The sequence below is a fragment of the Peromyscus eremicus genome, chromosome 5, assembly GCF_949786415.1.
Source record: "Peromyscus eremicus chromosome 5, PerEre_H2_v1, whole genome shotgun sequence".
NCBI lineage: Eukaryota > Metazoa > Chordata > Mammalia > Rodentia > Cricetidae > Peromyscus > Peromyscus eremicus.
In genome coordinates, this window is record NC_081420.1 from 55,126,886 (window position 1) to 55,271,064 (window position 144,179).

Sequence of the window (144,179 nt, forward strand, 5' to 3'; positions counted from 1 at the left end):
TATTTTTTTTTTTTTTACCTTTTGGGTTTGCTTGTTTTGTAGCTCTGGGCATTAGTCCCACAACTTTGCACCCCATGAATGGATGCTTTGCCGCTTAGCAACACTCTAGGCTAGCAGGAAGGAAAGTACAGAAGCTCCAGCCATGAACCAACCTCATTCAAACTTTGGTGAATAACTCACCTTAAGAATAGACTGGGTACCAGTCAATGACCCATCATAAAATGATTGCAGCGAAAAGTTGTGTGAGTTTCCACCCCTAGGCAGATGCCATCATGGGGAGAGCAGACAAAAATAACATAACTATTGTGGACATTACACCTATAAGTATTCTCTGCACCTGTCAAATTCACACCCTGTCAGATTACACATTACTAATGTGAGTCCTACTGAAGGGATCTATGCTCTATATTCCCACGTCTCCCTATGGAACATGATGGACTACATCAGTGTACAAACAGAACCTTAACAAATTGGAGCAACCAGTGTAAATGGGTGTTCTGTTGGTTTGTTGATTGAATGGTTTGTTGGTTGGTTGCTTGGTTGCTTGGTTGGTTGAGACAGGGTCTCCCTAGGTAGCCCTGGCTGTTCTGGAGCTCTCTATATAGACCTCAAACTCACAAAGCTCCTTCTGCCTCTGCCTACCTAGGGCTGGGATTAAAGGTATAGGCCACCATGTTCAGCTGTTTAAATGGTTTTAAAGTAACAGAGACAAACAGTACCTGTGTAAAGCCTTACTAACTCACAGAGCTTGTACTTCTATAGTATAAGAAGCACAAAAGATACACCCGCATGCTCTGCTTTCTGTACCATGCCTACCTATATTACCAGAAGGTCCTACCTCTTGTAAGACTTAAGAGCCAGTGGGCACCTTGGACTTGGTTATTATATGTATATGTCCAAAATTCAACAATCACAAAGGAGCTACAGGAAGTTAATTTTATGAAGTACAATTGGGAAGTAAACTTAACATTACACATAAACCTAAAATATGGATAAACCTAAGAGGAATGTCAAGAGAGTTGATTACTAAGAAGGCCATCAGACAACCTGGAAGAGATACTCATACCAACACATAAGCAAATCACTACAACATATAAATGTGAAAAACAAGGTTATATGAAACACTCTAAAACTCATAACTGTATAGTAATATATTCCAAACATACTGAAGTTGATAAAATGCTAGACAAAGATGCCATAAGAAATTTTGTTTGGGGCTGGAGAGATGGCTCAGCTGTTAAGAGCACTGGCTGTTCTTCCAAAGGTCCTGAGTTCAATTCCCAGCAACCACATGGTAGCTCACAACCAACTATAATAAGCTCTGATGCCCTCTTCTAGCCTGCAGGCAAAATATGCAGGCAGAATACTGTATACATAATAAATAAATCTTTTAAAAAAAGAAATTTTGTTCGTTTTTTTGAGACAGGGTTTCTCTGTGTTGTGTAACAGTCCTGGTTGCCCTGAAACTTGCTCTATAGACCAGGCTGGCCTTGAACTCACAAAGATCTGCCTGCCTCATTCTCCTGAGTGCTTGGATTACAGGTGTGAACCACCACTGCTCAGCCATAAAAAATATTTTTAATTTACCATGGTCTCCTATTCCTTGTTCTCCCTCTCTGTTGTTGATCCAGCTGGGATCTCCCGCTCACCCAAGCTCTCTTTCCCTCAACCCTCGCCCTTCACTATCCCCACTCATGTCCAGGCTGTTCATGTAGATCTCATTCCATTTCTCTGTCATTGGGCGATCCCTGTGTCTTTCTTGGGGTCCTGTTTTCCAGGTAGCCTCCCTGGTGATGTGAGTAGCAGTCCAGTCATCCTTGTTCCACATCTAGTATCCTGCTATGAGTGAGTACATACCATGTTTGTCTTTCTGAGTCTGGGATACCTCACTCAGGATGATTTTTTCTAGATCCATCCATTTGTCTGCAAACCTCATGATGTCATTGTTTTTCTCTGCTGAGTAGTATTCCATTGTGTATATGTACCACATTTTGTTTATCCATTCTTCAGTTGAAGGGCATCTAGGTTGTTTCCATGTTCTGGCTATTACAAACAATGCTGATATGAACATAGCTGAACAAGTGCTCTTGTAGTGTGGTTGAGCATTCCTTGGGTATATGCCCAAGAGTGGTATAGCTGGATCTTGGGGGAGATGGATTCCCAATTTTCTAAGAAAGCACCATATTGATTTCCAAAGTGGTTGTACAAGCTTGCATTCCCACCAGCAGTGGAGGAGAGTTCCCCTAGCTCCACATCCTCTCCAGCATAAGGTGTCTTCAGTGTTTTTGATCTTAGCCATTCTGACAGGTGTAAGGTGGTATCTCAGAGTTGTTTTGATTTGCATTTCCCTGATGATTAGGGATGTTGAGCAATTCCTTAAATGTCTTTCAGCCATTTGAGTTTCCTCTGTTGAGAATTCTCTGTTTAGTTCTATAGCCCATTTCTTAATTGGACTGTTGGGCATTTTGATGTCTAATTTCTTGAGTTCCTTATATATTCTGGATATCAGCCCTCTGCCAGATGTGGGGTTGGTGAAGACCACATGAGAATAGGAAGAAGCAAAGTGCTAGAGAGGCCCACAGAAATCCACAAAGATACCCCCACAACAGACTGCTGGCAATGGTCGAGAGACAGTCCGAACTGACCTACTCTGGTGATGGGATGGCCAAACACCCTAATTGTCATGCTAGAGACCTCATCCAACTACTGAGGGATCTGGATGCAGAGATCCATGACTAGGCCCGGGTGGATCTCTGGGAGTCCAATTAGCGAGAATGAGGAGGGTTTATATGAGCGAGAATTGTTGAGACCAAGGTTGGATAAAGCACAGAGACAAATAGCCAAATGAACAGAAACACATGAAATATGAACCAATGGCTGAGGGGTCACCAACTGGATCAGGCCCTCTGAGTGGGTGAGACAGTTGATTGGCCTGATCTGTTTGGGAGGCATCCAGGCAGTGGGACCGGGTCCTGTGCTCATTGCATGAGTCGGCTGTTTGAAACTTGGGGCCTATGCAGGGTCCCTTGGCTCGGTCTGGGAGGAGGGGACTGGACCTACCTGGACTGAGTCCACCAGGTTGATCTCAGTCTGTGGGGAAGGCTTTGTCCTGGAGGAAATTGGAATGGGGGGCGGGCTGGGGGGAAGGTGAGGGGGGCAGGAGGGGGGAGAACAAGGGATTCTGTGGCTGATATGTAGAACTGAATTGTATTGCAAAATAAAAATTTTAAAAAAAAGATTACTTTCATTCAGAATTAATTGTCGTTACATAGAAAAAAAATATTTTTAAGTCCAAATGAAATCCAAATATAAATATCGTATTAGTGAATTAAAGAAGACTACACAGGATAGGAATGATGAATTTATGAAGGAGAGATGTTGAAAAAACAACCAATAGAAATTTTAGAAATAATGAAATTCATCAGTGCAATAAAAAGTCTCAGTTTGAAGTATCAACAATGGAACAATAAATATTAGCTATTGGAGGTAAGTCTTCAAAAAATTGCTTTCACTCCTCTCTCTCTCTCTCTCCCTCCCTCCTCCCCTCCCTCCCTCCCTTCGTGTATGTATGTATATGTAGTTGTGATTAGATCGATACATAATAGATAAATGATAGATAGATGATAGATAGATAGATAGATAGATAGATAGCTCAAAATAAATAAGAGAACATAAAAGATTTCCAAGACATTACTAGAAGACTGCATAGACTGGTGAAGTCGCTCAGTTGGTAAAAATGCTTGGCTTGCAAGCAATAGATCCTAATTTTAATTCCAAGAACCCACATTAAACAGCTGAATGCAGGCTCTGCCTTCTGGAGTTGGGATACCCTTCATCTGTCGCTTTTAGACAACAGAGGTACAAGTTCCCAGGCCCTCAGACTCAGACTGAGTTACACCACCAGCTTTCCTGATTCAGTAGCTTGCAGGACAGCACATCATCCTATATTCTGGTGCCATAATTGAGTGGTAAGAGGCAACACTTATGAAACTAATCTCTGTCTAAGAATCAGGTATTCTAGGTACTGAAAGTGCTGCCTCTGGTCTTTAGCTCCTGACTTGAACAAGCCTTCACTGCAGCCACTCCAGATCAATGGCTGTGCAGATTGCTTGACATCTTTAGTGATGGTGAGGACTCATCCAGTGGTGAGCAGGACAATGAAGTCACTGAGTTCAAGGCAATCAGCAATAGGAAGTATATCAACACACAGAAGTGCTCTCTTGTAGAGAACCTGGACAGAACTGGGAGTCTAGAGCCCCAGAAGTCAGATATGATTTAACTATAGATGTTCCTTCCCAGTACTTGTGCATATTTCTGGGCTTGCAGTACTTCCTAATATATTTCAACAGCACAATTGTGGTGCCTTCTCTACTGGCTGATGTCATGTGTGTGAGATATGACCAGTGTGACACCAGCCAGCACATCAGGACAATTTTCTTCTGTATGGAAATCACTACAAGGCTACGGACATTTGGATGCAGGTTACCCCTATTTCAGGCCAGTGCTTTTGTATGTTGGGGCCCTGTTTGATCTATCCTGTCCTTAGATGAATGGAAATCTAATACCAGAAATACTTCAATTGCCAATGGAACCCCAGAGCTGTTACACATAGATATAAGGCATCTCCACATCTGACAGATCCAGGGGGCCTATCATCATGTCCTTAGTAAAAGAAGTGGCCATCTACATCTTTGTCCTGCCTAGGTATCTGTAGAAGTACATCAGGCCCTTGACCATTTGTGGTGTAACAATTTCCTCCAAGATTAAAACATTCCAACCTTCTAGGGAAGCTCTTAAAGCAGGAAGGTAAACAACTAAAGATAATATCAGGAAGTCCCTGAAACTGACTAGATTCACTAGGCTCCTCCCTGATAGTGTAAGCAATGAAAACTGAGAGTCTTTCTGAGACTAGAGGAACAGAGTTGCCAAGAAGACTATGAAAAGCTGAGCTGAAAAAAAAAAAAGACTCTCAGAGTAGAAAAACTGCAAAGAGATTCTAAGACAAACCAGCAGCCTGGAAGAAACAGAAACCAGCTGAGATGCCTAGAAGATGTTTAGACCAGATTCACTTGGAAAGGACACTCAGCCTGTTGAGTTTCCTGCAGGTTGTGCAATGTGAAGTTTGGTCCAGGTTTCTCAGCTTTGTGAACAGTCATAGATATTCTCAGTGACAGTGCAGCTAGTAGTACCATTGAGTCCACTGATGACTACTATGTTTGTGCCAGGCTTTCCTGCACCCAACCACGTCCTGTCCATGCAATAAACAGAAGTATTTTCATGAATGATCTTCCCTGTATTTTCTGCACCATTTTTGGTACTGGGAATTGCTGTGGGATGGTCTGTATGTCAAATGTGTTGCTGATTGGTCAGTAAATAAATCACTGATTGGCCATTGGCTAGGCAGGAAGTATAGGCGGGACAAGGAAAAGAATTCTGGGAAGTGGAAGGCTGAGAGGGAGACACTGCTAGCCGCCATCAGGACAAGGAAGATGTAAAGTACCGGTAAGCCACAAGCCACGTGGCAAGGTATAGATTTATAGAAATGGATTAATTTAAGCTGTAAGAACAGTTAGCAAGAAGCCTGCCACGGCCATACAGTTTGTAACCAATATAAGTCTCTGTGTTTATTTGGTTGGGTCTGAGTGGCTGTGGGACTGGCGGGTGTCAGAGATTTGTCCTGACTGTGGGCCAGGCAGGAAAACTCTAGCTACAGGGAATGACTCTACCTCCTCCATTCCCAGTATTGGAATTTGGGGGATTACAAAGGTTAGCAATTGTTGACTGATTAAGGGTGGTGTAGACTCATGCCAGGCTTGAGCATGATTGGCAAATTCAGTGCCCTCTTCACATCTCTCCTAGACCTTGTGCTCAGAACCCTCTTCTGTTTACTCTCTGGGATGATGGCAGTTGTTGACCTCTCTAACCTGAAGGTCATTAGCTCGAATTCTTCCTGGAACCTATTTGTGCTTGGAATTTCCATCTTCTTTGCACTTTTTCTTCCAAGTTACTTCAGACAAAACACCCTGGTCAATGGTATAATGGGAACTGATCATATATTTCGTGACCTTCTCATAACTATGATGTTTATAGGAGGATGTGTGGCTTTTATTTTGAACAGCACAGTCTCAAGTACCCCATAAGAAAGAAGGATTGGGAAATGAAAGAAGGGTGTGAGCAAAGGGAATAAGTCTATTTATGACATGAACTCCTACAATTTGCCTTTTGGCATGAACAATATTTTTTAAATGCAGATGCTTCAACTACTTGCCTATTAGCCAAAATTTGCAGGTTACATGTGGAAAGGCTTTGGGAAGAGTGAAAACAACTGGAGTTCAGAGGAAGACTCCTGGACCACAGTGTAGACTTTGCTGTGTCCTATGACCTGGCCACTGTGAAGCATGTAACTACAGTTCCATACTGATGTATGTTTTTATAGTTTCACTGGCATCCTTCACCTAAGTGTGGTGATATTTTGTTTGTTATCTAACAAATAAAGCTTGCCTGAAGATCAGAGTGCAGAGCTAAGCCACTAGATAGCCATTGAGGACAGACAGTAGTGGCTAGTGGCACACACCTTTAATTCCAGCATTCAGGAGGCAGAGGCAGACGGATCTTTGTGAGTTCAAGGTCACCCTGGGCAACAAAAGATTGATCCAGTCTAAAAGAGAAACAGAGCGAGGTGGTGGTGGCACATACCTTTAATCCCAGCACTAGGGAGATAGAGACAGGAAGTGATGTGGCAGGGTGGAGAGAGGAATAGAAGGTGGGGGGAGACAGAAGCTCATCCACTTTTGGCTGAGGAGTTGGTGAGGTGAGAGGTGGCTGTGGCTTGTTCCTTTGTCTCTCTGATCTTTCAGCATTTACCCCAATATCTGGCTCCGGGTTTTTATTGAGACCATTCAGGATCCATGTTATACCTAAGAGTTAAGACAGGTGGCACATCACTATAATGTTGTTGGCAATGACCGTGAGATGGAAAAAAGTTGAATGCATGTAATTTCAGCACTATAGAGGCAGAGACAGGAGGATGCCTGGAGCTGGCTGGCCAATCAGCCTGGCCTAATTTGCATGCTCCAGGTCAATGAGAGATGATCAAAGAAAGGTGGATGGTGCTTATTAAATGACACACAGGTTGTCCTCTGGCTTCTATAGGCATGTATGTATCACACACACACACACACACACACACACACAAAAAAAAAAAAAAAAAAAAAAAAAAAACATGGTTATATGTCTAGCCCATCACTCTATCTGATGGATAAGAATAACAGACTGTGGCTATAGAAATTTTATTCTATGAAGAAATAGCAGAAAATCTCTCACATCCTGAAAAAGACATAAAGACAAACGACATTTAGAACCCTGAAGATATGTAACCAGAAGAGATTCTCTACAACATAACATTGATTGTCAATAATACAAAGCAAAGTAAAATCTGAAGAAAAGAGTGTCAAGTCACATAATTCATCAACAGGATTTTTTTTAGCAGAAACACTAAAGTATTTAAACTAGTTATTATAAACAGTCTTGTGAGGCTTATTTCAACATGTGATAAACAGGACAAGTTGTACTAATTTTCAGTACATTTAAACAATAATCCTTGATTTGCTTCTGTGAAGACCAAAATTTTTATTCATGATGTGAAATTTCAAGTACTACTTATGAGAAAAGTTCCCACACCACAGAGAATAAAAAATGAGTTCTCATAGGGTAGACTGTTTTCTTCTAACAGCTACACCTAGATCCATCCATAATACACTTGTAGGAAATTATATTGGGTTCTGTTCATTCATTTGCTGGTTATAAATGGACTAAAACATTTTGATAATAAATACCTAGCTGGAAATAAAGAATGACTATTAGAAGGACAACTTGGGAGCTTGGTTATATGTCTACAAGACAGAAGATTCATTACTAACATTTGACATTAAACGTTAAACTGGGAAGGTTCCAAATAAAATCACTTTCTGGGAAATAAAGTTTTGAAAGTGAGAGTTTAAATGAGTTGTATTTGAACACATAAACGGTTATGATGTCATCACTCTTTTTTAGCTCTAGATTAAAAATGAATGAATATGTGTGAATTAAATTTACACCAATAACCACAATTTACCAAAGAACTATTGATCTAATAATACGGTTGGAAAAATCATTTTTCGCATACATGTACACAAATACACTACACAGAAGCATTTTAAGTATAGAATATGTCTTTTTATCACATTATCTGCAATTTTGCTCTAATGGCTCATCCAATCTATTCTTCATTACCATATATACAAGCAGTATCACTGTGGCAGAAATTTAATGAGAACTATGGGGGTTCAGCCCCTCGATAGTCCCCTCCCAGGGTCAGGAAAGAATCTACAACCAGCTGATAATTAATCTTTGATGAAAGGAAATGAATCTACATACACAAAACTCCTTAGTCCACACACTTTATTATTCTGAGTCAGTTCTCTCTCTACACAGCTTCTATTCTGCTGTCATGCCTAGCTCCTTTCTTGCCTGATTTCTCTTTACATTTATCTGCTGTCCTCTCTAAGTTTTCAAGTAAAGTTCATTAGTCAAAGTCTTTAAAGATATTTCCCAAACATCAAACCACAAAGAAGCTCCATCCTACTCGGCTGTTAAATCATTTTGAAATACATATTTTAGTTGACAAATAGCTACATACAAGGCAGTACAATGTTTTTCTCTGTGTATGTAGGGTGAAACAATTCAGTAAAATGAATGAACATATCTGGCATTTCATCATTCCTGTTTTCTTCAAGGGAAAAACAAAACTCTGATTTTTGGGTCTACTTAGGAATTTAAGAAAGAGAGGAAAGAGGTAATTGTGAATGTGGAATCTGGTGGTAGGGTGGGATTTTTGGTAGTGAACTCTAAGACAAAATTACGTCATTGGTCCACAGCTGTTCTTTAACTTCTTATCTGGTGGTGGAATCTCTGCATATAATTCTCCCATGCTGAACCATCAGGCATGTGGTCCTAATCAGAGGTGAGTCATGTCACCATCATGCCCTTTAGCCTTCCCAAACCATAAACTAAATAAAAATAGAGAAACTCATTTGCACTGTTCTACAGAATGTAAATTTAGTACAATTGTTAGACAAAATGTAAGAAGATTCCTATACTCTCTTATGAAAAAAATTAAGATAAGTAGAAATTCAAAGAGTAGGCAGCCGCTAGTGAACAGTAATTGTCTCAGGAAAAATACAGAACTTTTGGATGATATTAGAAATATTTTGTACCTTGATTGTATTATATTGTGGGTAATATGGACTACTAATCTACCAAAAATTATATATATATATATATATATATATATATATATATATATATATATATTCTAGCAGAGTAAAGTTTATATAAAAATGAGTTTAAAATAATAATTGATTTGGATGGATAATAAAAAAATAGAATGTTTGCACATCCATATTTATTGTTGCTCTACTCATGATAGCAAGGAAATGCTATCCACCAACAGATGAATAGATAACAAGATTATGTACATATAAACAATAGAATACTATTCAGCTGTAAAAGAAAGATGAAATGTGCCAGAAAATAGATGAACCTAGAAAGTATAACATGAAGCAAGGTGACCCAAACCCAGGGGACAGGGGAACTGCATGTTCTCCCTCATATGTGGACCCTAGCCTATAATATATTCTTGTACATTTGTAATTTGGTGTAAGTATGAGTAAAGTCTAAAAATTTAGAAAGAAGACCAAAGTAGGGTAATATTATGTGATGAGATAGAAGAGGATGCAGGCAGGACACATGATTCAGGAAAGAAAATATTAAGTTAATTTTTTTTCAGTTTAAACTCTATCATAGGCTGTTATTTTCACGGTGGATATATGAATTCCACACATCTGTGTATTGAAGTAGCAAGAATCATTTTTATATTCCATAAGAATCCAGCATGTAAAGCAGTTGCTGTACTAGTCTCATATTTTTTAAAATTCTGTTGACCATTTCTATTCTGTGCAATAGAAATTGGACATGATTAGTCCTGAATGCATTTGACATATTGACCCATTGAAAACATGATTTTTTTTCTAATTCTATTTCAAACTACACCAAATAACTCTATTATAATGTTATTTGATATGTATATTTGTCGCCATGTGTAAAATAAGTACACGGGAGTTTTAATTTAATTTTTCAAAGAATATAGATGATTTTAGAATTTCAATGGTGATCATCTAAAATTTTGCAATACATTTTTTTCTACTTTCTTTATACTTGATATTTTCAGTAAAAAATAACAAATAATGAACAGGATGCAGGGAAAAGAATCCCTTGATAAGGTTGTAAATTAGCTCAGTCACTAAGGAAATCAGCATAGAAATTTATCATAAAACTAAAATTAGAGCTACCATAAGACCCAGATCTGTAACCTCTCAATATATGTTCAAATAAATTAAAGTCGGCCTGCAATAGAGATACTGATGTTTATTTGACACTATGCACAAGAACAAAATTTTGAAGAATTGTTCATGAAAAATAAATAGGCACCCCCCACACCCCTTACCAGCTACAGCACTGGGGAGAACAGACCCCACACCTCACCTGGGCAGCACAGTAGAACTAGCCCTGGTGGCATGGGTGCAAGTGAGCAGGCCCTGGGCCTGAGTGTATGAGCCTGGGAGAGCTAGTCTCACCCCTTACCTGGGCAAAGTGGGAGAGCTGGCCCTGTTGGTGCAGGCATAGGAGAGCAGAGGCACAGGAGAGTGGGTGGGCTGACCAACTCAACTACCACCCAGGCCCGGATCCAGGGCTTTGAGTTGGCCCATCCCAACATCTACCCCACCTAAGAACAGCTGGAGCATGTGAAGGGGCTGGTCCTGTGGAACCAAAGTTGCAGGATCTCTGTGACACAGGGCAACAACAGGATATCTGAGGGGAGTCCTGGTGAGGATCCAGTATTGATAGTGCAACAGAAGCCAGAGGCCTCCAGCCAGACCAGTGACTCACTGCAATGAACATTTGCAAGCAAAGCTGTTTGGGCAAAGAGTAGACTGTGTGACCGCAGCTTCTACAGCAAGACTTTTTTCATTTTTATTTTTTATTAATTTTATTGGGGGGGCGGAGGAGGCTACAAGGGCGGAGGGCAGATGTTGAGGGACAGGGAGACAAGTGGGATTGGTGATATAAAATTCACAAAGAATCAATAAAAAGTTAAAAAAATAGATGGGCAAATGTGGAATGGATATACAATAGGATTAGTCAGCTCTAAAGAATAAAAATTGTCAATTTCAAGAAAATAGATGAAACTCAAAATCATTTTTCCTTTCATATTTTCTTCTCTGGATGTTAAAATTTTGTTCTTTAAAGTCTTTAATTCATTGAAAGATAACTTGGATACACTATGAGGCAAAGTTTCAACTTCATTCCTTTTCTTGTAGAAATGAAGGGTTATCCTGCAATGTTTTTTGAACAATCATTCCTTCCTCACTGAATGGTGTTGGCACCATTGTCAAGAATCAGAACCCATATTTATGAGGGTTTATTTCTACATTTTCCATTCAACACTACAGATATGTGCATCTCTATTTACACTTTCATTCTGCCAGTTTATGGTAAGTTTAGAAATGAAGAAGATGGCACACCACCAGCAAATCTCTTCATGTTTACTGAGGCCTTTCAGGTTTCAGGTCTACTCTATGCCAGTAATACAGTGAGTGTCCCCCTTCCCGGTGGAACACTGTTATCAATGTGACAAAAAGTGAAATAAGTGAGGCTAGCCAGATTCAGAAAAAATCGAATGTTAATTCGCATTTATGGAATCCACAGGGCAAGGAAGAAGATGTCATAAGCATTCAAAAAAAGATCAGATAGGAGGAAAGAAATCCAAACAGTGGGAAGGAAGAAAAAGTTAATTCAGGATAGTGGGAGTATGTACTATATGTAGTAATCAAAAAAATCACTCACAAAACTATAATCCATATTTTGTAAAATTGTTACACACTAATAAAAATATTCAACTTCAGAAAAATATCTAAGTTTACTGATGTTATGAAATGGCATCTAAATTTCTTCATTTTCTAAGACTGAATAATATTGCATTATCTGTATCATATTCTTGCTTATTTTCTTTATCCTCATATTTTCCACTTGTTCTGGACTTTGTAAATAAGGCTACTTTGAACTTTGTTATTAAAAAAAATCTCTTTTAGATCCTACTTTAAAGTCTTTTAGAAATATACCTAGATGAACAATGGTCTCATGCAATATTTAATATTTAGCCTTCTGAGCAAAGTTAACTTTTCTCCACAAGGGCATCATCTTCTAAACACTTAAACAATTTAGTCATGAAATGAAGACTGAATGGTTTTATATATGCAATGTGATATAATATGTATCTACAATATTCCCCAAATATTCCCTTGGTATAGAATCTAAGACCTACAGAGTGGATAACTACAACCATAGATAACTGCAGACTCTATCTATACTGTTTTACTCTTTTAGTCTACTCTCCATACATAATGAAGTTTTTTGAAAATTAAGCAAAAAATAAATTAGCAATAGTAGTCCCCCAAAATAAAGTATAACCATATTGTGTAGTAAGTTTGTTTTCTTTCTCTAAAAAATTATTTACTGCCCTGCACTGGTTATTGTGACATGAGAAGATGCCAATGCCTGCATGATGTCACAGTGAAGTGAGTAGGATAACATTTTAATTGTGAAATGTTTTAAGCTAACAAATCAGTTTTACTGCAAGGCATCCATTGAAATAGCACAGAAGTCATCCTAAAGCAAGATGCCAGTAAGTGACTTAGACATAAGTTGTTTACACAGAAAAGGGGTTGATTCTCATTTCACCAAAACAGAAAAGATTGACACCAGATTTTATCAGGCTAACCAGAATACTTCTCAGTTTAAAGCTCGGGATTATTTATTTCAGTAATTTCCACTTAATATGTTCAACCAGCAGATTATTCTTGGTAACCAAAATGGAGGATGTCAAAACCAAACTTCAAGGGGAGGATGCTGATACTGTTTATGTTAAATCCATCACCTATACTATGTCAAGTATAACATTTATTATATCAGTAAATTGTCATGTGGTGTTTAAGCATACTGAGAAGCTGGCTGTGGAGGCAGTGCTGGCTTCTTGGATCTGTGACCCCAGCACATTTTTTTCAAAGTGTCCTTCAAGACCCCTTGTTCAGGAATGGGCTGTGCTCCCAACCCAGCTCCAGAGAAAGGAGAAAGGAAAACCATTTCCCCAGTCATTGGGGCTGGATGATGTCTGTCATCTGATGTTCTCTAGTCATCTGTTGCTTAAGGCTTTATTCTTGTTCTTCTTCTTGCTGTACAGGAATAAACTCAATCAGAACCCAAAGTACAGCTATAATGGAGCATTCTAAGTACAGAACTAATTAACATTTCATTTCCAACATTATTCACATGAATTCTAGTCATTTGGAATTTTCCCTAAGTATCCTTTATTTTTTACCCAAATAATGGTCTGATAGTGATTTTGTTTTTCATTTTCATAGGTTTTTATTATATATCACTGATAACTTGAACATTTTCTTTTAAAAGAAACCCATTAAGCTTTTGTAATACACAAATTGACATATTGAATCTTTTGTAATTGTGTTAATAAGGACCTTTCATATTCTTTGTATTGATCCCTCATTAGATACACTATTTGTGAATATTTTATCCATGCTTGGATTGTCATTTGACTCCCTGGACAGTCTTCTTTGGTGTGACAAAAGTTTTTTTTGTATTGTTCACTTCTATGTTTCCAAACATATTTGTTATTATTTAAGCCTTTTATATATTTATATAATGAATTTAATGTCTTATTCTCCATTCCCATCTCTCACCTTTTTCCTTCATCCTTTACAATCTTTCTTCCTAACAGCCCCCTTCTACTTTTGTGTTTTATTTTAGTGTGTAATCCCCTAAGTTTAATTGGAACTTCTTGCCTCTGCATGGGTGGGGGTTTATTTATTTGAGCACAGACAACTTCCCAGTGGCTACACCACTGAAGAAAATAACACTCTCTCACCCAAGAGCCATTAATTGCCAATAGTCCCTCAGGAAGGACTGGGGCCTCATGGGCCCCTCTCCCATCTATGAAAACATGTTGACAAGCCTAATTGTGTGCAGGTCTTGTGCAGATAACTACAGCTACAATGTGTTCATGAACACAATGGCTATGTCATATTTCAAAGGATGTCCTTTTGGTGTACAACTTCCCCAGTCTCTGGTTCTTACATTTTCCCAACCTCTTTTCTACCATGTTCCCTGAGACTGGAAGAGATGATACTATTTAAGGCTGAGAATTCTACCATCACTTATTCTTGGCCCAACTTGAAGCCAATTATGTGCATTAACCACCACTTGCTATAGTATAAAACTTTCCTGATAAAGGTTGGATGCAACGCTAATAAACATTAGTATTTATGAGGAAATTTGACAATAAGAGCATTTACCAAAACATTAACAGTAGGTTCCTTCCAAACCACAGGGTCTTCTTGACCATATTTATAAAATCAGCCTGGTTTCTTCCTGTGGAGCAAACCTCTGCCCCAATTAGAAAGCAATTGGTCACACCATAACAAACATGCCACTGTTGCACAGGAAAACACATCTTGCCAGTCATGTCCATATCAAAGATGGTAAGATTCCTATCTAGGTAAGAATGATGATGACTTTTCTCCCCCAGTAACCCGCACAGCACCTACAAGAACTATGAAGAGTAGCCAATGGAGAGGAAGCTTCTAGCTCAACTCCAGCTTGATTTCTTTATGCTCTGTGACCCAATTGTGTGACACGCTGAGTAATAAAGTTTTACTATTGAACTCTAGTGAGTATCCAAGAGCAATGGCAATCATCTGTATTGTTTTGGAAGTTCCTGGGACCTCCCTGACAGCAGCTCACAGAAAGATATTCCCCCTTTGTTGTAACATTTTAAGTTTTGATGAAGTTAAATTTATCTAAGGGGGAGGCTGAAGAGATAGGGTGGTGTTTAATAGCACTTGTCGCTCCTTCAGAGATACCCAGTTCTATTCCCCACACCTACATGGGGGCTTACAACCATCCATACCTCCAGTTCTTGGGTATCTGACACCATCTTCTGATTTTCATGAGCAACAGGCATACATGTGGTACACAGACTTACGTGCAGACAAAACAATCATGTACATAAAGTAAATAAACTAAAAAAAAATCTATTTTTCCTTTTGCTGCCTGTTTTCAATGTCCTAACCAAAAAATCACAGTCAAATCCAGTTTCACTAAGATTTTTTCTTAAGTTTCCCTTCATTGGTGTTGAAGGTTTTGTTCTTATACCTAGGTCTTTGATCCATTTAAAGATAGGTTTTGTACAGACTGTGAGACAGTTTGAAGTTCACTGTTTTGTACTGAGATGTCAAGTTTCCTTAACATCACTTTCTGAAAGATGATTCCTTCTTTCTTGGGTGCATTGTCAAGCATCATAATACCACATAAATAAGGGTTAATTTCTGGATATTTTCATTTTATTTATCAGAATTACACATCTCTATTACACTCTCATACCCTTCTGATCAGTGTCACTTTGTGGTAAATTTTGACATAAGGAAGTAGGAGTAGCATTGTGTAATTCCTCTCCAAGTTTGTTGAGGCTACTGAGGTTTTGTGCCTCCTCTGTATGAATAATAGGATGAGGTTTTCTATTTTGAGAAGAGCATTACTAATATGATGAAAATTGAGGTTAGTCTATAGAAATAAGCAAAGTAATCCAAGCTCCAAAAGAATCAGATATTACTACCATACGTGGAATCTATGGGGGAATGGTGTCCTTCTCATTAAAGGGAAATACTAGATAAAAAGAAAGAGATTCAAGCAGAGGAAAAGGAGGGAAAAGTAAGTTTGTGTGATGTGTAGATATATCTCATCAAAGCATACTGCTGCATGTGCATATGAGATTGTCATCTTATGAAAATAAACTCACTTTTCTATGCAATAAATATGTATTCATAAATATGTTCAACTTCAGAGAAATAACTCTAAGTTATCATTGGATGATATCTGAATCTCTTCTCCAAAGCTGAATAATGTTGCATATGTATGTGCTATAGTTTTCTTTGCTCATTCATTTCTTTATCCTAATGTTGGCTGTCTCCCACTATTATGAGTTTAGTGAATAAGGCTACATAAGTACTACCGTGCAAATATCTTTCTAATGACTTGCTTTGAAATATTTTGGACACAAACCTAGAAGTGGAGTATCTTATGGTATTTGATATTTGCCTTTCTGAGAAAAGAGTGTAACTTTTAAATACTTAAACATTCAGTTATCAAATGCAGACTATTTGTGATATATATATATATATATATATATATATATATATATATATATATATATCCTAATTTTCTCCCCAAAGCTGAGTTTATATATGTAGGACAGGTATCTGTAAAGTGACAAAACAAATCAGGACAGTGCAGTGTCTCCTCAGAAACTGTAATATATATATATATATATATATATATATATATATAAAATGATGTTAAATGTTGACAAAGAATAGATAACAAGACCATTAGTGGATGTCCAAAGCTACTTCTTATACCCTTTGTTGTGTTGAGGAGTTTCCAAGTTTGCTTGCTATTTCACATCTGAAAGTTACATGTTACCAAATGGTTTTCTGAATCAGTTGACAAGACCATGTTTTCCCCAATATGTATTGCACTTCACAAAGTTTCTATATAGGATCATCCTTGAATTTCTATATAGAATCTCCTTATTGTGTTTGATTCTTGCAATACACTCCTCAATTTGGAGTACCTATGTATTTTTAAAGATTTTTCACATCAGTATTCATATTGTTCTATAGTCTTCAGTTCTGTAGATTTTGTGACTGGATTAGTATTAGGGTAATGTTGGCCTCATGAAACAAACTAGGAATTCTTTTGGAAGAATTAAGCAATCATTGTTTCCAATTATTTTTAAATGATCGCTTTAATTCAAAAGGAAATCTCTCTGGTCTAGGCATTTTCTGTGTTGGAAAATTTTTTCAGTGTGAATTTTATCACTTGTTTTACTGTATTTCTGTTTACAGTACTAGTTTTGATGGATCAGGTTCAAATGGTGTGTAATCAAATAAGATAGATAGCACTCAGACTTCAGTACAGTTGAACAACTGTCCTGTGCCACTTTGGAATATAGATGGCAATATTTTTGTGATTGTGCTTTAGCTTTATGACAGTGTCTATGAAAAATGGCTATTGTTTGAAGAATAATAGAAGATTTGTTTGAGAATAAAGAATTTTCTCCACAAAAAATGAGTTTAAATATGTAGGACAGGTAGCTCTAAAGTGGCAAAACCAATTAGGACAGTGAACTGTCCTCAGAAACTGTGATGACCAGAGTGACTATCCAAAGCCTTAGTTTGTTTGTTTGTTTGTGTTTTATTTTTTGAGAAAAGGTTTCTCTGTGTAGCCCTGGCTGTGCTATAGACCAGGCTGGCCTCAAACTCAGAGATTTGCCTGCCTCTGCCTCCAGAGTCTTAGGATAAATATCAGAATCCTATCCTAAATATGTATAAAGAATGAAGATATTTTGCATAGTGTTGACTGCAAGAAAAGAAAGATCTATCTGTATGTATCCCCCCATGTGATTTTGTGGATGGAATTTCTTTACACAATATAGAGATAAGTCATTTGTCTCTCAAAACTAATAACTCAGCAATTTGTTCATGGATGTGGAAAATTTTTCTCAGTGAAAACAGATTGGATCAACACCAGTAATTTGGATACATAAAACCTCTTCTTAATTTAGCTTTTGAGAATGTGGTAGTTTCCATGTAGATTAATAAAGATGTTTGTTTAATTCTATAGCAATTTTTTCCATTGTAGCCTGTTTTATGTCACTTTCTGTTATTTAAATCAACCTTAAATTTCACCTCAATCTCCAAAATGTTCTATGTAATAAAATATAATGATACGTCTCCAATTCTTCATTTTTCCCAGAAGTATAAAACACAAGAAGAAAAAACTACATTAAAACTACAAAATATGGAAAGGAGATAACAGAAACAAAAAGTGGGAAAAGGAACATGGTGTCCTGATCACCTTCACAGGGAACTGGGGATCATTCCTTTTAGAAAAGTATTTCAGATTTTTGTAGGCATTACTTATAGAAAAATTGAGCCAAATGAAAATGGAAGAGAAGCAGAGGCCACCACTGTAGGATGTTGAAATATTCTGGCGAGTCACATAGTGAATGAACAGTAAGAGTCTTCTTCATAACAACAAAAAATTAAGAAAGTACACATCTCAGCTTTTATACTCTAGAAATGCTCAGTAATCACTCAGTCTCTTGCAGCAATCTAAAATAATGTGTGGAGTATTCTCTAACAACATTTATTAAATAATATCATTTGGGAATCACTATGTGGGAGTTTCTAACAATTCTCTTTTGTATAAAAATAATTGGACTAGTGTCAATTCTTTCCTTATAAGTAGAATACTGTTGGAACTTACTCCACCCCCATGCCATTGATTACTGATTAGTCATACATTTGGAGCTATAATTTGCACTTGCTCACTGCCCTGTGAGAGCAGCAGAAGAAAGAGAGTCTGCTAGGTCAGAGCAGTGAATGAGGATGAATTCCAAAGCTCAGAAAATGGAATTAAATGATGGCCACTCCATTCCTGTACTGGGTTTTGGCACCTATGCAACTGAAAAGGTAACAGGGATGGAACTGGGGTTGAGACTGGACTGAATACAGACCTAAAAGAACGGAAGTTACCAATTCCTGTGCAGTTCTCGTGGCCTCCTGGTCCTCTGCTTCACCAGGTTAGAGCTATGCCATGTAAGAAGGGAGAGGCCAACAGTGTGTGTGTTCTGTACCAGGGTCTGATCATGTAATCATTCACTATTCTCACCCAAAGATCAAGTATCTTTTTTCTATTTTGATCTGCTTCAAAGAAAAGAAGAAAAATTAAAACTTACTTATTATGACTATCTGATAATATATATTACATAACCATTTTATTTGTTAACCATTGAAATATGTTTATTCAACCCATTCATGCATTTTTATGTTTAATTACTTGATTTTTGTTATTTCTGAGTTTGATATAAATTCTGGGTATTAATTAGTCTTTATGAGATAATTGGCTGACACTTTTTTCCTATTCCGTAGATTGTTTTCTTTACACTGTTGACTGTTTCCATTATTATGCAAAAGATTCTTGACTTGGTATACTATCATTTGTCTACTTTTGCTATTGTGTCCTGGGTCTTGGAGGACATACCCAAAAATTACCTATGCAATGTTTTAAAGAGATCCCTTCATGTTCCTTCTAGCAGCCTTATCATCTCAGTTCTTATAATAATGTCTTTGGTTCATTTTGATTGATATTTCTAGCAGGTAGCAGATTTCAGTCCCATTTCCATCCTGTGTATAGAGATATTCAGTGTTCCTAGTTGTCATTGGTTGAAAAACCTGTGGTTTTTCTTATTCATGCTTCAGTGTCTTTGTTGAGAGTCATTTGAAGCATATAAATTCACTTCTATGAAGTCTAGTCTATTCGTCATTTATCATTTTTGTTTGTTTTTTAGAGACAGGGTTTCTCTGTGTAATTTTGGTGCTTGTCCTGGGTCTCACTCTGTAGACCAGGCTGGACTTGAATTCACAGAGATCCACCTGTCTCTGCCTCCCAAGTGCCATCACCGCCCTATTCCATTTATCTATGTGTCCATTTTCATGCCAGTAGCACAGTTTGTTTTAGTTTCCTATAAAACTGCTAAAAGTAGACATCACTTTTCTGGATATACCTACATCATTGTTCTCTTTCAGATTCGTGGCTTTTTAATTTTTCCCTTTTATTGAGAATAGATTATTGTCTCATACAATATATCCTGATTACCTTCTCTGATGAGAGTTGAGAGATGCATTAATCTATGGCTATAAAGATAAGTCATTAAGAATTAGTTCAATTCTATATCTATTTAGGTTCTTCTTTAGGGCCTAAAACCTGTCTGATCACAGATTCATGACCCCAGTAAGGACGCCAGGTATGGGATTTGTCTTGTGGACTAGGGCTTAAATCAAAAAAGCAATTAGTTATTTCCATAATATTCATGCCATTATTGTAGCAGTGGGCATATCTTGCTAAGTCATTATTGAAGCTTGCAGGTTCATGGTTATATAAAATTGATGATTGCTTTTTTCTTCCAGTATGATGTTAAATTCTTGACTTAAAATTTAAAAAAAAAAAAAAAAACACTTACCTTTAGATCTCTATGAAATTACAAGGTTAAGAACAGTCATATATATTCAACTGATGAGTTCCCGTGTTTGGTTTCTGAAGGGCTTAATAAAACATGGGAATGTTTTCATAGTGGTTTCATTATTTCGCTAGTCACACAGGTGCCTGTAGGAGCTCCCAAAGCCATAAAGACACATTCAACAGAGATCTAGCTACTTCCCTCTGAGGCTTTTCCTTTAGGGCAGCCATCATCTGTTTAACTGGTTCTTTTTTTTTTTATTTAAATATCCCCAACCATGATGGGCATGGTGGCATATACTTTTAATTCCAATATCCTCGACAGAGAAAACACACAAGCAAAGAGTCAAATAGTGTGGGTTGCTGACACCCTCCCATGTGTTATCCACAGCTACTTAGATGTGTTGTCATTGACTCCAGAAACTTTATTCAACTGTTTGAATATGCCATTTTAACTTCAATTGTCCACATTGGAAGCAGGGGAAGGGGTTCACAAAATCTAATTTTAGACAACATGATGGTTTTATTTATGAAACAGGACAATAAATCAGCAAAGGGTCATTTGACAGTAAGTTTCAAGCAAGTTTGACATCCAGGGTCTTCAGATTAAATGTTAGGTCCATGCAAATGTTGGAAATGGTATATTACACATGAAGGCTATTTCTGTATTTCTTTAATTACTTTTTTAATTTAATTTTTTATTTTATAATTTAATTTAATTTTACATATCAGCCACGGATTCCCTTGTTCTCCCCCCTCCCACTCCCCCCACCTTCCCCCCAGCCCACCCCCCATTCCCATCTCCTCCAGGGCAAAGACTCCCCTGGGGAGTTCAACCTGGTAGATTCAGTCCAGACAGGTCCAGTCCCCTCCTCCCAGGCTGAACAATGTGTCCCTGCATAAGCCCCAGGTTCCAAACAGCATAACTGGTTCTTATTTAAGAAAAATGGCTATTACTTGTCTGGAAAAAAATTTAATACTGTTTCATAAAAGAATGTTTACAGTTATTTTATTCTTCTTACTCTTAAAACTAAAGTATGAAATAAAAGATAAATTTTAATTAGTGAATAATAAATAAATAAGAATATGTCTGTTTCACCATTTTTTATTTTTAGTCAAACTTAATAGAAAAGACAATAATTTTAAATTTTGCTTTATTTATAATTTTCCTAAAATTATGAATTTTGTTGTAAAATCTGACACTTGAAGTTTTCCTTTGTGATCTGGATAGTTTCTTATGTATAAATATATGTCTTTTGAGGATTAATCTTTATTGTGCATATTTATTTGTGACATGTATATTATTTAACTGCTTAGAAAAAGGTTAACATAGCATACTAGTCACTATTTTCAGACTAGAGTCTGCTGATACCTGGGAACTTAGACCTCTTACTAATGTTTTTATTGATGTAGGAAAGACCCAGTAAAACTTGAATGGATCCATCACTCCAAGCAGAACAAACTGAAAACATGGGGGAAATTGTTCCCTCTAAAAGTCACTGCTTGTACCAAACTTAATCATGGAGATCTTTAAATACTGTTTATTTCTGTTTCTTTAGCATCTCAAGATCAAGTCTATGGATTCCACCAAAGTAGCTATAGATGTTGGATTCCGCCATATTGATTGTTCTCACTTCTACCAAAATGAAGAGGAGGTGGGAAAGGCTATTCGAAGCAAGATTGAAGATGGCACTGTGAAAAGGGAAGATATATTCTATACTTCAAAGGTATCATATATATAGTGCATGATTGTGCAAATTAATGAAGGAAGGTGTATTCAGATGACATAGTACAATTAAATCTGTAGTTGGTGAATTGTGTTTATAGGTCATTTTTTATTCATGCATGCCCACATATTACATTCAGTATTAAACATAGGAGGTGATGGCTTCCTCAGCATTGCTATATTTAAATTTAAAAGCTTAATGTAAAGTCCATTTGCTTATCTGAGACTCTACTGAAAGCACCATGATTTAACATGAACTACATTATCAGAGAGGACTCTGCTGGGACAACAAGTTCCCTTATATGCTGAGTGATTTTCCAAAAATTATAATTACAAATATAAATCATATTTATAGATAAGACAGAACATTATAAAATAACCCTTTGGGTGTTAAATTAAGAAATAACTAAAGTGTCTAGTACTATGTCCACGATGTATTAAAATATTAAAAAACTTTTCTTTAGTTATATAAATTAAAGGGATACTGAATCTTCCCCCATTGAGTTCAGGTGAGAGAATTAAAATATTAAATTGCTCTCTAAGACACAATTATAGTACAAATTGATAATGTGTTTGTATATCAAGAATTTTCTTCAATTTTTGTCATATTTACTAATAAAAGCCACACATATGAGAGTTTATGTAGATGGACACCACCATAAGACATTCATGATGAAAGTGAGTATTTTTCTTGTGGTCAGTTTTTAAGCAGTTGAAAATTTCTCAATACCAAGTGACAGAAAGCCATTGATTATGGTAACTTATTAATCCAGCACAACTCCCATTGTTCATACTCTATAGCTTTGGTCAACTTCTCATCGTCCAGAGTTGGTCAGACCCAGCTTGGAAAGTTCACTGAGGAAGCTTAATTTGGACTACGTTGACCTCTATCTCATTCATTTCCCAGTGTCTCTGAAGGTAAGTAATTTGTAATATCGAACTATCTAACTTCAGCTGTCAACATGATGTTCATTGTGTGAGTAGATGGATTTAATACATAAAATTCATAAATCTTACTCTACTTATACAAGTTATAAAACAACAAGGTGTGGCTGCAGAAATGATGGAAAGAAAGAACTGATTCCTGCAACTTGTCCTCTGATCATCCACTGTGTTGTATACACACACACACACACACACACACACACACACACACACACACACACAAAATGAAAAATAAATAAAATGTAAAAAGAAAACTTAAAAACACTACCCAGGATAACTCATGTAAAAAAGTTTACCACATCACGTAAATGAACAAAGTTAAGGAGTAGTCTTTGCAAATATCTCCACTTAGCCATACCCTTCCTCTGTTTATTAAAAGTTTGGTCAGTTTTGTTTCAGCCATTTCTATTGATGATAAATAAGGCCTTTAGCTCAAAGCTCATGAGCATTAATATTTGATGGCTTCCTGTATGTTCCAATATCAAAGTTGATCTTGCAAAGAAACAATTGACTTTTTCTCACTTTCCTGACTTTGTATCATTCATGCACTAGGAACATTAAAGGCCACAGATTGGAGCCCTGATTATTTATCCTGTGTCAAGATTCCAACTCACAATTGCCTGAATTCAGTGCAATGACACTAGTGACATTGTCAGAGAAAAATGGACATTACAACAGGGAAATGAGCAGGTGTATTAAAAGTAACATGTCAACTAGTACCCCGCAGGACATGAAAATGCATTGTTTATTATTACACATAAAATATGAAACAGTAAAGTGAAAGGCACTTTATTAATATATGAAGTTGTTCCATCTAGGTTAGGGGTTTAATTTCCAGCCATAAATTTATCTAGGAGCATAGCTACAGGAAGAGATGTAAAAATGGTAAGATCTCTAATGACTGCTACTATTCCAGCCAGGGGATGATATTTTACCTCGAGATGAGCATGGAAACTTAATACTTGACACAGTGGATCTCTGTGCCACATGGGAGGTGAGTGACTATAATAAAGACCCCAGAAGAAATAAAGAAATAGAAAGCAAGAGAATATGATAGGTAAGTGATCAGCCCTTCTAAGACTCTGGGAACATCTCAGAAGGAAGGTCAGAAAGAATGTAAGAGACACAAGACAGAGAGAAGAATGCTGTCTTCTGGACATGACACAGACAATGCAGACATGATCTCTCAGCAGGTGCCCACCCACCCTCAAATAGGCCTGCACAAGATTGAGTCTGTCAATAGTCAATCATCAATCCTAGAAGGACTCGTGGGGCCCTATGTTCCCTGGTGAACTAGCTACTGATGATAGATTCTTGGGAAGGAGCAGTCATTGTCTTCAGTTGGTTATCCACTCAGGAACCCACCAGACCCCAACAGATATTTCCAAATCCATGATCACATCAATAATCCTGGTTAAATTGAAAAGACCTCAAAACAAAAGAAAATGAATGTGGGAAAGAGACTTGCAGAGAGAGAGGACAGGTAATAGCTGTGGGAAGGAGATTACTAGAGTGTATGAGGATTACAGTATTCTGAAAGCACTACATGTATATGACATTTTCAAAGAACTGATTCAGTGAATGTTACTGAAAACAGCAAAGAGGTCCAGTTCACACAACTCCACATGTAGGAAAAGGATGAGTGCTCTTTGCTGTAGACATTATGGTCTTTCTCATTAATGTTCTGCTTAAGTAGTAGGGAAAATGCTTAGTAAAAACGAAGTGAATGTGGGGAAGATAACTGTAGCCTGCTTTCCTCCCTATACAATAGTCATGATTGCCTAAGGAGAGCATAGGACTTTATCTCATTGTCATCATCTTTTCTGCCATTTCCTTCATCAGTTTTTACCGATAAATACAACTTCTCTTTCCTTTCTTGGTACTCTTCTTTCTAGCAACATAGTTTTTCGTTTCTATCAGTCAGATTCCAATTGTGTATGTTATTCTCCACCAATGTTTTCTTCCCAGGCCATGGAGAAGTGTAAGGATGCAGGATTAGCCAAGTCCATTGGGGTGTCCAACTTTAACCGTAGGCAGTTGGAAATGATCCTAAACAAACCAGGCCTCAAGTATAAGCCTGTGTGCAACCAGGTGAGCTCCTTTATCTCTTTTCCTTTAGACTTTCTTTGCTTTCTGGATGTACTATTGACAGGTGTCTGTGTGTCCTTCCTACTTGTTCATCTTTCTGTTATGGAGCAAAAGGTGCTAAGAGCAGAGCCTTTATCCAGGGCTCTTGAACAGCTTGTATCTTTGCTTGGTAAAGCAAAACAATAATGAGGGGAGACCATGCTGTGGAAAGTGTTTAGAGAAGTCAAGGCTAACATTTGGAGATGAAGTCATTAGTCACACTTCAGAAGGAAGATCCACTTATCCCTGAGATACTAATGATGGCCATAGACTGAGTCAACAAAGGATCAGTGAAAAGTACAGTAATACTGGTAGTAGATGAAATCCATACTCAGAAAATTGTAGTAATAATTATAGTTGATCCAGTACCTGACAACATCTATTGTGTGCTGATTCTGTGACATGAGATAGTTTTCATAAATTACATATAAGAAATGTGGGCTGGGTGGTGGTGACACACACCTTTAATGCCAGTACTCAGGAGGCAGAGGCAGATGGATCTCTGTGAGTTTAAGGCCAGCCTGGTCTACAAAGTGAGTTCCAGGATAGCCAGGACTATACAGAGAAAGCTTGTCCCAGAAAAAAAAAGGAAGGAAGGAAGGAAGGAAGGAAGGAAGGAAGGAAGGAAGGAAGGAAGGAAGGAAGGGAGAGAGAGAGAGAGAGAGAGAGAGAGAGAGAGAGAGAGAGAGAGAGAGAGAGAGTGTGTTCTCTGTTGAAAAATGTGACATGGATGTGTTGGGTACATAATGACATATTATTTTCAAATATAAATGTCAAAGAAATAATACAGAAGTAATATTTTTACAAATCACATTTAAACTTTTAAAACATTTGGGATAATGATACAAATATCAGTGTGTCTAAAACAGTGGTTCTCAACTTTCCTAATGCTCTGATGCTTTAATACAGTTCCTCATATTGTGGTGACTCACAACCATAAAATTACTTTTGTTGCTGCTTCATAATTTTGCTTCTAATTTTGCTAGTGTTATGAATTGTAATATAAATATCTGATATGCAGGATATCTGATATGTGACCCCTGTGAAAGGATTATTCAACCCAAAGATATCACAACCCACAGTTAAGAATCACTAGTTTAAAATGATTAGTGTATACCATAGTCTATAATATAGGCAAGTGCAAGTGTCTACACCTACACACATGTGTTTAATGTTTTGATGAACCCATTGAAAATAAATTATAGAAATAACTATTCACTCTTACTACAGAACACATCTACTGCAAAATTAACTGTTCTCATCCATTACTATATAGTTAGAGTATTAGATCAAAGGAACTAAAAAACGAGTGGAGTTTTCAACTTTAGCTGAAGGCAGTTGGAGATAATAACAAATAAACTAGAACTCAAATAATCTAGCAACTAGTGATGTCAGATTTGATCATTTAGTAAAGCTAGCCATAGCGATATCTCTTCTTTTTAAAGGTAAAATTTTTTCCTTTATTTGAAATGCATTTCCTTCTCACATAATGTATCTTGATTACAGTTTCCCCTCCTTCTACTCCTCTACATTTCTCCCTACGTTCCCTCCCATCTGGATCCATCCCCATTCTATCTCTCATTAGAAAACAAAAAAGCTTCTAAGGGATAATAATAAAATAAAATAAGATAGAACAAAACTAACACATCAGAATATGACACAACAAATTACCAGAAGGAAAACAGCCCAAGAAAAAGCACAAGAAGCAGAACCCCGCTGTTTACACACTCAGAAATCCATACAAACCACTAAACTGGAAGTCATAATATATATGCAAAGATCCTGTGGGGTATATATTTTATCTATAGATAGATAGATAGATAATAGATGATAGATGAATAGATTAGATAGATGATAGATAGATAGGTAGGTAGGTAGACAGACAGACAGACAGACAGACAGACAGACAGATAGATAGATAGATAGATAGATAGATAGATAGATAGACAGATAGATGCATAATTTTTTAAAAACATGACATTATGAGAAAGGAAACTCCAAAGATGACAACTAAATTTGCTTTCTAAGGGCATGCAGCCTACCCTTAAGAGTAGTTTGTTTCCCCAGTGAGAATACTTTGGAAGAAACTAAGTTTTTACTTGCAAGTGGTTATCAATTAGAGATTGATTCTGTGTTAGGGATGGGGCTTCTGTCCACTTCTTTCCGCTCTAGGACACCATCTGGTACAGCCTTGCACAGGCCCTGTGCAAGCTGCCTCAAACTTTGTAAATTCATATGCATATTGATCCAATTGATTTAGAGGGCATTGTTTTCTTAGTGTCCTCCATCCCAGCTGGCTCTTATGCTCTTTGCACTTGCTCTTCCACAAGAGTCCCTAAGCCCTGGGGCAAGGGATTTGATAGAGATATCCCCTCTAGGGATAGGTGTCCCAAGGTCTCTCACTGTCTGTACAATGCCTGACTGTGGGTATCTGTATTTGTTCCCATCTACTGCAAGAAAAAGCTACTCTAATGATGGCTGATAAGGCACTAATAATGAGAATGTCATTTTATTGCTATGTTCTTTTGGTAGAACAGTATCATTTGGCTTTACCCTAGGTCCCTAGACTATCTAGTCTCAGGTTGTGTACCAACCAAATAATGCCAGGTATGGGTTCAATCTCACTGAGTGAGACTTAAGTCAAATCAGATATTGATTTGTTATTCCCACAAGCTTTGTGCCACCATTGCACTAGCATATCTTACAGGCAGGAAACCACTAAAGAACAAAGAGATTGCACCTGTGTTGGTGTTTATCTTTTTTGTTTGGTGGCATACAGAGTATCCTCCTGTACCAAAGATGCTAGAACATAGGAATGAAGGCTCAGTGAATTGCATAGGTGTTGTCTTCAACAATGGGGCCTTGCTGTCAGTTTGTGAAAGGCAATTTATAGCCTTGGCAACAGCCTGGGTTGTTTGGGAATTCCTATGGCACCCCTTTGGCCAACAATTCAATTAGATGTAACCCAACACCAGTAGTGGGAGCTTCATTTGGTGTCAAAAGATGGCTGGTTAAGACTCTGTCTCTCCGCTTATTTGGTGATTTCATTTAGGTCACCTTCATATATATATATATTTTTTTTTTTTTTTCTGGGAAGTTTCTACTGTATTGGGTTTCTTTTTGACCCTGCAAATGGCCCTTAATTTTAGCTGCTGCTCCCTGTAATTCTCTCTCTCATTACCCTCTCCCCTCTGCCTCCCCACTTGATCCTCCTGTTCCAACTTCCCATTGTCCATCCATAACTGTATACTCAGTTTCCCTTTCCTAACAATATCTGTCTGTACCCTCTGCTCCCATACTCTATACCTAACTTCTGTGGATCTATGGCTTGTACCTTGGTTTTCATTGACTTAATATCCACATATAAGTGAATACATATCATATGTGTCTTTCTGGATCTGGGTTACCTTGCTCAGAATGATTTTTTTTTCTAGTCCCACCCATTTGCCTGCAAATTTCATTATTTCATTCTTTTTTGACAGCTGAGTTAATACTCGGTCATGTAAATGTACCACATTTTTTTAAATCTACTTTTCTGTTGAGGGACATCTAGGTTGTTTCCAATTTCTGACTATTTGCATAGAAAGACTGAGCAAGTGTCTCTGTGATAGGAGGAAGTATCCTTTGGATATATGCCCATGAGTGGTAGAGCTGGATCTTGACATAGATTGATTTTCATCTTCCTGAGAACCACCACTCTGATTTCCATAGTGACTGTGCAAGTTTTCATTCCCACCAGCAATGGATAAGTGTTCCTCTTACTCCATGTCCTCACCAGCATGAGCCATCACTTTGTTGATCTTAACAATCCTGACAGGTGTAAGATGAAATCTCAAAGTAGTTTTGATTTGCATTTCCCTGATGACTAAGAAAACTGAACATATCTTTGTGTTTCTTGGCCATTTAAGTTTCCTCTTCTGAGAACTGTGTTTAGATCTATACCCCATTTTTAATTGGGTTTTTTTCTTGATTTCTAGCTTTTTGAGTCTATCTTTGTTAATTGTGTGAATGTGTTTTCAAAGTTGACCATTCTGAATTGGACAAGCAGTAAAGGAGCTCATCCCAGGGAGGCTAATTCTCCTCTTCCCAGAAGTATTGGCTGTCTGTAGTTCTTTGTCTAGGGATGAAACCTGTGAAATTTCCCCCTTTGATGTTAACATATATAACAATATTGCTATTCACTCTTCTTTCTTGATATATTAGTGTAAAAAGAATTTGGATATAAAGTCCAAACAAATTTACTGACTTTAAGAAAAGCTGCATTTTGATTTCTTTCCTTTAATTGTCAATACTGTAAGAAAGGAATTAATATAATAACCACCATCATTAGAGGACAATACTTTTCTGTTCTCTCTCTCTGTCTCTGTCTCTGTCTCTCTCTCTTTCTGTGTGTGTGTGTGTGTGTGTGTGTGTGTGTGTGTGTGTGTGTGTGCCCCTCCCTCCTTCCCATCCTTTCTGTACTTACTTTATTCTTTTAATTCAGAAACTAACTCAATGTCACTGGTAAAATTTCTAACAACTTCCTGTTCTCTTTCAGACATTACCTCAATTGAATATTTGATCAAACCCTTGCTTTCCTCTACTCTTCAATATTCAAAGCTCTACAGATTCGTGGAATTTGTTATGTCTCCCATAGTAAAAATGGGTGTTTAGCCTCCAAGATCTGGCCTGCAGGGTTACTGAATCTCAAGAATGTTACTTTTTTAACTTCCCAAGATAGATATTAAATTTATTTGAAAAAACCATGACATGGTATTGATGATATTCTCAATTCAAATTTCATGCTAATATTGATTATTTTTATTCAGCTTCCTTTCCTTTAATATCTCTTTAATATTACTAAGGGATTTCATGGAATTTTATATGTTCCTATTCTGTTTATATACAGGTAGAATGTCATCTTTATCTCAACCAGAGCAAGCTGCTGGATTACTGCAAAATGAATGACATCATTCTGGTTGCCTATGGTGCACTGGGAACTCAGAGATATAAAACTTGGTAATAAGAACAGCAGAAGTCATCTATAAGTCACAATTGTTAACATTCTGGACTCTCGTGGCTATTTTCATTTGTATTCAACCCTGGCAACAAATTTCTGGGATTTGTCTTTCCTTCTAGTGTTAATGAGGATACTCCAGTTCTCTTGGATGACCCAGTTCTTTGTGCCATAGCAAGGAAGTACAAGCGGACACCCGCCCTGATTGCCCTTCGATACCAACTGCAGCGTGGAATTGTGGTCCTAGCCAAGAGCTTCAATGAGGAGAGAATCCGAGAGAACATGCAGGTGAAGAGGAAGCCAGACGCCAGGGCTCATAAGCTGCATCCTTCATATATGCCACATCTTTCATTTTCAATTTTAGAATTTTCTAATGTACAATAAGTTTAATAAATTAAGCAGTACATCTCTTACCTAAATTTGTCAGCTTTTAATTTATTGATATTGTATTTTTTCTCTATAACACTGTTTTAGAGTAACACCAATAAGTGATGGACCCAGGTGTTAAAATTTTAACAGTTAGTGATCATCTTTTTTCATGATAAAACTGATTGGAATTATCTACAATGAGTTATCTTCCAGCCAGCTTCTGAGTCCTTTGACCAGGAATCATTAATGATTGGGCAATTCCTACTTTAAGTAATATTGAAAATGATTTTTTTTCTCATTCTAATTCTTCATGGGTAGGACATACAAATGCAACTGTATCCATGAAAATTTCTGAAGCATATTTTCAAAACTGTCTCTGCACTTCTCTGGATCTTTCACATCATGACATTATTTCTTCTGAATCAAGTCAGCTTTCCTTCTTCTCCAGATTCCTTTGAAATCTTTGTCTGTTGTATTACATGTTATGTATGATGATGTATTTCCATTTAATTTTTTAATCTGGTTTTCAGTGTTTTGCTTGATGACTTTAAAAATTGGAGGCAACTCCTCAGATTGTCTCAGATTGACAAATATTCTTCATAAATATATATTTAAAATAGTATCTCTTCCTCTATAACAGGTTTTTGATTTCCAATTGGCTTCAGATCACATGAAAATCCTCGATGGCTTGAACAGAAATTTTCGGTACTTTCCTGCTGATATGTAAGTAACTTTCATAACTTTTATAATTTTTGATGGTTCTCCACTTATTTTCTAAGGAGAGCATATTAATAGCATGTCTGTCAAAAGTTTCCTCACTTTGAGGAAGTCAAAGAACAGTTAGAGTCAGAGAAGACACAGATTTCTAGAATTCTCTTTCTAGGCTCAGACAGAGTTTTACTCTTGGACACAGCAAAAGGGAGTGGATACAAGGTCACCTTGATCTGATGCACTGGATGCAGGGTCACCTTGATCTGATGCAACTTTCTGTCTTGTATCAGTTGCATGGAATGTGCTGGGTCAGCCAACATCATTGCTGAGTCTATATCCTTCCTGCAGATTTTTTTATTCCATCTATATTCTATGGATATAAATTCTGGGTATTTCAATGTCACATTTTCAAATATTATAATGATCAATTTACAATGTCATCTCAAAAATCTGCTCAGGTTCTTACAGACCAAAGGCAAGTCCATCATCTCTGTGGTACGGGTCAATAGCTCTCACCCCTCTTCATATGCAATTGCTTATTGAACCTTGCTAGTTTAATGGCTTTAATAATGTCAAACCTCTTATTTCCCTTACACTCTATGTGTGTTCAGGACTCAGAGAAACATTTTTCTCAAGAATTTCTCGATTGTTATTGTAAATAAAACACTATTTTACTCAACGGACTATCATTACTCTCCTTATGCTATCTACAAGTCTATATAATTTACAAAAAGATGCATAATATAAAAGAAGTTAAGCAAGAACTTGCTTCTTGTGTGAAAATTTATTCATAATTAATTCAAATTAAGCACTATAATGTATGGAAGGTATTAGAATGCACAATTGCATGTAATCCAAAATTGTAAAGTGGGTTATTACCTATATTAACAAAATATTGCTAATATTTTAATAGTATTGAGAAAAATAATGAAGTGAGCACACTTATTCAAAGAGATGGAAATAATGGCAAGCAATCAGTAAATTTTGCTCCTATTAAAATGATAAATTAGGGTTGAGGATTTAGCTCAATGGTAGAATGCTTACCTAGCAAGCGCAAGGCCCTGGGTTAGGTCCTCAGCTCCGGAAAATGAATAAATAAATAAAATGATACATCATTTTATCACTTTCATGCTACTATAGAGCAAATTCCTTGGACATGGAATTTCAGTCCCATAAATGAAATTCCTTCTAGTTCTGGATAACATAGCATACCCTGTATCATAAGCAGCTAGTGAATAATTAATGATTGAAGACAACTGACACTAAGTGCTATCAGTTACTTTATCATTTAAGAGTAGTTTCTAACTTTTTACTACTTTTTAATTTGGTGTATATGTGTGCATGCACATACCACGCATATGAAGTTCAGAGGACAACTTGCAGGAGTTGATTCTGTGCTGCTACCATGTGGGTCGCAGGGATCTAACTCAAGTCACCTGGGATGACAGCAAACACTTTTACCGGCTGAACCATCTCGCTGTTCCCCAAAAGTATTCATTATTGTCAAATACATAACTGGACTTGCCCAACTCAAAACAAGGCAAAATCAGTTTCTGCTTTGTTGAAAATTTACAGTAAAAAGAAATGGTCATCTTTTTGCATTATAGAAAGATGTATATATTTGAATGATTGGCTCCGGGTTCTCTATGTGTTAAGTTCCAAGGAAAATATATTTGAACAGCTCATTTGTTCTTCCTTAGCTCTATTACAAAGTACTGTTTCTAAAAATAAGAACACATGTCATACAGCTTCTCAGAAAATCAAGTTTTCCACTTGAGCCTCAGTGGCATAGCTCTAGAAACCTTACACTAAAACAGTCATCAGACACATTGTGCATTGTTCTTTCTCATTGCAGGTTTAATGCTCACCCCAGCTTCCCATTCTTTGATGAGTATTAACATGGAGGCCTTTGCTATGAGCTCTGTTAGAAGCTCGTGTGTGCGATGCTGGACTCTCATATACCAATAGCTGAATACATCACCTTCAATCCATGCTGCTTAGAAACTCACCCTCAGTTTGAGCTATGTCTGTACACCAGGAAGCAAAAGTACTAAATTTTGGCCCTTTTCTATGAATAAAAATATCTTACTTCAGTCTCACCTACTCCTGTGTATAGACCTTGAATGTTTTACCTCCTCCTACCCCATTAAGCCCTCAAACTGATTAATCTGGATATTTGTGCACAACACAGTGTTTAAGAGATAAGAGCTATTTTATTGACATTTCTAGAGTAGGTATGGATAGGTTTCTTACCCTATAGGGAAGTAGCAATTAGGAGGGTTTTATCAATAAGTGTTTCTCTTGATCTTCAAACAAGAAAATATACATGTGATCTGGTAAAGCAAGATAAACATGAGAAGAGCAGCCAACATCCCTGGAAGCTCAAAGATTGGAGCTCCAAGAAGCTGGAGAATGCAGTCTCTGTAGAAGGCTTTTAAGGGCGCCAAGAGGGGAGTCAGTCTGCAAAGGTCGTGAGTTCCTTGGGATATAAACAGATCCACTGAATCACAGGATGGAATTTGCAGATGAGAGATGGAATTCCAACTAAACTCTGGTGTGTTCTGATTCCAATCCATACAAAGGTACCATACAAGAACTCCCTTCTGTAGATACAACTCAAGCAATTCCCTTGTTTCTTCCAAGATACTTTAAGAGGCCTGTGTTTTCAAATTGCTTATGGATAAATGCTAATGATCTAGTGGCATGGCCTGGTATACCAAATATAGATATATAAAGTATAATATATATGTATATATAACGTTATTACAAGGAATGCTGTAATGAGGAACCTGTCTGCAGTATCAGTATATTTGCTCATTTCATTTGGATTACATAGTCTCTCCTCATACAATACCAGATGATTATGTAATATCATAGCATACATTTTATCAAAAATTTAATTTATATTATCTAGATCAGAGTCCCACAGTCATAAACAAACCTACCATGACTTGCTGGTAATCTGAGCTGATTTTACTCCTTGTCAAAATATCCAGCAATGACTGTGCTCTTTTATGCTGGTTAATCTTTTCTAAAGATACTCTAGAACATAAAGATATCCAAGCTCTGGATAATTGGACCAGAAACAGAGGTCACCCTTGTTGACATTCTCTAGCCAAAACAGCCATTGGTATATATGTCTTTTGTAATGAAACTCAGCACTGGTGGCTTTCTCAGAGAAGGGATATTCTCCATGACTAGATGCAGTACTCTAAACAGTGAGTCAATTATATTTTCCCACTGTATCCCACATCAGATGTCAATGATAGGGTCAGGCTATGACCAGAGGATTCTTGCCTAGTCTACATGGCTTGCCTATAAGGACTTAATAATTAAGGGTTTCCTAAATCTAAATGGTACTGGGTAGCTGCAGATATTATAGACTCTCATCACCCCTCTCCCCTGAGTTTTATAAATTTGTGTCTCCAAATAAGGCATACAATGGAATTTTGACCTGTTTGATCACCCTCAAGAAGCATGTTTAATTGGAAGACACACCATATCTTTAAGAAAATACTTACTATATAGATGATAATCAAGCAGAGAATCCCATAAGTGGATCTCCCTCCTAACTCTGGCATTGGCCCTATTAAGTTCTAAATTTACAAACCATCATGTCTTCCCTTATAAGTTTTCAAGCAATACTTTTTAAAAGTCCCATGCTCACAAAGATGTTGTCTCTATGTAACACATCCACTTCCTCCCACTCCCATTTTTAAAAGTCATTCTATCTTACAGAATAGATTATATAACCAAGGACAGATGGCATCATATGTCCCAATGTCAACACTGCTCGAAATTGGACCATTATAGGACCCCTTGCAAAGATATAATTCCACTTTGCTAGCATTAGTATCTTTGCAAGTGATCACATAGTTAATAAGCTTGAAGACCCACCTCCTCTGAGCCATTGAAGAAAATTAAAATAATTGCATCCAAGACAACACCAGAGCAAAGAGGAGAAACTTCATCTAGTAAATGCCAATCATATCAGGAAGTGATCAGGGAAAAAATTCTTAACACTTCTTCTGGAGCCCCCCGAACTACACCTCCATATTCATGGGGAGCCATGTGCTTATGTATAAGACCTCCTTCCTCCAGGGTTAGTACAGCTCCCATGGAAGAGAGCCTCCAAAACAAGAGGCAAGTGTGTCAAACGTTTTCAATTAAAACAGAAACACACAAATTTGACAAAGAAATAAGTATGCCATATGATCTTATATTTGTCAAACATCATATTTGTCAGATGTTGATATGGAAGGCATCTCTTATCCCCGATAGGACTGGGAAAATACAGGAAACTTTACAGAGTCCAACAGCAAACACAAGGTTTTTAAGTTTCTTGAATGAATGATACAAAGAGAACAAACTCTTGACTTCTGAAAGTCAAAGACTGGAGGTCACAAGATAAAACCATCACAACAACATTTAGCTTTGACTTCCCACTGAATGGATGGAAGTGTTTTCAAATTGCAGGACCCTCCTATTCCTATCTTAATGACACAAGTAACATCACTACCTAACCGAAGACTGTTAAAAGGCCTTCACATAACTGTAGCTCAATCTGCAGTTCCATTGTCACATTATCCAGAACCTGGACACTTTTCCATAAGTGATGGATTTATTCCCCGGTTCCTGTCAAACTGGGGCACCTTGTTGTGCTCTCAGGTGCAGGACATCATTGTTACTATCTTTGTAATATACTTATAGTACGCTTCATTGAAATGTGATACATATGTGTTGAACTTGATCTCACTCTATGCACTGTAAGTTTCCTCCCCATAGAGGTCTCAGCTGCCAGATCTCCTTGATCTGTATTCACTTCCCAGGTATACAACTGCCAACAATGGTCCTGATCTCCACCACGTGGATTGTATTAATCATGATGTTAATCTCTATGTAGTAACATTAACAAGACAGTCACTCACTTTTCTCACATAAACCCTGATTTGCCCAGAAATGTGTGGAAACTATACACATCTCTAGACCACACCCTGTAAGAAGCAGAGTGAGCATGAACTTTCCAGGTATGCCACATTCACCCACAGCTAGATAGTCTTAAGTTCACTGAACAGGGTTACTTTTTTCTTCCAGAAGGAAACCACAGTATTGGTGCTGGCCTACAGTGTTTTTCTACCGCCACCTAGTGGCGTGTCCACGCTTCCTACAATGGTGCTGTTCTCCATACTATAAACCTAATGTTCTCAGCCATTCTGACTTGTGGGGAGGCTTTGGGTGCTTTAATCTCATGAAGACAAGCATGCTCTAGGTATAACAGATAGATCCAAAAGGGAACTTAACCACCCTGGTTTCAAGTATTCATCTCAACTCAGACAAGTCCCCTGAATGGAGAATGTTCACCACCAAAATATTATATTTGTTTTGTAATAAATTCAAAACTCCAGTGAAACAAGATTCCCTTATATTTTTGTAAACTTTATATCCATCATTAATGTTTTATATAAATCTGATAAAAATTTATCCAATTTAAGACAAGACTACTAGAATATAAAATGTATTGTATGCATGTATACATTACTTTGTATAGATTTATATTTCAATATGTCATCTTCCCTATCACAAAAGTAGAATGCATTTTCTTCCACTTGTTCACATATCATTTTATGTCTTCAATATCTTATCATTTTTCTCTGTGGAAGCTCTGTAGCCAACGCCAAGTTTATTCTTAGGTATTTTGAATTGTTATCAAATGCTATGAAAGTGCTATTTTCCCATTCCAACTGTAGACGCCTAGGCTCAAACTTTATGTGTGTGTTGTATCTAGTCAGCTACAAAGAACTCTGATAAACTTGAAGGTTAGTTCTTTACTCAGCTCTCTTGAGATTTTATTTCCTTTGATACGGTGTTTCAGATTCCAAGGCAATTTTACTGAACTTAGTCAATTCTGAATTTTCTTCCCAAAAAAATATGGATATGGTTTCATAAGGCTATAATCTTTTCACTAGGGGAGTGAAAACAAAAGGGTCACGAGTACAGGGAATCCTCAGCTACACAGTGAGCTTGGAGTTAGCAGAGAATCTGTTTCCAAAACAATGAAAAAAACAGTATATCATTGACGAGATCAGGGAGGACATTAAAAATTCCTGAAGACATTTGAAATGAGAGCACATGGTACTAGAACTTCTGGGATACAGCCACCAGAACTTCTGGGATACAGCCAAGGATACACGTCCAGATGGGAGAAAACATGTGTAAAGCAGCCAGAAAACTAGAACACTAAGACATGAGATTTCAGTGGTGTAGCTATCTAAAGTTTCCCAGGGGAACCCAAAGACACAACTTACATGAGAAAGTTCAATGTCAGTTAGAGTGCAGTGATGTAGCTGCCCAAATCACCCATCCTTCTGACATAATCCATTACCCATGTTCCTGTAAGTGATCCCAAAAACTACATCATTGGTTCACCAATATAGACCTTGTTTTAGTTAGGGTTTCTATTGCTGTGAAAAAACACATGACCATGGCAACTCTTAAAAAGGAAAACATTTAATTGAGGTGTTGGATAACAGTTTCAGAGGTTTAGTCCATTATCAGCATGGTGGGGAGCGTGGTGGTTGGGAGTATGGTGGCATTCTGGTAGACATGGTGCTGGAAAATTCTACATTTTGATCCAAAGCCAACAGCAAGTGAACTGAGTGGCACACTGAATGAAGGAGACCTCAAAGCCCACCCACACACTTCTCCAACAAGGCCACACCTACTACAACAAAGCCACACCTCTTAATAGTGCCACTCCCTTTGGGGACCAATTTCTTTCAAACCACCACAAACTTAGACAGAATTCTTCCTTCTATTATTCCCCTTTCCATTCTGGATAAATGGGATATTCTCTCTAGGAATAGTTACACAATCAGAATACTAAATAATACTTCTTGATTTTCCTCTAAGAAATTTTTGGATGCTTAATATATTGCCCCAAAATGATAGAGTACAATAGCCTCAAAGACTCTGCCTTAAAACCTAAATATAGGTTTTGAACACATTTTGAAAGTGAGCATAACAAGATTTTCTCAGAGTTTATACATGAGATATGAGAAAATGGAAGTAAAAACTCAAAAATTACAAGCTTTATGAATGGCAAAATATAGTCTACAAATACCATGACTGGAAAAAATCAGCAGAGAGGAGAAGATACAAGGGAGCTTGGTTTGACAAACACTAAGTTTCAAATATCCCTTGGATGGAAACACAGCTGTGGAGCGTAATATCTGGCTTCCCATCTAGAGCGTTTAAGGGAAAGCTGGGCTATACATACTGATTTGGGGTTTCTCGGTCTATAAACAGCATTTAAACCCATGAATACATCTAGGGTCACTAGGGGAGTAAGTGAATTTGAAAGGTAATCCAAGAATTCTTCTAGGACAAGTGAAAGTTAGGCCTCCTCTAATTTAAGGAAGGATTCTCTTTAGAGAAGTGGATGTAATGTGGGATGCGCATCTTGGGTAGTTATGTGTCTGCTGATGGCTGTGGCTTCAGAAAGCCTCTGGGATGTGACAAAACTAGTCACAAGAGGGACAGCTGGAAGCTTCATGTTAAAAGTACCCATGTCCCTAACACCTGTAAGTCCTTGACCAGTACTCATGACACTATCTCCATCTTTGGGAAAAGGTCATCTGAAATGAAGATTTAGAGCCTGAAAACTGACTCCTTAACTTTACATTCCTAAATTTGTTCAAAATGGTTGTGCATTTTGGTAAAAAAGACTGCAAAAGGCGAGCGGCTTTTCAAAGTGTCCTGCATGTCCTATGCCTGTTTTCAAAGGGCTTGTTTTAAGCTTGGAGAATTTGTCTCAAATGTATTATTTACCACTTAAATATTAATATCTCACTAATGTTTAATGGCTTTGAGATTAGTTTGTGTTTTAGATGTGTAATATTCCTGTTTCATTTGTAAGATACTTGAAAGAGAGCTGGCAAGATGGCTCAACTGGGGAAAGAGTTTGTCATGCAAACCTGACAGCCAGAGTTCAATTACCAGGACATGAGGTGGAAGGAGAGGACCCAAGGCACTGTTGCATACATGTCCCTACAATCACATACATTATAAACACACAAAAAATAAAGCATTTGAAAAGACAATACTTGTCAAATTCAAGTTTATTTTTACAACTAAGGAAGTTGGACCCAGAACAAGTATTCAGCAGTTTTTACCAATCAGTTAATTTGATTTTCAGCCTCTCAATCAGTTCCCAGCAGGGCTGGTACTATTCCATTTGCAGAAAGACATTAGGTTTATCCTACAACTCTGGCTCTTGGGAGGAAAGCTTTCTTTATCTGTAATAAACCTATCAAAATACCCATATATCTCAGACAGAATTGTTCAGTTCCCTTCACCTCAATTCCATGTACCCAACTGCTAATCGTTCTAAGCTGGTTGTCCACACCTTTCCCTGTGAATGCTCAAATTCTAGTTTCCTTGAGCTCAGGTCTTAGTGAGTCAGATGGAAAGAAATCATAGAAATAAAAGACAATAGTGGTGCTTTGCATGCACCTCATAGAAGCAAACCTCATTGTCCTCAGGGTATTACAAAAAACACCATGCCCATCTCTCTCAATCCGGTTGAGTATAGGTTGACACACAACATTGACCAGAGGTGATATCCGATCAGAATCTATGGCATCTCCCACACAGCTACTGTCAAGGTGATGTCATGGCAAAGACTTCTATGTTAATATTCATCTGAATACGGATAATTAGGGTGGACAGCAGTACTGAAATGAGAAAGAAAATGTATAAAACAAGCTTAGACTGTAGAGAGAATGACTCTTCTTCTGACTGCTATCACAATAGAAGAGTTTTATTTACTGGTTACAATCTGTCTTTCTGTCACAAAAAGACTACATAGTAAATGTTTATTAATTATAACTAAATCATTTCATTTTAGTTCCCCACCTGGAAGGTAGGAGAACTTGGATATTCAAATGTACAAACATATTCTTTTCCATCAACTACATCATCAGTCTAGCAAAGCAACATCTTATCTTTTCTCTTTCCAGACTTTCAGTGCAAACAGAACCTGATTATGACTTGTGTACAACATTTCTACAGATATTGACCCAAATTTACATATGTGTGAATATATAAATATATAGCCAGATATGTATATGTATATATGTGTGTGTGTGTTGTATGTAAGTATGTATGTATAGTTTAGTTCTGATAATCCCAAATTCATAATTCATTCAGCTATAACTCATTGTTCATCACATATAACACACTATAGTTAATTAGAAATAGAAAGGACAGAATTATTAGAAATGCTTCCATGTCCAAGAAGCTCAGTACATAGTTTGTAGGTCTCTACACTTGACAAACAACACAAAATATAAAGCGATAAAATAATTTACTTTAAAAGACTAATTTGATTTTTTGGACCCTTCTAAATAGGCTACAATAAATCTACAATCTACTACATATTTGCCAAGTATAGTGGCTTACGTGTTGGTATAAAGTTAGCAATATTGGCTGACCTGCAGTCTGTGGAATAATAAATACAGAAGCCCATACAAAGCAATCCAAGCTAATTCTGATTGCATGCACCCTGTTAATGTAACAGACAGACCTCTGTGAAGAATTTGGGAACAGAATTCCCAAACCTCCTGTCTCACACTGACCTCATTAAGGCAACTCTTAACAACCATATTAAATTCATCATCATAATATAAATTGAGCAATGTTTTTTCCAAGGTTACTTACACATCAGCAGTAACATATCGGTAATTTTTGTTCAGGCCATCTATAACTGCCATGTCTTCTGCTGGCAACTGGAACTCAAAAACCTGTCACGAAAGCAGACAGATTTTAGCATGACCATATATTTGCCAATCTGAAAAACACAAGCTAATCAGACTAAAAGGTGTAGGGTAATAGCTTCCAAAAGATTTTTAAGATAATGGCAATAAAAAGAATTCAAATTACTAAGAAAATGATTCTCAGCCTTTTGGCAAAGATCAAATGAAACTATTAATGAGCACTAAATGAAATTTGAATGCAAATATATTACTATGTATAATATATTTAAACATCACTATACTACAGGCAAAATCAGATCTCAAAAGAGACTGGAGAAGAAACCAAACTGACATATGCAAAGATTATAGGATCAATTTCATACAAGATCCAGAGGAATTTGATGATCACTTTTAAAACGTATGAGTTAACAATAATCATCATGGATACAGTTGGCTTTGTATAGCCAATCAATGAATGATTAGAATGTAAAAAATACCCTTTCTTATGTAATCAGACATTTCTCAAATACAGATGATACTTTGTTTAAAGAGCCAGGAACTGGCTTAAAAAGAATGTCACTCTTTAAATTTGTAACACTTTAAGCATCAAAATGAATTTCACTAATTATTAAACCATCAGAATGAGTGGATCCTTAAATACATATTCTTTAAAAATAGAGGAAGAAAGAGAAACAGTAAACAAAATGTATCCATAATGTATTAGTTGATGAATCTAGACAATAGGTTTCACTTTGTTATTTTTAACTAATCGCTGTAAATTTGAACATTATCAAAGCAAAATGAATGTTATCAAAATTTGATCAAAACTATTAAGTCTGACAGAATATATACAGATTCTTTAATGGACAAATTAAGATTTTATTTAATAATATAAAAGATGATCTAAAATTCAGAAACGTATACCTAAATCCTATTTAAAAGTTTAACATTATAAAAAATTAGATCATGTTTCAATACAGTGAGGTAGTATTGGGAAAAGGTGATTTTAAGTTTTATCTGACCAGAGTCAGTCAATAATAGCCAACACATTTAAGTAAAAAAGTACAAACAGAAGAATGAAACAAGCTTGGTGGCATAGCTTACTGCTAGAGAACTTGCCTAGCATGTGTGAGGTTCTAGGTTCAATCCCTAGTACTAATATTGAAAGCAACAAATGAAACATTGATTTTCTAATATAATCATCACAACAGAGAAAAGTAAACACAGCAGTTAAAAGAAAAGTGGTCAGTTTTACAGCTAGGATACTTTAAGTGCCATTTAAAAATTATACACTTTTATATTCATTCTTGCTTTACATAGCACTAAAAACTTGCATTGAAATAAAGACCAGGCCGGGCGGTGGTGGCGCACACCTTTAATCCCAGCACTCAGGAAGCAGAGGCAGGTGGATCTTTGTAAGTTCCAGGCCAGCCTGGTCTACAGAGCAAGATCCAGGAAAGGCGCAAAGCTACACAGAGAAACCCTGTCTCGAAAAATAAAAAAAAAAAGAAAGAAAGAAAAGAAAAGAAAGAAAGACCAGTTGGGGAAAAATTATCACTTGTATAGAATGTAACAAAACTCATTATGCTACCCATATAGGAAAGACATAATATTCATTGACCACAAAGTAAAATCATGAAAGGTGTGACCACAGTAAGGGAGAGATTTTAGCACATAAAAATATATCATAAAACTAATGAAAACACAGGTAAACTTTGGGGAAGATACGTCAACAAATAACTCTTAATCTGAAAAGCCAATATTCAGAATATATAAATGTGGTAAATGGACTGTAAAGAGCCCCTTTAATTCTTTTAATTTCTGAGGACACACACTTTTGTAATATGAACTTGCAAGTTTTCCCATTTCATCCCTTGAGGTTTGCCTGGCATGTAAATTATAATGGCCCATAAAGCGTGAAAACAATGATAATGGGGCAGTTTTAAGCCTAAAAATGTAAACTCAAATATCTAATCCTAAACTGAGTTTGGAGAACACCTGCAATCCCAGCTCTTGGGAGGCTAAGGGCAGAGGACAGTGAGTCTGAGGTTAGCCTAGATACCAGAGAGACTGCCTGACAAAGAGATAAGGCAAGAAAGAGGGAACAAAAGCATTAATTTCTTTGTTTTAAACTTATATATTGAAACTGGCTGACTGGACAACTATTAGCAGTAACAATATCTTCCTACTTGAAAATAGAGATAATCAACCCACAGAGTAAATTAATATGTAAATACTATTCTCTATGAGTATCAAGAGAATAAAATTTTAATGTAGGCTGAAAAATCACATAGTTTGGCTCCCTCATTTCATGAAATGAATGAAAGGTGTTTGCTAACTTAAAGATAACCCGGTCAATTTTAATCCTCTACAGCCATGAAACCAGAATGCTATTGTAGAGAAGAAAATGCTCATTCATGCCCTTGAAGCACATATGCCAAGGGAATGCCGGCGACAGTCACTAGACACAAGGAAACTGGAAGGCTATACAGAAGCCTTCAAGGAAGAAACACTATGCAGGAGCCCCGATGCCCATAACCTGCTCTTCACCTTCATATTCTCCTTGATCCGCTTCTCATTGAAACTCTTGGCGACAATCACAATCCCACGCTGCAGCAGATACCGGAGGGAAATTAGGGCTGGAGTTTGTTTGTGCTTTTCGGCCATAGCACAAAGAACTGGATCTTCCAAGAGATATGGGGCATTCTCATCCATCCTAAAAAGAAAGGAATATTGACTGCTTGTGGTCAAAAACTTGGGATTTCAAAACTGAAATTGTTTTATATGTGTTTTAGATACGATTTAGTTACAATCCTTATTACCAGTTCTTATATCATTGGGTACCTAGAGCACCATAGGCAACTAGAACAATGTCTTTTGACTTGCAGTAATTCAGGAGCTTGCTCTGGTTGAGATAAGGATGGCATTCTACCTGTAGATGGACAAGACAGAAAGATACCAGATTATAGAAAACCTCATATGACCATGAAAAAGAAGTGTTCATTAGTAAAAGAAGTGGAATTGAAAAGTCTACACTATGTGAAATCTGGCTGGATCAGGAACAGAGTGGGAGAACACGGAAAGAGATACTATGATAAATGAAGGCACCATGGGAATAGAGAGAAGCAGAGTACTAGGGAGGTCCCCAAGAATCCACAAAGATGACTCCACCATAGACTACTGGCAATGGTCGAGAGGGTGCCTGAGCTGACCTACTCTGGTGATCAGATGGCTTAATACCCTAACTGTCATCATAGAAATCTCATCCAGTCCCAGGCGGAGCTTTAGGAGTCCAATCGATGAAGATAGAGGAGGGATTCTATGAGCAAGAGATATCAAGACCATGATTGGAAAAAATACAGAGACAACTAGCCAAACTAGTGGAAACACATGAACTGTGGACCAATAGCTGAGGAGCCCCCATGGTACTGGACTAGACCTTCTGGATAAGCGAGACAGTTGTTTAGCTTGAACTGTTTAGGGGGCCCCCAGGCAGTGGAACCAGGGCTTGTTCTTAGTGCATGAGCTGCCTTTTTGGAACCTAGTGCCTATGGTGAGACACTTTGTGCAGTGTTGGTGCAGGGAGGAGGGGCTTGGACCTGCCTCAACTGAATGTACCAGGCTCTGCTGACTCCCCATGGGAGACCTTGCCTTGGAGGAGATGGGAATGGGGGGTGGGTTGTGTGGGAAGGATGGGAGGTGGGAGGAGGAAGGACTGGGGAATCTGTGGTTGATATGTAAAATGAATAGAAAATCTCTTAATAAAAAAATAAATAAATAAAAGAAAGTAAGTCTCAACTTCAAGTAATGGTCCTCTTTTAAAAGGTAAAAACATCCCTGAGGTGAACTGACTCTGGCCCACTGAACACAGATACACTGAGAAAAGATGAACTATAGATGGGGCAAGGAGAAGAAGCCCACTGAGCCTTGGATTTGAACTGTACCACAAAGCAAGTATTTGGTTGAAGACTCATGAGGGCAGATATGAAAGACAAAAAAGTAAGTTTGTAGGGATTCTGCTAGCGACATTTGGAAATATTTGAGCATCAAAGCTATGAGGGTTGACAAAGGAATAAAAGAGATTGCCACACATGCATGGTGGTCTAAGTTCAATTTCCAGAACCCACATAAAGGTGGAAGGAGAAAGCCAACTCCACAAGGTTGTCCTCTGACCTCCATACATACACCACAGCATGCCTGCCTACACACACAAAGAGGGAGAGAGGAAGAGAGACAGAGACAGACAAGGAGACAGAGAGACAGAGATAGACAGACAACATTCATACACATACAAACACAAAGTAAGTTTTTTAACTGTATTTTTAAAATCTCCAGAGAGCCAAGCAGTGGTGGTGTACACCTTTAATCCCAAAACTTGGGAGGCAGAAGTAGGTGGATCTCTGTGAGTTTAAGGCCAATCTGGCCTACAGAGTGAGTTCCAGGACAGCCAAGGCTACACAAAGAAACCCTATCTTGAAACACACACACACACACACACACACACACACACACACACACACAAAGAAGAAAGAAAAGAAAAGAAAGAAAAGAAAAAAAATCCCAGGAAAGATCATGCCAATTGGTTGTACAATGTCACATGGTCAGCCCTGAAAACATGCATATAAATAACATACAGAATGAGTAAGTTGTAGTTTGTGTATTCAGGAATATATATGTATATGTATATGTATATGTATATGTATATGTATATGTATATGTATATGTATTTAAATAGTAATAAATAAATACACACAGAGAGAAAACACAAGTATCTGTTCCTAAAGTGCTGATTATTACAGTAAACCTTCTCTCAGGTCATTGATAACTAAGGAAAGACAACAAGGTTTACTTCATTACTTAGGAATAGCTGTAGTTCATCTTAACTACTTAATCAAAAAATTTATTTACATTAGAATTTAATGAAGAAAAAAATCAAACTAATATCTTAAAATGAAAAAAATAACTTCTGAAAAACCCCAGTAAGAAAGCTAATTCAGGCAAAATGTATTAATAGATATTTGAAGTAGATTTCAAATATGTAAAAATTGGTCTTAAAACATGACCCTCCCTATAGACAATTATCACCTGACAGGATAGTTATAACTGAAACAAAAGAAAATATCTGCCTTAAAAAACTGATCTCACTATTAAGAAGAGAAGAGAGGATGAGAGAGACAAAATTATGAAAATTATAGATGATAGGAAGTTACAAGAGACTGTAATGAAATCCAAAGGATTGTTACAGCATACTTTGAGAACTTGCATCCAAAAAAACTGGAAAATCTAGAAGTAGGCAAATCCCTAGACTCATATATCTTACCAAAGTAAGTCACAACATATCAACAACTTGTTGAAATCAATAATAGCCTTCCAACTAAAACAAATGAGTAGGAACCTAGGCCCAGATAGATTCACTACTAAATTCTACCACACCTTTAAAGAGAAGTGTTCAGGCTAGCTTTTTGTCAACTTAACACAAGCTAGAGTTATCTAGGAAGAAGAGTATCATTTGAGAAATACCTCTATCAGACTGTCTGTAGGTAAATCTGTAAACTATTTTCTTTATTAATTATTGGTGTTGAAGGGCCCAGCCCACTGGGAGACACTAACACTGGGCAGGTGGTCCTGGAGTGTATAAGGAAGCAGGTTGACCAAGTCATGGGAACTGGCCAGTAAGCAGTCTCCCTTTGTGGTCTCTGCTTCAGTTCCTGCCTCCAGGTTCCTGCCTGAGTTCCTGCTCTGACTTCCCTCAGTGAAGGACTATAAGCTATAAAATGAAATAAACACTTTACTCCCCAGGTTTCCTTTGGTCATGGTCTTTATCAGAGCAATAGAAAGCAACTAAGACAAGGTACTAACACCAATGCTCCTCAAACTCTTCTGTAAAATAGAAATGGAAGGGACATTATAAAACTTACCCTACAAAATTAGAATTAACCTCATACAGAGGAAGCCAGGTCCCCTGGAAATGGACTTGGGAGCTGTCATGTAGGTGTTGGGAACTGAACCAGGGATCTCTGGAAGAGGAGCTAATGCTCTTAAACACTGAGCCATCTCTCCAGCTCCTCCATGGCTCTTTCATTCTTGCAGTCTTTAGTCATTCTTCATTATTAGAGAGTGCAGCTTTCCTTGATTACTTTTGCATTTCCAAATTCTTGCATGCACAGAAGCACTGTGGCTCCCAACCTTTTCCACAAAGACTTTACTAAGCAGAGATACAATCAGCATCCTCTGCTCCACGAAGTTTAGTAAGAGAAGAGGATTATGGCTAGTAATAAAGTAAGAAAGGAATGAAGAGCAGAAGAAAAGGAAACTATGGATGCTCACCTGGTTGCACACAGGCTTGTACTTGAGCCCTGGCTTGTTCAGGATCATCTCCAGCTGCCTGCGGTTAAAGTTGGACACCCCGATGGACCTGGCCAACCCTGCATCCTTACACTTCTCCATGGCCTGGGGCAGGGAGACGGTGGTAAAGAATATTTTATGAAAGTGGCTGTAGATGGTTATGAATACAATGTTGTGTTGCTAGAAAGAACACTGTCAAGAAAGGAAAATAAAGCTAACTAGCATTGTTTCATAAGAAGAGAGAAATCAGTTTTAAATATGGACAGGAGATAAAGACAGAATGAATGCCTTTGCTCTCCTTAGGAACCAGAGAGATTATTTCAGATAGTGGAAGATATTTCTCCCAATACTTTTCCGGTAGTCTCTAACATATTCATTTATGCCTTCCTCTCCGCAGCAGCAAAATAACCCTAGTAAAGACCATGGGTTTCTTGATCTGGAGGTGCATATCTGACTCTCACATGTGAAGCTGAGACCTGACTCCCTCTCTTAACTTCCCCTCTGCTCTATACTCCAAGTGCTTACCTCCCATGTGTCACGGAGATCCACTGTGTCAAATAATAACTTCCCATTTTCATCTATTGGATTAAAATCATTTCCTGGCTAGAAAAGAAACAGCCATTATAACTGTCACCAATGTCATGACTTTCCCCATAACAATGCTCCCTAGTATAGAGAGGGCTTCTCCATAAATTAGGTAGACCAGCATGCCAGAATTTATATTCACAAAAGCCTTTGCATGTGAAGTTGTAGGAAATATTTAAGGTAACATGTTTCTTTTGTTCTCTCACATCTATTACATGTGTTAATTCACAACATTTCCCAGATCTCTGTGGGTACCCTATTTGACTTGCATTTCCCCTGGAGAAATATCTGTCACTGAGAAAGTCAGTAGTCATATCCCAGCAAATAAGCAATTGCAGTCTTGACATGATTACAGAATCAGTGTTCCCATCACTGTTACTTTCCTTCAACATGTCAAAGGTCAAAGGTTAGACATAGCAGCTAAACAATGTCCATCAAGGGACTGAGATACACCTTAGCTGGTAGCTAGAGTGTTTGATATAGTATGAACAAGGCCTTAGGTTCAATCTGCAGCACTGCATATATCAAGTATGGTGGTACATGGCTGTAATTCCAGATCTCAGGAAATGGAGATAGAAGGATAAGACATCAAGGGGATCAGAAGAACTCTCTAATACTAATTAATAATTGTTTATAATAAAAATTAATGATGAGTAGTTATTAATATCAGAATAATTAGATTATTTTCTCTAAAAATCAACAACAACTAAGTCAGAAAAAAAACTACTATCAGTAGTAACAACTATCAGCTGTAGACTCTGAAACATACAGAAACTCCTCAGATGTTCCGTTTGCAGCCCTTTCCATGGTAGACAAAATATAAACAAACTAGGAAGTATGACCCATTAATTCTTGGGGATATGGATTCTTTTCAGAACACTGAATGTACTTACTGAGGAATCTGTTTCCCAGGTCTTAAAATCAAACATCCTAATGAGTAAATATTTTTCTAATCTCAACCAATGTCTCTGAACATTTTATGACTTACATCTATCATCCTGCGTTTATTTGTAAGGTTTTTTTTTTTTTAATTCATTCTTAGTCCAGCATGTCAAGGGCCATACAGAGGGGACTGAATCATAGGGGAGACAGTAGTTTATTGTCATTTTTTTGTTGACCATATGATATCATGATGGGTAAAATTTCCATTATTGCTAGACATGGACTAAGATTGGTTTTGTTATATATTATTTTACAAATATTAAAACACATACATTTACCAAGCATTGGCCATGTACCAGGCACTATATTAATTCATTTAATCTACTTTTTTATCTGTTAGTTATGTGGTTATTCTTATTGGCATTTACAGATAAGAAAATAAAGTCATGGATCTAAGGAACTAATCAGTAAAAACCAGACAATTAAAACAAAAAGTTCAAAACTATTCACTATGAGTCAGGTCTGTTGGTGCACACCTGTCATCTCAGCACTCAGAAGATTGAAAAAAAGATAATCAAAATCTTCAATGGAGGCCAACACGTCAACATGGCTAGGACCCATTCAAAAATAAGAATGTATGATCTGCTAGGACAGTGCTCTTATATGGGAGACACCACTTTACTCATTAAAATATTCTTTTGCTGCCTGCCACTTGCCTAAGTTTGTACAGTTTCAAGTAGTAAAAGGAAAATAATTATAAACAAAAACAGATCAGTGGACGTGATGACACATATCTACAATCCTAGTATATGGATGCTAGAGGATCTGGATTCAGTGTTAGCCTTGGCAACACAGAAAGTTCAAAACCAGCCCCATTTTTTTTTTAAATCAAGACTAAAGAGATTCACTTAAAAACAAAAAGATTAAAAGTAAAAGGAGCCCGCATGAGGATAGACTCAATCAAGTTTATTTTCAAGATTAAGTTTTACACTGGAAGATACAGATAAGGCACTGAATATAAACAACCATGAACCACGAACAAGCCATATTTGCTACCAATGGAAAAGGAACAAAGGAAAAACCTATAAACAGACACATTTCTAAAGACTTTTCCAAATCCATCAATCTTGTGTGATTTGGGTTGCTTGTTTTCCACATGAATTATTTTGAGTGGCTTCCATGATATATTCATTAAATTTTTATCAGTTTATCTAAGTCTAAATAAATCATCAATGAAATTAAAGGTCATTCGGACCACTGAAGTAAAATAGGTATGAAGATGTTGATTGCTTACCTTCATTGACACTGGGAAATGAATAAGATAGAGGTCAACATAATCCAACTGAAGCTTTTTCAGTGACTTTTCCAAACAAGGCCGGACCAGTTCTGGCCTATGACATGTGGAAGGAAGCTGCAAATGTTGAGAGTGAAAGTCGTGCTACATTAACACATTGTCCAAATTTATGGAATTCTTTTACCCAAAATCGAGACTTTTTCAACTGGTCAGAAACTGGTGACCACAGAGCAAAAATACTCTGTCCAATTTTTAGTTTTCCATTGTCTAATCTATTAATGTCAAGTCTGATACATATTTGGCATTTATTGGTAAATCTATGGGACAATGAAAGGAAATAAATACTTGTGTGAAAATTGGATGTAATAACAGCCATTCTCTGAGTTAAATTTCACATAAGTTTACAAAGGAGGTTTCTATCTTATCCCTTCATGCATTAGCTCAATGGGAAAGAGTTAATATTCCTATCATTTACATAAATAAAAGGAAATATTGCTAATATTCTAACATATATTAGACAAATAGAAGACTCTAGCAATGTTTCATGAAATACTCAGGAAGCAAAATTTTATTTTCTCTATCACTGATGAAAGTGAAAAATGGATGTTAAGAACCTTAAGAAATATTGGTCACCCAAGAGATAAGATATGAGATAGTCACTCAGGAAGCCCTAGTCTTATCACAGTTCTGTCCAAGTTAAACCACACTGTTATGAGATATGAATCAAAATAACAAAATAATTTTTACACTAAAGTTACAAATTCAAACATAAAGGTGAAGAGAGATTCATCAGCTTCCTCTGTTCTCAACACTGGTTGAATATATGTAATTAAACAGTAGACTAATATACCTAACTCAACCACTGATCAAATTATACAAACATCAACACACCAGTTTCATTCATTTGCACATCAGCATACCATATGTGCACAATACCTTTGAAGTGTAGAATATATCTTCTCTCTTCACAGTGCCATCGGCAATCTTGCTTCGGATGGCCAGCCCTACTTCTTCCTCATTTTGGTACAAATAAGCTGCATCAATGTGGCGGAATCCAGCATCTATAGCTATTTTGGTGGCCTCGGTAGCCATACTCTTAGGAACCTAGAAGAGCAACCAGAAGGAGTATTTTGAGATCCGTGTATTACTGTAATTAACGAGGCAATTCCATGTAATTTATCTGGTAATCAAGAGAGGTTTATTTCTGGGATAACTTACAGCCAATAGGGGTTGCTTACAGGATCCAGGAGAGATGAGGTACCATCCAGGAGAGAACTCTGGCTTGGTGTCCCATCCAGCTTCCAGGATCACGAGGTATCCAGAAGAGCCAAACACAAACATGTACACACCTCGAGTCTTAAGGGGCTCCCTCTCACCCATGCCCCAGGGGCAGGTCAGCCCCCGGGGGCAGGTCATAGGCAGATGTGGCAGTTACTAGTTACCTGCTGACACTCTAGGGGCAGTGTTTCAAGGTCAAAGCTGGAACAGCTACCCACTACATCCATGGGATTGAATTAATTCTAGAACAGATGGCTACTTTACAAAACCACAAGTTTCTGCTGTGTTAAGTGGGTGATGTATCTTCCCAGGTTTGTGTGGGCCTTTTCTTCTCAAATAATGAGAATTGGGCATCTGAGAAAAGTTTTCAGACTGAGACAATCACTCATTGATTATTGCCATCCATGGTCTTCAGGGACATTTCTAGGTTCAGTAATTTGCTGGGAGGATTCACAGGACTCAGCATATAGCTGTAACAGTGGTTGTTATTTATATAATGAGGTTACAAAGTAAAAGGAGCCCAAGACAATGTGCGTAGCAAGAAGAACAGAGGAAACAGTGTTGGAGGTCTCTCCTGGAGAAGTCACACAGAACACACTAAATTCCCCTCATGTTGTAGACATGTTGTAGACAATACATGTATGCATTGTTTGCAGGAAATCTGTTGAGAAACTCAATTCCTAATTATTTAGCTGAGAGTTTACATAGACATCCTCTGTCAGCACACTCTGAAATTTCATTCTCCCAAAGGAAAGCAGACCTCCATAAGCTCTGCTCTTTGTGTAAACAGTTAAAAGAACATGGCCATTCTTCTCTATTATCAAATGGTGAAATTAAGGTTGCCCGCTATCAGCCAGGGTCTAGTTTAGAAATAGACACTTTAACACACAGCAGGATGCTGTCTTAACTCATCCCCCAGCCATTCTATCTACATGACTGAAGTAAATTCTAGCATAAAAATATATACTTCTGGGATAGAGATTTAATCATCAGAATTACTTTTATGACATATAAAAGGAAGTATTTAAGTAATTTTGCTTTGATGCTCAGAGGAGACTTTGAACTTGGGCATTTGCTGGGGCTGTTGAGATTTGAGGGTCTCTTTAAAATGGATTAAATGAACTTGTGGTACTACACAGACACAACCCTTTGAGAGCCAGGCACAGAATGTTATAGTTTTAATCTTAATTGTCCCTTGACGTATCAAGTGATTGAAACATGAGGACTTTAACCTCACTCATAGGTCAGTCCATTAGTGAATTTATAATTTGATATTATTGGGAAATGGTACAAATGAGGAGAGACGATTCATTGTCACTCTAATGAGGAGGTTGGCTAACATTAGACATCACGGAATTTGAAGTGATATTTCGACCAATGCACATCTCATGCACCAATCAAATTAGCGCAACTGGCATTTCCCTCTTCTTCATATTTTATTTAGGATCTTTGAGCTACTCTCCTCCAGATATTAATAAAATAGAACTAGATCTGGCAGCACAGGTTGAGGCAGAAGATTCCTGAGTTCAAGGACTGACTAAGCAACATAGTGAGATCTTTTCTCAAAATGTAGGGCTTTTTGTTAAGTCCGAGGATACATAGAATAACTTTCCACAATAGAATATTTGCATAGCATGTCCAAGGGCTTAGGTTCAATCCCCTTTACAGAAATATATATCACTGTAAAATATAGTCACCATTCTACTGACATGCCAGAACTTAGTCCTTATCTATGTTTTGGTACCTATGTCCAATCTAATAATCACTATTCTACATTTAAGTCAAAAACGTAGTTTTCATACATGTGGTATTTGTATTTGTCTTTTTTTATGTTTATTTTTTAAATGTCCTCTAATTCATGTACTTTATAAAAATGACAAGATTTAATCCTTCTTTGTGGTTGCACAATACTTCACTGTGTGTGTGAGTGTGTGTGTATTGTCAAAATTATTAAGGCCACTCCACGTAGTTAAAAGATTTATTTAATGGCGTAACTTACAAATTAAGGGATAGATAGGTCGCGGGGTCTGGGGAAGGTGTATCGCAGTCCAGCGGTGTTCTCTGGAGCTCTGCTTGGCCCACCTCCCCCGTCCAGGGTCCCGGAACCAAAAGCGAGCGCTGGTCCATCCAGATCTCGGGTCTCCAGGCGCCTCCCTTGGCCCCGCCTTGTAGGCGTGACAGTTACCCAAGCCTCAAAGAGGGTTGGAACTTCCAGATCAAAGCTGGAATGGCTACCCACTACGTGTGTGTGTGTGTGTGTGTGTGTGTGTGTGTGTGTGTGTGTGCAACATCTTATTCATTCATTGTTTGATGGGCACTTAAGTTAAATTCATAACTGTTCCTAATGGGGTTTCATGTATTATTCCAGTATACTGACTTTATTTTCTTTGTATAGGTGAAGAAGGTTATGGGTAGATCATATAAAAGATCTATTTTAGGAACTTCTATACTGTCTTCTTTAGTGTTTGTTTAATTTACATTCCCATCAGCATGTATGAGAGTTCTGCTTTTTCAGCATCCCATCAGTGTTTGCATTTTGCTGCCCTTTTGTAACAGCCATTCTATAGTAAACCATTATCTCATTGCAATGTTGAATTTCAATACATGCCACCAAGCCATAGTAACCAAAGCAGCACCGTATTATCCTGCAATGGCACCAAAGGAAGAGAGCACAGCAAACTTTCAAATCATTAGTACAGGGACCCATCTTTTAGATATGTCCTCAAAGTAAAGAGCATAGAAACTAAAATACATAAATAGAATTATGTATACTTAAACATTTTTTTACTTTTTTGATGGTAAGATTAGAATGTATAATTTTGAGATTATAATATAGTTTCAACATTTCCTCCCTACAAACCCTCCCATGTAGCCCCCTTGCTCTCTTTCAACTTGATGCTTCTGTCTTCATTAATTGTCATTACATGAATATATGTAATACAGATATTCTTTTTTTTTTTTTTTTTTTTTGCTTACAAACTGTATGGCCGCAGCAGACCTTTTGTTATCTACTTCTTATATCTTAAATTAACCCATTTCTATTAGTCTATAAGTTGCCACATGGCTTGTGGCTTACCGGTAACTTACATCTCGCTTGTTATGGTGGCGGCTGGCAGTGTCTCTCTGCTTCAGCCTTCCACTTCCCAGAATTCTCCTCTTTCCTTGTCCTGCCTATACTTCCTGCCTGGCTACTGGCCAATCAGTATTTTATTTATTAACCAATCAGAGCAACACATTTAACATACAGAACATCCCACAGCATTCTACTATCTTCATAATCCTCTCTTTCTAAACTTGTTTCTCTTTTCTGTACATCTAGGAAAAAGAAATTGTCTTACTCATTTTTGTTTTGTTTTTTCATTGTCTTCTTTCTTGTGGTTAGGGAAATGCCTGACCTCTCTTAACACAGTATTAATGTGTACTTGTTATTTTTACTATCACCTGGATAAAAGTGGATTTTCCTAATAATCGTTTTGATGATTACTTTAATCAGGTGGTGGATGTTAGGATAAAGCGCATTAGGGGTGTATGTGGGTAAAATTTAAGGAGAAAAGCATCTCATAGTAGAATTTATTAGAAATCAAAAATCATTTTGAGTTTCTTTTATTTTCTAAAGCTAAAAATTTAGGGAATAAGAACAGTGCCTTCTGTTCCATCACGAGGCACTCATTTGAAGGCTGTATTCAGTAGACACAATTTTTTCTGTTGTTATTCTTGACGCAGCCAAAACAGTTTTTATTGGTGAAATGTTTTGGGACTGAGTCTACGAGGTTGATCTCAGTCCGAGGGGGAGGCTTTGCCCTGGAGGAGGTGGGAATAGGGGGTGGGCTGGGGGGAAGGTGTAGGGGGCGGGAGGGGGGAGAACAAGGGAATCCGTGGCTGATATATAGAACTGAACTGTATTGCAAAATAAAAAAAAAACAGGTTTTTATCATAGTATGCTATCATAATCACAACACACAAAGGCAAGGGAAGAGAATCATCACATGATCTCATCTATAAGAACTGTTTAAAATAGATAAATCTATAGAGACATGAAGTAAGTAGATTGGGGTGAGAATGGGGACTAACTGTAAATGATACAAGGCTCCTTTGTGGGAAGATAGAAAAGTTATAAAATATGGATAATGTTGATGGTTTCCTAAATGTGTGAAACCCTATGGTATTGAACACTTAAAATAGATAAATTGTATGGCATGTTAAGTTATTCATCAGTAAAGCTAGTAATACAGATATTCTTAAATACAACGTGTTCGGTCTGTATAATGTTAATTGTACATATATTTTCAGAGCTGACTACTTGGTATTGGATAATCAATCAGTTTCTTCTTCCCTGAAGAAGGCTATTTCTCCCACTCTCAGCATTCTTTACTTGCCTGTAGATCTTTGTGTAGGGTTTGTTTGCAGCAAAGGGAATAACAGAATGAAGAAATAACCTACAGATAAGGAGAAAATCATTGCCAACCATCTATCTATCCAGGTTCACTTTGTTGGCTTGATTTGGATTTTTTTTTTTTAAGGAACAAAGCTCCAAGAGATTACTGAAACACACCTCTGGGTGTGTTATATAGGCATTTACAGAGGTAAATAGATCAAAAGGACTGACCAGATCATTGGATTAACCCCTTGATTTTATTTCCTTCTTGGGGAGTGGCAGAAAGTAAGGGTGTGATCTGTTGGAGAAAGTAGGGGACTGGGAGTGTGTGCTTGGCCTGCAGTTCCTTCCTTTACTTCTCTTCTTCCCACTTCTCTTCCACCTAGAACAGAAGAGCAGCTGCCTCCACATACCCCATCCCCACTTCCACCACCTTGATGTTCTGCTCAGGCAAAGCTAGTCAAGCAACAGCAGACTGGAGCTTGAGAACAGTCGGCCAACATTAGGGGGAAAAAAAATCAAACCAGCAATTCCTTCTTTGGTTTCTATGGGGTATTCTGACCACATTAATTCTAAAATAATGTGTTATCTGGAAAATTATTACTATCCGGAGTACATGAAGAACCCAGAAAACTTTGTGACAAAATTAATTAGAGGGGAAGTGATCTGACTATACATCTCTCCAAAAAAAAAAAAAAAGTATGAAAATGTCCCGAAAATACATGAGACACATGACACCCAGTGTACCAGCGTTTATTCAGTGAGGGTGGTTATTAAGTTTTCTCTTTTGCACCTACCTACTAGAAACAGGCTTCTTTCAGACTTGAAAGTGAAGGCAGGGCCAAGAGTTACCGTCATTAACCACATGGTCAGACTCTCAGCTCCCACTAGTCCTGTCTGCTTTCTTCTGAACTCCAAAACCACCATCCTTACCTCTTCGGGGGCAAAGGTTCCAAAGCCAAGAACAGGAATGTGGTGGCCATCATTTAGCTCTGCACAGTGTTTGGGATTCATTGTGGCACAGTCCGCTTCTGTCTTCCCCGCCGTCACTGGGTACTGAGTAACAGGAAGATATACTGCAACTGTGGGATGCAAGCTTAATCATTACTTACTTCCTGCCCATCCTTAAACAGGAGTGTGTGGGGAGGGAGGGAACACAGCCCACACGCCCTAGAGAAATGGAAGCAGCTCAATGATTTCATAGGAATGAGAATTCTAGAGTAAAGTACTGTATACTGATAGATTATTGGGTCTTTAGCAAATTTTCTCATTATAGTCTCCCACAAATTGTCTGATCACAGATTAACTGAACAATTATTGGCCATTTGTTACACTGATAACCTTCCTACACCTGTTCCTTTGTTTGGACTCATGTTTTTCTAGCCACGATGAAGCCCCTTCTTGGTTATACAATATAAAAAGAGTAAGACATCACATACCACACACACAGTCACATTCAAAGAATTAGAGAAATTGGAGCTGGGTATGTGGCTCAGTGATTAAAATCATTTGCTGTTCAAGCATGAGGACCTTGGTTCAGATTCCAGCACCTACATAAAAGTCTGGGTGTGGCTGTGCATACCTATAGTCCCAGGGCTGCCAGGCAGGGACACAAGAGGACCACTGGGAGGCTGGCCAGCCAGTCTGGTTCTAGCTCCAGCAAGAAACTCTGTCTCGAGCAAGTAAGGCAGAGAGTAACAGAACAGTACACTCACAATTCTCCTCTGGTCCATAAGTGTTCATACACAGCCCATACATATATTACACATGCATAAACCCACACATACACTAAATATATACACACACCATATATACACATGCACTTATATACACACACATACACATATACATGCAAAATACATGTGCATGTACACATAACACATCTACATCCATGTGCACACATACCGTTACACATGTACACATGCACACATCACAAACATACACACATAGACAAAACACACACATATACATTCATATATACATTGGATTTGTACACAAATGTATACAATCACACAAAATCACTTTCAACCATTGAAACACACTCAACAGACACTCATCTCTTTCACATGCATTAGCACACAGTCGCATGCACACTCAAACACACACATGGTAGCACACTGGCATGTTCACACTCATACACTCACTTATAATCACAGACATTCATATAAACACACACTAACACAATGCATACCTACAGAATAATAGTCACACACACTGAAATACTAAAACACATTACAAATACACTTACATACTTCAAAACTAAAACACAGAGCGCACACATAACCACTTATGGAAAGAGATTCCTACGAACTGACCCACCTTCTCAGGTATACGCTCACTCCCTTAATCACTAACATCACACACACACACACACACACACACACACACACATACATACATACATACAAACTAAAAGCACACTATACATATATTAGATGTTAGGAATTGAACTTGGGCTTCCAGGCTTGTATGACAAGCACCTTTATACACTCAGCCATCTTACCAGCTCAGATGTTATCTATATATTCACTGCTCTCAGTTTAAATTTCTACTTGGAAGAAGTTGATATCATCTTTCACTGTTAATGCAGAAAACTCAAGCGTCCCTAGGAGGTTTAATTCATACTTAAAATGTACTTCAGGTAACTACTTGGGTGTTTACTGCTTGTAACTAATTCACAAGAAAAACCAAAACTTCAACACACACCACACTAAGTGACCCTCTTGCTCCATGGTTTCTACTAAGCCTCCATTCATCAAGGTCTGATTTCATCAAGGCCTGAATTCCTCAAGAGCTGTAGTCAGTGGGAACTATTTCCTCTTCTCATTCTTCCACTCTCAGCAGATTCAAGCAATCAGTCATATTCCACTCACTCTCTCTACAATTCTCTTCTAACGAGATGAACTGCTGGGGGAGGTCCCCTGTCAGTTTCACCCACTGTCCTGTCTTCATAGCAGCTGTGTAGGACCAGTGTGCACAAGAGCAAATAGTTTTGCTTTGGCATACAGGGATTGTTTTAAATAAAGCCGAAGCCCTTTCTGCTCTGTAGTAAATCTAGATGTTTCCAGGCTTCAAGACCTTGCCAAGCTGGTCTGACAACTCTTCCACAGGAATGAGCTCAGAGGAAGAAGGAGCTATTAACTCTGTGAAGTGCAGGGAGTGTTGTGCTGCTGGAGACTCCAGGAATCAGTCTCTCATTGCTCTCCTTCTTTCCTGTTCCTGCTTTCCTATTTCCTCCCTTTTCCTTTCCCTGGGTCTTTTTTGTTCCCCTCTCCTGTAAGCCTCAGAATTCCTTAAGTTTCTTAAGATGAACTCCTCCTTCCTACTCAACGAATTGTACAAAAAGAGAACTGAATCCTTGACAATTCCATCAAGTGTCACAGACCAAGCAGAAAAACAGGCCATCTCTTGACAATGAGGAGGCTGCAGGGGGGTTTTTTTGTTGTTTTTTTGTTGTGTTTTTAGCATGTTCTAATCTGTACTGCCTGCATGACCTAACTCAATTCTGCCCTGCCCTGATTACATGCTTGGTGATCTGGCTGGATTACTCAACACCCAAATTTTGTTTACTTTGGAAGAAAAGATATCAAAAGGACAAAAGACTTACAAAGCAGGTTAGCCAAAAACAGTTTGAGTTTAGACGGCTTCCAACTTCATCATAATTCAATCTGTAGATGCTTAACTCAGATATCAGTGGCACTAAACATAAATATTTTCCCTTTTCTCCCCTTCATTTCTTTTATCTCACTGTGACTTCTCCAGTGGGTCAAAAAGCACATTGTGAACCTTTGTGTCTACTTCTCCTATTCTTTGGCCGAGAATAATTTTCCTCATAGCTGAAGCTCACCCTCAGTTGATGGTTCTGCGACTCCTCCAAGAGGGGGAAGGCACTATATGTGGGATCAACGTTGGTAACCATTCTATAGTTAGTCATTGCTACATATAAAGAGACAACTGGTCAGGAGAACTTTGAGTCTGGGCACTATTTGACATATGCTGTTGTTAGGATTCCGGCCACTCCTCCAGCTGTATGACCGCACATGCATAGTTCAGTAGCCAAGTAAGGGGCCTTACATCTTACGTCATCCATGTGCTGCGTGGTCACGCAATCTGCACATGTGCAGTGGAATCCCTAAAAAGCCGGGCACAGACTCCTCCCCTCTCTTCTGCTCTCTCCTCCCCCCCCCTTCTCTGCATGTGTCTCTCCAACAGGCCTGGCCATGCTCCCTTCTGTCCCCCCTACCAATAAAGCTCTGATACTGGATTTTGTCGTGTCTCATGACCTTTCTCGCATGATAACAGTGCTGTTAATATTTAAAAGGAACAGCTATATCTACCATGTCAGAATTTACTCCAGAGATATTGAAAGCCAGCCATCTGGTGTCCCATAAAGGCAGAAGTGAGGTTGAGGATGTGTCTCAGTTGGTGCTGTCCTCACATGTGCAAAGCCCTGTGTTTAATCTCTAGCACTAGATAAGCAGATATACTATTTTATGCCTATAATCCTAGCACTCAGGAAACAGAAGTTCAAGGTCAACCTTGGCTACTTAGCAAAGGTAGACGACACTCTGGGCTACATGAGACAGACGTCAAAAAATTATTTAGAAAAAAAGTAAAGGGAGAGGTGGCCAAGTTTATTGTGTTTTCTTCCACTTCTCTTTCTTTTAACACAAGAATTCGTTCCTTATCACAACCCAGAGTACTTCACAAAGTCCTTTGGGCTGAACTTGACCTTTAATCTGTGTACACAGCTGGGAACAGCATGGCATTTGAGGTGATGGTACCTGATAGCCACAGCCATAAACTAATTTCATAACAAAGTTTTCCAAATTGGAGTGGACTGCAGAGTGTACCCTGTGCCCAGTTCCAGACATGCTTGAGAAGTGTTCAGAACGGCTATGGGCACAACACCCTCCCCCTAATTCATGAGCACTTACCTATACCAGTTCCAGCCCGCACTTGAGACAAACCCAGGAAACAGCTTATAGTGGCCAACTGTCTCTTTTTTGTTCCCCAATTTTCCACATGAGCCCAGAAATCAAAACCTTTTGTTCTCATAATGGCCACATAAGTTGGTGCTGATCTGGGCACATTACTACCTAGATTGGCACTTTCAATAATGCATGCAGATATCAAAATCTCAGTGTATTCTACAAATACATACAAATATCTGTCAATTGAAACATATTTAAAAGGAAATAGGTAATAAAATGTCATAGCTGTGCTGACTGTGGCTACTTTGTTGTTTAATATTTAAGAAGTCACTTTTAAGGACTTTGAATACTTTATGATTAGGAGCTTCTTTGCTCGCTCTTTAGTTGTATGTAGATGTAACCAACCGTCTTATTAAATAAGAAACACAGAGCCGATTCAGAGAAGAAAGCCAAGAGGTCAGAACTAAGAGCCTTATCCTTCCTGCTTCAGCTATCCTGCTTCAGCCAAGAGAGCTCTCCGAAAAAGAGCCTACTTCCTGTGTGTATGTCTTTAAATAGTCTAGATGTTCTGCCTTCTCATTGGTTGTAAACTAAACACGTGACTGCCTTGTCATTGCCTGTATGTACCACCCTCCAGGTCCTTAAAGGCGTGCGCCACCACCGCCACGCACTTGCTATGGCTCTATAACTCTGACCCCCAGGCAACTTTATTTATTAACATACAATTAAAATCACATTTCAGTACAAGTAAAATACCACCACAGTTGTATGTTTGTGATCTAGCCCAAAGTAGCCGCAAACTCACTACAGAGCCCAGGCTGACCTCACACTCACCCTCATTTACTGCTTAGCCTCCTGAGTGCTAAAATGCCTAACATTCACTGTTTTCAAAACAGTATCTATTTCTTTCATTACAAGGAATTGAACAGCATCCTTCCAAGCACACTATCCATTCTCCTTCTTTGACCTTTATCCTGCTTTTATTGTGTTCTCAGTATTTCGTTGTGAACAAGCTTAAAACAGGCCAACATGAGTTTCTTAGTTGGGGCTAGCCTTGGTGGTTTTACTTCTCTGACTTGAGAACTACACAAAGAAAGCCATGGAAAGCACTATTTCCCAGGGACCATATAGATTTTACTTCAGAAGTTGTAGTTCAAACTCACGTTTTCTCTTTCTCTTTAACAAGGTAGAAATGAGAAATTTTACAAAGTAATGGTCTGTGTGATGGCTATTCTTGGTTGTCACCTTGACCATATCTAGAATAAACTACAATCCAGAAATGGATGGCACACCTGTGAGAGATTTTCTGCTTGGTTTGAAGTGGGTGAATCCATTTCTAGTCCAGACCTTTGTGGTCGGAAGACACACATCTTTAATTTGGATCTTGAGAGAGAAGACATATCTTTAATATGGTCCATACCTTCTGCAAAAGTCTATATAAGAGCAAAGAAGAAGGAAGCTTTTGTTCTTTACCTGCTTGCCCCCACCTTGCCAGCACATCCATTCCTTCACTGGCATTGGAGACTACTTCCTAGGGATTCCAAAATATACAGAAGACTAGCTGGGACACCCAGCCTCATGGGACTGAGAAACTACTAGATTCTTGGGCTTTCCTTTTATAGCCAGCCATTGTTGGATTAGATGGACTGCAGCCTGTAAGTCATTCCAATAAATTCCTTCTTTATATAGAGAGATTCATTCCACAAGTTCTGTGATTATAGAGAACCCTGACTAATAAACTGTGAAATATTATTTGTAAGTCTATGCTTAAATACTCAATTTTCTATGTCTTGATAGGTATTTTAATGTTGAAAACACATCGATCTGAAATCTTGCAGAAGACCTAAAGTGTGTGCAGGTTCCCAGGGAGGCCAGAAGAGGCTGTCAGATGCCTTGGAACTGGACATATAAATGGTTGTTAGATGCTCTCTGATACCCCAGCAGACCTAATCCATCAGGCTCCTCCCTAAAATGCTATGGCAGAACAACAGCTACAGCCTCCCTTCCCCCATCCATGTTTCCTATGGATCCCACAGACCATACCCTCTTGACCTGCCTCCCCCTACTCAGGGCTGTGTCCCAGCCCCCAGTTTATACAGACACCCCCTGCTCAACCACAGGCCACACCCATCAGAAGACCAGGTAGCCTGCCCACAGACCTTCTCTGCTCTCTCTGACCCCACAGACCATCCTCTCCTGACCTCCCTCTCTTGACTCTTCCCTGCATTCCAGCCTTCAACACCAGCAAGCATTCCCCATGAACACACCAGCAGAGCAGAACAGCAAAACAGGCAACATACGGCCATCACACACTCTAAAAATCCAGAAAATCCAGGAAAAAAAAAAAAAAAAAAAACCATGAAATTTGCAGGCAAATGGATGGAACTAGAAAAAAAAAATCATCCTGAGTGAGGTAAACCAGACCCAGAAAGACAAATATTTTATGTATAAACTTATAAGTGGTTATTAGCTGTTAAGCAAATGATAACCAAGCTACAATCTGTAGACCCAGAGAGGTGAGGTAAAGAGGAGGGCTCTAGTGGTGGACTCATGGTTCTCCCTGGGAAAGGGAAATAGAATAGATTTTGCAGGTGGACTGGGGTCCAGTGGGGACTGGAGCCGGGGGATCAAGTATACAGAGGAAATGGAATGGAGGAAGGGAATGTGGGGAGAGAAGGCTGGATGCTTTTCTCTGTGTATGTATGGTAGAATGATTCAGTCAAACTAATGAATATATCCTGGCATTTCACCATTCCTATTTTCTTCCAGGGAAGAACAAAACTCTGATTTCTGGGCCCACTTAGGGATTTAAGAGATGGGATCTAGTGATGGGGGGTGAATCTTTGATAGTGAATTTCTAAGACAAAATTACATCACTGGTCAACAGTTGTTCTTTAGCTTCTTATCTGGTGATGGAATCTCTGCATTTAATTCTCCCATGCTGAACCATCAGGCATGTGGTCCTAATGAGAGCTAAATCACGTCACCATCATGCCCTTTAGCCTCCCCAAACTGTAAACTAAATAAAAATAGAAACACTGTTCTACAGAATTTAATTTAGTACAATCGTTAAGTAAAATATAAGAAGGTTCCTATTCTCTCTTATGAAATAAATTAAGATACGTAGCAATTCAAAGAATAGTTGGCCACTTCAGAACAGTCATTGTTGCAGGAAGAATATAGAAGAACTTCTGAGGGAGATAGGAATATTGTGTGCCTTGGTTTTGCTGTATTGCAGGTAATATGGGATACTAATTTATGAATTAAAAACAAACAAGAAAGGCTGAATAGCGCCGCGGCAGTTATCATCGAGTCGGAAATTGAAGTTGTAGATTCTGAAACTCGGGTACTTGCACAGTTGCAGAAGACCTGCCAAGAATGGTATTTATCTGTGTGAAGGAGGTAAACGCAGTGCATTTTGGGATATGTAATCAGCGCCGAGGTTGGCGCCTTTTGAGGCGGGTGATAAACTCCTCCCTAAGAACAAGCTGTTGCTGCCCTTTGCTGCCGCAACGTGACTTAACTACTTGGCTCCCAGTAGTTCCTTTTTGGCAACCCTCAAGGGCGGTGGTCAAGGTCCCTGATGGGCCTGATCGACTCACAGAAACCCAAGCCGTATCAAAAGTGCTGAGTTCCTGACAGAAAGCTCTCCCTAAGTGATCAAACCCTACGGAGTACCGAGATACGGAGAAAGTTGGCTGCCGCTTTCTTGAGCAGATTGTGGACCTTCCCTTTTCCCGTACCGACCTGCAAGCCCTACCACTAACCCCATCACCCACTACCCCTCACGCCCCCACTACCCCCACCACCCCCATCACCACACCACCTCACACTCCCCCACTACCCTCCATCCCTCACCACCCCTCCCTCCTCCCGGACCCCCACCCAGTACCTCTTTCTCCAGCTGTGCTGACTAGCTAAGCCGGTGGCATTTAGGAAATCAACTGCTCTTTGTCCTCAATGGAACTTGCGGCGCCAGAAGTGGCTAGGGAGAATCTAGACGGGGCGAAGCTGTTGGGAACCAGACATCAGAATTCTACGAAGCCTCCAGGAGGACCCTCGATGGTGATCTCGAGGTTGGGCTGCATGAGCTCCCCCTCCTGGCGAGGTCAAAGCAACCAGCCACCAGGGTAAAGTTGGGCCAATAGAACCTATGTAGGTCTGAAACTGAAGTCTTTATGATTAAGCTACCAAATTTACATATTCTAAATATTAATCCTCTTATAGCATCAGCAATACTTATTGAGATATTTTCCCAAATAATTTCTACGTTCATTTTTACATGGTATTTTTTTTAAAACAAATATTCCACTCTGTGTGTGTGTGTGTGTGTGTGTGTGTGTGTGTGTGTGTGTGTGTGTGTGTAACTTTAGTTTGGTTTTTGAAACGGCCCCTATGTAACTCAGCTGGCAAGCTTTCCAGGCCAGCACCAAATTTGCACTTCATTCTGCTTCTGCCTCCTGACTACTGGGATTATTGGTGTGAGTCACCACACCCAGCTTATTTCTTGTTTTGTTTTTGCGTTTTGTGTGTATTGAGATAGGCTCTCCTGTAGTTCACAGGCTGGCCTTGAACATGCCATATAGCTGAGGATGACTTTAACTCCTGATCTTCCTTTCTTTGCCTTCCAAGTGCTATCAATACAGGGGGGTGCCACAAAGTCTGCATTTACTGTTACTGTGTCCTCTGCTGAGTAGATGTTTAATTATGCCATAACTCATTAATATGTGAAACAATTATCTAAATATACGCCTATGTTTACCTAAATATTTCTAGTATAATTAAAAACTCAGGAGTCAAAAATTGAGATAAAGACCTGATAAATCCAAGAAACAGCAGAGAGTCAATACTCTTACCCTCTCTTCACATTTGACTCTGTCTCCTCGTTTTTCTTGATCCACCAGCCCCGGAAATTCCCTCTTCTCTCTTCCTATCACTCTCTATCAGGCCTCCTCGGTCCTCCAAAGACTCTAGGCTGATTCCAGTCAGCTAATTGCCGACTCCATCCTTTGATTCAGGGTGGCTTTATTGGCTCAGTGGAATGATCATATGAACACTTCTCCACCAAACACCTGCCATGTTCAGTCAGATAGCAAATATTCATAGCCACAGTAGTATGTTCCTGCTGTTGTGGGGTACCCTCCAAAGAAGACTACTCAAACAGTCTATAGCCATTTGAAAGTCTCTATTCAAACCAATTGAGACTACACTCAGGTTCTCGGGACCCAAGTGTAATGCTAAGCATTTAGAATAAGGGGCTTTTAAAGACAAAAACTATATCCTGTTCTTTTGCTTGGCAGCTTCAGGCGGAGGTTTGTACAAGCAGACAGTTTAATAGAAGCCGAGCAGAGCTAGCTGGGGCATTGATTTTGGTTTCCTGGGTGGAGCTGGGTAATTTTCAACAGGGCTTCCCATCAAGGAGATCAAATTCTAGTTAAACCTAAAATGGCCTCAGCAAGAACACAGGATAAAAAGGAACGTCTGCCCTGTCTTCTCTGGCACACCGGCCTCTCTCATTTTAACTAGCATATTTAATTTTGTTGTATACATGTCTGCATATGTGTGGTTGTGTGGAAGCCAGAGGACAACCTTAGTTGTTATTTTTAAGGTGTCATCCTTTTTTCTGTTTGGGGTTTTGTTTTTATTTTTGTTTTTTTCATTAACATGATCTCTCACTGGTCTGGAAACTGCGAAGTGGCCTAGGAAGCCATGAATACACCTGTCTTTGCCTCCCCAACACTAAATTTACAAGCATGTGTATTAACATACCTGGCTTTTTAAGTGTGAGTTCTGGGGTCTAACTCGGGTCTTCATGCTTTCAAGGATAGCACTGTTCTGAGTGAGCCATTGCTCCAGCCCTAATGTATTTAATTTCTGTACGCTCTTTATAATGTTCAAAGTCAACTTCTCCATAACTCCTTCAATTTAAGAGTAACTTTATTTTGACTTATCAGTATGTTATGTAAAGTTTATAACCACCTAATCAACGTCCACAAAAGAGTAAGCCTAAACATTTATTTGCTATTGCATTGGAACTTTTGGTTGGTTTAGAACTGACTCATTGACCCTATTGACATTGAATCTGTTGACATGAAATAAATGTCTACTTTGTTGTTGTTGTTGTTTGTTTCTTTTTTAAGAGATGTAAATTAAATAATAATGAGATGATAATATTAGTAGTATGAGCAAATTCCAGAAAACTGACAATCAACCCCTAATGCTGGGAGACTGTAAGCAACAGATGCCCTCATTCATTGCTATTGGAGGTATATAATGATAGAGCCACCTTGGAAAATGATTAGATAATTTCTTTTTTTAACATAATTCTTTATTGATTCTTTGGGAATTTCACATCATGTACCCCAATCCCTCATGCACCTACTACTCCCTCTATATCTGCCCCTCACCCTTGCATCATGCTTCCCAGTGGAACCTCCCAAAACAATTAATTAAAAACAAAAACAAAAAACAAACCCACCTTGCTCCTCTATCTTTCCAGTACCTCTTCATTCATTCTAGTGGCTTCGGGACCTGCAGTGTGTCACAAAGTACACCCTTTTGTCCAATCAGCCCCACCAGCAAAATGTTCATTACAATTAGTTATGTCTGGTTTAAGGCCTCTGGCACACCACCATCCCTGGACACTCAACAAAACTCCTCTCAGATATCCTGCTGTTCCTGAGTCATGGAGGTCCTGTAGTTATTGCTCCACAGGATCAGTACCTTCACGAACTCCAGCAGGTCATAGATGGGGTAGGTGTTAGGGTGAGCAAACCCAAGGTCCAGGATCTGGGTCTTGGTGGTAGCTGAGCTTGTGGGTCTTAGTCACAGGGACTGTCCCCTTCAGGCAAGGGGCAGAGCCAGCTCTCCCAAGCCCACGCCATAGGGGCCGGTTCTCCCATGACCCAGGTGAGGGGTGGGGCCATTTCTGCCGAGTGCAGGGGCCAACTCTTCCCATATAGGGAGTAGACCAGCTCTCTGCCTACAGTGTCCAACTAAGGGCACAGCCAGTTATCCCAGGGCCGGTGAGGGGTAGGACATAGACATGGTCCGCAGCAGCGGCCTGGGCTCTGGTATCACCTTGGAGCCAAGTGACAGCCCAGACCCCTGGCATCATCATGGACTTGGATGGTATCAGACTTTGATGGTATCAGGAGGCACAGCATCAACACAGACCCTGGCTGTGGTAGGGCCATGAAATGTCTAGTTTTTATATGTTGTTAAATTCATTTAGAGAAATTTCACATTCCCCATTATAACATATATATTTTATTCCATTTATTAATAAGAATAAGACAGTTTCATTTTATCAACACATTACATAGAATTTTAGTTTGCTATCTATTCACATTTTGTTAGATTAATCAATAGGTAACTAGTAATTTTATTGCTTTTTGATAATTTTTCCCTTTAAGAGACTTCAAATATATAGGTATAGTGGTATGCCTTTAATCTCAGCATTCTAGAAGTAGGGGTGGGTGGATCTCTATGAGTTCTAGGCCAGCCTGGTGTACATAGCAAGTTCTAGACCAGCAAAGGGTATATAATGAGAAACTGTCTCAAAAAATTCTTACTTGAGATATTTATTAATGAAATATGTAAGTCCAACTGTATGCTGGAAACTAGGTAAACAATATTTGTATTTTTTTTATTTACCTCCACATTCTTCTGAATCTTCTGTAAACACAACACTATCACCTTACCTTTCTGATTTCTTTAAGATATTCTTGGTGCAAAAGATATTGCTAAAACTTAACAATTTACAAATTTTAAAATTAACAAATATTGTCCTAGCTCAAATACAGTATTTCAAATAATTTTTGAAATTTTAAAGTATTTGTCATATCAATTATGTGTCCTTTTAATATTAATTTCATAACACGATTTAATATCTATGAGATATTTTGTATTCTATAAGTCTAACCCGTTTACCTATAAACATGTAAGATCAAGTTTCAGAAATCAATTTTTAAATCTAAGAAAATTTGATGAATATGGAGTTTACATTCATTTCCATTGACATTTTCCTACCATAGCTCAATAAGACAACTGCTGAAACCCTCAAAAATACAATTATCAAGTCTAGCTCTCTGTCTTGGATAAAATATGTCGAGTTCCCCTTTACCTGTAACATGTAATTATCAAAAACAGATGATATATTTCCCAAGCAGAGACGTGTTCAGCTTTCTTCTTGCTCTCCCCACATCTATAAAAATGATGATTCTTTTATATGAGCTCTCTTCTTACGGACCTCCCAACCTTCCCACAGGGAACACTTACTCTCCATGCTCTTGGAACTCTGGTCCTTGGGCTGGTGAAGGGAGCCCTGGGACTCCAGATCACCCCTACCACATCTGCCTCACCTCCAAACTAAGAACAAAATAACTTCAGAGTACTTTCTTCTTTCTCAAAGGATTTGAGGATTATTGACTTACCAGTAATCTCTCACTGTTAACTCCCTAAATGTTGAAAGTTCTTCCAACTCCAACCAAAAAATGTCTGTTAAATGACTCTCCTCATCTACAGCCTACTGCCCAAGATTTCTAGGCAAATCAGGTTGGTGTCAGAAGGAAACAAAAAATTGATGTCACAGAAATAGAAGCAGGCAAGAATCTGTAGGCCTGGTGAGATGGCAAGGTGTTTAAAGGCTTGCTACTCTTACGGAAAACTCAGATTTGGTTTCCAGCACCCACATGGTGACTCACAATCATCTGTAACTCTAGTTCTAGGTGATCTGTCACCCTCTTCTCCTCTCCATGGACACGGGCATTCACAAGGTACACATACATGTAGGACACTCATATATGTAAAATAAAAATAAATTAATATTTCAACACATAAGAATCTTTGGGATAAACATCTTGATGTTGCCTTTCAGACTTCCCACACAGCTCTGGGGACTTAGCTCTAGCTGACTGAATTGACAAGACAAGCTGGTCTGATAAGAAGTGATGATGTGTTCAATGGCCAGTATCCAAGACATCTCTCATATCATGATGCATAAAACAGATCTTCTGGTAGGAATTCTGTCAAGGGCCTCCATGTTAATATTCATCAGTAAATGGATGATTGGGATGTCCATTAAAACTACAATTAGAAAAAAAGAATGCCTAATATAAGAAATTGATTCTTTCTTGTTTTAAAGAAGAATAAGTCCAAATATAGGTCAGCAATAAAGGCTAGTTTAAGGTGTACTGGTTACTGCTAACAAGTTCACTTTTTTTAAAATATCAAATACAGTGTTTACATATTGTACTGGCTAATTTTATGTCAGCTTTACAGAAGTAAGAGTCATCTGAGAGGAGAGAGTCTCAACTGAGAAAATGCCTCCATAAGATCCAGCTAGAGGGAAGCCAATAGAGTATTTTCTTAATTTCTGCTTGATTTGGGAGGCCACAGTTCACTGGAGGTGGGGGGGGGGCTAGTTCTGAGGTTTATAAGAAAGCAGACTGAGCAAGCCATGTAGAGCAAGCCAGTAAGAAAACACTCCTCCATGGCTTCTGCATCAATTCCTGCCTCCAGGTTCCTGCCCTGCTTAAGTTCCTACCTTTATTGCTTTTGATAGGGAACAGTTATATGGAACTGTAAGTGAAATAAACCCTTTCCTCCCCAAGTTGCTTTGATCATGCTATTTCTTCACAGCAATAGCAACCCTAACTAATACAGGTAATTAACATGTTAAGTTTATAAATGGAACTTTTATACAGGGTCTCATTTATTCCAGGCTGGCTTCAAGCTCACTATATAGCAGACAATGATTGTGAACTTCCGACCCTCCTACCTCTAACTCCTACTGTTGGGCTATAGTTGCATACCACCATGCCCAGTTTAAGAATTTAGAATTCCTTATTCTAAGAAGCATATTTTGTAATTTGGTGATGTTCATACTTTATTAGTGACATGAAATATAATTGACAAAGATCTTCTTTTCAGTCTTTATAATTAAACATATAAAAGATAGCAACAATTCCTCTCTGCTTTCCACTCTCTCTATCTTTGCATTATCACTAATTCTTAACATTTTCTATACTAATAAAAAGATTATTAATGGTTTATCTGCTATTTTCTTGAGGACACATAATTTTTAATAGGACTATTCTCATTTTATACACCATTCCATTATTTCTCCTGTGAATTTAAATCCCCATGGGCAGAAGAAATACACAACCCTGCCTCTGTCCATTTACAGGGTATGTCTTTTCTCAATTCCCACAACTTTACAAAAGGAAGGAAAACTAGACACCATTTATTGGCTTCAAATTCTTCCACAATGTCTCCAAAACCTTCCTTTGGTTTCTTAGCTAACTAATCTAAGACGTCTTTGTTCTCTGCACTGAGATCTCTGTATTTCTGAAAATGCCAAAGAGTACTTTCTGTTCACCTCACACAGACCAACTGGTTTTATACAAAGGTAGCATTTCAGTGCTGAACAAATGTTCATGAAAATGAATTAAGAAAATTGAATCTATTAAAAAATCAATTGACAAGGTATAATTAACAATTCCATGTGGAGTAGATACAAAAGTCTAAGACCATGTTATTGAAACAAATGACTTTGATCTGGTTAGCAACAACAACAACAACAACAAAAAACCTGAGAAATGTGGAAGCAGGTGCCATAAGCTCACGTTTAGAAATATTTAATTCAGCTATATGGCAAAGTATATGTCCCATGACATAGCTGTAGAAGACAGAAGCCTACACAGAGCTTTAGTTTTAACAAAGGCATTATATTATCTAAAAATTTCAGGGAACTGAGAAGTACAGAGGGTACAAGTGGAAGTCAAGCTGACCCTGGTCCCACCAATGGAACAGAGCTCTGGAGACAATCTGTAAGAACTCCCAAAGCAACTCATCCTTAACTCAGACTAGCCTTTGTCTTCTTCATATCGAGGTAACTTTTAACACATTACATTTCTACTCAGAAAACAAATTGAAGCAATGAATTGATCAAAGATACTTACACAACTCCAGAATTGTATCTTAAATTTCTGTTCAAGCCATCTAGGACTTTCATGTCCTCTGAAGTCAACTGGAATTCAAAAACCTATCACAGAAGTAGAAATTTTATTACTTTCATATTCCATATTGCCAATCTGGGAAATCCAAGTAAATTCAACAGAGTAGTGCAGAGGCAATATTGAAAACACAGGAGACATGTCCCAAGTCTCTTGAAGATATCAAGCAAAGCATTCAAACTATTAAGGAATAACAGGTGGAAAAGAAATAAAGCCATGTTCTTATATAAGAGATTGAACCACACAACTACAAACCAAGGAAAAATTAGGAAAGAAACAGAGATGATGTTATTGAAACATATGAACTTAAAATACTGAAAAAACTTTAAAACCTGAATTTTAACAATAGTATTTAGTAAAATGTATGGACAGAGACTCCTACATCCCATTAGAAATTAGAAAATAAGTTTTATATATTTTAATTTATAAATTTCAAATGTGAATGAAGTCATAAGGAAAGAGCATAGGAACTGGTTTAAAAAGATCTTGGCTAAATTAGAGATAGATTAAACATGAAAATTATCATCACTAGGCCCCAACACATCTAGACTAATGATTTTATGAATACTACTGTACTACTGTAGAATGTGGTAGAAGACAACAGAAAATCAATATCTGAACAGCTGATAAAACTACTAAAGGTAAGATGGACTGTGACGTTTAAGTGTAAGCCACATAAACCCTTTCCTCCCACCCAAGTTGCTTTTGGTCGTGGTTTTAAGCCAGCAACAGAAAACTAACTAGGACATCCAGTTAACCCAACGTCAGCCATGTACAAGAGGGACTCTGTGTCAAACAAGGTGACAAGCGAAAACTGACACCCAAGGTTGTTCTCTCACATCCAGACACACACCATATCATGTCCATACACGAGAGAGAGAGAGAGAGAGAGAGAGAGAGAGAGAGAGAGAGAGAGAGAGAGAGAAATATTTTTAAGTGATCTTACAGATGACAGGAAACAGCAGACATCTCTAGACTACTCCATTCCAACAACAATTGTGATGTATAATGAAGTGCAACCTAAGCTAGTTAGCGAAAGAATAAAAATAAAGCTATAATGAAGGAGAGCTTAGGCAGTTCTACAACAGCACCATCAATAGAGAAGTCTCACTGTCCTGCAAATGAGAAAACTTAATCCACAGCAAGATGGGACAACAAATAATATCAGTTGTGGCATATGCCTGAAGATCTGAATTCAATCCCTGAAATCCATAGTGGAAAGAAAAGTGAACTCCTAAAAAGCTGTCACCTGACCTCCACATACACATCATGGTACATGCATGCACACACACATACACACACACACACACACACACACACACACACACACACACACACCCCACAAATAAATATAATTTCAAAAGAGGCTAAGAAGCACAAAGATGTCCATGAGAGATCACAAAGGACCCATGTTAAGGATATGTGCTGGCTAGTCTTATGTCAACCTGACAAAAGCTAGAGTTATCTGATAGGACAGATTTCAATTGAGAAAATGTCTCCAAAATACCCAGATGTAATGTATTTTCTTAATTAGTGATTGATGGTAGATGTACAGCCCATTGTGGGTAATGCCATCCCTGGGCTGGTGGCCTGGGGTTCTATAAGAAAGCAGCCTGAACAAAGCAACAGGAGCAAGCCACTAAGCAGTGTTCATCCATGGCCCCTGAATCAGTTGTTGCCTCCAGGTTGCTGTCCTGTTTGAGTTCCTGTCCTGTCTTCCCTTGATGGTGAACTGTGATGTGGAAACATAAGCCTAATAAGCCCTTTGCTCCCCAAGTTCCTTTTGGTCATGATGTTTCATGACAATAATAATAACCCTAACTAAGACAGGATATTTCACAGATGTTTCAAGGCTTACAGCTCTGTCATCACCTGCATGTTCTCTTTGATCCGCTTCTCATTGAAACTCCTGGCCAGGACTACAATCCCACGCTGCAACAAGTAACGAAGGGCAACCAACGCTGGTGTTTGCTTGTACTTTTTGGCCATGGCACAAAGAACTGGATCATCTAAGAGAACTGGACTCTTTTGGTCCACCCTGGAAAAGAAGGTAAAATACTGAACTCCAGAAGTTCAAACTACCCTAATGATAGGAGGCTTACAGAAGGGGTACATACTCCAGACCATACATATACAACTGTTCTCCTTGACCCACTAGAGTCAACATCATCTCAGGGCTTCTCAGAAATTTAAATACCAGCCCCTCTAAGTCAGTTGAGAGTTAATCTAGAAAGTTGTTACAGAACTAAATATATTTCAACAATGACAGTTGAGATTCACTGTTGTCTTTGTTACCTACCATACTGCATCTCGTGAACTTCCCAAAGTACAGTAGGCAACAAGAGCGATATCTTTTGACTTACAATAGTCCAGCATTTTGCTCTGGTTCAGATAAACATGACACTCTACCTGATAAAAAAACAATCAGATTATATGAAACTTTGATTAATACAAAATGGAAACATCAAAATGAAAGAACTTGAATTGTTAAAAAGTATAACATGAAATTTGAAGTGAAAAAATAACATTAAGTAACAATCACTTTAACAAAATAAATTTAATTCCTCTTTCTTATAGAAAGACATTTTTAAATATATACCTGAGAAGAAATAATTCTATGGACCAGCTCTTAGGTGCTGAATAATCTTTTCCACCTCATGAAGGCTTGAGAAATTCCATAGTGGGAATGGGGGAAGTATCCTTGCAAATTTGGAGACTAAATCACAGTAGAACATGAATTTGGCCAAAGGCTCATGATGGCTTGTGTAAAGACAAAAGAACTAGTTTGGTAGGATTCATATCAATGTAAGAAATCTGTAAGTCCATGAAAATACAGAGAGAAAAGGAAAAGGGCAAGCAAATCCATTTGCTCATGTTGATTCTCACTATGATAGTTCAGTCAAAACGTTGGTAGTCAAAGGCAAACTATTAATATTTACATTATCTCATCTAAAATTGAGTTTTATCTTGATTTGTAAAAAAAAAATTTTTTTTAGCAAAATATCATGTAAGAAAAGTAAAAGGGGTTGGTGAAATGGCTTAGCAGGTAAAAGCACTTATCATCAAGCCTGATGACCTGATTTCAATTCCTGTGACCCACGTGGTGGAAAAAGAGAACCAACCAATTCCTATAATTCTCTGACTTCCACATATGTGCTGGTGTGTGTGTGTGTGTGTGTGTGTGTGTGTGTGTGTGTGTGTGAACAGTTGATTTGCTGTCAGGAAACAGGAAGGAGTAGACTATGACGTATGTGAAAAGGCTCAAAGTGCTCTGCCCAAAATTCCCATCATGAGTTCACCATAGCCAAGTAAGATATCTCACAAATCTGGATGAATTTGATAGCTTCCAGTTAATTTCCCTATAGCTATGACTGTGGTTAATACACCTGAAATCAGAGGTATCAGGACTCAGGACACAGCGATCTAACATTCATGATTGTACTTTTGTTGATCTTTTACTTTGGCTCCCTAATTCTTTACTGCCTACACTGTCTTCCCAGGACCTTTCTTTCTGTACACAGTCCCCTCCACAGCATCTTTCTTTCTTCATCCAATTGCTTCTCATAGACGGAGAAGAAGTACATCTTCTTCTCAATGACCTCACTATGACTGCTGCCTCCTTTGATTATCTTTCCCTGATCTATTTCTTACATCCAATTAGCCCTGACCTAGCCCTAATGGTCCACTGTCTTTTTCATAGTTGTAATGGAGGGACTTCTATGTCCTCTCAGAAAGATTCCACTTTTAAAATTTCCACCCCATGAAGGTAAAATGGACAGGACTAGACAACAAATGGATATGAACAAATTTAGGCATAAAATGTCAAGCAGTGGAAAGAGCTCACCTGATTGCACACAGGCTTGTACTTGAGCCCTGGCTTGTTCAGGATCATCTCCAGCTGCCTGCGGTTAAAGTTGGACACCCCAATGGACTTGGCCAACCCTGCATCCTTACACTTCTCCATGGCCTGTGGTGGGAGAGATAGCGAAGGATAAATTGTGCAGTTGTTCCAAGAAGTGGTGTTAAAAGGGATGCTTTCAAACAATGCTGGGGGAGCTACTGGCTTTGACTGTCTAGAGATGGAGAATGTTTTGGGAAAAATAAGGAGCAAAGGAAGTGAAAGCAAGAAACAATTCCTGTGTCCTTAAGAAACAGGTGACATGAGAGGCCAGGCCAGCTTCCTGAAAACCACCACAACTCCAACTGCTCCTCTTCTCCTCATCACCATATCCCAGCCCACACCTCTGGCAGAACCCTTTCACCCCATCAGAAGCCAGGCCAGCATCCTAAAAACCAGGTAAGCCTGGTACCACCCCACCCAACTCCTGCCTGCCCCACCCACCATAAGCCCAAGTAAACCACCACCCCACCCAACTCTTGCCTGACCCACCCACCATAAACCCAAGTAAGCCACCACCCCACCCAGCTCCTGCCTGCCCCACCCACCATAAGCCCAAGTGCCCATCCTCTCCTTGCCCCCTGATCCCCACTGCCCAGAGGAAGGCCAGCACATTGAACCCCAGAAAAGTCTGCTCCCCACTGCACCTGGGCTATGCCAGCATAACTTCAACTGTCCCTCCTCTCCTTATCACCAAATCCTGGCCAACACTTCTGGTGAAAGACTTCCACCCCATCAGAGGCCAGACCACATCCTGAACCCCAAAGACCAGCTGAACTACCTGAAAACCAGGCAGAAGCATCCTACCTTACCAGAAGCCAGGCCAGCATCTGAATCCCAGAAGACCCCTGGCAAGATCAGAAGCCATGCACAAACCTAACCAGAATGTCAGCCCCAAACTTGGACAGCAACCCACTGCTGGATCAGAGAGAACATTCAGGACATCAGAATTAAGCCCCGAACGTGGACAGAGACCCTCTACTCAACCACAGGCTATGGGATCCAGAAGACCAGAGAGGAAACAAAATTTGAGGAAGAAAACATTCACCCAACAAAGACAAATCCAGAAATTGGCACCTAGACCTATAATCATTTCAAACCTAGATGCCTAAAAGTAAGTGTAAAAACACAAACAACAACCAGGGTGATATGTCACCACCAGAGCCCAGCCATCCCACTACAGCAAGCCCTGAATATTCCAACACAGCCAAAGCACAGGAAAACAATCTTAAAATAATCCTTATAGTGAGGATAGAGGTCCTTAAAGAGGAGATGAAAACTCCCATAAAGAACTCCAGGAAAAAAAACAAACAAAATATTGGAGGAAATCAACAAGTCCCTTAAAGAATGCCAGGAAAGCTAAGAAAAAACAGAAAAAAAATGTAGAAAAAAACTATTCAAGACTCAAGAATTTAGGAAATGGGCCGGGCGGTGGTGGCGCACACCTTTAATCCCAGCACTCGGGAGGCAGAGCCAGGCAGATCTCTATGAGTTCAAGGCCAGCCTGGGCTACCAAGTGAGTTCCAGGAAAGGCGCAAAGCTTCACGGAGAAACCCTGTCTCGAAGGAAAAAAAAAAAAAAAGAATTTAGGAAATGGAAAATCAGGGTAAGCTAAGGAAATACAGATGCAAGCACCACTAACAGAATTTAAGATAGATAGAAAAGAGCATCTCAGACATTGAAGATACAATAGAAGAAATTTATCAGCCAAAGAAAATGGTAGATCTAAAAATATCCTAACACAAAGCATCCAGGAAATCTGGGACACCATAAAAAAAATGAAACCTAAGAACAATAGGAACAGAAAAAGGAGACGGATCCCAGCTCAAAAACCCAGAAAATATATTTAACAAAATCATAGAAGAAAATGTCCCTAACCTAAATAAAGGCATACCTATAAAGGTGCAAGAAGCTCACAGAACACCAAACAGATTGGATCAGAAAAGAAATTCCCTTAGTCACATAATAATCAAAACAGTGAACACAGAGAATAAAGAAAGAATATTAAAAGCTGCAAGGGGAAAATGCCAAGTAACATATAAAGGCAGACCTATAAAAATAATGCACAACTTCTCAAGAGAGATTTTAAAAGCAAGGACCTGGACAGATGTCTTGCAGACTCTAAGAAAACACAGATGCAAGCCCACACTAATATACCCAGCAAAATTTTCAATCAGTACAGATGGAGAAAACAAGATATTTTATGACATAGCAAAATTTAAACAGTATCTATCCACAAATCCAGTCCTTCAGAAAGTACTAAAATGAAAACTCCAACTCAAGAAAGTTAACTATACCCAAACACAGGGAATAGATAATCTCACAGCAACAAAACCCAAAGAAGGGAAATACACACACACACACACACACACACACACACACACACACACACATGAACAAACAATCAGTGGTCATTAATATCTCTCAATATCATTGAAATCAATAAGCCAATAAAAAGACACAGGCTAACAGAATGGATATGAAAACAGAATCCATCCTTCTGCTGCATACAAGAAATACACCTCAACATCAAAGATATTATCTCAGAATAAAGGGTTGAAATAAGATTTTCCAATCAAATGGACCTAACAAGCACTCAGTGTAGCTATCCTAACAGCTAGCAAAATAGACTTCAAATCAAAATTAATAGAAAGAGATGAACTCATCAAAGAAAAAGCCACCAAGATGATGTTTCAATTCTGAACATCTATGCCCTAAATGCAATAGTACCCACATTTGTAAAAGAGACATTACTAAAACTTAAATCACACAAAGAAAACCCCACACATTAATAGTAGGAGACTTTGACACTCCACTTTCACCAATAGACAGGTCATCAAGACAGAAACTAAACAGAGAAATAATAGTCCTAAATAATAGGACTCAAATGGACCTAAGAGATATCTACAGAACATTACACCCAAACAGAAAATAATATACCTTCTCAGCATCTCGTAGAACTTTGACCAAAATTGACCACATACTCAGGCATAAAGCAAGTCTCAACAGATATAAGAAAATTGAAACAATCCCATGTATCCCATCAAACCACCATGGATCAAAGTTGGATTGCAACAACAACAGAAACAATAGAGAGCCTACAAACTCCTGGAAACTGAACAACTCTACTGAATTACCACTGGTTCAAGGAATAAAAAAAAGAAAGAAATTAAAGACTTCCTAGAATTCAATGAAAATGAATGCACAACATACCCAAACTTATAGGACATAATGAAAGCAGTGCTAAGAGGAAAGTTCATAGCACTAAGTGCCTACATAAAGAAGTTAGAGAGTCCACATACAAGTAACTTAACAGCACACCTAAAAGATCTAGAACAAAAAGAACACTCAAGATAAGTATACAGCAAGAAGTAATCAAACCGAGGGCTAAAATCAGTAAAATTAAAAAAAAAAGGATAGTACAAAGAATCAATGAAACAAAAAGTTAGTTCTTTGAGCAAATCTACAAAATAGACAAATTTCATCCAAACTAACTAAAAGACACAGAGAGAAAATCCAAATTAAACAAATCAGAAACAAAGGGGGAACTCCAAAGAATCACAAGGTCATATTTCAAAAACCTATACTACAGCCGGGCGGTGGTGGCGCACGCCTTTAATCCCAGCACTCGGGAGGCAGAGCCAGGCGGATCTCTGTGAGTTCGAGGCCAGCTTGGGCTACCAAGTGAGTTCCAGGAAAGGCGCAAAGCTACACAGAGAAACCCTGTCTCAAAAAACCAAAAAAACAAAAAAAAAAACAAAAAAAAAACAAAAAACCTATACTACACAAAATTGGAAAATCTAAAAGAAATGGGCAAATTTCTTGATAGATGCCACTTACCAAAGTTAAATCAAGATCAGATGAACAATTTAAATACATCTATATTCCACAAGGAAATATAAGCACTCATTAAAGTTTTCACAACCAAAAAAATCCCAGGGCTAGATGGTTTCAGCATAGAATTCTACCAGACCTTCAAAGAAGAGCTAATACCAATATCCCTCAACTTATTTCCCAAAACAGAAAGAGAAGAAACATTGCCAAATTCATTTTGTGAGGCCACAGTCACTTTGATACCCAAACCACACAGACTCAACAAAAAAGAGAATTACAGATCACATCCCTCATGAACATAGATACAAAAATATCAATAAAGTACTCACAAACAAATCCAAGAATGCATCAAAAAGATCATCCACCACGATTAAGTAGGTTTCATCCCAGATATGCAGGGATGGTTTAACACACAAAAATCTGTCAATGTAATCCACCATATAAACAAACTGAACAACAAAAAAAAAACACATGATCATCTCATTCGATACTGAAAAAGCCTTTGACAAAATCCAACACCCCTTCATGATAAAAATCTTGGAGAGATCTGAATTATGAGGTATATACCTAAACATAATAAAAGCAATATACAGCAAGCTTGCAGTCAACATCAAATTAAATGGAGAGAAACTCAAAGCAGTGCCACTCAAATCAGGAACAAGACAAGGCTGTCCACTCTCTACATATCTATTCAATATAGTTTTTGAAGTTCTAGCTAGAGCAATAAGACAATTGAAAGATATCAAGGGAATACAAATTGGAAAGGAAGAAGTCAAAGTATCATTATTTGTGATGATATTTAAGTATACATAAGCAACAAAAATTACACCAGGTAACTCCTACAGCTGATAAATACCTTTAGTGAAGTGACAGGATACAAGATTAACAAAAAAAAAAAATTCAGTAATCCTCCAATATACAAGCAATAAACAGGCTGAGAAAGAAATCAGGGAAACCACACCCTTCACAATAGCTACAAATAATACAAAATATCTTGGTGTAACTCTAACCAAGCAAATGAAAGACATTTATGACAAAAATTTCAGATCTTTGAAGAAAGAAATTTGAGAGGATATTGGAAGATGGAAAGATCTCCATGCTCATGAATCAGTAGGATAAACACAGTAAAAATGGCCATCTTACCAAAAGCAATCTACAGATTCAACCCAATCCCCATTAAAATCCCAACAGAAATCTTTATAGACCTTGAAAGGACAATTCTCAACTTCATACGGAAAAACAAAAAACCCAAGATAGCTAAAACAATTGTGAACAATAAAAGAACTTCTGGAAGTATCACCATCACTGGTTTTAAGCTTTACTACAGAGCTATAGTAATAAAGTCTACATGACATTGGCATAAAAATAGACAGGTGGATCAATGGAACTGAATCAAAGACACAGATGTAAATACACACATCAATGGACACCTGATTTTCAACAAAGAAGCCAAAATTATACAATGGAAAAAGAAAGTATCTTCAACAAATGGGGCTGGAATAACTGGGTGTCAGCATGTAGAAGAATGCAAAAAAATCTATATCTATCACCCTGCACGAAATTCAAGTTCAAGTGGAACAATACTTCAATATAAATCCAGATACACTGAACCTGATATAAGAAAAAATGGGGAAAACCTTGAACACATTGGCACAGAAAATAACTTCCTGAAGAACACCATAGAGCAGACACTAAGATCCACAATCAATGAGTGGGACTTCACACAACTGAAAAGCTTCTGTAAGGCAAAGGACACCATCAATAGGACAAAATGGCAGCTTGCAGAATGGGAAAAGATCTTCACCAACCCCACATCTGACAGAGAGCCAATTTCTAAAATATATAAAGGACTCAAGAAACTAGACATTAAAAAAAAAAGTAATTCAACTAAAAATGAGGTACAGATCTAAACAGAGTTTTCAACAGAAAATATCAAATGGCTGAAAAACAATTAAAGAGATGTTTAACATCCTTAGCAGTCAGGGAAATGCAAATCAAAGTGACTCTGAGATTACATCCTTACACCTGCCAGAATGGCTAAGGTCAAAAACACAAGCAAGAGCTCACGCTGGAAAGAACCTACAGCAAAGGGAAGACTCTTATATTGCTGGTGGGAGTGCAAACTCATACAGCCACTTTGTAAATCAGTGTGGTTGTTTCTCAAAAAATTGGGAATCAATCTACAAGACCAAGCTGTACCACCCTTGGGCATAACCCAAAGGATGTTCAATCATACCACAAGGACACTTGCTCAACTATGTTCATAGCAGCATTTTTTTGTAATAGCCAGAACCTAGAAACAACCTAGATGTCCCTCAACTGAAGACTGGATGAAGAAAATGTGGTACATTTTACACAATGGAGTATTTATTACACAGCTGTTAAAAAATAGTGACACCATGAAATTTGAAGGAAAATGGGTGGAATTAGAAAAAAATCATCCTGGATGAGGTAACCCAGGCCCAGAAGACAAACATGGTATGTACTCACTTATAAGTAAATATTATCTGTAAAGGATATCTGCAATTCACAGACCCAGGGAGGTTAGGAGAAGATGCTTGGATCTCCCTGGGAAGGGGAAATATAAGAGATTTCATGGGTGGACTGGGGCCAGGTAGGGATGGGAACATGAAGGATCAGGTGAGGGCCGTGTGGGAGGGAGAGTACTGAAAGAGTGGACTTAAGGGGGGCCATTCCAGGGTAGGTGGAAACCTGGTACAAGGGAAACTCCCAGAAATCTACAAGGATGACCTCAGCTAAGATTCCTAGCAAAAGGGGATATGCAACCTCCTGTGACCAGGCAAGAATACCAGTGGAGGGATTGGGACACCAACCCAGCCACATAACCTTTGACCTATAGTCTGTCCAGCCTATAGGATGTGCTGGAATAAGGGTGACACAGAGATTATGGGAGTAACTAATCAATGACTGGTCCAGTCTGAAACTCATGCCAGGAGAGTTAGAGTGAGCCCACCCCTGACACTGCCTGGAACACCAGGACCCAGAGGCTGGATGGCCCTGAGACCTAGGATAGAACCAAACATGACTGGAGAGAAATAAAGTCAATGTAATGATGCCTAATGATATTTTCCTATGCTCATAGATCAGTGCCTATCCCAATAGTCATCAGAGAGACCTCATCCAGCATCTGATGGGAACAAATGCAGTGCCTACAATCAAACATAATGCCAGGCTTGGGAAATCCTGCTGAAGAGATGGAGGGAGAATTGTAGGAGCCAGAGGGGCAAGGACATCACAAGGAAAACCCAAAGAGTCAATTAACCTGGTCTCATAGGAGCTCACAGAGACTGAACCAACAACCAGGGAGCCTGCATGGGACTGACCTGGGCCCTCTGCACATATATGAAAAGTTGTGTAGCTTGTTTTCTTGTAGGACTCCTAACAGTGGGAGCAGGGGCTGTCTCTGACTCTTTTGTTGACTTTTGGGGACCTATTCCTCATACTGGGTTGCCTTGCCTAGCCTTAATACAAGGTGAGGTGATTAATCTTACCACAACTTGATATGCCATGTTTTGTCAATGTCCATGGGAGGCCTGCCCTTTTCTAAACAAAATCAGAGAAAGAGTGGATGGGGGGGGGGCTGCAGAGGCAGGGCTGATTAGGAGGGACTTGGTGGAGAAAAGGGAGAGGAAACGGTGGCTGGGTTGTATGGACGGACAGATAAAAAATGGGTAACATTGCAACATTTGGTTGGAAAGAGATTCCTAAGCCCATGCCCTCAGTTCTTCTCCATTACTATTATTTTCCAGCCATGATTTCCCCCAATAACTCCATCAAAACCCCTCTTGTGAAAGCTACACACTTCTAGATTGAGCCACATGTATTCCGTTCTCACACATGGAGGTAATACCTGACTCATCCTCTCACAATCTGTGTCCTTTCCTCTAAGGACTCACCTCCCATGTGTCACAGAGATCCACAGGGTCTACCAACAGATTTCCATGTTCGTCTTTTGGAAAAAGTTTATCTCCAGGCTGCAATAGAATCATTCATTTTAAAGAGTTCATTGAAAGTCATGTCACCACATTTGGTCACACTGCCAACTACTCCAGAGTCTGGGCCATGAAGCCTTCCCAAGTAAGTAGGACATTACTTTAGATATTTTCAGTGAAAAGGGACTAAACTTTAAAGATTGGCATATCCTAATCTTTTATATTTTCCTTATGCTTAATAGATGCTTTTCTCAAAGTCCTAATGGTGTCCTGTATGACTTCAATTATTATTTCAGCCCCTGTATTTCCCTATAGAAAAATGCTTCTTTCTTTTTGGCAAATCCAGGCATTATATGGATTTAGTATCTGGCAATAATGGATTATGATTTGAGCAACACAGTTCCTTTTCACAATGGACACATGATTATGAAAGGGCATGCACAATTAAATTGAGCCATCAGTCAGACTTTCTTTTCAGGATTAAAGTGGGTTAGAAAGCCAGAGTATCTCTCAAGTTTTACCAACCATGAATTTTGAATTGCCACAAGACCATATCTTCTACTAGTAGCAAATTAAAACCCCAAACTAAATAAACAGCATAAGGAATGGAGAAAATACTTCTGAAGCTGATGGTATTCATACCTTTAAATGTAGTCCTGGCTTGAACTTCCCAGTTTGTAACATAATAGCCTCCATCGCACAAACTAGCTTAAGTTTTTCACATAATTTTATAGCAAGAAATCTGCATAACACAGTTATTAATTGTTAAATGCCATCTACAAAACCCCACCACCATGAAATTATCAAGAGAAATAATCTTCAATCGCCAAGTCTCCAAGGGCTGGTAGTATGAGAACCAGATGTTCTAGTCGGCTTTCTGTTGCTATTATTAACATCATGATTCAAAACAACCTGAGAGGAAAGGGTTTATTTAATGTCTTACACTTCCAGACCACAATCCATCATTGAGGGAAGTCAGGACACGAATTCAAGCAGAAACTGAAGCAGAAAACATAGAGGAATGCTGCTCCCAGGTTCAAACCCTTCCTCATTCATCAGCTAGCTGCCTTATACAGGCCAGGACCACCTGCAGAGGGATGGCATTTCCCACAGTGGGTGATCTCTCTCACCTCAATCCAGTCAAGATAATTTCTCAAAGACATGGCCTCAGGCAAATCTGAGCAATTCCCCAACTGAGACTTCCTCAGATGACTCTGGGCCCTGTCAAGTTGACAGCTAAAGCCAACTAGAACACCTACCCAGGCTTCATACCACCAGGTCTGCTTCCAAAGTTCAATGATGAGAGATGATGTAAAGCGTATTTACATCATCTACATGTATTTACATTATGTAAAACGCCTCATTGTGAAGCATATGTATGCAGTTTTATCAATCTCCAGAATTGCATGTAAACACCTTCAAAAGACTAAGGGGAATTGAGGTGGCCCAGTGGGTAAAGCATTGGACTTGAAAGCCTAAGGACCTGAGTTTGACCTTCAGGACTTATGTAAAACAATAAACAGAAAACAAAATGTAAAGCCAGCTGTGGTGGTACATGTTTGCAATCCTAGGACTGGAAAGATGTAGACAGGTAGATTCCTGGGGCTAATTGTCTACTCAGTCTAGCCTATTCAGAATTCTAGACCTGGGAAAGACCTTGTCTCAAACAAGTTGTGGATGGCATCTGAAGAACAACACCAGTGACTGTTTTCTGTCCTTCATAAAAATAAGCACACACATGCGTGTGCAAGCACACACATGTGTACTTGCGTATAAATGAACTCACATGCACACATACACACACACAAAAAAAAAAAAACCCAAGAACTATGCCTTGAACTATGGTTATTGAGTTTTTCCCAAGTTTCTAATGCAGAAGGTTTTCTTTCACAAGCAGGAAGCAGTGTTTCAAGGCTGGAAAAATAACTCAATAAAATGGGACTTGGGAATTACTGTTTAGGATTTTCATCAAAATAATTCATACATTCAACTAAGGATATAAATATTAAATTGCCACATAACTATTGGCTATACGAGCATCATTAGTGAAATAATTTTAAACACAGTGATTGCTCACCTGCAAAGCCATTGGGAAATGAATAATGTACAGATCAACATAGTCCAATTGGGCTTTCTTCAGTGACATTTCCAAGCAAGACCGAACCAATTCTGGTCGATGGAAAGTGCTCCAGAGCTGCCAAAGTTAAAGAATGAAACTTTAAACTCCAGAGTTCACTTTCTTTTATTGGATTACTTCATCTAACAAGGAGACATTTTCCTACAGTTGGAAATACACTCCCTGCTTTTCTCTCTCTCCATTGGGTTTTCACATATAAACTTCAATGTGTGTGTAGTCCAATGCCCTACCACCGAGCTATGTAACTGAACATCAGTATATACTTTATTATTGTCCTTTTATCTACTGAACGTGGAATGGAATGTTGAAAGAGAAAGAATTGTTTTCTCTAATAATACTGCTGAGTTTACAAAGTAATTCACAAGATTGGTCTAAATCACTCATCCATTCAAGAACACAGGAAGAACTAGTACATAACTGAAGGTTATAGGAAAACCTGTTTGGAGGTGTATTAGTGTGTGCTGAACTTAACTGATTAAACTTTAGCTATGCCTTTAGTGAACAAGCACTCCTGGAAAGAAGCTGTGTCTGCAGAGATTGACTGGCTGATTGGAACTTCAGCACTGTGGTGCAATTAAAATGCTGCAGGTCCAGAGGCTAACTATCTTATCTTGGGCTAGCCCTCTGGAACGGCCATTGCTCATTCACCTCTGTGTGAGAACTAGCATCTTGTGACTAACAGACAAAAACTATTGAGACTATATTAACTTATCAGACTACTAGTTTCCACTAATCCAAAAGCTAAGAATGTCATCCATAGCATGTTAAGCCGGTAGAAAATTTCCCTCATCTTACCCTACTTTGCCTCTCTGGTGTACCCACCAATGTATTTTAAATGTGCATTGATTTATGACTTTCTTTTTTTCTGTAAAAATATAAAAACTTCATGAAACTGCTTCCATGTTAGAAAATAGAACTTGAGGTAACCTAAATCTGTGTTCCTAAGCCATGGTTACTGAAAATGGTTCCAAAATAAACTATCTGTTAATTGCTTTAATATTAGATCTATTGTTCTTAAGACACTATAGTCTGCATATAATATACTTTCATATACTATCCTTCTGTGTGAACTCTGTTCTCATAAAATTTTGTTTTCTAGCCTTTGACAAATGCCTGCCCAAGAAATGTCTCAGAAAGATGTGTCCTCTTTTCCCCCCTCCTCAACAATGAAGCTTGGTGTGCTCAAGGGCATTGTGCAAACAGCCCCTATTTGTCCATGACCTTCTGCCTTCTGAGCACATTGGTGATGGTGATGAGAAGTGGCTCTGTTTTTCATTGTTTCTCTCCCTGAGGTAACTGGAATAAAATCTCTACAGAATGCCAGTAAAGGCACTCCAGAGCAGCATAACCTACAGTCCCCTGGTTCTGTTGAATCTCAAATTCCACCTCACTTCCTCAGCAATGTTCACCATGGAGTCATGGTCAAGCTCTGTTGCATTTTACATTTCATGATGAACTACACAGCTTTGACCTGAGATTCAGAACAGTTTATTTACACGAAAGTCATAAATTTTAACTCTATAATGATAATGAAGACATATTTATCTATTTTTATCTCTAGCTTCAATACATGAATGTGTGTGAATAAAATGTATACCAATAAGTAATGATATATGAAACAGGTATTGATCCAAACGTACGTTGTCTCCTCAGTTCAGCCACATTAAATATGCCCACAAGCATCCCATGTACAAAATACCTTTGAAGTATAGAATATATCTTCTCTCTTCACAGTGCCATCTGCAATCTTGCTTCTAATGGCCTGTCCTACTTCCTCTTCTATCTCATACAAATATGCAGAATCAAAATGCCGGAATCCAGCATCTATAGCTATTTTGGTAGCCTTGATAAGTTCACTCTTAGGAACCTAAAGGAGCAACCAAAAATAGTACATGTGTAATGAAGACATTTCAAACACAAACAATGGCTTTCCAGTGAATCAACTTCTCCTTCTTGGAGCTGCTCTGTATGTATAGGAATGAGCCTATTCCAATTTTCCTGGATCTCTTCCCATCAGCCCCAGAGGTGGGCGTCCCTGAAATGTCCTCAGTCCTGAGCAATCACTGCATCACTGGTGTTAGGATTCTGCCCCTACTCCAGCTACATGACTACACATGTGCAGTTCAGGAGCTAAGCAAGGGGTCTTGTGTCTTACGTCATCAGTGTGCACCGTTGATTATGTGCCTGCAGCGTGGTCACACAATCAGTGCATGCATGGTGTACCTCCATAAGCTTGCCTGCACATATGCAAGGGAATCCTTAAAGAGCAGACATAGACTCCCCCTCCTCTCTGCTCTGTTCTCTCCTGCCCCACTATCTCTATCTCTCTGTCCCTCTCTCTGCTCTCTGCATGTGCTTCTTCCCCAGGCCTGGTTCTTTTAGTCCCACCCCACTTCCTCCTAATAAAGCTCTGATACTAGGTTTTGTCGTGGCTCATGCCTCATGACCTTCCCACATAGTAACCAGAGACATTTGACATTTTTAAAAAACAACATTGGTGCCATAATTCAGATATTCCTAATGCTGTCCTCAAACCATTGGGATCATAATAATCCAATGGCTCTCTAGCCAGAGATCAGTTTACAGCCTGCCTCCGAGTGGGTCATCCTAAAGCTGTCCTCAAGCCAGCAAACTATCAAAAAAAAAAAAAAATTCAAGACATGGAATAAAATCTGTCTCTTGTCTCCAGAGCTCCATGACATTAGGGCTAAAACTTAAGCATCTGGAGAGCCAGGCTCCTGACCCCACAGGCAGAAGTTTCAGCTGTGGCATTTAAGGTGTGCCATGGGAGAAATGAAAAAAAAAAAAACAAACCCATAAACAGAATTGCCAAATGCTGGCACATAACATTCCAGCGGCTGCGCAAGGGCTTCCAGGTCCCTGTTTTAGAAGGCCACACAGGCTAGTGTGTGCCCTGCTGGGTCATCAATTGAGCCTTGTTCAAAGTGCCACCTAGAGAGAGAACTGGTCAGCTGACTGCCCCCAGGCACCGAGTGGCAGACCTCCTAGGCTTGGCTACACGTTTGCAGGGAACCCAGGATGCAGCATGGGGGTGATCTGTCTCTTCCTGTTGGACACCAAGCCACTTAATCAGTCCTGAGGGAATTTTGAGGTCCCACCTCTCCTTCTTGTTTCTCTATTGTTGAGGTAGGGGAACAGCCTTACCCACCTCACCAGACTTAATTGTACTTTCAGGGTCACTTGATGGGAAAAGATTTTTCAGTTTTCATTTCATTTGCTCCCTCCATGTGCCTCACTCCAGACCAGTCAGCAGTGCTTCCCATGCACAGTGACACAGACAGGGCCCTGCTCTCTCTCAAGACATCAAGATCCACTGCCTTGTCACCAATTCCAGAAGAATGAGGTCTCACCCCACAAGTTTTTTCTTTTCCTGGTTCCCTCTTCTAATTAACTACTCAGCTAATTGTTACAGGATCACCATAGAGCTGAGGACCATCAGATATACTCAGGTGGTAAGGAACAGAAGCAGTTAAAAGGTATTTACACCTCCAGACCGAAAAAAGTCTGGGTTCTGCAAAAAACAGACTCTAATATAACCATCCATTACTGTTAAATGTTCTCAGCAATTGAATGCCTATGTCTCCGAGATGCTAAACTAATAAAGGAAACAGGTACCTTAAAATAATCTGTCTCGGATAAGGCTTATCTCAGGTAAAAATTAAAAACATGTTCCAATCTCTCTCTCTCTCTCTCTCTCTCTCTCTCTCTCTCTCTCTCTCTCTCTCTCTCTCTCTCTCTCTCTCATTAACACTAAACAATATAAGCAGAGTACCAAACACTACAATGGTCACCAGCCCAAGACTTTAAATTTTCTCATGGCCACTTCTTAATATGTTCAAATTTTTTTCTTAGCTCCAGAAACCAGCTTAAATCCATCTGGACAGGTCGGATCTACTTCAGATAAGTGCCAAACCCACTTTCCTGGTCTTGGGACCCCCTCTATCACCCTGGGAACACCCAACGTAAAATAGTAGTAGTAGTAGTAGTAATAATAATAATAATAATAATTCTTTCTTCTAAGCTTTTCTCTGTCTCACCAGTATCCTGTCAAACACAAGCAGCTAAAGAGTCCAAGCCAGGAAAGACAGCTCTGAGGCGGCAGACAGCAACCCACCATCCCAGGACTACCTCAGAAGTCCCCCTTCCCTATCCCCCCAAGAGTCAACTGACACCCACCAAGTCAGCTGGAAGCAATTTTTGTGGGAGAAACGATGCCCCTATTCCTGATCACCCGCTTTTTTATAATAAGCAAATGTCTGGAATGTTAGGATTCTGCCCCCACTCCAGCTGCATGACCACACATGTGCAGTTCAGGAGCTAAGCAAGGAGTCCTGTGTTTTACATCATCAGTGCACACCGGTGATTATATGCCTGCAGCATGGTCACACAATCAGTGCATGCATGGTGTACCTCCATAAGCCTACCTGCACATGTGCAAGGGAATCCTTAAAGAGCCAGACACAGAGTCCCCCTCCTTTCTGCTCTGTTCTCTCCTGCCTCACTATCTCTATCTCTCTGTCCCTCTCTCTGCTCTCTGCATGTGCTTTTTCCCCAGGCCTGGTTCTTTTGGTCCCCCCACTTCCTCCTAATAAAGCTCTGATACTAGGTTTTGTCGTGGCTCATGCCTCATGACCTTTCCTCACAGTAACTAGTGCCGCTTATCTTTTTTTTTTTTTTTTTTTTTGTTTTGTTTTGTTTTGTTTGAGACAGGGTTTCTCTGTGTAGCTTTGCACCTTTCCTGGAACTCACTCTGTAGACCAGGCTGGCCTCGAACTCACAAAGATCCACCTGGCTCTGCCTCCTGAGTGCTGGGATTAAAGGCGTGCGCCACCACCGCCCGGCCCTCCGCTTATCATTTTTAAAAAACAACTGGCACTAAAAATCCTGAAAAATATCCCCTCATTCAGTGATTTGATCAAAGGACTCATAGACAGTATAGGAAGACAGGAAAACTTATAAGGACAGGATACAGGAAGAAAAAGGAGCCTCTCATCCTGGAGTCTGTCTGGCTGAAGCCTCTTAACCAGCTGAGAATCAAGAATTCCAGCACATTTAGCAACATGTGCTGTGATGGCTATAATATTAGAGCATTCCTTTCATATTCATATATACTGTCTTAAAATAGCAATAAATTTGGATTAAGTCCCGGCATGTCTATGTCTTGGAGACATTGTTAATTTTCTCACATATTTTCTGGGTATCTCAAACAAGACTGTTAACTTTGTGTACAATAAAGACGTCTTGTTTCATGGATCCCTATGAAATAGTCTCACTTTATCAGTTGTGATCCTGCCATGTACCCTTCAGAAATCACTCCCTGAAGTCATTTAAATATCTTATCAATGCTTTGAAGATAATAACTTCTCTTAAATGGTATATATGGCTAGTATAAAAAAGGGTGACATTATCTTGAAAAGCCCACACCTACACTTGGGTGTATCATATTCTTACTCTTAATAGCCCATGCTTAAATCTATGTTTTAAAGTGTGCTTTAGGACTGGGCAAATGGCTCAGTTTTTAAAAATGCTTGTTGCCCAAGATAAGATCCTGAGGTTGATCCCCCAAACTCATGTAAAAAATGGGGTGTGGCTGTACATACACACTTGTAATCTCAGAGCTGAGGAAGCAGAGGCAGACAGATCTATCAGGCCTACTCAGTCTGATGCAATCAATCTTCCTAAAATATTATGATCTTCTTTGAGAGTTTTCCATTTAAAAAATTGTTTTCTTCTTATATGTGTGATAGTTTTGTCTACATGTATGTTTATGCATCACTTGTCTGGTGCCAACAGAGTCAAGAAGGGGATGTTGGATCCCTTGGAACTGGAGTTACAAACAGTTGTAAGACACCATGTGGTTGCTGGTACTTGAACCCAATTCCTCTGCAAGAGTAGCCAGTACTCTTAACCACTAAACAATCTTTCCAGCTCCAACAGTTTTCCCTTTGGCCTCTCTTGAGCACAGCCCTGTAATTCTCGAGGTTGTACTGACCTGTGCAGATGTACTGAGACTGCAGATGTTGTAATAGCTTTGCTCCTTACCTCTCTTTCAAGCTATGTATGCTGAGGAATAAAAATTCCTATCAAAAGAGGTAAAGATGTCTCTGTGATTATGTCTTCTGCATGAGAAAACTGTGACTCTAGCTTTAAGTAATAGCCCTTGCCACTCACTGAATAAGAAAAGAATAAAATGAGAATGGAAACATTTTCCCATGAGAACCTCCTATAGTATTTTGATTCAAACGTCATGAATAGGAACGTGGAGCAAGAATTTAAGGTGCTTTCTTAAAGTATAGTACACCCATAAAATGTTTTATTTTCTTTTTAGATAAGTGTTTCTGTAGTGAAAGCAGAAAACAAAACATTTCATCACAGGTCTGGAATTTGCACCGTGATGCTCAGTCCCTGCTCATCAGCAGAACACAATAAGCTCATCATTTTTCATAAGCCGTATCTCTAGTGAATTCTACCAAAAAATATTTTATCTGGATCTTATCTAACAGAGAGGAGTAATTATTTGAATCACAGAAATAATCCATGTCACTAATCCCGTTGTAATTAAACTCAAAGCATAACAGTTGAACTGATAGATACTTTCCACTTACTGCCCAACAGGCTGAAACTAAAGCAAAACCAGAGCCCAGAATAAATGGGACTGTCCACATAAGTCCCCAAGGAACAGTTACAAGACTGCCTTCTGTATCACATGTGGCTAGATTCTGTGAGTCTGCTTCACACAGGAGCAAATCTGAAAGTCCCCTTCAGTTTCCACGCATCCTTGATTTTTTTTTTTTTTTATAAACCCTTAACCCCAAGACACAATTGTTACCTTCTGAGGCACAGTGGTTCCGAACCCCAGTACAGGGATGAAGTGACCATCGTTTAGTGCCACACGCTGAGATACAGAACTCATAGCTTGTTACTCATGCAACTAAGCAGGTCTTCAGTCTTCTGATTGCATGGGCTACAGGTCAGCGAAATGTGACAGCTTCTTAAATATTTACTGGGAAGTCAAACAGTGGCATGTGGGAGGAGCCGCTTAAAGCCATAGTCCACAGATAAAGAAGAGAGCTAGAGGCTGCTTGCATTTTTATGAACGTGAACTCCAACAAATTACTAGACAGTGAAAATGAAACCATGAATTTCTCGTAGAAGAAAAGACTCTGTTCACAGTCCACAGTTACTTCTTTAAATTGTTAAAAAGGAAACTGATGGAGAGTAACTGATCATACGTTACCTAGAAAGTAACTTCTGCTGACAGGCAGGGTATCACTTCTTCTTTACTTTCTAAACAGTAAGATTCTTGTTGTGCCATTTCCATGCAGACACATGGTATCTTTATCATATTTGCCTCTCCCACAACCACTTTCATTCCATTTATGGCTCCCTAGATAATCTGCCTTCTACTTTTATGTCTTTTCCAAAAACTAAACACCATCCATGGGGAACACGTGAGCTATTTGCCTGTTTAAGTTGAGATTTTTATGTTTAACAAGCTGATTATCACCTAGCTCAATCCATTTTGGTGCAGATGAGATGATTTTACTCTTTCTTGTGTCTTAATAAAACTCCACTTCATATATATGCCACACATTTTCTTTATCTGTTCATCCTGATTGACACCTAGACTGAGTCTATACCTTGGTCATTGTGAAAAGTACCTTTAAAAAGCACGGGTGTGGGGATATTTTTACTATGCTGACTTGGATTCTTTTGCATATACACCCAGGAGCAGCATAGCTAGACTAAAAGAAAGTTCTATTTTTTTAGTTTTCTGAAGCTACTCATACTGATTTCCATACTGGCTGAAGTAACTGACATTCTCACCAGCACTACAGAAGGGCCCCACCATCTCCCTTCCTCAACAGCATTTGCTGGGCTTTGTTTTCTTGATGTCAGCCATCTTATTGGTGTAAGACAGAATCTCTACCTTTGATTTGCATTTCCTTCATTTGCTATAAACAGTGAACATTTTTATATTCTTATCGGTCATTCTAGAGCTGTTTACTTTTTTATTTATGGTTGAATGGCCTATTATTTTGATTTTTCAATTCTTTAACTGTTCTGGATACTCCTACTTTGGAAAATGAATAGCTGGTAAAGATCCCCTTGTATCCCATAGGCTATCCCTTCACTTTGATAATTGTTTCCTTTTCCTATTGCTTGTGTTTTTCCTTATTTTTTATGTTCTATGTTGAGATTTGCATAGCAGTTAGGAAGAATATTTCTTCTATTTTTTGTAAGTATCTTCTTAGTAACCAGCCTTCTCTTCAGGACTTTTTCCTCTATTCTACTCAGAGAAGAGAAAACAAAACAAGTAACAATACGGCATTTTACAAAAGCACATAGTCGAATTCGTATTGTTTCAGCTGTGTGTGATGAAACATGCAACTGCGTGGAGCAACCTCAGTGGGAATATTGGTACCGCCACCCCTTCCCTTGGTGGTGTGGAATGGCAGGACTTCTTGCTATGCTAGCAGTTGCATTGTCCCTGAAACAGATGAAAAGACGTACAACTAAGACTCTTTCATCTAAAGGTAACATGTCTCGGGGGGATATTCAACCATGGCCATCTTTCACTATGTGGCATAGATTGGCATACCTCCTTGAGGAGTGGGCTGCTGTGGGATAATGCTTTTGTACACTGGTTTAATAATATGCTGATTGACCAGTAGCCAGGCAGAAAGTATAGGTGGGGCAAGCAGATGTGGAGAATTCTGGGAAGAGGAGGGGTTGAGTTAGGAGTAGCCAGACAGACACAGAGGAGTAAAGATGACAAGGCAGAACTGAGAAAAGGTACCAAGCCACATGGCTAAACATAGATAAGAATTATGGGTTAATTTAAATGTAAGAGCTAGTCAGCAATAAGCCTGAGCTAATGGCCAAGCAGTTATAATTAATACAAGCTTCTGGGTGATTATTTTATAAGTGGCTGCAGGACCACAGGGCTGAGCAGGACCAGAGAAATCTTCCAACTACATTTGGCATACCAACGTGGAGCTCTTGAATTTCCATGAAGCCTAAAAGAGTTTAAAAGGGCTTCTAAACACACAATAATAAAGCCAAAAGCAGCTTTCTACTTCATGTCTCATGCAAGTCGAGATATAGACACACCAAGGAACAGAAACACCATGGCATGCGGACTTGAGCTACAGTATGGTGGGTTCGTGGGCGTATGGGCTTGAGTGCAGCATGGCAGATTCCTGGAACTATATACAGCGGTGTCTGCAAGTTGTGCAGCATGGTTCATGGTGGATATAGCTTTTGCTAGCACAGGGAAAAAGGGAAAGAAAGAAAAGGTTTGGGAGCTACATACTACTAGATGGAATCATAGACACACTGCTACCCAGAGTCGGCAGTGAGCACGGTTCCCCCAGAGCTGGCAGTAAACTTAGTTCTGCCATGTTGGAAAGCTGAGGTGGGCAGAGCCAGCAGCCAATGCTGCCATTTCAATCCTAATTGTGCTACAGTTTAAAGCAACAGATTCACAAAAAGACAAATTCAGATGAAATAAACCTCTAAATGGTTTACATTATATGTAAAAAAAAGAAAGAGAGAGAAAAAGGAGTATATGCAGTTATATAAAGAAATAGATAATTTTAAAAAATAAAGTCTTTTAAAGAGACAGTAAAATTATGTAAAAAATAAGCCACGTAAAGATGGAAATCACACACAGAGTCTGGATTATATTGTCTTTGGGATTTTTAACTGCAGAAAGACATTTGATTGTAAAGGCTGCTCAGTTAAACCAATATATATTTAAAAGTATCTTGACTTCAAAATTTATGTCTAAAGATACGTTGCTTTGGAAAAGAGGTTCTGCTTTTGTTTCCACAGAAGATAAGAACCTGTGGGCTGCTTCCAAGCTAAGATGGTTTGATCAAGGAAGACCCCCTGAAAGGTCTCCTATGACACTATGGCCCAGATGATCCAACATCCAGAATGGCTTCAAGGCAACTGGTTCAGACAATGCAGCCTCACAGACTACTCCAGTCAGGACTTGACTATAATTCTTAATTTTCTCAGAATCCCTGTAAGATTGCCAGTACCCCTATCCAGCAGGAAGTAGTATGAGAAGCTATGCCCAAATTCCCAAAATATTGTTTGTAAATGTTAATTTTTATTTAAAAGGGCGTTGAGTATAAATGCAATCTTTCTAAAGAAGAAAGGGGGATGTTATAGATATGGTAGGATAAAGAGTAACAACTTGTTTAAAATGTTTTATGTTGCTTTGGATCTTAGTTTATTGATACAAATTTAAAGTTAATTTTGTTATACTGTATGTATATTTTTACTCTTGTTTAAGGTATTATGTTTGTGGAGCTTATTTGAAATTGTAATGTATAATTAAGAAATACAGATTAATAATTAGTCATCTATGATAGTCAAACTTATAGTGATGTTAGTTAAGTTTTCCAGGTATATATAGATACATATCAGTTAGGTAAGCAATCTTCAAACACTTCAAAGACCTACAGCATATGGCATTTAAAATGTTTTAAAAACTTAGTCTTTCTGGACAGTGAGACACATCTGCTCCTGGCAGCACTGATTTACTTCAAAGAGAAAGATAGGCATCAATGACACTCTATATGGAGTTTATCTTCTTCTTGGCAAAAATAGCCATTTGTGCAGGCAACTGCTCTTGTCTGGACTGCTGATAATATGTTATATAAACTGGACATACAGGACCCATTGTAAGGTGACCACTGAACTTTGCAAGGTGAAATGATTCTTCAGGTTCCTGCTTTGCAGAGGAGACTGCCAGATATTCTATAGAACACAGAGAAGTGACTGAGAGATACTAGACCTATAGGCTAAAGATGGATGCCCCAACATGACAGAGGAACTTTGGGTGACTGTCCAGGCAGCCAGCTGTCTCTGTCATTCTAGATTTTTGGAAGTTGCTTACAATGTACTTCCTGTTTACTTAGGTAATATTATATCCTTCTGGGGTCTCTGATGTAGTTAAAGACTAAATAGTTATAGTTATAATTTTCCTTGGTTATGATAAAAGATAAATTATGTATGAAATTTTAGACTCACAAATATAGGATAGATGATAGAATATTTTCTTTAATTTTGCCAAATATAAATAGACTCGATATTATAACTGTAATTCTTGCTTGATAACTGTTCTATTATATGGAATTTTACTATGTTAAAGTTAAAACCTTCCTTTTTGATTAAACAGAAAAGAGTAAATGCTGTGGGATAATGCTTTTGTACACTTGTAGCAGGAATCTTTAACAGTTTTTATTAATAAAATCAAACCCGAGCCAGGTAATGGGGTGAACACTGGAAGGTCAGAGAGACAGAACAAACCACAGCTAACCTCACCTGGCCAACTTCTCAGCTGGTCTTGTTTCCTCAGACTGGAAGCTTCTGTGTCCTCATCCCAATGGCTCTCAGCTGAACTGCTGCTAGAAGCCCAAATGTTTAACCAGCCAAATGCTTAATCAGGCAAATGCTTAACCAGGCAAATGCTTCTAGCTTCTGGTCCTCACACCTTATAAACCTTTCTGCTTTCTACCACCACTCCCTGAGATTAAAGGCTGCTTTCTGGGATTAAAGGCGTGAGTCACCATGCCTGGCTGTTTCCAATGCGGCCTTGAACTCACAGAGATCCAGAGGGTTTTCTGTCTCTGGAATGCTAGGATTAAAGGCGTGAGTGCCACCATTTTCTAGCCTCTGTATCTAGTGGCTGTCTGTTCTCTGACCCCAGATAAGTTTATTAAGGTACACAATATTTTGGAAAACACAATACCACCACATACACTGGTTTAATAAAACACTGATTGGCAAGTAGCCAGGCAGGAAGTATAGGCAGGGCAAGCAAATGAGGAGAATTATGGGAAGAGGAAGAGTTGAGTCAGGAGTCACCAGCCAGACACAGAGGAAGGAAGATGACAAGGCAGAACTGAGAAAAGGTACCAAGCCACGTGGCTAAACATAGATAAGATTTATGGGTTAATTTAAGTGTAAGAGCTAGTCAGCAATAAGCCTAAGCTAATGGCCAAGCAGTTATAATTAATAAAAGCTTCTGAGTGATTATTTTATAAGCAGCTATGGGACCACAGGGCTGGGCAGGACTGGAGATACCTTCAGACTACAATGGGCTGTGCTACGTGATTATAGAAGTTCCTCGAAAGCAACTGAGAGACAAGAAAATATATACTATGAGCCCTGAAAGTAACAAATATAGGATGGAATTGTAAGTAAGGTATGATGTCAGTATGTAGCCCTTGCTCTGGGCAATAAGTAACTGAGCAGGCAGTCCAGAAAAAAAAAAAAAAAAAAAAAACTTGCCTGAATAAAAGAGGAAGTCCAATGAGGAAAAGATATGTGGATGCATGGGTTGTCTGCATGAACAACAATATCCTGAGTACAAATCTAAACTGTGATAATGAAAGGAGTGATCCAAGTAGCAGGTAACATAAGATAGGAATGTAGCAGACTTTAAAACATAATATAATAGAGATGGTTTCCAACTTGATGAATGAGATGAAAGCTTAAGGAATCACTAGGGTCTGGTGAACATAAGCACTCCTACTAATCAGATTTCAATAGCATCATTGTTGTTCAACCCATTGAAAATAGCACTCTTCCTTAGCTGAGGAGCTCTTGATAGCTGATGGCTGATTGGGGAGGGAGAGTCAGTTTTCACTAAGTGAATCACGCTGAGTATATGGGCAGCACAAACTGGACTCAACCAACATTTTTTAAATTAAAACTAAAAAAGAATACATGAAGTTGGGAGGGGTCGGGGTGGATCTAGGAAGAGTTAGGAGAAGTGGAGGAGTTAAATATGGTCAAAATGTATAATATTCATTGTGACATTCCCAAATAATTAATAAAAATTTTGTGTTAAAAAAGAAAATAGAGCCAATCGTAGTTGTTCATACCTTTAACCCAGTACTCAGGAAGCAGAGGCAGACAGATCTCTGTGGTGATGTAATGTATCCTCCAAGATATTGTGTTCCCAATAAAATTTACCTGAGGATCAGAGGAAAAGGCCAGGCTAGTAAACATAGAAGTCAGGCAATGTGAGCATATGCCTTTAATCCTATCACTTGGCAGCAGGGATCCGTCTGGATCTCTGTGAGTTCAAGGCCACACTGGGAACAGAGCCAGGTTTGGTGGCACATGCCTTAAATTCCAACACTAGTTAACCATGGAGGTCTGGAGGTCTGTACAGACAGACGAGAAGTGACAGAGCTGGCAGGAAGAGGAAGTGATGTAACTGGGCTGAGAGAGCAAATGAGAGAACAGAACAGCAAGGTATATAGGTGTGGGTAGACAAGAAGCAGCTTGCTTTTAGAAGCTGCAGAGTTGATTAAGTGAAGTTCCTACTCCTCTGATCTCTTTCAGGCTTAACCCTAATTTCTGGCTCTGAGTTTTTTTATGAATAAGACCATTTAGTAATTTGTGTACAGCTCTCCGTGAGTTTGAGGCTAGTGTGGTCTACATAGTGAGTTCTGGAACAGCCAAGGCTTTGTAAGAGACCCTGTTTCAAAAAGAAAAAGAAAAAGAAAGAAGGAAAGGAGGGAGGGAGAGAGGGAGGGAGGGAGGGAGGGAGGGAGGGAGGGAGGGAGGAAGGGAGGAAGGAAGGGAGGAAGGAAGGAAGGAGAGAGCACCTAATACTCCCACTCCACCACAACTATCCATTCTTCCCACTCTTGAATTTTCTCCAAATGATTGTCAAGAATACGGAAGGTCTGAGATTTTAATCTTACTTGCAAACTAATAAACTAGCTCAATATGTTTTATACATGGAGGTTAAAAAAAAAATCTCTGAAACTTCTCAGTTAGGGATGAGTGAGAGTTTATTACTTGTGACAATACCTGTGGCCAAAGTAAGGTCACTTTTGAGTCAGTTGCTGCATTTCTAGCTTCCAGAACATGAAGTGAAACAATTCAATGGCACATGAACATTTAGTAGGTAAAGTAAAAGGAGAAAATCCTTGAGTATTGGAACCCCAGATTGTTTGCAATGGATAGTAAGCATGGCTGCCTCTATGACAAGAGGGAGAGGAGCTGTTTACTTTAGTAGACATGTTTCATATTTCCTTGGAGGGAGCTACAGTCTCCACATGCCAAGACTATTCACTGTACAACTTCTTAAATAAATGTAGAATAAAGGCAGTCAGTACCTTTTGTTTGTGTCATGTAAAACAACATAAGAAATCCTAGCAGGTAGATAGTCCTATGGTCCTACCCCTAGGTATAGAACTCATGCCAATTGTTAGTGACAGAAGAGGATGTGACAGTTTCTTCTGTGTATCCCTTTAGAAGCTGACTGCACTCCAGTGGAAGACCACACATCCAAGATTATTTTGGCAGCACAAATTGATCTTGAGAGTGTTTTGGGGTTTTTATTTGTCATTTATTTGTTTGGTTGGTTTGGTTTGGTTGTTTTTTCAGGACACAAAGTTTTAGATGGGTAGGGAAGGGGAATGGATCTGGGAAGAGCTGGGAGTAAGAATGAGCACAATGCATACAAAATTCTCAAAGAACTGATTTTTTTAAAAAAAATAAAGAACAAAATAAATAAGTAAATAGAAAAAGATAAAGAAAACACAAAAAGAAGTAAAATAAAAATAAATAAAACCTCAAAAAGTAAAATTTAAAAAGATGTAAGAGACCAGGCAGATTTATTTTCCAATAAATGTTTATTGATTTCTTTTTTTTTTAACTGTTAGTTTTACTTTTTAATATGCATATGTTGGGGAAGGCAAGTAGGTGCACATGAATACATGTGCCCAAAGAGGACAAAAAAGAGGGACTCAGACATCCTGGAGCTGGAGTTACAGGCAATTGTGAGGTGCCAACATGGGTGCTGGGAACCAAGAGCAGTGCACACTCTTCCCCTCTGAGCCCTCCCCAGCATACCCCCCACCCCATTTCTCATTGAATGCTTCTGGTTTTACTTTGTTGAAAGCCTACTTCTTTCAGTAGACTTTCATACTCAAAACATTTATATGTAAACTTAGCCTAATTTTTCCCTAATTTATTATAAAACAATGCTTCAGGAAAAAATATATTCAAAAAAGTTTTACTAGAAAGAAAAAAGAGTGCATGCCACTGCCAACAAGTAAAATTACCCAAATCTGCTTTAATAACTAGGAAACTAAATAAGTTAATAAGACCCATTTCTTTACAATCAGAAAAGTGCTCCAAAATTCTTGAATAATGTTCAATAACTTGAACGAAATACATTTTAAAATTATATGATCCATGTGTTGAAAATGATTTTAATTTTGTAAATAAAAATGTAGACATGAGATTGTACAAAAATCAAGGAAGCTACATCAAATATTTCCTTTTACTTTATAAATTCTCCAACTTGTGTGTTATTTTTAATCCTCAGGACAAACAAATATCCTCTCTTATGATTCATAGTTTTGTCACAGTAGACAAGCACCTGGAGGCAGGAATACTGCTTTTCCACCACTCCACCAAATACAGATACACATTATCTGGAGGGAGGAAAGTCTCTGTCATGTTTAACAGCTCATGCTCAATATTCTTCCGAATATGGATAGTAAGGGTGATCCACCGCACTGAAAGAGAAGAAGAAACACTTGTTTGCTCACAAGTCACACTTCCGATAGACAAAATGAGGAGAGTCATCATTTGAGGACCCAGACAAATTTCAGTGGACCCTGCCTTGCTAAATGCAATGGAACACATCGGCAACTAAAGTTGTGGATCAACTGGTTTCATTATTTTCTTCTTAAAATCTTATTGTTATTATGTGTGTGTGCCAAAACATACATGTGGAGGTCAAAGAATGGCTCTGCAGAGTCAGTTCTCTCCTTCCACCTTCTGGGGATTGAACTCAAGTTGCTGAGCTTGCATAATAAGCTTCTGTATCTACTGAGCCCCATTTCATGATTTCCTATATTTCAAGTTAGTAAGACCATGTAACTAAAGAAATTGGCATGTGATGGGAAAACAAAAGTTGAGGAATAGATAAATGTTTGGGAACAATAGATGTAGCTTGGAAAAGAATTGGCTCAGGGCAAATGTCAATGGACACAGAAAGAAGGAAGCTGAAAGAGAATTATGTTTTCCCTAGGACTTATTCATATCTTCTTTGAGAGTCCATCTTCCACAAAGATTATTTGAAGTACATGTTTCCCTGCTTTAGTACAAAGTTAGAATAGGCTTGATGCATTAATGTATATCCATTATTATTGAATTCTCTTTTATTTCTTTTGATTTTAATACACATTAATGAGAAAGCATTTTCATGGGTCTCTTAGATGAGATAATCTGCCTCTGTGTCAAATGGGCAGGTGAACCCTAATGACATTTATTTTGGCTGAAGGTCACCGGGCATTTTTTAACATCAGTTCACAGTGACACAACTTTGATCTTTTTTTGGAAACAAGGTCCATCTGTGTTTAATTTGAACTCACTGTGCAATAGAGGATGACCTTAAACTTCTGATCCTCCTGTTTCCATCTCCCAGGGGTTGAGAATAATGCTATAGGCTATCATGCCCGTTTTTATGTGGTGCTTGGGAAACACTGTACCAACTATACTGTAGCCCCAGCTTGGCCAGTTTTGAAATGAAGTTGATCCTGAGTCTCACTACATGTCATGAACTTAAAAAGAAATGTCTCTCTTCTAAGGTCTATAGGGACGCATTTGTTGCAAACGTATTCTGAAAATCAGGTACATCTTCTGTAATGACACTATATTGGAAAACTATCATGTGTTGTTTAAGCTCACTGAAAAACTGGCTCTGGAAGCTGAGTAGTCACTTCCCTCATTTAAGACCCAAAGTATTTTTGTCTCAACATAACCTCCAAGACCCCTTGTCTAGGGTTGGGATGTACCCACCCCCAAAAAATCTCTGAGAGGGAAAGAAGAAAGCAGTAAAACAACCCAAGTGTGAAAATATGCTTTTGAGAACAGGGAGAGGTTTCCATAATATGAAAGTGCCTCCTGTGGGACAAAGAAGCCAGACGTTCAGCCGTGGGAACTGCCTCATCTTCCTCTGTGACCTACATATAACAGACTTTCATATACTGTCCTTCTGTGAACTTTGTTCCCAGAGCACTTTGTTTACTCCCATGAGGAGAATGTCTCTACCTGCCAAAAAATGTCAAGGGTAAGATATGGCCCCTCCCTTACTCAGCTGTGCAACTTAGTATGCTCAAGGACAGTATTCAAACAACCCCATGCAGCCAAGACATCTTTTGCCTCCTGAGCACAGCTAGTGATAAATAGTCTGAATGTTTTCCATTGTTTCTCTCTCCCTCCTTTGAACTCTGAGCTATCCAGGATAGAGAAAGCTTCACAGAATGCCAGTGAAGGCCCTCTTGAGCAGCAGAGCCTAGAGTCCCCCGGTTCTGTTGAATCTTGAATTGGACTTAATTCCTCCTGACTGGTGGACTTCCATATTCCCAGGTTTCTGCTGGTTGTTATAAGCACCCATTTTGATAATGTTATCTCTGTCTTCTGCTATTTGTTCTAGTTGGAATCCTCACCCTAGGGGTCATTCTTTTCTGCTCAAGATTAAGAAGTAAAGCTGACTGCCTCAACTTCCCCAGCTGGTTTTTGCTTGATGTTTGTAAGCATCCAATTTAACAATGTTACTTTTCTGCTGTTATGTGTCCTTTTACCTAGAAGCCTCACCTGAGTAGACCCTGTGCTCTGCTCAGGACCTGAGAACTCAGCCTGAGAACTCAGCCTGGTTGTTTTAAAGGTGCTCTCTCAATCAATTTCTGGATATTTTGAGTGCACAATTTAATCGTGTTTGCAATCTATCTTTCTATCTATTGCTACTTATTTTACTTTGACTTGATATATATATATATATATATATATATATATATATATATATATATAAACTCACTGACTCAAAAGCAAAAGTTTAGCTACATTGGTCATTCCCTGGATCCTACAGAACATCTTCATGGCTCATCTGCATGTTACAGAAAGCAAACAACCTATAAAGCAGTCTAGAGGAGGTACTTACAATGACATTTTAGCATATCGAAAATTTTTATTGAGGCCATCAATCATTTTCATGTCCTCTGGGGTCAATTCAAAGTCAAACACCTAGAAAGGAAGACAGTCACAAAATAAAATAAAATAAAATAAAATAAAATAAAATAAAATAAAATAAAATAATAAACAAGCCATTGAAGTGGCCTTCCACCTGGGAATATATGGGGGATAGCAACAAGGGTCTCAGAACATTTGGGTGAGCATTGCAGCCCCCTCCTTTCCCATTCCTTTCCCACTTTGATCCATATCACAAAAGAAAGACTCATCAATCCCTAATCTTAAGTAAGACAGGAAAAAAAGAACTCCCAATTTAATTTTCAAATCTAGATGAAATACTAGATTTAGCCTCACCAAAATTAGCTGAACTTTTCTTCCTTTGCCATCATGTGGTTTGATCCAGCTTTGACTAGAACCCACCCAATCCTAGAACATAGTCTAACTCCTCTCCAAGACTTGATGGAGTTGAAGAAAAATCATCCCCTGATCAATTGTTAACCATACACTTGGTCATCGCATGTTCTCAAACATTATCTATGTCAATTCTTTTTTATCAAAAGAACCTTTCTGATTGATCACTGAGAAAATGGATCCTATATTAAGTGATTTCTCCTGTCTGCATCAGTCTCTCTTACTCAAAACCATCTTTTTTGTATTTGATAATATGGAGTTCCCAATGGAAAGTGCTTTAATAGAAAAGCACAGAGAGCTTTGGTAAAATATGCTGTCCATTACCTCATCAGGAAAAAAGGTCATCAAAAATTCAAGATTGTAGTATGCAGACAGAGCTTAGTAGGTAAGATCATTTGCTGTATGAGCATTGGGACCTGAGTTCAAATCTTGGCCCCCATACAAAAAAGCAAGTCATAACTGTGCCTATAACCTCAGTACTATAGAGTGGAAGAGACAGCAGAACTGTTGGGGTTTGCAGGCTGTCAGCCTATTCTCCATATTCAATGAGAGCCTGTCTCAAGACAATAAGGCAGGGAGTAAAGAGAAGAGTACATAGTACAGGACATACACAACATATACACCATATACACACACATTAAAAAAAACCTCAGGGTCCCATCTATCTGTCTACTTACCTACTACATATCATAGATGATTTTGTTAATTTGAGACAGACTCTCATGTAGCCCGAACTGACCTCAAGCTTGCTATACAGTCAAGAATGCCTTAAGCTTTCTGATTTTTTCCCTTTTGTTTGTTTGTTTGTTTTTTGTTTTTTCTTAAATATTTATTTATTGTTTTACATAGAACTTTCTGATATTTATATATAATTTACATATATATATTTATATGAAAATTAAATATATCTATCTAATCATTTGTCTATTAAAGATATCTGTGATGGTTAATATTAACTGTCAACTCGACAGAATCTAGAATCATCAGTGAGATGGATCATAGAGTGTGCCTGTGCAGGGTTATATTGATTATGTTAATTGACATGAGAAAACCCATATTAATTGTGGGTAGGATCATTCCCTGAGTAGGAAATCTTGGACTGCACAAAGAGAAGAAGAGCTGAGCATGCATTCAAGCATTCAACCCTCTACTTTTTGACTATAGCTACAATGTAACCAGTAACTAGCTCCCTCAGGCTTCTGCCACTATAATTGTTATGATCAGCATGCAGGAGTCCTTGGCCGGTTGGGTCAAGGTGCCCTGGTGGGTGAGGGAGACATGCCATGCAGACACAGTAGCAGTGGAAAGTTACTCACACTCCAGGCACAGCATCCCCATGGAAGTTTATTTTGAGGGGAGGGGAGAGGGAATGGAGGGAAAGAGAAAGCAGAGAGAGAGAGAGAGAGAACACTTCCTGGGAATAGAAAGGAGAGAGGGAGTGAAGAGGAGGAATTTTCCTTCTAAAGGGGACTTTATGTCAGGACACAGGGAAGGTCCCCAAGGGGCGGGCCAGCATACCAACAATAATTTCCCTGTGATGGTGACTGTACCCTTGAAGTACGATTCAGAATAAACTCTTTCTTCCTAGAGTTGTTTTTGTCAGGATATTATATCACAACAATAGGAAAAGAAACCAAGACACTGTCTGTGCCTCTATCCATCAGGAGTCCATCTTAAAAATATACTCTTTAAGAAATATACTCTTTAAGGCCGGGCGGTGGTGGCGCACGCCTTTAATCCCAGCACTCGGGAGGCAGAGCCAGGTGGATCTCTGTGAGTTCGAGGCCAGCCTGGGCTACCAAGTGAGAGCCAGGCGGATCTCTGTGAGTTCGAGGCCAGCCTGGGCTACCAAGTGAGTCCTAGGAAAAGGCGCAAAGCTACACAGAGAAACCCTGTCTCGAAAAACAAAACAAAACAAAAAAAAATACGGCTGCCATGGAGCCATCTGTTAACACGTTGTTGTATTTTAAAATAAAATTATTGTCAATAAAATGTAGAATCATGTATCAAATTCATTCATAAGAATAAATTTAACCAACAGCTCCAATATTTTTAATAAAATGTTGCTAATGTTACCTTTTATAAATATATTCCTGATAAAATTTTTAGCTGTCATCTTAAAACTACTCAAATATTTGAGTCTATGGGGTACATTTCTCATTGAAACCAGCAGCAGGTAATGGTGCTTTCTGACACCTTGTTCTACCCTGAGATCCACATAGCAGAAGGAGAGGAACAACTCCTATAAGTTATCCTCTGGCCACCTACTGTGTGCTGGTGAGTGTGCCCTCAAACACAAATACACACAGAAACTAAATTAAAGGGTAATTTTTTTTAACCTTATGAGATTCTAGACAAAACAAATGAAAACCCACTGATTGATATGAGAAACTAGCTAGTGTCTATATGAGAAAGCATTTAAGGACTAACTTTAATCATTGATTTCTTTATATGGTCAGTCTATAAATTCATCTAGCTCCTTTTCTGCCAAGAGAAACACCAATAATAAAAGGAGAAATGGCCATATATAATATCCCATACTTCAGAAAGTAAACCAGCATATAACTAAATAATTGTAAGTTAATGAAAAACTCACACAGAGCCATGCCTGGTACTATGGAAGTTAAAAAAAAAATGTATTGGAATATTCCAACAAGCAGTCCTACTTGGATTTAATCTTAATTCAAATTGTTATCCTTAATACAAATAGGGATTTGTAAAGCAAAGAATGTAAAATAAAGTTCTCTGGCATCTGAAAGGACTCCAACAACCAACTGAAGTAATAGAGCCAAAATACATCTTGTTAAAGAACTCGTAAAAGACAAAGTCTAGTGTGGAGGAAACCCAGCCTTTTTACCCAGTGCTTTATCTGCTGCCCTTTCAAGCTGCTGTCTGCAGCACACAGGGGCAATGTCTGGGAGTGAATAAATAGCAAGTTCTCGCCTTTCAGGGAATTGCCCCCCAGGTCTCATTCTGGAGTAGTGCTACTAGGCGATTACCTGGAAGTTCTCTTTGATTCTCTTCTCGTTGAAGCTCTTTGCCAAAACCACCACACCCCTCTGTAGCTGGTAGCGCAGGGCAACCTGGCCTGGAGATCGGTTGTGTTTCCGGGCGATGGTCTTTAAGACAGGTTCCTCCAGGAGGTATGGGCTATCACTGTTGACCCTGGGAAAAAAAATAGACAAAACATACTCACACAGAGATGACAAATCTGGAATATGTTGCCACCTCACCCATATTCCCAGACCATTAAAAGAAGTAAGTACAATACAGTATAGTTAAAGCAGAATTTTGTGAGTAATGATGGAGATTTACTTTTTATTGTAGCAATTGTAAGCAACTAAGTTGCCCATTGAGAGATAAGAAGATAAACATTGTAGGACATGTGTCCATGCAATGGAATATTTCAGAAATACAAATATTCCCTTTTATCCTCAGGGGGTCTATGTGCATTATACATACATATATATGAAATGATACCTTTTCCGACTTCAGTAAGTGAATCTTATGTTTGGTGGTATAACAAAGCTAGCAAGAACTTCCTTTTCCTTCTTGACAATTTCAGGGATAGAAGATTCATTCTTACCATGGATCTTAGAAACCTCAGTATATAAATTTTCTCTTTTATTAAGCTGAGAACTTTCCCATTTTCATATGAAGTGTTTCTCTTTGCCCTATCCAAATTGCAAACATCACTATTCTCATGCTTTTGAGCCTTTATTAAGTGAGATAAGGGTGACTTGAATGCAAGTCCTGCCATGCTATGATGGTTGTCCTGATAAACCAGACAACTAACAAGTGAGTAGCATAATGGAGTAGATTTGGTGAGAATACATTGAAAAAGGATATTTCTTATCCTTGGTAGCATGTGATTTCATCAAGTTACTTAGAATAATATGCAATTTAAAATTAAGAATTTCTTATTTCTCAAATTTTTCCTTTGATAATTTCAAGCTTCCATTAATTGATAACTAAAAGTATGGGAAGCAAAGGAGAGAGAGAGAGAGAGAGAGAGAGAGAGAGAGAGAGAGAGAGAGAGAGAGAGAGAGAGAGAGAGAGAGAAAGGGAGGGAGGGAGGGAGGGAGGGAGGGAGGAAGGAAGGAAGGAAGGAAGGAAGGAAGGAAGGAAGGAAGGAAGGGAGTCAGGGAAAATGCTATAAAATTAATGAACTACAGGTAATTGTGATCACATTGGCCACCAAAGCATAGATATGTGAATTCCAGATAGGAATGGGAGCATAAGTCTGTAATTGTAGCACTTGGAAGATTGAAGCAAGAGGTCCTGATCCATGAGTTTGAACACAACATAGCATGATCCTATTTCAATCTATGCCCCTCACCCAAAGCACAAGATTGCTATAGAATAGGCAAAACTTCTCTAGAGCAAAAGAACAGTATAGAAACTGTCTAAAAAGTGATGAAAAACTGTCTCAGAAGGAATAAGAACTTCAAAAGACATATAAAAAGTTATTTATTGTGAATATTTATTAACTTCTGTTTTATTTTGTTTTACTTTAGAAAATCGAGTTTCCACATTAAACATTACACTCTATTAAAAGCACAGGACAAGAGACAATGTCTTTGACAGCCATCAAAATGTCTTCTTTCTTATGCTTCACCTTAGTTATGGTTTCTATTGCTATGATAAAGCATCATGACCAAAAGAAACCTGGGGAGGAGAAGACTTAGCTCATCTTACACTTCCACATCACAGTCCATCATCAAAGGAATGCATAGCAGGAACTGAAGTAGAGGTCATGGAGGAATGTTACTACTGCTTTACTCAACTTGTTCTCTTATACAACTCAGGACCACAACGGTGGTGTTACCCACAGTGGACTGGGCCCTCACACATCAACTATTAATAAAGACAATGCCACAGACTTGCCAATAGGCCAATCTTATGGAGCCTTTTTTTTTTCAGTTATGATTCCCTCTTACCAGATAAGTCTAGGCTTGTGTCAAGCTGACAAAAAAAAAAAATCCACCAGCACAGGCATATACAAACCCTTCTCTGCATCTACAAACAGAACTCAGAATTCACTGATAAATGTAAAAGCAATACTATTTTCTTAAGCCTACGGATTTTTTAACTTATCAATGTACATACAACTATATGCCCTTGACTTCAGCTACACATATCCTTTGAAAAATCTCTAATGACATATTGGATACCCTGCAAGTCAATATCACCACTTGGAAAGACAGTTGTATTTTCTCTTGGGAATTCTCTCTTTTTGATTTCTGCATAAAATTATCTGCTATTATGAGAGAAGATGGTTCTAAGCACCTCCTAAATTAAATATTAAATGTTGTAGAAATAAGAAAGTTTCTAGAAATGATATGAATGTGGGTTTTACCTTCTACCCACTTGTCAAAATGGCATGGCTAGGATATATGCAGTCTAATCTCCGGAAACTATGCCCTAAAATCCCCTTTGGAGCTCTACTTATTAGTGTTGGAAACAGACAGATAAAGCAAGAAGAAAAGATCACTTATGAGCCTGAAATTATTGACATAAGGAAATGAAGTCCAATAGTCTCATTACCAGTTTGAGTCTCTGTGGGATCCCAGGGCACTGTAGGCAACCAGAACAATGTCTTTGGACTTGCAGAACTCCAGGAGTTTGCTCTGGTTGAGATATGGGTGACATTCTACCTGTAAATTTCCAAAACAAAATGGAACCAGAACATATGAGCCAACAATGTCATGCAGGTTTTAAAACCTCAAGGCCACTTCTACATTGACTTAAGTACAATATGCTTCAAATAAGTATTTTTTCCCTGAAATACCTTTTTTTTCTGTCCTTTTGTTAGCGTTTTAAGATTAAAATCTCCCATTTCCAACTTACGGTCTCTGTCAGTTCTATAGAATGAAGCTAAAGCCCATTAGAGCAATGACTGAGTATAACCGTAGGGGAGAAGACTACAAGCTAAGCCTAAAACTGTTTGCCCTCTAGAGAAGGAAGAAGTCAAAGACTTGTGAAAGGACCAGAGAGTTCAGGGGAACAAACGAGGTGAGAATGAAAAGGGAGAGTGGACACACTGGATGGGGAAATGCCATGCCTTTTAACATTCAGGGATTCACATGACTTTGATCTTCTGTTACCAAGTCCTTTGCTCTGATCCTCAACATATAAGAAACCCAAAAGCAGCCTACCAAACTACCATGGTGATCAATGACTAATTTCCCCTATTATGTGGGGAACTTTAACAGGATAAAATGCTTAATTTCTTTCGTAAATAAGTCAAAGGAGAAAAAGAGTGAGAGTGAAAACAAAGAACAGGGAAAGGGAGGGGAGATGAAAGTAAGAATGGAAAGGGGACATGAATACAAGAGAGAGAACCTATTGGCGTAATGAAAAAATTAATAGACATACCATCCAGCTGCAATATGTAGACTTTTTTCCCTCCCTGCTTTGAACACAGCTGGGCATAGTGACAAATGCTTGGCTACTTGGGAGGCTAAGGCAGGAAGATTAAAATTTCAAGGTCAACCAGAGCATTCAGAGAGATCCTACACCAAAATAATGTGTTAAAGAATACAGGATATAACTCAGTATTAGAGCACTTGCCTACTGTGTGTGAGGACTCTGGTTCAATACCAAGTACCAAGGAAATAAAAAGACATGATCACATTTTAACACTCAAAATATTTAGTTATACCAACCATTGCTAAAAGTGTGGGTGTTTTAACAGTATTCTAGCAATGCTATTATTTTTAAACCATGCATTTTTAAAATATGGGCTAAAATTACATAATGCCTGCCTCAAAATACTTCAAAATAGTGTGTATCTAACAAATTTGTACAGGAGAGAAATTATTGCTTGAGCATGTTGATGGGTGTGGGTGAAGGAATTTGTCATCACACAATTCTTGGTGCCTTTTGTAGCTTTTGTAGCTGCAAAAGTTAAAAGTTTTTGAAAGTTATTAAAAAAAATATTTTCAATCTGAATTTAGGGACAAAACCACCACAAATTGTCGAGAGTCCAGCCAGAACAACACAGTAGCAATACAGTCTTGCTGTGCCTCACTTCAGTCCATTTGTTTGTTTGTTTGTTTGTTTGTTTTTAAGATTTTAGATGATTTTAAGTACAGCACATGCTTTGAGTGTGACTGAGCAGTGGTATTCCTTCTAAGAAGAGCAGTGATTTTAGTCAATCCAACTGCCTTTCCCCTGTCTTATTCTTCCCATTCTAGTCAACCTGAACCATCACTGATATTTCCTACCTTGGTGAAAACAGCTATATCCTAAACAGCTGCTTCAAAACAGAAATTTGCGAAGTATCAAGTAAGGAAGAAGTTTGTGAAGAACAGAAGGGAAAGGCAGCCAAGGTGAACTAAGAGCTTACCTGATTACAAGTGGGCTTGTATTTGAGCCCTGGTTTGTTCAGAATCAATTCCAGCTGTTTGTGGTTGAAATTGGACACCCCTATGGACTTGGTTAACCCTAAGTCTTTACACTTCTCCAGTGCCTGGAGAGAAAGAAAACATATGATTAATCCTTATTGTACTCTGTCCTTTGGAGTTTCTCCTTGGACTTATTTGAACACTTACACAATAATTTCATTTATTTACATAATGATTTCATTTACTTACATAACAATTTCAGTTATAATTTCAAAACAGTGCTGTCACTTGAATACAGCCTTGCCTAATGCACTTACCTGCATGAATACATATTTGTCTGCTTATTAAATTACATGCACCTTGAGAACAACAAATACACATAAGTCTCCCGTTATCTTCTCCACCCTTTTTAGTGGCATCTGTTTTGATGCCAGGCACACAATGGTTCTTTAATAAATGGCCTTATAGTCAAAGACAAAGAATTCTCAGATCTTGTGCTGGTTAAAAATGCATTGTTACATTTTTTCCTATAATGTTGAAAAACTATATATGAGATAGAATATATGATGTCAGACTTCATTCTCAGTTATATCTTGCCCTGGGCTAAGACAGGTTACACTTCTTAAAGGTGTGTTTATCTGTCCTGGAATAGTGTTGTAATCCTTTTGAGTTTCTTTCTGCTGATCCCCTTTATAAGGCTTATATCGTTGACTGGATCTATGAGACAAAGAAATATCTACCCCAAATCACAGTTGAAATTAAAAATTAACGTTCATCCCTCTCAATTCATACCCAATAGATGAGATTACAGAAATACAGAGAAGGGTTTGTTGATGTTGCTGTTTATTCTTCTCTCTTATATTATATCCCAACCATAGTTCCCCCACCCTCTACTCCTCCCAGTTCCTCCTCCCCACCTCCCCTCTCCCCCAGATCCACTCCTCCTCTGTTTCCCTATAAAAATGAGCAGGCCTCCCAGGGATATCAACTGAACTCGGCATAATAAGTTACAATAAGACTAGGCATTATGATATATCTTAGGCTTGTCAATTAAGGAAACAAAACCCATCTCTTCTAATTCTTTATTAATTGGTTCATATCTTGCCACACAGTGCCTTGTGGTATCTGCAGCAGTACATACCTCCCATGTATCACGAATGTCCACTATTTCTAAAATAATTTTTCCATTGGCATCCTTTGGCAGAAGTTCCTCCCCAGGCTAGAATGCAGAGAGAAGAGAAATTAACAAATATTTTTCTCTAATAGTCAATTTCTAGTGCCTAATGAGCTTACTCATTCAACATTCAAGAGATTGTGTTAATCACTCGTGTGTGTGAGTGTGTGTGTGCACATGTGTGCACACCTTTCTTCTTGATTGCCTCCACTTTTCTCCCCCCTGGACTCCCCATAAATCCCTAGATTTCACCAATTATGAATTTCCATTGGAATTTATTTCTTATCCAATGACAGAATGGTGTTAAAGACAGGACTTTAGTTATTAATCATGAGCTTTTGCTCCACTTTATGATGCCTCAATTCTGAGTTAATGTGTCTATCAAATGTAATCCACAAACATGCACCATAATAAGAAAATGAAACCACAAGACCCAAAGGAGCCCAAGCCCAAATGTCCCTTACCCAAATTCAAATCCCTGTGTCCTAGTGTGAGACATATACATAGGTGAGAATGTGCCCTAAGGAGGCAGAGACTCCAGGGGGAGTCTCCACAATCTGGGGCACTCTGATTGATAAAAGGCAGTGAAGTCCTTGAATTTCAACCCTCATGAAGAATGGGGGATGAGCATTTTAAGAAGTCTTGACCATAGGGTCGCTCAGCTGTCATGGAGAGTCATAATCATTTAGCCATTGTGTTCTTCTCAGATAGATGTATCTCTCTCAGCAAAAGTCCAGAAAAATTTCATTGTCTTGATATAATATAACAGTCTAGGGCATAAAAATTCAAAACTGACCTTCATAGCAACTGGAAAATGAACAATGCAGAGATCTACATAATCCAGCCCAAGTTTCTTCAGTGATCTCTCCAAGCACTGACGAACCAACTCTGGTCTAAGGAAGGTATTCCAAATCTACAGTTTCCAAACAAAATTACACATTGCGGTGAAAGGATTAAGACCTGCTATGATGGTCTCAACTAAACTAAGAACATCTGGGGCTAAGGTTTTATATTTTTTTATTAAATTTTTTTCATGTATTTTGATCATGAATTTCCCCTCACGCAACTTTTCCCAGATCCTCCCCAATAATGCTCCCCAAATGTATGCTGCTCCTTATAGATCACATCCTCAATAGAACACTGAGATTTATTTTAATGATGACAATGTGAGGGAAATGGCAGAATTTAGAAAACAAACAATTTAAGTGTTTCAAGAATTAGATGTTGGGCCGGGCGGTGGTGGCGCACGCCTTTAATCCCAGCACTCGGGAGGCAGAGCCAGGCGGATCTCTGTGAGTTCAAGGCCAGCCTGGGCTACCAAGTGAGTCCCAGGAAAGGCGCAAAGCTACACAGAGAAACCCTGTCTCGAAAAAAAAAAAAAAAAAAGAATTAGATGTTGTAGTCTCAAAGAGCCAAAAAATTATGGACTGGGAGTAGGGACAAATAGAGAGAAGCAGCAAAGATATAGCAAAACATTAAATCAGGGGACTGAAAAACATCTACTAGAAACTAACTGTGAAAGCCCCATTGAGATAGCCAGATGGAATTTCCCACTTAAAAGTCCATTCTGGGCAGAGTGAAGAATACCCTTGGGTGAGACTTCCAAGTAACCGAACAAATAGCAGTAGATAGAGTTGACAAAAGATTGACTGTTCTTAGTAAATCCAGAACCAATTCTAAGAGATCTAGTGTAACAAGCTGTCACCAGTGTAAACATAATTCGGAGATGTGTATAGAGACCTCTACTCAGGTCACATCACACTGGAAGCCTGCCTTTCCACCTGAGAAAACATTGCAAATTTCAGTACATTCAGTGCTGATTAGAGAAAAGGATTTTCCCTTTTGTGAACATTTTCAACCTCACTTGGTAATCTACTGAAGAAATAGTTACTCAGGGCCCAGAGAGGTCAGATTATCTAACAAAACTGTTTCCTTATTTTATATCCAGGCAATGTCTGATATTCAGAGACACTGAGTAGCTGTTTCCCACATTTAGTATACTTTGGAGCAAAGCAAGCCTTTTCTTTTTGAATTTTTTTAATAAGTGTGTGTGTGTGTGTGTGTGTGTGTGTGTGTGTGTGCGCGCGTGCGCGCGCTGCGCGCGCGCGAGCACCCACCAATGCATGTGCAAAGGTACCACATATATAGAGGTAAGATATCAGGAATCATTTCTCTTCTCCCATGTACATCAAGGGATAAAATGTTGCCAGGCATGGCAGCCTGTATCTTTTTCCACTGAGTCATCTTATTGGCCCTGTTCTCTATGTTTCTATAATGTGTCTTTGCAATAAAGACATGATTCAAACTGAGATCAAAGGGGTGGTGGTGTCTCCCTTCCCAGTAATGTATCTGAATCGACAGTGGTTTGTAGCCATTCTGGTCACAAGTGCTCACCTTGGTGGTATAGAATAACTCCTCCCTCTTCACAGTTCCATCAGCCATCTTGTCCCGGAGGGCCTGTCCAACTTCTTCCTCATTTTGATAGAAGTATGCAGCATCTATGTGACGGAAACCTACATCAATGGCTACTTTGGTGGCCTCAGTAGCCTTGCTTTTTGGAATCTATGAAACAAGAGTAGGAAAAGTTGGAGATCTGACCAACTCAGAAAAAAAGGCCATTTATTTCTTCCTAGTATTTTATCCAAGGTGCTGCCAGTCCTATGGTTGATCTTGTTTGATGATACAAACCTTGATAATAGATTTACAACCTATCTGGAGATACAAACTACAAAAAGACTAACTTCTAAATCTGACTAATGAATTAGTGATGTAGGATTCCTATGAAGCATGGAAATGCAAGTTTCATTCAATACAGATCAGTTGTAAGGAACTAGCTATCAGGAAAGCTGCATACTGGGAGAAAAATTCTAAGGTACTCAGTAGACAGGACAGGTGTACATACACATAGGTACGTGTGGGCTGACAACTGAAAATTAACTATTACCCATCATTCTCAATTTCCACTCAAATAGGCTCTTCAGTTCACTCAAGATTCTTTTATTCTCTTCATTTTCCGGGTCCTTGCTTTCAGCATTCACACAGTAAGCATTTGCTGAGTGACTTCTTTTTGCCTAACACTATGTTAGGCTTTGAGCACTAGAGATTATTCATAAACAAAAGGTCTGGCTCTTCTTTTTTTTTTAATTTTTTTTTAAATTACACTCATGATATTCATTAATTGCACTTATGAATATCAATAATATGCACTCATATTAATCACATTTGTGGTTTTCATAGGTTACATTCGCAGGATTCATTCAATTATATATATATATATATTTTAATTTTAAATGCCGAATGTCATTTATTGAAGGAGGGAGGAGGTCTTAAATACAGGCTTACAGCACAATGGGAGAACCCTGGAGGGCAGAAGTTCGCTACTGATGTTTTACAATCTTGCATCTAAGGTGTTAATGCCCATTATTCAGGATACACAGGCAAGGAACTTCCCTTAAGCATTCAGGAGAGTGGAACCTGGCAGGGAATTAGCATAGGGAGGATATCAAGGTCAAGGTCCGCAAGCAAGGCAACAGTTACCCAAACGGGGGCCAGGGACCTACAGGTCCCTCTTTTATTAAAAAACGAGCTTCTGACTTGGGTTGCATGGGACGTCAGCAGGTCACCTTACCTGTCATGGAGACGCCTGCCCAGGCCACACAGGTGCTCTGTCTTAGGTTGGTGAGTGCCCCCCAGGCATTACCCATCTCTGAATACTCATTATCATACAGGCTCAATCATGTGTGAGCTGCAGAGTTAACTGCTGCCAAAGATCTCAAAGTGGCACTGGGCTTGCAATCTGTGTGTTCGACACAGAAAAGACCAACAGAGGCCCTATCTCACCCATAGCCAGTAGGCTAAAGGCAACTGCTGGCTCTTCTTCTTTCGTGAGGTTTCTGAGAAGAAGTGGGGGAGACAGTCATTACACAAGAAAGTATGAAAAGTGGATGGGGTAACCCACACCTATAATTCTAGCACTTGGGAGATGGAGAGGCAGGAAGATTAGAAGGTCAAGGCCATCCTTATCTACATAGTGAGTCCAAGGCCAAACTGGAATGCATGAGACCTTGTTTTAATCATCATCATCATCATCATCATCATCATCATCATCATCATGACAGCTCTCCATGTATGCTTCAAATATCTCTATTTTGTTGTGAAAGCCATACAGAAGTGGATCTTTAGCCTTTGTAGACTCCTATGATTGCCAGGATAGATTTTAATGCCAAGTAGAAACTTGATCATGAACACTGGATTGGTTAATTATCAATTAATAGCTACATAATTTACCAGGATTACTTTAATAGGTATATGCATAAATGTATATTGTACATTATGGTGGTAAATTGCCATAGGCTGCTAAAACTCATTGAGGAGCTAGCTCTGGATGCAGATTTTCCTCTCCACCAACTTCAGACACAAGCATGTTTATGTCAGTTGTCCTCCAAAACTTTCTGACCTGGGTCAGGTTGACCCTCTGGCTTTGTACCAGGGAGAGGAAAATATCAAGCAGCTAACAGTATTGAAAACATGTGTCATAAAAACAGCTAGAATATAAATCATTCCCAGCAGAGGTGATTATTGTTTATCCCATGATGTGAAATGGCTATAGGAGGAGGAGGAGGAGGAGGAGGAGGAGGAGGAGAAGGAGGAGGAGGAGGAGGAGGAGGAAGAGGAGGAGGAGGAGGAGTCCCATAGGAAGTTCATCCATGGGGAGAGAAAGCTAAATAAGGAACTCCAACTTACTGCCTCAACTTCCACAGTTAGTTCTTGTTGGATGCTGTGAGTATCCAATTTGATGATGTCAACTCTATCTGCTGACATTTGTTCAGTTACTTGGAAGTCTCACCCAAGGGGATACTTCATTCTGACCAGAATGGACTTTTAACTGGGAAATTCCATCTGGCTACTTCAATGGGCTATCACAATTAGTTTCTGTTGGGTGTTTTTCAGCCCCCTGATTTAATTTGTTGTATATCTGCTACTTCTCTCTATTTGACCCTCATAATTTATTCTTTTACTTTTATTGCATATATTTAATAAATCATTCATTCAAAACCTAAAGTACAGCCATCATAGATGATACTCCAGACCAGTAAAATGTGTATTATTTCTTTCTAGTTTAAACATTAGTTTATTTATTCTAATATTTGTCCTTACTGACAAAAATTGACCCATTAATTTTACATGCGAAAAATTTACATGAGTCTGTCCCTTGGTCTGCATCAGAATTGGGAAAATTGAAGGGGAGGATGCTAAATCCATATTAATAAACAAAAACACGGTGAAAGCATCTATATGTGGCAGATACCCAGAAAGCTGACAACTACTCGCCTGGCCAGCTACGGTTACCAGGACAAGGACCACACCTCACGAAGCTGCTGTTGGGGAACAAAGTCAGGATAATAATATTTACAAAATTTCCTCAAATTTCAATCAGTGTATAATTTCATGAATTAATCTGTTATCCTGTGTTTGTGTTGCTCCCAGGAAACGTGGCTAGACAAACAAAGTCACAAGGCACACAACTAAGCAGGCTTTTGTTTCATCAATGATCCCACAGGGAGGTCATTGGTGGAGCAAGAGCACATTCAGAATAAAAACTTCTACTAGATTATGAAGGAAGCTTCTGTTTGTTCCTTTCTATTTCTCAAAGAATGTATTACCTTTAATTTTGTAAGTGAAAGCACTATAGAATCCTTTTGTTCTGTTCCCTAAGATACAATTCCATCTTTAACAATAATAACAAATGTCAGTTAAAAGCTATAGAACACATATTGTATGCTTCATCTATTACAGAAGTTAACTGAAATAAACTGGTTCTATCCAGTACAAATATTTCATCATTCTTCCAACAACATTGAGTAAATTGATCTCTGTCATTTGGAGACACTATTTCCCAAGCCACCTCAAAGCTTCTGTTATCTGTGACTAGATTTAGACACTTCCACTGCAATGAGCTATTGGGTGGGTACATAATGTGTTTGGTAAGAAGTGTCATCCTATCCTCATTGTTTCTTTATATCTTGCAAGTCTTCAATACTAACCTATGAATGGAATGATTGTGGATTCTCATAGACATTTTTTTAAAGTTTGACTTGCATTCTAAATACTTATCTTTATGCCCATAGATTAGTGCATCTCTCAGTCTTCATCAAAGAAGCTTCTTTTTGTCATAGACAATGACTGATACCAGGACCCACAACTATTTAAGTCCAGAGAGTAGGTATCCGTGGAGTGCTCACCTATAAACGGGACTTCTATATCACACCCTTTCTTCAAGAGGCTCAAGGAACATCATGGAAGATAAGGAAGAAAGACTGTAAGAACTAGAAATCATGGAAAACTACTGTAAAGCAGTGTCTTCTGGATGTGACAGAGCTGCTTGCATTCATGAGCTGACAGCAGCTGTGGTTGTCTGCACAAAACTTGCATATTATCCAATCCAGTCATCACTGCAGCATGGACAGAGGATGGGCTGAGAATGCTTCACCCCCAGCTAAAATGCTCTTGACAGCTAATGGCTTCTGGGAAAAAGAGAATCTATTTTCTTCAGGCTTATGGCCCCAAGTAGGTTGGCCGTGTTCTAGTGGATGGCCTCATACTCAAGAGCATATAATAGTATTAATAAACTTAGTAAGTTATTTAAAAAAGAGAAAGAGAAAAAAGAAGAAATGAAGTTGGGAAAGAGATGTGAGAGTATCTGAAAGGAGTTAGATGTGTGGAATGACTGGTGGATATGATCAAAATATGGTGCATACATGCATGAAATTTTAAAAACCTGTTCAAATGGTTGAAAATCTCTAACAAACACATCTTCTTCCAAAAAAAAAAAAAAAAAAAAAAAACTCATAGCAAAGCTGCTATCCAATGTCCCTACTGTTAGCCATTATCTCCCATATCCATAGCAATTTCTAACCAAGAGTAGAATGCAGGAGAAGCCTGAGCTTGAGATGATCAGAATTTAAAAATTAGTAAGAACACTTACACCAAGGATTGATTACATTCATATATGTAAGCACTTAAAATATATAGTAAACACTGAGATTTGTCAGGAAATGTTAATAACAATAATGACAGATAATCTACCTACAAAATCATTAGCCTCTAGAGCTAACATCTTGGCATCTCACCAAGTACCACTAAGGATATTCAAGCATGAACAGAAGTAATTGTTCTAGTAGACAGTGAAAGGGGAGCCCAAATGAATGATCCACTAGGAGCAGGTCTCCTGCATTCTGAAAGTAATTCCAGGATAACTGTTACCTAACCCTTTCATTCCAAGAGGTATACTTACTTCTTCCGAAGCAAACGTGCCAAATCCAAGCACTGGCATCAAGTTTCCATCATTCAGCTGCACTGAACGACTATGCTTGAGATCCATGATATCAACAGCCCAAGTCTGACTCTTGCCTTTCCTTCCTTACTAACCTGCTCTGAATAAAAGGCAAAGCTCCAGCACTCTTTATTTATGTCAAGGTAGGCGGAGCCTAGATTACAAACTCTGAAAAGCTGGAGTGAGTCCACTGGATTTCTGGTAATACTTTCAAGTCTCTATAGGATTATCTTACAGGAAACACACAGAGAAAGTTTATATATTAGAAGACATTAGATTTTCAGCTCCTAAGCTGAAAAGCTACCTGTGACAATCTGCCCCCTGATAATTACACCAGACTTACTTTATAAGATGCAAAACTATCATTAGGGTGTTAGTTTCTAAACACAAATTCTGCTGCAGAACCTTCATTAACTTCCTCACTCTCTATTTGTTTTGTAAATCCCATCAAAAAAAAAAAATACTTTATAGAATTTCACAAATGTCTGGGTCCAAGCAAACAGAAAACAAAATTCCTTTGGAATATTCACCTTTAATTTGGTTATATAATAATCTTTCTCCCTGTGTTAAGACTTCATTCAAAATTCAGATTCTATTTAACTTCTTTAATTATTTTTATTGAAGAAAAACTAGACTAATAGTGCAGGTTACTATCGGGATTGTTGCCTTTCTTTAAATGGTGGTCTCTTTCCAGAACAGTCAGTGACCTCAGTCACAAACAAACTTAGGAAACCTGCTCACTCTGCTCAGCATATGTGCTTGAGTCTCAGATTCTTCACGACTCCTGCAGCCTCATTGGATAAGATTCATCATGCTTTCTTGGGTCACCTTACATTGTTCTCACACCTATTAATGCAGTTCAAAAACACAAGGTGGCGAATTATACTCTAAATTAATTCCGAAAGTCAGCTAGAACCAGAAAACCCTAAGTAGCCCTTTGTTAAGTATCACAGTTATGTCACACTTCCTCAGCTTGAAATTCTACAACTGCTTTTCCAATAGCACGACAATTTATCTAGTTATTTACCGTCCATCCCCATCCCTGGGCAGAGTCAGAATTTTGCCTGATTTTATTGATCTTTTATTGTGTATTATCCCAGCATTTTATCAGATATAAATTTAAAGAGTACACACTTTGTCTTTTCTTTGGCTCAACTGTTAAACTAAACAGAAATAAAGTTACATTCTATGAGCAGGCTGAGCACTAATATAGCCCTGAACAGAGAGAAGCAATGGCCAAGGAAGAAAAGAAAAGACTCAGCCTAGGCACAAAGAAAAACTGAGTAGTCAAGTCAGGCACATGCTGACAATGGATAGAATGAGGATTTGCTTCCTCTCTTACAGTGAATTATGATGTTCTTTCTACATGAACAAGAAGCCATCACAGGGATGGATGTAGAGTTGATGCCTACATAGCTTCTATTTTTCTCTTTCAACTTGGAGTTTATAAAGGGAAAAAAAAAAAGAAACTAACCAGAAGAAACAAGGAACCAGAAGCAGCACTCTGTGCTTTCCTGTGAGAAATTCCTGATGAAAGGCTAACTGGTAGAAAGGAGTGGATCCCACAACAATGGCACACAGTAACCAGGAGAATCCTGCTATACTGAACACTGTCCTGTGTCAAAGACTCAGAGGAAAAGATCAGGGGAAAAGAGGCTTCTGCCTGAGTCCCTGGAAGATGCTGAGTCAAGAAGACTCAGCAACATTTAGAATTATGCTTAGTCATCAAGCTGTGTAGAAGTTGCAAAACCATTGAATGGTGAGAAGTCTGAGTCTGTTTACCTTCATTCTAGGTGTTCCTTCCTTGTCACTGTTTCTTTCGTGATTCCTATAACTATATGAAAGGTTCTTGTGGTTAGCTCATTTTAATTCATTGTAAGAATTTAAAAACATACTTAATAAATATTAAAACTCAAAAAAAAAGTTAGGCTAAGAGTCTCAGAAAGACAAGGATTCTGTATTTCTCTCACTTGTGGTTCTTAGATTTTTTTGTGAAGATATATAAAGCTGTGTGCATATGTTTCTACGTGTATATTCTAAACATACATTATGTGTTTTCTAAACTTACAATAAATACATGTACAAAAACTTAAAATGACTAAAACATAGATTTTAAAAATCAGACTAAGAGATACAGCTTTCCCTTGAGTAATCAAATAAGTCTGAATTTTTCTTTAGAGAAAAATGAATTTCTGTCATTCCGTGAGCCTCCAAGAGACTCTCATGGCCAAGCATGTCATTCCTGTGAAGGCAAGCCTGCAGTCCAGGCAAGCATTTTAGCCACATCAAGTAACAAGCATGGCAGCCCACCAGTCTATCAAATGATGATGCTGTTGTTGAATAGACAGCGAACTGACTCTAAGCGGGAAAGAGAGCTGTAGAAAAACACGCGAAATACTTATTCACAAAGTCAGAGTGAGTCAGCAGTATTCAGGACTTTATATAATCATAGTTTTACAGAAGCTGAGAAATTGTTGGATGCCAATGGGATTACAATTTTGATTGTGATTGATTTGAAAACAATAATAGACTATGAGTCACCGACAGTGCAGTGGTATCTTATTAAGGAAAGAAACCAAAACGCTTCTCCTTGGTATCATTTAGCCAAGAGCAAACCCAAAATGGAACTCTGCTTTGCAGTCCCTGTGTCCTTCAGTCTCCTCTCTGTCTGTTGTATGAGTCTAAATCTGTGCCTGTCTGAAGGCTGTCCTGTCAATCGGTCCCTGTCTCTTCATCTTTATCTGTGCCTGTGTGTCTGTCTGTGTCTAGTTCATCACATAGGGAAGGAATGAAGGACTATAAAGAAATCTTTAACAAAGTTCTAAAATAGATTAAGTCACTGACTCCAACTGCCCCCAGCTGACCCAGGAACAAACAGTTCTCAAACATCATTGTTTACCAAACAAAGTCTATATGTTGTATTCAACATTTATGGTTGATGTTTATTTTATAAAATTGCTTTCAACCTCTATTTTTTGCTGTTTTCAGCAAATAATTATCAGAACACATTTTAATTACTCTGAGGAAGGGGCATAAGAAAATACAAACTTTAAGATTACAGTTCAACCTTAGCTTAGGTTGCAAAGTAAACGTTGATTATCTGAGAAATCCGAGACAAGTAAGGTTGGTTCTTACATTGTTCTCCTAAGGAGGGGTGAACAAACAGGATAAGTACACAGGGGTACTCAAGTGACCTCAAGATTTTTACTAACTTTGATTAATAACAAATTAACCAAATGAGGTACAGAAAAGCTCCAGTCACTTAGAATGTAAAAGATAGTTTCATTACATTGCATTGCCACAGTTAATAATCTCAGAGACAAATACTGTTTGTTTTCTTTCATTTATGGCTCCTAGATTTTATATCCCAATATTAAACTATTTACATATGTCTGTCTGTGGAATGAAAGCAGAAGTAAAATGTCCAGGGAGACAAAGGAGACTCGCGGGAGACGGAGAGAGCGATGAAAAAAGGCAGAGAAGGAGTGTGAGGAAATCTTCTCAATATAAAATATATGCATGTAGAAAAATTTACAGTAATTAAAAATAGTTTTAAAAGCAAATAGATTAAGAGAAACAGCTTTCCCTTAGGTAAGCAAACCCCTGGATACCCAGTTCTTTCTCTGCTCAGTATGTCTACCTTGTCCGGTAAGGGATGTCTTTTACCTATGTACTCTACTAAAAATGTAACTTGCTGTCCTCCCTCTCCTCCCCTGTCCTTCTCCCTTCTCCTGACAAGTGCTGAGTTGTCCAGTCCACTTGCCCTGTTGTTTAATCTAACCCCAATCAAACCATCTGCAGATTCTCCCCTTTGTGGCCTCATAAATTCTTTTATCAACAAGATTAAGAACCCACAAAATTGTGCTGTTTCCACAGTGATGATGATAACAGTGACAGAGGCATATTATTGTCAGCTTTTTAAATCTCCTGTTCAGACTCTACAAACCCCCTGAAGGTCTCTGGTCATTGTCCTAAACCTGGAGTCTCCTTATATTCCAGGAGCCACAGACCTGATCTGTAAACACTTTTATGACAAAGGGCTAAACTTGACACCCAGTAATGGCAAGCCTAACAGGATTAACTTCCTCCAAATGAGGGCAGTCATCTGTGACAATATCTCACTGTAGACCAGGAATGACCAAAAGGAACAGCTTTCAACAAGTTATGACAATGATAATTCCTTCAAAGCTTTGCTGAACCAGAACTAATATAATAATCAACCAACCACATTTTGATCAAGACTGCTTAATATGCCTAACTCTCACCAACTGCCCCAGCTCTTCTTCAATTTAAACCTAAAGCTCATGTCACGGTCCAGAAACCAGATTTGGGGTCACAAGACCCTCTTATCTGTTGCCCTCCATGATGTGATGATGGTTGCTAAATCTACATCCTTTGCTTTGTCCTTTGAATTATCTCTTTTACTGATGCATTGTATTAGTCTTTTGGATATCCCACAGCTGGTGTTTGCCATTGCCCTAGGCTCTGGGTAATAATACTAATATGAGTAAAATATGATCCTAAACGATGGGAGAGAGTAACAATGGAGGGTGGAAATCAGAGTGGGATAATCAGTTAACAAGCTAGGGGTAAGAAAAGAACAAATCCCATACACATTCCTGAATATGTTAAAACCTTCATTCAAATCCTATCAGGACTCATAAGTGCCAGAAAGACTCTCCCAGAAAATCAAGAATCCATAAGTACTTCACCTCACAAATTATCTTCATATTCTAAATCTACCCATTTGTCCTCTTTTCTACAATTGTCCTACTACCAATTGTAGGCTGCTGCCTCTGGGGTGGTCCCAGACTTTGACAAGCCTTGCCCAAGAAGCTGGATTTGCTTCATCACTGAAACATGTGTTAAGGAACAACTTGCTAGTCATTTATCTCCTAGGAATCTGGCCTTTTTCTGCCAAATTTAAAGGCCCACCAGCAAATTTAAGATATTTAGAAAGAAAACACTTTTACTTCTCCTGTGTCTCAGAGAAATTTCATGTCATTCCTGGGTGTCTGGACCCTAGAACTGACCTCTGAACAAGTCCCCAGATGCTCCTGAACAGGAAATCCTGCTGATCATAGATGCTGGAGGTGCTGTTCATTATACAATTGTTGCTGAAAGGAAGTTTTGGTTATTTTTATTGGTATTATTTTCATTTTATGTGTATGGGTGTTTGTCTACATTGTATATCTGTGTACCATGTGCATGTGTGGTACCTGAGAAGACCAGAAGAGAGTATCAGACACATTGGGCTGGGGTTACAGATGTAACATGAGGGTGCTGGGAATTAAATCAGGGTCTTCTGTAAGAGCAGCCTGGTCTCTTAACTGCTGAGCCATCTCTCAAGCACCAGAAGTGTTTTCACAGGTGCTTTGTTTTCATTTTGTTTGGTTTTATTCAAGGTCTTGCCACATTAGCCGGTTGGTCTTGAATTCATCATCCTCTTGCCTCATCAGCCTGAGTGCTGGAATTGTAAGCATAATAATAACCATAACCATTAGAACAACATGTTCCCTTCATTTTAGAGAATCTTCAGAACAAAAAAGAGAAGGTTTTTTATACTGATGAGAAATATTTTTAACCTCCTATGCTGTCTATGAAGCAAAGATGACATGCACAAACAACCAATGGATTCTTGAACATGCTAACAAGAAAGCAGTGAGAAAAGTGCTGTAATGTCATAGAAACCAAACACTCAAACAAGAACTATACAAGTAACTTTCCCTGTGTATAAATTTTGGTTGGTTTCAATGCCACCTTATTATAAGGGATGTTCAGAAAAATCAGATACATAAGCCAAGCAAAAAGAATTTTGCCAGGCATGGTGACACAAGCCTGCTGTGTGTTATGCTCATTGTTAATAAAAAAATTATTGGCCAATAGCAGGGCAAGAAGAGATTGGGTGAGACAGCCTGACAAAAAGAGAATGATGGGAGGAAGAAGGGCAGAGTCAGGACAATAGTGAGAGATGCTAGCCAACCACTGGGCAAGCAGGACATGTAGAAAATGAGGTAGCAAGCCATGAGTCTTGTGGTAAAGCATAAATAGAAATAGGGTTAATTTAAGTATAAGAGTTAGCTAGTAACAAGCCTGAGCTATCAGTAGAATATTTGTAAGTAATATTAAGCCTCTGAGTTAATTATTTGGGAAATGGCTGTCAGGTATTTGGAAACAGGTGGGTGGGAGAGAAGTGTCCAATTACACAAGCCTGTAATCTCAGTAGTTAAGGATTGAAGGAAGAGGATCACCCCAAGCTTGAAGCCACCTTGGTCTAGGTAGCAAGATCTTGTCTCAAAATAACAAAAGAAAAAGAAGGACAGAAAGAATAAAGGAAGGAAGGAAGGAAGGAAGGAAGGAAGGAAGGAAGGAAGGAAGGAAGGAAGGAAAGAAAGAAGGAGGAAAAGAAAGCCAGACTGGAAAGAGATCATCAATTAAGAACATTGTTGCAGAATCATAAGCACCAGAGTTTAGATGCCAGTACCCCTATAACTAGTCACCCCTATAACTAATGTCCTGTGCACACCTGTGATTCAGTCTCCAAAAGGGGCAGAGATAGAATTACTAGAGCTCACTGTCTTCCAGCTTAGCAAAGAAAACATGAGCTCCAGGTTCAAGGAGAGACCCTGCCTCGAAGGTCTAGGTGAAGAGCAATAGAGGAACTGGCTTTGAACTTGTAGCAATCCTCCTGCCTCAGCCTCTTGTATGCTGGGTACAAGCCAAGGTTCAATTCTTTGCTGTTTGAAAAAGAAAGGAAATAAAGCTGGCTGTACCTAAAAAGAATAAATAAATAATAAAACTAAGAACATCTGGTGTATTTTGTACCGTTTCACTACTGATTAGTTCTTTGTATTCACTAACATAAGACATATAAATTGTTGTGAGAATAAACTTTCAAAAAAGTGTGTTTTGTTTTGTCTTGTCTTGAGACAAGGTCTCAACAGCTCCTGCTGCTCCCAAACTCATTATAAGTGAAGATGACCTTGAGTCTGATCCTGCCTCCACCTCTTGAATGTTAGACATGGGCATGTCCCATAATATCGTTTTATGTGAGCTGGGCTGTATCCCCAAAACATGTTACTTTTAATAAAAATACAATAGATATCGCAGGGTGGCTGAGCTCTGTGGGCATGTTGTGGTCGGAACTGAGAAAGAAGGCAACAGAGGGAGACTCACTTCTTGTTGCCTCAGTCTACTTGTCCTCCCCATTGTCCCACTCTGCCTTTGTGCTCTGTTCAAACCCTGTGTACCCCTAATACAACAAGAACTGAGATCAGATGCCACTCTTTTATTAAAATTTTAGTCATTGAACTCAAGAATCCCAAATTTTGGCTATCAAATAGCAAACAGCAAAGATTTCAGTCTGGTAACAAATCTGGGTACAACTCTTTGAATTGAGCATCTACAACTAAACCAATATTGTAGCATAGAAGAAGAGGGAAGAGTGATCCACAGGCTCAGGTCAATGGGCATGACTGAACTACCCATTGGGAACTGGAAAAGAAGGAGTTAGTCTCATATTCTTTATAATGGCACTAAAAGACATTATAGGTGGGTGGTGATACTCAATTGCAATTTTCTTTTAACTTATATAACTTTCAGTTTTCCCCTTCCTTGATGTTGGATAAAATTAAAAACAGAATCTCCTGCCAACACATTATAGGTGGGTGGTGATACTCAATTGCAATTTTCTTTTAACTTATATAACTTTCAGTTTTCCCCTTCCTTGATGTTGGATAAAATTAAAAATAGAATCTCCTGCCAACCCATAACACCACAATTTACAAAGGTAGAAAATCAATACAGTAGAGTGATGGGTGTAGTTTAGTTGGTAGAATGCCAACACAAAGGCCAATGCTTGATTCCCAGCATTACATAAAACTGGTGTGCTGATATGTGCCAACAATCCCAGCATTCCTGAAGTAAAGGTAAGGAATATTAGGAGCTTTGTAGTGAGTTTAAAGCCATCCTTCACTACCTAAGACCCTGTCTCAAAAGAGAGAGAGAGAGAGAGAGAGAGAGAGAGAGAGAGAGAGAGAGAGAGAGAGAACAGAGAAAGGAAAAGGAAAGGAAAATGGATGGAGGGAGGGAGAGAGAAAAGGGAAAAGGAAAAGAGAGAGAAAAAAACTAAGGAACAATAAATGAGACAGGTTTACGACATTTTGGTCATAGTGGCTCAACTCTGCAATCCAACTTCTCAGAAAGCTGAGGCAAAAAAATCACTGTGAATTTGAGGCCAGCCTGGGCTACACAGTTAGTTAGTTCTAGGCCATGCTAATCTGCTAAGTGAAATCCTATCTCAAAAAGAAAAAAAAAGTGTTTTTAAGAAAACAGAAAAAGAAAAAGAATGAAGCTAATTCTGCTCTTATTAAATGAGACCTAAACAAGCTACAAGCTGCACAGAGCAAAGCTTCTACTTAAAGAAAAATTACAGAGGCGCTATGGGCTAGTGGCCTTAGTACCAAACAGTACTCTGCATGCTACCGAAAGAGAAACTTAAACAACAACCCAGCGATGAACCCTTCAATCTACAATGATGACCTGCCTACAAGATAACACAAGTACTATGGTGGCAGTTAAAAAACTTGTGGTAGTAACCAACCAGTATCTGATTTGATTTAAGGCCCACTCTTTAAGATCCGACCCTTACCCAATGCTGCATGAGTAACTAAGAACCTGAGACTGGATAGCACAGGGATCTAGGGTAAAACCAATACTGTTCTTTTGAGGGAACATAGCAATAAAATGATTCCTAATGACATTCCTACCATACTGATAGATTGATGTCATGCTCAGCCACCATTAAAGAAGCCTCCTCCTGCAATGGTTGGGAACAAATACAAAGACCCACAGCCAGACATTATGCAGAGAGTGTATGACCTCAGGACACTCAGCCCTAAACAGAGTATCTCCATCAAATCCCTCTCCTCAGGAAACCCTGCAGAAGAGAAGGCAGGAAGAGTGTGATAGGCATTGAGGACACCAAAGAAACAAGGCCTTTTAAACATAGCATAACCTTTGCACATAAGAACTCACAGAGACTGTGGCAGCATTCACAGGGCCTATATGTGTCTGTGCCAGATGGGGTCCTAGAGCTAAAAGAAGTAGACACAAGTCCCCATCTGTAGGCAGAAGTTTCTGTCCTGCAAGCCACTCCCGAGTAACCACACAGAGGCTCAGTGTTAAATATAATTGTTCAGCTGATAGTCCAGGCTTGTTACTAGCTAACTATTACACTTTCAATTAATCCATATTTTTTATCTTTGCTGCATGGCTTGATACCTCTACTCAGTATAGCATGCCCACCATACTTCTCTCTGCCTCTGCTCAAGACTCCTGTCTCTGCTCTTCTTCTGCCCAGCATTCTCTGTTTGGCTCTCCCCTAACCTTATCCTGTCCAGCTATTCGATAGTCAGCTTCTTTATTAAACCAACCACAGTGACATATATTCATATGGTGTAAAGAAATATATCACATCCATCCCTAAACCAGAAGCATTCTTCAATTGATAACCACTTGCAAATTAAAATTTAGTTTCCTCCAACAGAGTCTCACTGGAGAAATAAATCACTTTTTTTTGTTTGGTTGGTTTTGGTTTTTGGTTTTTCAAGACAAGGTTCCTACATGGAGCCCTGGATGTCATGGAACTTGCTCTGTAGACCAGGCTAGCCTGGAACTCAGACATCTGCCTACCTCTGCTTCCCAAGGGCTGGGGTTAAAGGTGTATGCAACCACCGCAGCTGAAAGAAACTACTCTTAAGGATAGAATCCATGCCCAGAAGTACATGGCCAACAGAAAACAAACTCACCAGCATCTTTGGATAGTCTCTATCTCATAATGTCATGTCAGAGCTTTTATAATTTTTATTTTTAGTTTCTAGTTTTTAGTTTTTTATCCTACAAGTCCTTTGTCACATGGTTGTTATGCCCTTTCTTGGGCTCTTTTTCTTCTGTTTGTTGGTTTTGTTTTATCTTATCTTATTATTATCCCTTAGATGCTTGTTTTTTATGAGACAGAAAGGAGGTGGATCTGGATGGAAGGGGATGTGGAGAGGAACTGGAAGGCATAGAGGGAAAGGAAATTATGATCATGATATTTTTTATGAAAAAAATCTCTTTATTAAAAAGAAAAAGATTATAGGGCTGACAAGATGGTTTTGCAGGGAGAGGTGCCTGCTGCCACCCCAAAGACCTGATTTCCATCCCTGGGAGTCACATAGTAAAGGGGATAACTAACTCTGAAAGTTACCCCTGACCTCCACATGTCAGCACCACTGCCATTGCACATTCATGCACACATGCACAAATAACTAAATGAAAAACCTGATTCCAGGATTATAAGAAGAGAAAGACACTAACATCCAGATCTTATAAGTTCAGATACAGTCCTCACACATGTATTGTCAGGATAAACGGTAACTGTCTTCACACAAGACTCTACCAACACTGTTTCTGATACAGTCTTTGAGGATTCACATCTCAAATTACTGGTCATTTGCTCATTAATCACATTAATCTGATAGAAAAATAAGACCTCTGGCAAGCAGCAAAGACAGGTTAGAAGCAGTTACAGCTCAGAGCCAGGCAGCCAAGGGACTAGAAAACTTGAATGTTTACATTTTAAAGGCTTGGCAGCTCTCACACTCTAAAGAAAACAACCCTGGGTTGTAATGGTTCTGTCAAAGGGGCTAGCTTTTTTCTTTAGTTCTTGGTTATTTGCTGTGGATATCGTTCTGTATAAATAAAACACTGATTGGCCAGTGGCCAGGCAGGAAGTATAGGCGGGGCAAGGAGAGAGGAGAATTCTGGGAAGTGGAAGGCTGAGTCAGGGAGACACTGCCAGTCGCTGCCATGGCAAGCAGCATGTGAAGATGCCAGTAAGCCACGAGCCACGTGGCAAGGTATAGATTTATAGAAATGGATTAATTTAAGATATAAGAACAGTTAGCAAGAAGCCTGCCACGGCCATACAGTTTTAAGCAATATAAGTCTCTGTGTTTACTTGGTTGGGTCTGAGCAGCTGTGGGACTGGCTGGTGATAGATTTATCCTGACTTTGGGCCAGGCAGGAAAACTCTAGCTACAGTTGTTGTCATGGTTCCTACTTTGATTTATTTGGGAAGTGCAGGGAATTGAACCCAGACATGCTAAGCCAGGGATCAGCAACTGAACTATACTCCCAGCCTTCTAGTTCCTCCTTTGGGAAGTTCTACATACGCATAAAATGGCCTGAGAAAGGATGTACAGACACAAGTTTTCATCCAAAAAGGGTCTAAGGAAAGAGGGATATAAGGCTGAAGCCCATTTTCACTTGCTTACTTCACAGGGTTTGTTTTTTGTTGTTGCTGTTGTTTTGTTTTGTTTTGTTTTGTCTTGTTTTTTGTTGGTTGGTATATTAGTTACTTTTCTATTGTTGTGATAAAACACCATGACTAAGGCAACTTAGAAGAAAGGGTTTATTTGAGCTTCAGTTCCAGAGGGTTAGAGTGGGCAAAGGCAGCAGAAGCAGGAAACTGAAGGCTCACTGTTGGGAAGCCTTGATGGTCAGAGGTTACAGTCTACCATGGCCTGGCAACTTTCTCCAAGTTCAGCAACAGAAAGGACTCCCTCCCAGCAAGGCTTCCTGCCTTTTTGGGGAGGATGTCTGTAGGCCAGGATACCTGCCATATCTCAAGGATAACCCTTGGGGTGGTTCCCTGCAAATGCTATTCCCCTGCTGACCACATAGTAATCAAGTAACCTGCTCTAGCTATTGTCCATAGGGTCCTGCTGCCCTAATCCAGCTTTATGATAGGAGTGTGCTGTTTAATGCAAATTGAGTGATTCCCTAGATACTGTCTCCAATCCTTTGTATTTCCCATGTCTATAATAAAGCAGAGTTGTCTCACTGAAGTCATCTCCCAGAGGGCTATCTATGTTGTATCCATAGCCCTCTGAACCCTGTTCCCTTCTTCTGCTCCCTTCACCTTCTTGGACCAGTGGTCAAAGATCCCCGAGGAAGAAGGGGACCCCCAGATGTGAAAAGACCAAGCAGACACCATAACGGGCTGCTCAGTCTTCTCTCAGAGATCAGGCCTCAATTTCAGTTTCCTGAGACTTGAGCAAGCAGTTTCTGAGAGGTCCATGAACAAAAGACATAGTCCTTGCAATAGCTCCCTTTCTGCACATACTCTGACTGCTCAAGGTTCAGCCAGTTGTTTACTGTCCGGGACCCCTCACCAACTTAGAGCTACATGCATGAGTCAGTGTGAAAGCCTAGGCCACTGAGTCAGCCCCCACAGTCAGTACATGCTAAGCCAGCCAGCCTCCATGGCAGCTCAAGGACAAATCTGGGACGTATTCAGAACTGCCCAAAAATGGATAACTGTAACCCACAACTAATCCTAGCCAATTAAGTTACTAACATGATTGCCACTCACATAAACCAATCCTCAGTCTGTTCCTATGTAGTCTGCGGACCCCCAAATCCCCTTTGCTTTAAAATCCCTGCCCCTTAGCTACTCAGGGTCTCTCCTGCTCTGCTGCTGCATCAGATAGATGGAGAGTCCAGAGTCAACTCATAACGATACAAAGACTTTTTGCCTTTGCATTGGATTCCGTCTCTTGGTGGTCTCTGGAGGACTCTGGGTACAACACTGGCACCCGTGAACAGGGACTCTACCAGATGCCAGGCGCTTCTGGGTTTTCTCCATGACATCATCAAGGAGTTAAAGGCATTTTTCACCTGGCCATCCCTCTGAGGACCGGCAAGTTTCTTTTCTCTTCTCCCTCTGCTTTACTTTTGGTTCTCCATCAGGGGAAATTCTGCTTCTGATCAGCTAAGGCACGACATTCACACTGTTGCAGGAACAGCTTGTCCCAACTGCGCTCCCTTGAATGCAAGCAGGGCAAAGCCTTTGCCTGTCACATTGGGCAGGGCAGAGCCTCTGTCTTCCCACCACGTGCTGCAAAGGCTGTGTCAGTACATCTACCCCGCTGGGGGTGGGGGGAGTGGAGGTTGTGTCTCTGCCAACAAATAGTAGGCGGGGCGGGTCCTTCAGTCCGAGCCATCAAAAAATGAACAGGAATTCTCCTCTACACTTTTCTCTTTACTCCTTTCATCTATAGGGCCATTTAAAAAAATATCTCTCTCTCTCTCTGTTTCTCTCTCTCTCTCTCTCTCTCTCTCTCTCTCTCTCTCTCTCTGCTCTCTCTCTCTCTCTCTCTCTCTCTCTGTGTGTGTATGTGTGTGTTTCTCTCCCTCCTCCCTCCCTTCCTCCCTCAATCCCTCCTTTCCTCCCTCCCCTCCCCTTCCCTCCCCTCCCCTTTTCTCCCCTCCCCTCTCACCACTGCCTCTGCAGCCTGCACACAGACACTTGCTGGAAGCAGTGCTTGTTGAATCCCAGGGTCAAGGGAGCCAGATAGGTCCAAAGGTACTGAGTTATCTCAATTGATTATTCACAGTCAGTACAGATTCAACTCCTCTTCTACACTTTCCCCTGCTGGTGCCTCCCTCCCCTCTCCCAGGAGCTAAAAGTCCTACTAAAAGTCTGTTCTCTGTATCTTACAGTTATACTATCAGTTCTTGTCTCAGGATTTAAAAGTTGCCCATCAGGTATGGTTTAAAATCTATATAATTAATAACAAAGTGTCTTTCCCATGGGAAGTTTGTTTTTGTTTTTGTTTTTGTTTTTGTTTTTGTTTTGTTTGATCTAGTTCTCCAGAAAGTTTGTCTGTTGGTGCATTCTGGTGTGTTCAGCAAAAATTTAGATTTTTTTTTTTTTTGTGTGTGTGTGTGTGTGTGTGTGTGTGTTCTGTTTTATTAAAAAGCTGTTTCTAGAGTTGAGGTCTAGCTCTCCCCTTCTCTAGCACATTTGAAAGCTCCCTCTTTGCCCTGTGTCAGGTTATTTCTCCTGGCACAGAGAGCAGCAGAATAGTCAAAAACATTAAATTTGGTTTGTGTAAACATTCTAAACCTCAAGATTTATACCTTCATTTTATTGGATTTGGTTAAAAATCTGTTAAATCTATAAAAAACAAAGTTTTCTCTTACAACTAGTAACACAGGGTTGGTAGTTAAAAATCTGTACCTAGGTAATCTTAAAGGACCATGTGCCATGAGCCCATTCTGGCATATAAGCAGCAGGCTGGCTTGCTGCCATCTCTAGACAGCCATGTGCATGTCACCATCTCTGCTAGGGTTGGAGAAGATGGATGCCATGTGACTTCACCACCATGTAATTAAAGGTCACCACATGGAGTGAGCCTACAAAGGAGAAAACAATGGGTCCCCAAGATACCTTATATTAGGATGGACTTTTGTGTCATAGTTCCTGTCTTGTCCTAATAACAAAGGTCTATAAATAAATCCCAGATATTAAATATTAAATAATCTATGCTATTAGAGTTTCTTTTACCTCATGTGGGTTGTGGTTATGCCTTGTTTCTTCCCTCTTGAAGTAAAAAAAAAAGGGTACCTTATTTTCGAAAGATCATAAACTTGTATTTGAAAAAAATGTTTTAATTTTATAAAACATTTAAGTTATAAAAATGCTAAATATATATTACAAAATGGCCTTTAAAATATTTAGTATTTTTAAGGCTATAAAACATCTTATGTTCATAAAAGGTTTTATTAATATACAATCTTGATAATAATAGCTTTAACAACAATAAGCACCCATTTCTTTTCCCAGAGCTTCTGCTTTCTTCACAGTTCTCTTCATGGGTAAAATTCACACCACAAGTCTCACTCTCCTAGAGCTACTACTAGGTTGAGACACAGTTTTCCTTGTTACCAGACTCAGAAAAGAGATAAACACATAAAAAAGATTCAATGTAACCTTTTACTATCCCTTTTCTTAAAGGAACTCACTCTACAATGACTGCCCACAGTAATCAACCACCTGTGTCTCCTGGTGAATGGCTAGATATTTGAAAGGTGTAAAGCTTAATTCTTAAGTTGTGATGATCTAAGAAAACGTTTTAGGGTCTAAGAGGATGTATAAATGCAAGTTATAGAGGTCTGAGGATGTGAAAGCTTAAATTGTGATTTAAAAGGTGACTTAGGTGTGTAAATGCAAGTTATAGAGGTCTGAAGACATGAAGTGTTTTGAGATACATGGATGAATACAATTTATAAAGGTATAAAGATGGCTTAAGGTATATAAAAATGTTTCAGATTTCTCTCCTCTTCTATGCTATTGTTTCACTAAGATTTCAAAATTTCAGAGTTTTAACATTAACCAATGGAATTCTGACAAGCTATGAATCTAGCTCTGGAAACACTGACTACTAGTCACAAGCTCAAGATTTTAAGTTTCTTTGGTTGTCCTCTAAATATAGACTTTAAGGTTCTTCTCACTGAACTAAAGACATTTCTGTCCTCTCTGTATCTCAACAGGTTTCCACTTGGCTGATAATCACCATCCAGGGAGCACCTGCAAACCACAAACTGCTGAGCTCTGACTTGCGGAAAGCTGATGTGAACCAGTCCAGCTGATATGAATGCTCCCTGTCCCTTCACCTGGAACAGCAGGTCAGATGTTGCAGTCTACCATCAACTGGCAACTTTCTCTAAGCTTGGCAATAGGAAAGACTCCCTTCCTGCTTTCTACCTGCCCTTATTTGGAGGATGTCTATAGGCCAGGATGCCTAACTTATCTCAAGGATGATCCTTGAAGTAGCTCCCTGCAAATGCTCTTTCCTGCTGACCACATGGTAATTAAGTAATATGCTCTAGCTATTGCCAAGGGGCATGTTGCCACTAATCCAGCTCTATGATAGGAGTGTGCTTTTTAATGCAAATTAGTTGATTCCACAGCTACTGTCCCCAATCCTTTATATTTCCTATATCTAGTATAAGGCTGAGTTGTCACACTGAAGTCATCTCCCAGGGAGCCTTCTGTTGTATCCACAGCCCTCTGAATCCTGTTCCCTGCTTGGGCTCCCTCCACCCCTGTGAAGCATTGGTCAATGATCCACAGGGAAGGTGACCCACAGCTAATGTTTTGAACTTCATGCAGGAATACAGCAAAGTAGATATGGCTTTGAAAACTCAAAGGCCACTCCTAGCACTCTACCTCCTCAGGAAGGCCACATCTTCTAGACATTCCTATTCCTAGACAGGAATACCTGACAGGAAAAACACAGAGAAAGTTTATATATTAGAAGATGTTAGATTTTCAGCTCCTAAACTGTAAAGCTACCTGTGATAATCTGTCCCTGATAATAACACCAGACTTACTTTATAAGATGCAAAACTATCATTAGGGTGTTAGTTTCTAAACACAAATTCTGCTGTACAACTTTCATTAAGTTCCTTACTCTCTATTTGTTTTATAAATCCCATCAAAAAATACTTTATAGAATTTCACAAAGCTGGATGTCTGGGCCCAAGCACACAGAAAACAAAATTCCTTTGGAATATTCACTTTTAATTTGGTTATCTAGTATTCTTTTCCCCTGTGTTAAGGCTTCATTTAAAATTTAGATTATCTCTATTTAGCTTCTCTGATCACTTTTATTAAAAAAAAAACTAGATTAATATCACAGGTAAAATTGTTGCCTTTGTTGAAATGGTGGTCTATTTCCAGAATAGCCAGCTGACCTCAGTCATTACCAAACTTAGGAAACCTGCTCACTCTGTTCAGCATATGTGCTTGAGTCTCAGATTCTTCACGACTCCTGCAGCCTCATTGGATAAGATTCATCATGCTTTCTTGGGTCACCTTACATTGTTCTCACACCTATTAATGCAGTTCAAAAACACAAGGTGGCGAATTATACTCTAAATTAATTCCGAAAGTCAGCTAGAACCAGAAAACCCTAAGTAGCACTTTGTTCAGTATCACAGTTATGTCACACTTCCTCAGCTTGAAATTCTACAACTGCTTTTCCAATAGCACGACAATTTATCTAGTTATTTACTGTCCATCCCCATCCCTGGGTAGAGTCAGAATTTTGCCTGATTTTATTAATCCTTTTATTGTGTATTATCCCAGAATTTTATCAGATATAAATTTAAAGAGTACACACTTTGTCTTTTCTTTGGCTCAACTGTTAAACTAAACAGAAATAAAATTACATTCTTTCTGTGGGATGGTCTGTATATCAAATGTGTTACTGATTGGTCAATAAAACACTGATTGGCCGTTGTCTAGGCAGGAAGTATAGGCGGGACAAGGAGGAGAATAAAGCTGGGAAATGGAAGGCTGAGTCAGAGAGACACCGCCAGCTGCCACGATGAGAAACAGCATGTGAAGATGCCGGTAAGCCACGAGCCATGTGGCAAGGTATAGATTAATGGAAATGGATTAATTTAAGCTGTAAGAACGGTTAGCAAGAAGCCTGCCACGGCCATACAGTTTGTAACCAATATAAGTCTCTGTGTTTACTTGGTCGAGTTTGAGCAGCTGTGGGATTGGCAGGTGAGAGAGATTTGTCCTGACTGTGGGCCAGGCAGGAAAACTCTAGCTACATATTCGATGAAAAGGCTGAGCACTAATATAGCCTGAACATAAAGAAGCAATGGCCAAGGAAGAAAAGAAAAGACTCAGCCTAGGCACAAAGAAAAACTGAGTAGTCAAGTCAGGCACATGCTGACAATGGATAGAATGAGGATTTGCTTCCTCTCTTACAGTGAATTATGATGTTCTTTCTACATGAACAAGAAGCCATCACAGGGATGGATGTAGAGTTGATGCCTACATAGCTTCTATTTTTCTCTTTCAACTTGGAGTTTATAAAGGGAAAAAAAAAAGAAACTAACCAGAAGAAACAAGGAACCAGAAGCAGCACTCTGTGCTTTCCTGTGAGAAATTCCTGATGAAAGGCTAACTGGTAGAAAGGAGTGGATCCCACAACAATGGCACACAGTAACCAGGAGAAACCTGCCATACTGTAACATTGTCCTGTATCAAAGTCTCAGAGGAAAGGATCAGGGGAAAAGAGGCTTCTGCCTGAGTCCCTGGAAGATGCTGAGTCAGGGAGAGTCAGCAACATTCAGAATTTTACTTAGTCATATAGCTGTACAGAAGTTGTAAAACCGTTGAATGGTGAGAAGTCTGAGCATGTTTACCTTCATTCTAGGTGTTCCTTCCTTGTCACTGTTTTTCTTTGTGATTCCTATTACTATATGAAAGGTTCTTGTGGTTAGCTCATTTTAATTCATTGTAAGAATTTAAACCATACTTAATAAATATTAAAACTCAAAAAAAAAGTTAGGCTAAGAGTCTCAGAAAGACAAGGATTCTGTATTTCTCTCACTTGTGGTTCTTAGATTTTTTTTGTGTGAAGATATATAAAGTTGTGTGTATATGTTTCTACGTGTGTATTCTAAACATACACTATGGGTTTTCTAAACTTACAATAAATACATATAAAAAAACTTAAAATGACTAAAACATAGATTTTTAAAAATCAGACTAAGAGATACAGCTTTCCCTTGAGTAATCAAATAAGTCTGGATTTTTCTTCGAGAAAAGTGAAGTTCTGTCATTCCCTGAGCCTTCTAGAGACTCTCATGGCCAAGCATGTCATTCCTGTGAAGGCAAGCCTGCAGTCCAGGCAAGCATTTTAGCCACATCAAGTAACAAGCATGGCAGCCCACCAGTCTATCAAATGATAAGGCTGATGTCGAATAGGACAGCGAACTGACTCTAAGCGGGAAAGAGAGCTGTAGAGAAACACGTGAAATACTTATTCACAAAGTCAGAGTGAGTCAGCAGTATTCAGGACTTTATATAATCATAGTTTCACAGAAGCTGAGAAATTGTTGGATGCCAATGGGATTACAGTTTTGATTGTGATTGATTTGAAAACAATAATAGACTATGAGTCACCGACAGTGCAGTGGTATCTTATTAAGGAAAGAAACCAAAACGCTTCTCCTTGGTATCATTTAGCCAAGAGCAAACCCAAAATGGAACTCTGCTTTGCAGTCCCTGTGTCCTTCAGTCTCCTCTCTGTCTGTTGTATGAGTCTAAATCTGTGCCTGTCTGAAGGCTGTCCTGTCAATCGGTCCCTGTCTCTTCATCTTTGTCTGTGCCTGTGTGTCTGTCTGTGTCTAGTTCATCACATAGGGAAGGAATGAAGGACTATAAAGAAATCTTTAACAAAGTTCTAAAATAGATTAAGTCACTGACTCCAACTGCCCCCAGCTGACCCAGGAACAAACAGTTCTCAAACATCATTGTTTACCAAACAAAGTCTATATGTATGTTGTGTTCAACATTTATGGTTGATGATTATTCTATAAGATTGCTTTCAACCTCTATTTTTTGCTGTTTTCAGCAAATAATTATCAGAACACATTTTAATTATTCTGTGGAAGGGGCAGGAGAAAGTACAAACTTTAAGATTACAGCTAAACATTAGCTTAGGTTGCAAAGTAAATGATTATCTGAGAAATCCGAGACAAGTAAGTGTTAGTTATTTGCAGCGCTCTTACCCTGCGAGAAAATGTCATGAAACACGACAGAATCCACTAACAAGAGTTTTATTAAGATAAGAGAGAGAGACAGATGTGCTCAGGCCTGTGGGAAAGATACGTGCATAAAAAGAGAAGCCAGGAATATGGCGCAGGCTTATAAAGGCTGGGCCGTGCCTGCGTACACGGACTCATGTGGCTACTCCAGGCATTCATGCAGATCACATGGTTGCGCTGAGCGCTTTACGCAACCATGCAAAGCCACAGGGTCCTGGTCACGAGAGACGTTTTGACCCAGAAATGGCTAGGTGGAAGTGTCTAGGTCCGCCAGACATGGGGGCTTATTGTGAATCTCTATCAGTAAGGCTGGTTCTTACATTGTTCTCCTAAGGAGGGGTGAACAGACAGGATAAGTACACAGGGGTACTCAAATGACCTCAAGATTTTTTACTAACTTTGATTAATAACAAATTAACCAAATGAGGTACAGAAAAAGTTCCAGTCTCTTAGAATGTAAAAGGTAGTTTCATTACACTGCATTGCCACAGTTAGTAATCTCAGAGACAAATACTGTTTGTTTTCTTTCATTTATGGCTCCTAGATTTTATATTCCAATATTAAACTATTTACATATGTCTGTCTGTGGAATGAAAGCAGAAGTAAAATGTCCAGGGAGACAAAGGAGACTCGCGGGAGACGGAGAGAGCGATGAAAAAAGGCAGAGAAGGAGTGTGAGGAAATCTTCTCAATATAAAATATATGCATGTAGAAAAATTTACAGTAATTAAAAATAGTTTTAAAAGCAAATAGACTAAGAGAAACAGCTTTCCCTTAGGTAAGCAAACCCCTGGATACCCAGTTCTTTCTCTGCTCAGTATGTCTACCTTGTCCGGTAAGGGATGTCTTTTACCTATGTACTCTACTAAAAATGTAACTTGCTGTCCTCCCTCTCCTCCCCTGTCCTTCTCCCTTCTCCTGACAAGTGCTGAGTTGTCCAGTCCACTTGCCCTGTTGTTTAATCTAACCGCAATCAAACCATCTGCAGATTCTCCCCTTTGTGGCCTCATAAATTCTTTTATCAACAAGATTAAGAACCCACAAAATTGTGCTGTTTCCACAGTGATGATGATAACAGTGACAGAGGCATATTATTGTCAGCTTTTTAAATGTCCTGTTCAGACTCTACAAACCCCCTGAAGGTCTCTGGTCATTGTTCTAAACCTGGAGTCTCCTTATATTCCAGGAGCCACAGACCTGACCTGTAAACACTTTTATGACAAAGGGCTAAACTTGACACCCAGTAATGGCAAGCCTAACAGGATTAACTTCCTCCAAATGAGGGCAGTCATCTGTGACAATATCTCACTGTAGACCAGGAATGACCAAAAGGAACAGCTTTCAACAAGTTATGACAATGATAATTCCTTCAAAGCTTTGCTGAACCAGAACTAATATAATAATCAACCAACCACATTTTGATCAAGACTGCTTAATACCCCTAACTCTCACCAACTAACCCAGCTCTTCCTCTATTTAAACCTAAAGCTCATGTCACTGTCCAGAAACCAGATTTGGGGTCACAAGACCCTCTTATCTGTTGCCCTCCATGATGTGATGATGGTTGCTAAATCTACATCCTTTGCTTTGTCCTTTGAATTATCTCTTTTACTGATGCATTGTATTAGTCTTTTGGATATCCCACAGCTGGTGTTTGCCTTTTCCCTAGGCTCTGGGTAATAATACTGATATGAGTAAAATATGATCTTAAACGATGGGAGAGAGTAACAATGGAGGGTGGAAATCAGAGTGGGATAATCAGTTAACAAGCTAGGGGTAAGAAAAGAACAAATCCCATACACATTCCTGAATATGTTAAAACCTTCATTCAAATCCTATCAGGACTCATAAGTGCCAGAAAGACTCTCCCAGAAAATCAAGAATCCATAAGTACTTCACCTCACAAATTATCTTCATATTCTAAATCTACCCATTTGTCCTCTTTTCTACAATTGTCCTACTACCAATTGTAGGCTGCTGCCTCTGGGGTGGTCCCAGACTTTGACAAGCCTTGCCCAAGAGGCTGGATTTGCTTCATCACTGAAACATGTGTTAAGGAACAACTTGCTAGTCATTTATCTCCTAGGAATCTGTCCTTTTCCTGCCAAATTTAAAGGCCCACCATCAAATTTAAGATATTTAGAAAGAAAACACTTTTACTTCTCCTGTGTCTCAGAGAAATTTCATGTCATTCCTGGGTGTCTGGACCCTAGAACTGACCTCTGAACAAGTCCCCAGATGCTCCTGAACAGGAAATCCTGCTGATCATAGATGCTGGAGGTGCTGTTCATTATACAATTGTTGCTGAAAGGAAGTTTTGGTTATTTTTATTAGTATTATTTTCATTTTATGTGTATGGGTGTTTTGTCTATATTGTATATCTCTGTACCATGTGCATGCTGGGTACCGGAGAAGAGCAGAAGAGAGTATCATTGGGCTGGGGTTACAGATGTAACATGAGAGTCCTGGGAATATAACTGGGGTCTTCTGCAAGAGCAGCCTGGTCTCTTAACTGCTGAGTCATCTCTCAAGCACCAGAAGTGTTTTCACAGGTGCTTTGTTTTCATTTTGTTTGGTTTTATTCAAGGTCTTGCCACATTAGCCAGTCTGGTCTTGAATTCATCAACCTCTTGCCTCATCAGCCTGAGTGCTGGAATTGTAAGCATAATAATAACCATAACCATTAGAACAATGTGTTTTCTATTTAATCTTTGTATCCTTTCATTCTAGTGAATCTTCAGAAAGGAAAGGGGAAGGTTTTTTTATACTGATGAGAAATATTTTTAACCTCCTATGCTGTCTATGAAGCAAAGATGACATGCACAAACAACCAATGGATTCTTGAACATGCTAACAAGAAAGCAGTGAGAAAAGTGCTGTAATGTCATAGAAACCAAACTCAAAAGCACGTACTGTATTGGTAACTTTCCCTGTGTATAAATTTTGGTTGGTTTCAATGCCACCTTATTATGAGGGATGTTCAGAAAAGTCAGATACATAGGCCAAGCAAAAAGAATTTTGCCAGGCATGGTGACACAAGCCTGCTGTGCGTTATGCTCATTGTTAATAAAAAAATTATTGGCCAATAGCAGGGCAAGAAGAGATTGGGTGAGACAGCCTGACAAAAAGAGAATGATGGGAGGAAGAAGGGCAGAGTCAGGACAATAGTGAGAGATGCTAGCCAACCACTGGGCAAGTAGGACATGTAGAAAATGAGGTAGCAAGCCCTGAGTCTTGTGGTAAAGCATAAATAGAAATAGGGTTAATTTAAGTATAAGAGTTAGCTAGTAACAAGCCTGAGCTATCAGTAGAATATTTGTAAGTAATAGTAAGCCTCTGAGTTAATTATTTGGGAAATGGCTGTCAGGTATTTGGAAACAGGTGGGTGGGAGAGAAGTGTCCAGTTACACAAGCCTGTAATCTCAGTAGTTAAGGATTGAAGGAGGAGGATCACCCCAAGCTTGAAGCCACCTTGGTCTAGGTAGCAAGATCTTGTCTCAAAATAACAAAAGAAAAAGAAGGAAGGAAGGAAGGAAGGAAAAGAAAGACAGACTGGAAAGAGATCATCAATTAAGACCATTGTTGCAGAATCATGAGGACCAGAATTTAGATGCCAGTACCCTTATAACTAGTCATGTGTCCTGTGCACACCTGTGATTTAGTCTCCAAAAGGGGCAGAGACAGAATTACTAGAGCTCACTGTCTTCCAGCTTAGCAAAAAAAAACGTGAGCTCCAGGTTCAAGGAGAGACCCTGCCTGGAAGGTCTAGGTGAAGAGCAATAGAGGAAAATGCCCTGTGCTTCCTTCCGGCCTCCATAAACATGCACACTTGTACACACATGTGTATACACAAGGATCAGAAAGATGGAAGAGAGAGGAAGAAAGGGATGGAGAGGAAGGTAAAGAGGTCGGGGGAGAAAAAAAGAACAACAGGGAATTGTTTGAGCAAAAGATTAACAACTTTTTCCTTCAGTTTCAGTACAAAAAAAAACCAAAAAACTTATTTCAGGGGAAAAGAGTGAGGCAAAACTATCATGTTGGGGTGTGTGTGTGTGTGTGTGTGTGTGTGTGTGTGTGTGTGTGTGTGTGGTGTATGTGTATTCCCTATTGCACCTGGAAAGTAGGTCTAGGTTTGATTAATATTTGAAGTTCAGAGAATTGAACTGACTTTGATTACCCCTGGTCAGTGACCAGGTAAAGCATGGAACTCCAGGACAGAAGTCTCACAAAGAAATTATAAAATTATGAATACAAAATTATTTGACTTCTCAGACTAGACTTTTGCTGTTGTTGATAAATGAAACTTGTTGCCAAACAGTTCTGCAACCAGGTACCTTCCTGGGGAGTTATCATTAGCACAGTTACTGTCTGGTTACCCTAACCCTGTAATGAGAATTATATGCCCTGTCCTCCTCTTTTAGGCCTAGCATTCTAAATCCAAAAGAGAAATGCACCCAACATGGTTAAGACATTAACAGCTCAATAATCTTTCTTTCTATTTTAAAAACTAAAAAAAAAAAAAAAAAAAAAAAAACACACACACACAAAAAAAAAAAACCTGCCAGGACTGTAAAGACAAGACCTAAGGCAGTGGTTCTCAACCTTCCTAATGCTGTGACCCTTTAATACCAGTACTCATGATGTGGTGACCCCCCAACCATAAAATTATTTTCATTGCTACTTCATAACTGTAATTGTGCTGCTGTTGTGAATCATAATGTAAATATCTGATATTCAGGATGGTCTTAGGTGAACCCTGAGAAAGAATTGTTAGACCCCCAAAGGGGTTGACCCATATGTTGAGAACCACTGACCTAAGGGGAACCCTTCACAGCAACAGGGGAAGTGCTCAGAGCCTGGTTTCCATCCCTGTGCTATGTGACCTGATAGCCTGGCCATATCCCAGATCCCCACAGCCTGGGATCTCCCTCTGCAGAAGCCACCACAGTCTTTCCATTTTCTGGGTCCCTACCCCGCAGCTGCATCCTTTTATCATA

The 144,179-nt window shown here is 38.9% G+C and overlaps 4 protein-coding genes and 1 pseudogene across 5 annotated transcripts; 2 read left to right on the forward strand and 3 right to left on the reverse strand.

The window, feature by feature from the left end:
- The first annotated feature begins 272 nt into the window (after positions 1-272).
- LOC131911053 (solute carrier family 23 member 2-like) lies at positions 273-4,704 on the forward strand (annotated as a pseudogene).
- A 700-nt stretch (positions 4,705-5,404) lies between these two features.
- On the forward strand, positions 5,405-33,227 carry LOC131910497 (aldo-keto reductase family 1 member C18). 2 transcript variants are annotated; one of them, XM_059262414.1, is made up of 9 exons: positions 5,405-5,502; positions 21,810-21,977; positions 22,778-22,894; positions 23,838-23,915; positions 24,890-25,012; positions 29,937-30,046; positions 30,167-30,332; positions 31,054-31,136; positions 32,980-33,227. In XM_059262414.1, exons 2-9 carry the CDS (start codon positions 21,828-21,830, stop codon positions 33,020-33,022), a joined length of 870 nt encoding a protein of 289 aa, XP_059118397.1. In that variant the 5' UTR covers positions 5,405-5,502; positions 21,810-21,827; the 3' UTR covers positions 33,023-33,227. The 2 variants fall into 2 exon arrangements, with proteins under 2 accessions (XP_059118397.1, XP_059118398.1); XM_059262415.1 differs by having other exon boundaries at positions 5,447-5,526.
- Positions 33,228-37,613: 4,386 nt separating this feature from the next.
- Positions 37,614-64,649, reverse strand: LOC131911433 (aldo-keto reductase family 1 member C1-like). Its single transcript, XM_059263467.1, is given in 10 exon segments — positions 37,614-39,856; positions 40,842-40,924; positions 43,427-43,592; positions 43,699-43,808; positions 47,204-47,326; positions 47,747-47,824; positions 49,983-50,099; positions 50,919-51,086; positions 56,569-56,717; positions 64,462-64,649. Coding segments are annotated over 9 exon segments (969 nt in total). The 5' UTR covers positions 56,650-56,717; positions 64,462-64,649; the 3' UTR covers positions 37,614-39,813.
- A 3,166-nt stretch (positions 64,650-67,815) lies between these two features.
- On the reverse strand, positions 67,816-92,426 carry LOC131910498 (3-alpha-hydroxysteroid dehydrogenase). Its single transcript, XM_059262416.1, has 9 exons — positions 92,260-92,426; positions 87,109-87,276; positions 85,350-85,466; positions 83,237-83,314; positions 75,432-75,554; positions 73,887-73,996; positions 73,460-73,625; positions 71,534-71,616; positions 67,816-69,656 (listed from the first exon to the last, which is right to left on the reverse strand). Exons 1-9 carry the CDS (start codon positions 92,341-92,343, stop codon positions 69,614-69,616), a joined length of 972 nt encoding a protein of 323 aa, XP_059118399.1. The 5' UTR covers positions 92,344-92,426; the 3' UTR covers positions 67,816-69,613.
- A 7,707-nt stretch (positions 92,427-100,133) lies between these two features.
- Positions 100,134-119,766, reverse strand: LOC131910499 (aldo-keto reductase family 1 member C15). Its single transcript, XM_059262417.1, has 9 exons — positions 119,680-119,766; positions 114,780-114,947; positions 113,182-113,298; positions 112,353-112,430; positions 111,214-111,336; positions 109,410-109,519; positions 106,862-107,027; positions 103,423-103,505; positions 100,134-100,993 (listed from the first exon to the last, which is right to left on the reverse strand). Exons 1-9 carry the CDS (start codon positions 119,764-119,766, stop codon positions 100,951-100,953), a joined length of 975 nt encoding a protein of 324 aa, XP_059118400.1. The 3' UTR covers positions 100,134-100,950.
- Positions 119,767-144,179: the final 24,413 nt, after the last annotated feature.

Coding starts and splice junctions, on each gene's coding strand:
- LOC131910498 (XM_059262416.1), bottom strand. CDS start 92,343: ATGAGTTCTGTATCTCAGCGTGTGGCACTAAACGATGGTCACTTCATC. Junction 83,315..85,349: donor ATTTCCCAATGGCTTTGCAG/GTGAGCAATCAC, acceptor ATTCTATTGCAG/CCTGGAGATAAACTTTTTCC. Junction 69,657..71,533: donor AGATACAATTCTGGAGTTGT/GTAAGTATCTTT, acceptor TTCTAATTGTAG/TTTTAATGGACATCCCAATC.
- LOC131910499 (XM_059262417.1), bottom strand. CDS start 119,766: ATGGATCTCAAGCATAGTCGTTCAGTGCAGCTGAATGATGGAAACTTG. Junction 114,948..119,679: donor GCACGTTTGCTTCGGAAGAA/GTAAGTATACCT, acceptor CTTGTTTCATAG/ATTCCAAAAAGCAAGGCTAC. Junction 113,299..114,779: donor AGTTATTCTATACCACCAAG/GTGAGCACTTGT, acceptor TGGAAACTGTAG/ATTTGGAATACCTTCCTTAG.
- LOC131910497 (XM_059262414.1), top strand. CDS start 21,828: ATGGATTCCACCAAAGTAGCTATAGATGTTGGATTCCGCCATATTGAT. Junction 30,333..31,053: donor GAATCCGAGAGAACATGCAG/GTGAAGAGGAAG, acceptor CCTCTATAACAG/GTTTTTGATTTCCAATTGGC. Junction 31,137..32,979: donor CGGTACTTTCCTGCTGATAT/GTAAGTAACTTT, acceptor TTCTCATTGCAG/GTTTAATGCTCACCCCAGCT.